Here is a 144,179-nt window from a genome sequence, read left to right as displayed (position 1 = left end):
TATACAGTACTGAGGACCTGATATTTTTCTGAACAGCCTGTAGCTGTTTTCCTTGCACTCCATCTTGGTCTTGCAGTAATTCCACCACCGCTTGTTCCTTCCACAAAACGGCATCACTGGCGGCAAAGGAATAAAGTCATTTATGATCTATTTTTACATTCATATTTTATTATTGCTGCTGTTTTGTGCTTTAACTGGCATTAGACTTCCACTAATGCATGACGAATTTTGCCTAGAAGTTTAACTCCAATGACGCACGGCTTCCGCAAACGTGCGACCCTAAGAAGTGGGATCTTTTTCTGGCAGTTGTGCTTGCATGGAGAGGTTGCATCAAACTGTGTGATGCTGTTGTGCCTTTGCTAGGCAGGCAGCTGCGTGTTGTAACTGTAGCTTGGAAATGTTTCATAAATTTCAGGGAATAAAAGTCTGCCTTGATATCCGAACACTCACTATCTCAGGGACCCAATTCTCACCAATTATGATAATCAGGCTGCACTTAGACATAATGGATACAGGAAGTAAATAGCAAAAAAAGAAAACTGACATTCTTATCTAATTGGTATTTTACTGAACACTGAAAAAAAACTGTGAAGACACATCTGCATAACCTTGCAGTCAAATATACACAGAGACACAAGCACAGCAATCACCCCCAAAGCAAGAGGTGTGTGCTGTTATCGCTTTCAGGAGGATAAACAATGTTAGTGAGAATACTAATCTTGGTGTACCAGCTCAAAGCGTCTCCTCCATTGCCGGGGTATAAATAGCATAATTAGCCACGGGAGGAAACACAAATGCCACTTATCTCACTAACCGCTGCACCGCGCTCCAGATTCCTCATGCGCATTTCTTCCTCCGATCCATCCTCCTGTGCCTTCCGTCACACTCGGCATCTGAGACTGAACGGAAATGCAGCGGTGTCAGGTTGGGGACGCGGGGAGAAGACAGTGGAAGGAAGGAGGGGGAAAGAAATGACAATTTATACTCAGTTAATATTCTGTTTCATCTTCAGGTTTTTGGAGGCCGGGACGCTCGGGCCTGAAGGGAGATGGAAAAGTGAAGAGGAGTGAAGGTGAGGTGTGCTTTACCGGTCCAGGGAAAGCAGCACTGATATATCACTTCCTCCCTTGCTCGCATGCAAAACAGCAGAAGGTGGCACTGGAGGTCCAGCGAGTCCTCTCTCAGAGGTCATCGAGCCAGATGTTGTCCGCTGGGGCAGAGAGGAACACTGGGACATCCAGTACACTAAGCCATTACTTAGAAAGCACTGGACTGAGCAGTTACATACTGCTCAAATAAGAAAGAAGAGACATGTAGGACACCTGAGCATAGTGGCTGCAGTCAGGCTTTAGTAACATGCATGGACTGCGTCTTATCAGGAAGTCATATATCCTGTACTTTTAGCAAGCGTCACTTTGCATTAAAAACATTTCAACCGGCTGAACACCAGGTGGCTTTGCAGTTACACATGATTGGTTATCATATTAACTGAGTTTCTTCACTAAAAAAATCATGTCCCTACCTTCCAAACAACTGCCTTTTTCCTCTCCCTACACAGTGCTGCTGCTGCTGCTGCTGCCCTTTACAAACTGCAGAGTACATGCTATCTGTACACACAGCTTCATCGTAACATTAACCCCGACACTTCATCTGTTTGTGCACACTCTGTGGATAAAGCTTGTTTTTCACTTGTGCTGTTTGTTAAGATTGTGGATCAGAACGGGCAGAGAAGCTGGTTTATAAATGTAAGCACATGCATCGGACGTTTTTTGGCACAGTGAACTTCACGTTTTATAGACTCGGACAGCATGAGTCTATGTTTGACACACGGATGAAAGACATGAAGAATTTGATCAAAGTTTGAAGCAGGACTGACAGTAGTAGGACTTGTGATCAGAGAAGTGCAGCAACTATGATCCGATTAGTTTTTTCTAATAACAAGTAAAGGAATTACTATTGCAAAAAAGTAATTAGATTACTGTTACTTTCTCGTAAGCACGCTGCATTGCTGCGTTACAAAACCGTGATTGTGAGAGTGTCTCATGACAATGACGTACAAGTGTGCAACGTTCTTGGCAGCCGTGTGCAGATCAACAACGGATAATATGGAGTGTTGGAGAGAGTAGAACCGTGCAGCGTTTAAAGCTTCCAGATCCCCCCGCTGACATGACCGCTGTGGCGCCGGGCAAACCTCCACCCACCCCACTCCTGCTAAACAGGAAATAGATTTAAGAGCTGCTGAGTCTATGATTTAATTTTTTTTTGTTGTGTTTTACTTGCATCCATTTGAAAGAGTGAGTGTAAACATTAAACATTATGCAGAAAATAGGTTTAAAGGTTAAAGAATTTCTTCCAGTCAAAGACTGTTGCATATAATTTTTGCTTGATGCACTGTGCATAAAATTAAAAGATTAAAACTAATAAAACAAGTTTTAAAAAGAGACTTTTTCAGTTGATTCAGTTTTATATGATGGATTATGCAGAAAAATAGAATTGGGCAGAAAGGTCTGTTGCTTTATTTCACATTCAGGTTGTGTATCCTGTTTTTAAAAAGTAATAAATTAACAAATTATTTTAGAAAGTAAGTAATCAGTAAAGTAATGGGATTACTTTTTGGAGAAGTAATCAGTAACTAATTACTTTTTTCAGTTAATTTGACCAACACTGCTTGTGTCCTCTCATTTTGATGAGCGCACTCCCCAAACGGAGCTCAGAGGTGAGGTTCATTTTTACGGTGATTTGGACAGTTTTCTAAAAACAGGTGCAGTCAGTTTATTTCAATATGAAGCACAAAAACGTACCTGCCTTATTTCGACAGGCACGATACACCCTGCAGGAAAAAAAATGCATGTTAGTCATTGCAGACATACAGTGGTTTGCAAAAGTATTCGGCCCCCTTGAACTTTCCCACATTTTGTCACATTACAGCCACAAACATGAATCAATGTTATTGGAATTCCACGTGAAAGACCAATACAAAGTGGTGTACACGTGAGAAGTGGAACGAAAATCATACATGATTCCAAACATTTGTTACAAATAAATAACTGCAAAGTGGGGTGTGCATAATTATTCAGCCCCCTTTGGTCTGAGTGCAGTCAGTTGCCCATAGACATTGCCTGATGAGTGCTAATGACTAAATAGAGTGTACCTGTGTGTAATCTAATGTCAGTACAAATACAGCTGCTCTGTGACGGCCTCAGAGGTTGTCTAAGAGAATATTGGGAGCAACAACACCATGAAGTCCAAAGAACACACCAGACAGGTCAGGGATAAAGTTATTGAGAAATTTAAAGCAGGCTTAGGCTACAAAAAGATTTCCCAAGCCTTGAACATCCCACGGAGCACTGTTCAAGCCATCATTCAGAAATGGAAGGAGTATGGCACAACTGTAAACCTACCAAGACAAGGCCGTCCACCTAAACTCACAGGCCGAACAAGGAGAGCGCTGATCAGAAATGCAGCCAAGAGGCCCATGGTGACTCTGGACGAGCTGCAGAGATCTACAGCTCAGGTGGGGGAATCTGTCCATAGGACAACTATTAGTCGTGCACTGCACAAAGTTGGCCTTTATGGAAGAGTGGCAAGAAGAAAGCCATTGTTAACAGAAAACCATAAGAAGTCCAGTTTGCAGTTTGCCACAAGCCATGTGGGGGACACAGCAAACATGTGGAAGAAGGTGCTCTGGTCAGATGAGACCAAAATGCAAAACGCTATGTGTGGCGGAAAACTAACACTGCACATCACTCTGAACACACCATCCCCACTGTCAAATATGGTGGTGGCAGCATCATGCTCTGGGGGTGCTTCTCTTCAGCAGGAACAGGGAAGCTGGTCAGAGCTGATGGGAAGATGGATGGAGCCAAATACAGGGCAATCTTGGAAGAAAACCTCTTGGAGTCTGCAAAAGACTTGAGACTGGGGCGGAGGTTCACCTTCCAGCAGGACAACGACCCTAAACATAAAGCCAGGGCAACAATGGAATGGTTTAAAACAAAACATATCCACGTGTTAGAATGGCCCAGTCAAAGTCCAGATCTAAATCCAATCGAGAATCTGTGGCAAGATCTGAAAACTGCTGTTCACAAACGCTGTCCATCTAATCTGACTGAGCTGGAGCTGTTTTGCAAAGAAGAATGGGCAAGGATTTCAGTCTGTAGATGTGCAAAGCTGGTAGAGACATACCCTAAAAGACTGGCAGCTGTAGTTGCAGCAAAAGGTGGTTCTACAAAGTATTGACTCAGGGGGCTGAATAATTACGCACACCCCACTTTGCAGTTATTTATTTGTAAAAAATGTTTGGAATCATGTCTGATTTTCGTTCCACTTCTCACGTGTACACCACTTTGTGTTGGTCTTTCACGTGGAATTCCAATAACATTGATTCATGTTTGTGGCTGTAATGTGACAAAATGTGGAAAAGTTCAAGGGGGCTGAATACTTTTGCAAGCCACTGTAAATACCATCACAGAAATAAGATACTAAAAACAGAAAACACTTGAGCATGTCTGAGATTGCTCCACCCACCAGGTCAGTCATTAATGTTGCTGTGCCTTCTCTGAAGACAGCTGTGATCGAAGCTTAATGGCCACAGTGAAATCTTACTTTCAGTGTGGCCATTGATTCTCTTCAGAAGCAATAAAGTATTCGTGTCAGGGAATATCGCTCAGGGGCGTACTGCACCTTAGTTTAAGGACATGCTACACATGAATAATGCTAATAAAAAGCTGGAGAGGCCAAAAATGATAACTGAATAGTTCTCGAGGATTATCTCTATTCAAAGACCAAAGGACAACAACACTGCAGCACATTAATAAGACCTGTCTCACTTGCAGGATTGTTATATTACTTAATCAGCATCTTTCTAGCAAAGTTATGTTTGATAAAACATATTTAACCCATGTGCAGTTTAAACAATATGCATACACAGAGACTACTCGTACTCACTTCTCCCTTGAGGGCATATTTCTCTTTTGGTATGCAGGCCAACACTGGAAGCTCAGGAGACCTGCAGCAGAGACCTGTCAGTTTTTCAGCTCTTTAAAGGGATAGAAAGGTGTGTGGGGGGAAAAAAGAAAAAACTGCAACTTTGGACACACTGCAGGAACCACTGCAGACAGCAAAGTCTCAGCAGCCAAGAAGAAGCTTTAAATATTTGTTATACACGTTTCATATACAACTGCAAAGGAACGTTTAGCTAATGTTAGTTAAGTTTCTTTCTTTGTTTTTTTTTTTTAAATTATGTATTTATTTGATTTGATTTTCGGTTGTTACAGACGGGACAGACATGACTGGGGGAGAGGACAGGGAGAGAGAATGAAAGAAAGAGAGGGGGAGAAAGAAAAATAGAGGGGAGAAGAGATGGTGAGAAAGGGAGGAAGAAAAAAAAAAGAAAAACAAGCAAAACACCTGGATCACCTGTATGGAGATAAGAAAAAACAGAAGAGAAAACAAACAAGAAAGAGCAACATAATAAATACAACACCATCACAATAAACCAGCTAACAGTAGATAACAGTAGATACTAAATATTACATGTTATTGTGCAGAATGCAAGATCGACAGCGCACAATGTGCTTTGAGGTAGCAGCCAAGAAAGGTGTAGTTTGTGTCTGTGAACACAAATACATGGAGAAATTCAAAAGGTTTCTCCATGTAACGGTCTGCTAGGGAGTGTGGGGAGCCATAGCCCCGCCCCCCAGGGCATGAAGCAGGTATGGAGGAGATCCAGGCCCCAGACATCCAGAGGCCCCAGAGTGTGAGAGTTAAGTTTCTAACGTGAATCCATTGGTCATCTCAGGGCCACTGCAGACAACACTGTAAGCTAATAAGGACAAGGCAGTAATGACCACTGATAGCCCGGGGTTGGTGTGGAGAAGTTAAGGTAAATGCAATTGTGGTGCCTTTGCTTCTACGACTGGTTTGGAGAAGCGTGTCTGAATACACCACAGTCTCCAAATGCGAAAGCGGTGCAATGCGATCTGAAAAAGCTCTTCTGTGACGAAACCTTCAATAAAACCCCTGAAAACTTGTCAGTCACAAGTAATTAATATTTTGTCCTTTCTTGTCTTCATTGTCACATCTAATTTCTAAAAACCAAGATGGTGACTTCGTATACATTCAGTTCTAGGCTTCAATACGGCGGTCTCCAACCCCGGTCACAGACCGGTATTGGGCCGTGAGTCGTTTGGTACCGGGCCGCAAGAGTTGAGGCTCAGGTGTGAAATTTATGGTTTTTTGGGGGGGTTGTCGTTAACTCGGTTTCCCCGGGTGTTTTCCCGTGTGTTATGAATAAATCTTCTTCTTTTTGGTAGCGGTACTGGTTTTATTTTGTTGTATTTATCAGCGACACCTTAAAAGCCGTGAAAATATTGTTGGACATAAACCGGTCCGTGGCACAAAAAAGGTTGGGGACCGCTGCACTAACAGGTGATACCACAATTGTTGTGCGTGTGTTTTATATCAGCCCGTTCTCACTCCAGAGGTGTAACATCCTGACGATTTGTCACCTCCCGCAGCGTTCCTGAGGAACGTGAAAGGCGACCTTCGGCGTTCTTAAGGTACGCGCCGGGTTATGGGTGAAATACCGTAGAATGACGCTCCCGCAGTAAAGCACGTTCCAGCCATGTATTCCAGCCCTAACCATAATCTTATCCCTAAACCTAACCAGCACTTTAATGATGTGAAAAAGCGTTTTCCAAAGCGATTTGAGGAAAATGAACGAACATGTGTGGATTGATTCCAAACAGTTCTCATGTTTCCTCATTTTTCTGATCTCATCATTTAGGAACGTGCTGGGTGCCCGGAAGCGTAACATGTTGATGATTTGTCACCAAGCGTAAAATATTACACCTCAGGAGTGAGAACGTGTTGTTTATATATAATTGCCAGCAGTTTTGCTAGCAGCTAGCAGCATTTTAACTTTCCAAAAACAGTACAAATAACTGTGTCAGCTTTCAGACACATGATCTGATAGCGTCTTACTGGTGTTGTTTATTATAACGTTGGTCCAAGATCAACATTACAACTAAGCAATCATGTTGTCTGACCATTCAGTTAGCATTAGCCAAAAACTTAGAAAGCTAACTTGATATTTATTTTATTGTATAAAATAATAAGGAAAACAACTGGAATGCTAACTATTTATTCTAGAAGAGAAGTTAATATAAACAAAAGCTTTTTTTGTCGTAAACATTCCAAGGCTACGATGTCACAATGACGTGATAGTTCAGATGTAATGTTACCAACATTATTATGATGACGCAGGAACAACACCAACACAGGGACAGACAGAGGTGAACGACAGCCCTACCTTCCCTCTGGGTGGGCGTACCTCGAATGATGTGATGTCATGTGAAAACTTCAGTGAATAAGCTGTTTTATTTGCTACTGGCTTAGTGTAAAAACTGTTTCACTCAACGGTTGTACCAAAACGACTGATTTAAATATGCTACTGCAATGCAATGCAAATAATTTCTTGCACACGCTCAGACATACACACACAGCACGGTGACGTCTGGCCATCGGTGTCCTTCATGGATAGTTCCTGACAATCTATATTTCATTTGCAGGGGGGTTATGGGAAGCATCTCCCCAGAGGTTTCTCTTGTCAAACTGTCACATCTCAAAGGCCTCACAAGGAGAATGAATTTGTTGATGTTTGCCAAAACCCACACATCCTCCTCGTCTTCAGTTTCTATTTTAGTGTTTTTTTTGTGCCATGACCTCTATCTCAGGATATAAGTTGTGACATAACAAAAAAGAAAGGCACAGCAGTGGTATTACTTGATATGTTTCAGCGTAAGGAGCAAAATCTGACACTTTGCACCCGTTTTGCATCAGCCCAGTCTTTTCATGCAGTCTCTGTGAGTCAGGGACGCCGTCGTGTATCTTGCGAATTAAATGCTTCTCGTCTCTAAACCCCAAACCCAAGTTTATGAGTTCATTTCAGGCTGCAAATAGTTCTGCTTCTTTTTTTAATCTGTTCCTTTTCTTCTCCTTCTTCTTTTTTTTACTTTTAATCTTTTTAGTATTATTAACTGGCAAAACCTTAAATGGTAACTTAACTTTTCAGTTTTCTTTTTTTCCACCACATCAAAGACATACTTAAGCTGCACAATGTATGTTTTATATTTGTTTAAAGATTAACAAGTTTGTACACTTCTGAATTAAATTAGCGCATTCAAACTTTCTTTACAACCCTCGACTAAACTGCCCATATCTCTTACTGCCAAATTGCTGCTGCCTTTTGTTAATACTCTCTTATTACTTAACTGGCAGTCATTTTACTGGGCTCACTGAGACCGTCATTGAAATGACTGCTTGTCCTCTCGGCATCCACAACCTCAGGATACCACAAGTAAATGACCTATTATTAAAGAGAGCCTACACACACACACACACACACACACACACACACACACACACACACACACACACAAAAAAGGCAATGATGAAACGATGTAATGGGAAAAGCCTTAAGGAATAATTTTTAACACAGCTGATGATGAACAAAATTACCCCAAAAAGTTTCTCTTAAAAGTCTATATAGTCTTATAAATGATGACTACAAGTACTGAGCTTTCTCCCTGGGCTATCGTTTAAGTCATCTCACCATGAAATGTAAATTACAGTCTTCATAAGGTTGTAATGGCGCGCTCTTTTATTCATGAGGTTATGATTACACTGTTTCTGTCCCTTGAATATTCAAAATGTGTCAAGAGGAAATGATGGGATCTAATGCGATCGCTGGGACCAGGACATACACCGCGATGCATTATTGATTAAAACGCAGCAGCGGCAGCGTTCGAGGTTGCCGGGAGGATTCGCGAGTTCCTGTTGAAGTTGGGATGGAGCGTGACAGTCTAAAGCCTTTCGTAATGAATTACACTCAATTATTGCCACTTCCAGTCCTCCCATGTTTCATTTACACGAGCAGAACATGCTGTCGATACTCATTTACTGTTGTAATAAATACACCAATGCAAACATGTGCGAAAAATGAACGTGAGAGGTCTGCTGCAGAGATTAATTGGGGGCTTGGAGGAACGCTAAGGGAGGTGTGTATGTATGTGTGCGTGCATACCTACATGCTTGGACCTACAAGACCTGAATATAAAAGATGGATCACTATGGAGACGGATTGCAAGCCAGTGGGGAAAGAGAGTAATTATGATATGCTGGGCAACCAAGTGAGAGCTGTCTAAAGAACTGGCCCTCTGGCCATCAGATACTCAAGCATACTTCATTGCATCACATGGCCAATTACATTGTGTGTCAGTGAATGATTTATTGCACCGAGGCTAAATCGTGCTTGACAGACAGTTGGAAATGAGTGGCTGATTGTGTTGTATGTTCCCAGATTAGGTCTTATACTTTCGACTCTTACAGCAGACATAATGGTGCGTTTTGAAGCGGTAACCAGCTCACAGGCATAGCAGGAAAGACGCACGCAAACACAGTGAGGTGCACAAAATAACGTGAGGAGCAACTTTAGCTGCTGTCAATAATCCCCTTCTCTTTGTTGAACTGACTTTGCTAGTGGAGTTCGAGGCTAAACGCTTGAAGGCTTGTAATGACACTCTGCATACGAAGCACCGAGAAACAAAATCAAAGACGCTGTAAAGTAAGCTGAATTATTAATAAATGCAGGTACCTCGCTCACTGCACACGTATCAGAGAACTTCTGATATAATAAACAGCTCACAGTCTCTGGACTTCAGTTTCACAGTGGGCACTTGCAAAACAGTCAAGAATAAGTAGGGCTCTATGGAACTGCAGCCCACATTTTTATTCAGAGCATTTCTATAATTTTTTACAGGTTTTGACTGCAGTGAAACACTTTTCTGAGTATAATGGAAGCCGCAGCACCATGAGCCACTGAACAGCATCCACAATTCTTTGCAGTTACTGAGGCTACGTCCACACTAGCCTGGATAAATTTGAAAACGCCGTTTTTGTCTGAAAACGCTCCGCGTCACTATCGTTTTCAGTCGTTTTCACAGAGTTGTGCGTCCACATTGAAACAGCCAAAAACGCTTACGTTCCAGTACTGCGCATGCGTGAAACGCAATAAGATTTGACCTGCCTCATTTCTGTCTGTGGCTTATTTACTTTCCGGCTCTTTGAAATGTCGTGCCAAAATATAGAGGAAAGGCACCGAGTTTTTTAAATGGACTAACAATGAGGTGGAGTTGTTGCTGCGAGTGATACAAAAGTACAAAGTTGCGACGTGAAAACGGCATTTTCAAATGCATCCGCTTTGGAGAGCGTTTTCAAAACGCTGCGTTTCCCTTGACCGAAAACGCCGTCTCAGCGTGGACGGGAGGCCAAAACGGAGAGAAAAAGATGTGTTTCAAACGAAAACGCATTAGTGTGGACGTGGCCTCAGTAAGCAGAGAGCTGGCACTGTGCACCTCAGCACTGTCATTTCCAACACCTGCACGTCACAGAACATCCACTAAAAGTTGATGGTGGAATATCGAGGAGGGAACTCGCTGCAACGATGGCATCCTATTACAGCACCGCGATCACGTTCGCTGATCTCTTCGGAACGACCGATTCTCTTGTAAATTTTATTTTTATTTTGCTTGATTTTATACGCCTGTTTCAATGGGACCAAAAACACCTGAATTCAAAGGTTAAGAGGTGTAAGTGAAGCGTAAGTGAAAAGTGACTCGTTGCAGTAAAATCGTATGTCTCTAATATTAATTCACTATAATGCAACAGTCTGCATATTGATGCTCTTTTCACAATATTATTGCTGAAATACAGGAAACGTTAAACAGTCAAAGTGAAAAGAGCTTGAGGCTTAGCGTGCTTGATGAATTCACTTAAAGGAAACATGCTGTTCAACAGTGTTTATAGTGATGCAGTAAAGCTCCCACACTTACATCAGCTAACTCTCAAGTATCTCTGTTATGGTCACCATATGCTCTAAAACTGTTTACCAATAGATGCGATGATTATTTCGAAAGACCAAGCGACAGCACACAGTTTAATATAATACTCGTCGTGGAACAGCACATGCTGATCTTTAATAAATCTCAGCTGCAGCTCTGAGAAGGTATAAGATGTACTTGCAGTATTTGTGCCAAAGCAGAAATTAATGGGGCCCACGTTCTCAGCTGAGTAATTACTGGCTTTTTAGAAATGTTGCCCTTTGGTGCAGGAAAAAAAGGAAAATTCAAGTCCACATTAAAGCACAGATGGGTGATATTTGCATGCTGATAATTACACACCGTCAGATTTCTGCTGCACGGCTCCGTCCCCCACTTGTTCCAGCGCTATGGTAAATATCAACCGCTGCTTCTTTTTTCATTTCTATCACAATGCCACCGAGTATTCATCAAAAAAATGTTCCAATTATTTTCTTTAGACAACGGCTTATAAATTAGAGATGCAGTTAAGCTCATAATGAATATGAAAAGGAATGCTAATGTCTTGTTTTTCCCCGGCACCATCCTGTCAGTGGATTTGGGGGCCATACTGGGGCTATTAGTCGAATTGTGTGAGTTTGCTCCAAAGCCACCTGCTGCTGTCACAGATCCTTCAACATGTGTCCAAAAGATCTCGCTCCCTTTGTGTTCACTGTCCTCTAGTTTATAGACTTACGACAGCGGGCAGCGTTCCCAGATGAGACGTGGTGGGTTTTACTGTAACAAGTGATGATGAGAAGCCTGGACAACAATGTGCAATGACACCATGCTTTTTTTATCATAGAGATGCTGAAACATTCATCACGAAAGCCGTCAGCTACCATTCGCAAACCCGCTATCGCTCTTCAAAACCTAATCTGACCGGAGAGATTACAAAAATGTTTTCTTGTCTTATCCTCATCATTCTCGTCATAACATTACAAGGCTCGTCAGCTGGCAGGTCCTTGTCATTTCCAGCATCTCGGATTTATCAGCCTTTCGTGACCGCATCCCGTTTGAAGCCAGCGGATAAGGTCACCTCACAGCAAAGAGTTTCCAGTCTGTGTGTTGTGGGCTTCTGGGGGCTTAGATACGTTGGGTTTGGGGGAAAGTGTGCTGTAAAACATTAGAAACAGGGAAAAAAAATCCTCTATCAGACAAACAGCCTTTGAATTGGATACATTTGTGCAAAAATGTGCAAAAACCTCAAACTTAGTTTCCCCCCAAAAAATTAAATGTCATCTACGGCAAGTATGACATTTCTGCAGTAACTCTGCTGTGGGAGTTAATTAAGATTGAAACAGGGAGAAGAGATGTGGGATATTGTTTAGACTGTTCCTCGGCTTTTTCTGTCTGTTATTCCATCCAGTCGGTCTCTTTATTACTGTCTGGAGCTTTTGCACTTTGCAGATAGCATTGTGATTAACAGTTTTTATGAATGGGAAGCATGCAGTTTCTTCTCATCTCAACTGAGCTCAGTTGATCACTGATAAATTATCGCCCTTCATTCAAATCCATGTAGCATTCCTGCTGAATTCATACAAACACAGAGGGACCAAGATTAGGGAAGCCTGATGTGATACAGACTGACAGGACTGAAGACAAAAGAATTCACCCCGATTTTCTGGGTTTTTTATCAAAATGATAGCGTTCTGGAGGTCTCTCCTTCCATTTGCTGTCTTGTGCTCCTGCAGAAGTGAGAGCCAGTGGACCCGAATACAGGAATCAAATGGCACAACACGGAGGCAGAGGGTTAGAGGCAGAGTTTGTTCACATGCATTTGGTTCAACGTGCAGTTGAGGATGTCCTTTGTGCATTTGGCAATGTGATAAGTCACCTCTAAGAGTTCACAGGGGACACAGTGGTCTGCACATGTTTCGATGTCATCATCAGTGATGCCCTAATAGTTACAAACGGATGCCCATCATTCATGGATTTCATGTCGTCAGCTCGTGATGTTCTCAAATGCTTTTAACACGCTGCACAAAGACTAAACTTCAAATCAGACTTGGCATACACGCAGTTTTTTAAGAGATGGCAATGGGTGAAATATATGCATGTAAAACATCATCTTTTCACTCAAATAATTCTATATTATGAGCCAATTTATTTACCCTTTTTATTCACATTCGAGGCATTGCTGCTATTCTCATCATCTTGCAAAACATTTCCAGTATGTGTCAATGATTTTTAAGGACTCTTATACACTATAATCAGATCTATGTATGGCTTTAGGAGGGGATATAGTGAATGCAGATACATATTTCCCTGTACACACAGCCGTGAATCCCCAGCTGATCCCAGATCTGCTCCTGCTGCACTTCTAGGACCACTTTTCTAGCCGACTCCGGTCATGTCAGAGCATTTTCAGAGACGTCATGTTTATTGTCAAATTTTCTCCCTTTTCCAATTTGCGGCTGAACTGATCTCCCAGCATTCCAAGTTGCAAAGTGAACGCAGTCGCAGTAATAAAAGCTGACACTGCCGCAGCTGTGTGTGACTTACACAGTGCTGTTAGTCTTTCCTTATGCTTCCCAGGTGCATGGCTGACCTGTATATGCTTACTTACTTATGCCGACTCCTGATTGGTTAGTTATTTTTTCAAGTCAAGAAATAAAGCAATCTTTTAAAACCAGTTTGTTTAATCTGAAGAGAGTAATGGATGGCACATGAACACATTGTTTGTTTGTTTAGTTTCTGGCTGCTTCTCTCAGTTTAATGGCAGTCGCCTCTGAAACAGCTGATCACTAGGTGTCACGATCCTTCAGAGGATAAACGTTTTCTGGGAAGATGGAACTGTGACATTTGTATCACAGAGTCGCTCTCCTTTAAAACCCTACTTTATGTATGGACGTGCAGATATGCTTCTGTAGTTCGGAACAATAAACATCAAACCTGTTCTGTGTCCTTCCTTTTTTCATTTCTGCCCAAGCCGTGATCGTTATGGCCCGCAGAGTTTGGGACCGCTCGGGTGCAAGACTGTGAATCATTCCTTCTGTTAAAATCAAGAAGGTGGCACTTCCATCTCATCTGAAACTAGAGATCACATCTCTGCCTGCCTTCTTACAACATTAAGTCTTTGTCTTGATTTTTCATAGACCCTTAGATAGAAAGCCAGGCCCAGAAAGAAGCTGTTGATTAAAAAGAAAGAAAGTCAGTGCTCCCCTTCAAGATTTAGCCTGCGATGAGTTTCAGTTTTTAAGTGACTTTATGTTAAATTGGATTTATGGTGATTCTCGGTGCTACAGCAGAGCTGTCTGTGTGGAATAAGTAACAGCGTATGAAGGTGAGGGCATGTCATTGCATTCCTAATGTTTTGTCTGTCTGTCTGTGGCTCCTCTGGGTCACCGTAACCTTCTTTGTTACTCAGAGTTTGATGAATCTATGTGGAAGTTGTTGGTTTGCCACGTTCCTTTGTCCATTTCCTCATCCTGTAAGACATAATCAGTAACCACTGAAGAACAACGTGCTTTCATTAAAACAACAGAGAACAATATTGACCAGGCTCTTGACTGCTTGGAGCTCTTATCTCGACATGATCTCCACAGCCTCATTTCTCATACTGCCACTGTTTTTGTCTTTTGGCCTCTTCCTAATAAAAAAGCCACTTTTGTCTGTGTTGGTGATAATTTATTCATTTTCTCAATCAACTCTCCACCTAAGGTGCTGGTCCGATAAGCTGTAGATGCCATGAACATGTTTCATGTCCTGGTGGCCATCGTTGGCATCTTCTTATTAATTAAGATAAGGCCTGCCCTCGTTAGCCTGAATTAATTACCCAGACACTGCCCATTACAAACCCTGGTGCTGACTGGCAACCACTGACCACAAGGATTTGTAATAAATCATTTCCGGATTAATAGCATCAGTACATCCTCTCCTGAGATCTTCAATAAAATAATATAGCGGTGTTAATAATGGCAGTATTTTTTGGTTTACAAGTGACCCCAAAACACCTGTGGTAGTAATACTACTGATAAGTTACATTTTATTCTAATGGTAATATGGAGGCAAGTCGTGACATCGCTAAAACCTGTCCGGCTCTACAGGCTGCCGTCGTTAACCATTTCCTGGCATTAGCTCTTCTTTGGCTTCCAAACTTTGGCATCACTGAGCATTAGAAAAATATTTGGGGTCTAGAAAAGCTGAGGCCACGGACTGAAGTCACATCATGAGGTTTTAAAAATTGAACTTAATTTGTTGCTACGAGCTGCTAACTGCTTTAGATGCTAGTGTGTTGCCTTGGTCATGAGTACTTTGCAGTGAAGGTGCCGACTTTGCTGCAGACACTTGCAAACTCCTCACCAAGTGGTAGTTAAACTGTCAAAAAATGTGCCTGCAAAGTAACACCACCACCAAGGTGCAACTTTTACCTGGCCAGAGGTTGCTATGGTTTCACCAACCAGTCTCTGGAGGCCTAATGCAATATTTTTGTTAAACCCTGGAAATAAAGCTGTAAGACTGCACTTCAACCTCATATTGATCGTCCAACTTAAAGGGGAAAAATTAGAAAAACTGTGTCCTTGTCCAAATACTCGCAGGCCTAACTTTTCCATTCTCTAAACAGACATACTCACTCGTTGTGTTTCAGCATTTTTCTTGTGCAGTCATGGCTGGACTTGCTAGACTGGAGGCTGATCATCGACACTTTGAGTCCTTGATATAAAGCCAGTGTAAAAATGGAGCAGGACACAAACTAAAAGCAGCTGTACTTTGGTTCATTTTGGTTCAGTCAACAGAACTGAACTACCCGTGTAGACATAATAACTCTGCCTTTAGTCATGCATGAACATATTTAGAGAGTTGATGCAGTTTTGCTTCTATTAGTTGTGTTCACTCCAACCGAAGGAAGCTGATCTGAGCAAACTGAGCACCATAGTGTAGATGAAAAACCGTATGTATATTGTTTATGCATATGTAGCTGATAGATGTGCTATTATAGATTGCTATTGATATAAGCAGTGTAATTACTGCGATGGATTATTGTGTGGGTAAAATGTCTGTTTCTAAGCTTAGAGACGATGATCTGTGATCTCTCTGCCTTTGCTTGCTTTGACAGATCAAAGCACATCCAGAGGTGAATCTGTGGGAGTCTCCAGAGGCTTTCTTCAGATGATTCTTTTAGAGGAAACTTCTTTCACGTGTTTAATATAACATGACAATTGACCACAGGGTACAAAGGCCTAAAACTCTCCAGGTGAATCTACCTAGTTTTGTACTCCTTGTGAGTGGAAACAAGACTCCATTTCTCTGTCAGTTTAAACTCGGGAACCTTCCAGGATATAGAAACACAATCTGAAACTTCTCTTTTAAATGCTCTGTTTTCTCACTTATTTTTTATGGCCGTAAGCGGGGCAAGCTTGCCAAACAGACGCATATTTTTGAGCAACCTGAATACAATGCCAGATGCTCAGCCAGTCTTGAATGAAGATCTTTGAAATGGCAGCAAAACGCAAAGATTTCTTAACAAAGGGATGCACTGTTCTTGAAAGGCAAAATATTAAAGCACCTCAAGGGCAGCACTGAGAAACAGTTTAGCATTTTCCCTATATCCAAGATCACATGCCACTTTTTTCCCCTTTCATTGCATTATTTCGGTTTGATCTTTGAAGCTGTGTAATTATTTCAGGTGTAACAGAAAATGTCAAGGACGTTAGGAGGTCAGGAGGTCCAGGCTCCATTCTACGGGGACTTCAATTAGACAGTGGAGCACCTGAAAGGCTCTCATCCTAATATAAGCTACATATATAAATAGCAGCCTGGCAAAAATGTTGAACATGCTTTGCTGTAGCGTTGATCCATATTCAGTAAGTTCAGCCATGTTGCAAATTAGCAGTAAACCAAATTCTACTCATGCACAGAAGTACTTCATGCTGGATTATGCTCTAAATGGCAACGCTAAAGTGGAGAGCATCAGAAAATATCAGCTTTAAATTGTCCAAATCTTTGTTTGACAAGTTAGCACGCTAAATGGTCAAAATGTTAATGTTAAAGAAGCTTTTAATGATTTGTTCATAACCTTCTTATTTTAAACACATTGTGTTTAAACTGAATTCTGCTGCAGCGCCGTTTTTCACTCTCTCAAATGGTCTGTTTTATCTCCTGCCTCTTTAAGACGTCCCTGTCTCCAGTCAGCTTTGATAGGTCACTTAGCCCCTGCAAAAGCAAGGCAAAAGAATATTGGTTATGTACTTTAACCCCAGATTCTATAAATATAAAGTAGCTGTCAGCTGGTAACATAACCCAGAGTACAACTGTGTCTCTTTGAAGCTGATGTATATTATGCTAACTGAAGAGCCAGCAGAGTTTAGCTGCGAGCACAAAAGTTACCATTAAACACAGTTTGTTTTCAAGTCTGTCATGAAATTTTCACAACTCTCTGACTGTGCTACAGCGTTAGCATTCCTAGCACACCTTTGGCCTGTGGGCATACAATCAAAATAATGTCACATTAACCATTAACCAGCGTGCTGTCAAGGATTTTCCTATCATCCTTCGTACTGGCTTCAAAATTAAAGGTAGCCCATTGAGTCTTCGCTTCCTCACTGCCTTTGACATGCTTTGCCCTTGGTTAAGATGATAGGATAACAGTCGATGTCGGCATTGACTTTGTGTAAATGTGTTTTTATACAAAAAAGCTATAAAACATTAAACAAAATGTTAAACTTTTTTGGTTTGCAGCTGTTGAGAAAGTAGAATTTCATCAGTGTTACCATCTTAGCACCAGATGTATAGTTGCTAACAGTTATTAATTAGCATTTAAATAATTGCATTAAAACTATGCCATATCTACCAAAATGCTTCACTAAATAACACGGCAGCCTCATGGTGTGATTAAATATTAATTATTAAATAATTATAAGGGAAGCATGGATGTTTGTAGGAATTTTAATTGATGGGTAAAGTGTTGAGAAGCTTCAGTAATGCTACAGTCACACTATGGATAATAGTGGCTGTAGACTGTGGCACGACCAAAACTGTAGCAACCACACTTACAAGGACTGATGAAGAAAATTTAATTTACATTAAATAAAGTCAGACTTAATAATTACCAACTTTTAATGTTTAAAATAAATAAGAAAGACACTATCTCTACTTTAAGATTAGGCTTCAAACTTTCCTTTTTGCTAAAGCATATAGTTAGGGCTGGACCAGGTGACCCTGAATCCTCCCTTAGTTATGCTGCAATAGGTGTAGGCTGCCGGGGATTCCCATGATGCACTGGTTGTTTCTTCTTCACTCACTATGTGTTAATAGACCTCTCTGCATCGAATCATGTCTGTTATTAATCTCTGTCTCTCTTCCACAGCATGTCTTTATCCTGTCTTCCTTCTCTCACCCCAACCAATCACAGCAGATGGCCCCGCCCCTCCCTGAGCCTGGTTCTGCTGGAGGTTTCTTCCTGTTAAAAGGGAGTTTTTCCTTCCCACTGTCGCCAAAGTGCTTGCTCATAGGGGGTCATATGATTGTTGGGTTTTTCTCTGTATGTATTATTGTAGGGTCTACCTTACAGTATAAAGCGCCTTGAGGCGACTGTTGTTGGGATTTGACGCTGTATAAATAAAATTGAATTGAATTGAATTGAATAAGACTTTACTGGGCAATAAGGAAACACAAAATCCTGGTTTCCAGTACATTAGACAACAAATGCAGCCACAGAGCTGACCTTACACTGAGTGAAAAGAACTCGATCTCAGGTTTCTCCGTACTGAACCCGCAGTGAACTTTAAGCTTATTGGCCAGTCACTGTCCATTTAACTGATGGACTCTGGGGATTAACACTTGAGATGACCTTTTATCAAAACCCCAGTGAGACTTTGTCGTGTGCCTGTTTAGCTGAAACTTGTCAGCACATTAATGTATACCAGGAGACTAATTTCCCCCGTGTCCATCTGCCGTATTTGTCAGTATTTCAGTTTAAACTCCACTGGATTTAATGAGACAAACAAACCAAACGATGAAACGTGTCTAAAATTACTTACTTTAAAGAAACTTTCCAAACTCCCAACCAGATGGTTTTGCCTGGGATGTAAGAATACTGTCACAGCACAATCGGTAACTAATTGGACCAGCAAAGCTAAGTGTACTCTAAAAGCAGATGCTCCTTCCAGTCACGGTATAAGTTTCAGCAGAGTAGCAGAAACCTTTCTTGATGAGCTTCTTATTGATTAAGGGTGGCCATCACCCTTCTGGGCTCCATCTTAAACCAGGCCCGTGCAGATTTATGTCCTTTTCAGAGAGGTTTATCTTTGCCTTAATGCCTCTTTGTTCAGCACTGTATTGGTGTTTCTGTCACGCTGTTAAAATCTATGGTGCAATATCACTCGCTTGGAATAGGCTCATCGAAGTGTCAGGCCTTGTAGATCTATGGGACAATATGGCAGAGAGGAAAAAGGAGGAAAAATAAGGAGCCGTAAACTCGTAAATCTATATCTTTATTCTGATTTATGCTCTTCACTGTCAGTTTACAGAACAGGCAAAAGAGATAACATTCAAGCGTTGTGTTAAATATATAATCCTGATGTTCTTTATGAAATTATTCCATTTTTTTAGACGTCTGAGTGCTTTCACTTTCCCTACGCCTGGACAATTTCCTCTGACATCTTGGCTCATCGTCCTCAGCTCGCGTCTGCATGTGATTGATATGTGGTTGGGCATCTGCAGTGTTTTTATCTTCTGCACGTAGATCCTTTCAGCTGCTGCATTCAGGACCGGGCCAGCTGTTCTAACCTGCTAACCGTTTTGGTCAAGCTTCTGAGTCAGGTACTCTCACTGATTGAAACGTGTTCTCTGTGATTATGGCATTCAGCGAACCACTCCTGTAGTCGTGCTTCCTCCAGCTGGCCCATTTGGTCCACTTCCCTGAATGTGGAATTGCATCAAGGTGCCAATACTGAAAAGCTCTGGCTTCAAATGACTGGTCTGAATATGTGAAAAGTCCTGTCATCTCTGATAAATGGCAGCCATTACACCAAACACTAATTATTCCATACCGGATTTTAGTTGAATAATGAATTTTCTTATTTAACGGTGTATTGAACATATTAATAATCTATCTTTCATTTTCTACTCTGTTTAATACGGATACTGTGCTTGATTGTAACACATGGGAGAATAGCGAGACAGTTCACTTTACTGAAGCTGAAAGAGCTTCAACATTTTAATCTACAGTGATGCTTGCTTCTGAGCACTACAGCAGCATTAGTGCCTTGAATTGTCTACATCGCAGATCAGTGTGCGAAAACGTATTTGCCCTTTTTCTGATTTCTTATTTGTTTGTCACATTTATAGGTTTCAGATCGTCAAAAAAATTCTAACCTTAAAGATAATAAAATAAATATTTTATTTTTTATGAGGAAGGAGCTGCAAACCACCTGGAGCTACATGAAAAGGCTTTTGCCTCACCTTGTTGAATCCTAAATTAGCTGATTACTGCCGGACCTGCTGTAATAGAGCCTGTCTGACAAAATGAAGTAAGCTAAAAGATCTCACAAAGCAACAGGTCACATCACAGCTGAGAAACAAAGTCATTGACATCAGTCTGGAAATGGCTATAAAGCGATTTCTAAGGCTTTGGGGCTGAACCACAGTGAGAGCTGAAAACCTTGAACACTGTGAACTTTCATCACCAAAATTAGCCCAAGAGCGCATCAACCGGTGAGATTCACCCAGAGGTCAAAAAAGAACCCAGAACAACATCTAAAAACCTCCAGGCCTCAGTTATTGGGCAAAAATGGCATCAACAGACGAGTTCTTCTGACCAAAAAGAACAAAGGCTCATCTCACACGTGCCAAAAAACATCTCGATGATCCCCAACACCGGGAAACACTGTGTGCACTGATGAGACAAAAGTTGCATCTGGTATTTCTTATATCTGGGATAAAACTAACACAGCATTTCATAAAAACAACATGATACCAGCAGTCAAACAATGCGGTGCGAGTCTGATGATTTGGGGCTGCTTTGCTGGTTCAGGTCCTGGACGTTTTGGTCTCCACCAGAGATTCCTGAAGCAGATTGGTTATGCCCTGATGTTAAAGCTCATTTGGGTTATTTTACTGATCCAAAAAACACCAGCTAGTCTGACTAGGCCACATTTCATTTTTTGTTGTATTAGACATTCAAAGTCTGGACTTAATTCCAACTGTGATGCTTTGCATGACTATAAGCATGCCGTTCACCCTCCAGTGTGACTGAATTAAAACTATTCTGCAAAGAAGAGTTGACACATGTCCTCCACAGCGATGTGAAAGACTCACTGCACAACCAGTTATTAGGTTTAGGAGGCAATGGCGTTTTCATGCAGGGCCAGGTAGGTTTGAATGACATCGTCATTTGAAAACTGCATTCTTCGATGATCTGAATGTTGTGTGACAAAAAAAGAAAAAGTATATCAAATTATTTTTCACAGCTAAATCGTGTATTATTTTCTATTACTACATATTATATGGAGAACGTGTGATGTGTGGTATAGGCTCTGAAGCTGCTCATTAACAGCGATGTGCTGTGTAAAAAAAGGTAAAGCAGCTGCTAACGTGACTATTATTTTAGTTGCTGTGTAAATATAACAGCAAAAAGTGTCATTTTTAATTATTCACATATAACACTTAATTGAGAATTATAAGTCGTCTAACAGTGCACATTCATATTTTGAAATAATCCTTACCCATAAGGTTGAATTTACCTACACAAATGTGCACAGCTGTCAAGGATTCTTTTTAATCTGCCAACATTAACCGTGCATCACCAGATCCTTTTTTTCTGCTTCTTGGCATCCACAACAGCTTAAATTGCCCAGAGGAATGCTTATTTTCAGGCATGAGAGCACAGGCCAGACAATGTCTGTCCTTTTCAAGGGGTATCAAGGATTGGCAGGGCCATGATCTCCTCTACTTGCAGGTCTTTTGTGATTCCCTGGAGGGGCTGAGGCCTGGCGAGCTCCCTGGCGCCATTCTGCTCTCTCACCCAGTCAGCCTTCATTAACCTCCACCTAAACATTCCTTTTGCTGGAGATTCAGACTTTATGATGGACTCCGTGTGCTACCAGTAGAACACGCTACAGAAAAAATTCAGAGGTAGTTTAAAAAATGAAGAGGGGCAAATTAGTAATGAGATAATTAATAGCTATCTACTGCTAAAAATGATTGTAATTTAACTTCCGGGGACTAATCAGCAAATAACTAAGTGATGATTGGTTTTAATGAGTGGTTTTCATTGATATCTAGGAGCTACTGTAATAATTATATGGTTGTGCTCATACCAAAATGAGATCTCTGGAATCAGAACAGCTATGGACATTTATTTTATCAAAATGTAATGAACATAACACCGCCAGTCGAAATTAACCAAGTGTGTTTCCTGCTGTACCTTTTCTAAATATCAGAGTATCAGATATGGCCACTAATTACTTTTCAGATTATACAGACACGGCTCAAAAAAATTAAAGGAACATTTTAAAAACACATCAGATCTCAATGGGGAAAAATTCATGCTGCATATCTATATGCAGGGGTAGCGTGTTAGGAATGAAAGGATGCCACATTGTTAGATCAACCTACAAATTCAAAGACAAAATCAAAGTTGAAAAATGATGCAGCAGGCTGGTCCATGCTGTTGAGATTTCGTTGCAGCAACTCAAAATGGTACTCGGTAGTTTTTATGACAACACTGGGGTGCGCTCCTAATAAGACAACGGACGGTGTCCTGGGGGATCTCCTCCCAGACCTGGACCAGGGAAGCACTGAGCTCCTGGACATTCTGAGGAGCAACCTGGCAGCGTCAGATGGACCGAAACATAAAGTCCCAGAGCTTCTCTATTGGATCTAGATCAGGCAAGCGTGGAGGACAGTCAATGTGTCAATTCCTTCATCCTCCAGGAACTGTATGCATACTTTCACTGCATGAAGTCAGCCACTGTTGTGCATAAGGAGAAACCCAGGATCAACTGCACCAGCATACGGCTGACAGTGGGTCCAACAATTTCATCCTGATAATTAATGACAGTCAGGACATCTGTGAAAAGCACAGGGCACAACTGTTGTACCTGCCAATTCTGGTATTCTATGGTAAATGCCACCCAGGCTCCATGGTGACAGGCAATGAGCACAGAGCCCACTAGAGGATGTCGGGCCTTCGGGCCATCCCCATAGTCTGTTCCTGATTGTTTGGTCAAAGACATTCACACCAGTGGCCTGCTGGAAGTCATGCTGTAGCCCTGGCAGTGCTCATCCTGGTCCTCCGTGCACAAAGGAGCAGATACGGGTCCCGGTGATTGGTTGAGGGCCTTCTATGGCCCTGTCTAGCTCTCCTAGAGTAACTGCCTGTTTCCCAGTATCTCTGCTTTTGACTCTAGCCAAATGCAAAACTAGTGAAAAAAATAGCAAACATGAGGAGCCTCCCCCTGTAAAACCATTCCTGTTTTGGGACATAACACCAAAGCAGCTGAAACTGATGAACAACTCCCTCTTCTAATTTAATTTAATTTATTTATTTAGGACAGTGCATGTTAATGAACATAAATGTAAAAAAAAAATTACATGAATGTAAATATGCCAGATTATAGCCAAGGGCTAATTTCCATCTGTTGTCCTTAAACAAAATAAACATAATAATTCATAAAAATTCATAATTCATTCATAATAAAAACTCCATCACCAAACTCACACATACACACCATTCTGTTCCCAAATAAAACATTAAAAATATACAACTTATACATGATCACACACTTGATTTGTCCATAACCAGTTTTTAACCTGTGCCTTAAACAAATTGAATGAATCTACTTAACCAACCAGATCAATATCCCAGGGGTTTAACTGACGATGCTTACTCTGATTAAAAAGTGTCCCTATATACTATCATATAACCATTTCCACAGACAGCATCACAGGGCGACGTGCGGGCTGAACCATGGAGAGGTCACCCGTCCATCATAGGGCAATGTCTTTCAGTTATCTTTTCACCTCATCATTATTCTATAGTCACTCTGATTTTATAAGGCTGAAGTGCGACATTTGGATCAATACAGTCAATGCGATGCATCATTAGCTTGTGCTAGCTCAGCACAGATGCCGGCGATCAGTCATACTGATAGGAGAGGATCTGTGAACCTTGGATTCAACGTGCGCTCGCCAAGCCCGGCAACGGAAGTGAGCTTTGTGTACAATGTGATGCTATCAGGTAGGCCTCAGCTGCAGAGCTCGCATTCATAACAACATTTAGAATGACTAAAAGTCATCTGTGCTGAGGCTGGATGTTATACAGACAATCAAGTCATCTCCTTTTGAATCTCCACAATGCTTCTGTTCGAGCATGTCATGAATACCAAGCCATCTTTTTAATGCATAACTTATTAATGTCTATGAATCACTTGCCTTTCATCACTGTGTACTATAGGCTGTAATTAAAGGTTAACCCAACCCTTTGCATGTCATCCTCTGCAGTGGATGCTGTACGTTGACTGACATGGCATGAAAAATGGCCTTGATCACGCAGTCGGGAAGTTCAGCTGTAACACAGACATATGACTATCTGAATGGATAAACAGAAAGCCTACAAGCAAAACCAAGGAACAGTGAACAGTGTCGCTGCTTTGAGCTGTTTATCAGTCTCATGATAAGAAAAATACTCCTTTCTGTGTGACTTTACTTTGTAGCTTCATACTTTATTGTTTCTCACCGCTCTCAGTACAGGAAAAGAGTAGCAGAGAGAATCAGGCCTCCACTTGTTAAACCCTCCAAACGTAAGTATGTCATTATCTGCCAATAGGATTTCAAGAGGGATGAAGTTAAAAGAGTTTGAGACAGATTCCTGCATAGACGCAGTGTTGTGCTTGGCTGCTCTATTCTTCCGAGCGTTCGAGATGCAGAGCTGAATGAAATGTCCTATACAGAATTGACAATATCAATACAAACCTGCCCATTTGATAATGCCCAGTAGAGAAAAGCACATTTACTGCTCCTCATACTGTCATGTAACCTTGCTTACTAAAATATTTGAGAGCCACAATTCTTCCTTTGTAATCTTGTAACCATCGTGACCATTTGATAAACTAGTTATTCTCTCTCTTGTAAATAACAAGCTATTCAAATTTTATATCAAAGCGGTGCACTTTAATATCCATATATAAAATCTATAAAAGAGCAGGTGTGGTTTTTTTCTCCTATTAAATGCTTTCAAGGTGACCTGCATGTATATTTACAGCTCTATAATTTGTTTTTTGAACTCTACAAGAGAAGCTCTGCATGGTGTTGGTGCACAAGCAGGTTGGACTTCTTTGCTCACAGCTGGAAATGGGATATTTGCTCTCACGGTCATCACAGAGAGTCAAAAGGAGAAAGAATGGTCTCAAATGGAGTAGTTATAGCACCCTGATCTCATAGACATTATCAGTACCTAATTATTATTATCTCATTATTTGAAACTTTCCTTAATTTGAGCAGCTGCTATTATAAAGTTTACTGTATCTATGACAGAAAATAAAGCAAAGCTAAATAGTTCCCCATTAGTTGGCTATGCAGGACCAACATTAGCCAACAAGGAAATGAGTTAGCAGGTAAAGTCTTACTTAAAAAAAAAAGTGAGGAAATGATATGCAGTGGATATGCCACTGTGAATAAAGCTGTGTGGGAGCTTTTCCTCAGTTACAGTCTCAGGAGTTTGTCACACAGTGAGATACATGTGAAAATAGAATTGCATTAGAGTTAATGACCAAGACCAGGATAATGACCATGGCCAGCCTCCAGAGCACACATGTGCCAAAAACCACAGCTCCTCCTGTGGCCACTTGAAGCTAGTGCCAGCGCCTGTAGAGTCCCACGGTGCAACTCACAGCATTACAAAGTCTGTTTATACCCAAGAATGAAATACAATGGGCTTGGCCTCTGTGTACAGTTTAGGGTGGTGAATATTTTTCTAATGTGTCCTGACGCAGGCTGTTTGTGATTTTCTGACAATTAATTTAATCACTGTTGTGTACTTCAGCTTTGATGATGAAATACTAGCATTTTATTAACCTGACCTAACCTACTCAGGAACCATGGATGGCACGTATCCATCTCTCTAACTAAGCCAGACGCATCCCACCCACGAGATGGGTGATTAGGAGGTATACAAATACAATTTACATCTCATTTTTATTTGTCAGAGTAAAATATTAGAATAGAGTAGAATAGAATGGAACAGCCCTTTATTGTAATTCTACATGTACAACAACCTTGTGGCCTTTGTTGATTAAATTGTTTCTAGCTTAAAAATCTAAACTGCAGACTTCTATATGACTGTTTTTTTTTTCTAACTATTTGAAAGAGTGCAGGTTAAAGGTGCTTTGATTTTCAAATTTGCAAGATAGTTCCATCCTTTATTTACAGCAGGGGTCCCCAATCCCAGTCCACGAGGGCCGGTGTCCCTGCAGCTTTTAGATGTGTCCTTGATCCATCACAGCTGATTTAAATGGATAAATTACCTTCTCAACATGTCTTGAAGTTCTCCAGAGGCCTGGTGATGAACTACTCATGTGATTCAGGTGTGTTGACCCAGGGTGAGATCTAAAACCTGCAGGGACACCGGCCCTCATGAACTGAGATTGGGGACCCCTGATTTACAGTGTGTGTATTTCCAGATGGAAACAAATCAACACAAACCAGCCAAACATGCTTATAGCAGACTGAATGTTATGGAGTGCTTTCTTTCTACAAACCTCACTCGCCCATTCACACACTTCCTGTTCCTAAGCTCTTTTAACCAACATTCAGCCACTCTGAGACCCACTCAGGGTTCACTATGATCATCGAGGATACTTTGACATGTAGACGAGCCGGGGACTGAACACGATAAGCAGACGATCCGCTCTACCGAATGAGCCACAAACGTCCTGATTGTTGCCTGTTGGACATGGAAACATTTTACTCTGATCGCTGCACACCAGTGACCAGAAACCCGAATGCTGCAATGATCATGCATTCAGGGGACGTAAATAATCAGGCTCCTCATTTTCAATAAAAAAAAAGTCACATTCAGAAAACGATCAAAACCCGGATAAAACTCAAAACAGGAATATTAATGTGCATTCAGCGTGAAGCTGTCACAGTGGTAGAAGCAGCAGCAACTTACCCTGATTTCACTTTCCCTCTCTGCTCAGCAGCTCTGTGGCATCTGGGCTGCCTCCATTTTTCTTTTTTTTGTGAGCATTCATTTTCATTCTAATGCTGGAGTATATATAGAGAGTGAGCTGCAGAGGCTCAAAGGAACGGCCAGCCGAATGTTCCCAGGATATCTCTCCACTGCAGAAAACTATTGATCCATCTGGTATAAAGAATCTGTTTTTCTGGGCATAAGTATTGGCTTCACCTAAATTCACTTGTTGTGGAGGTATTTTCACGGTTTGACTAGAAGAACATCTGTCAGCCAGCACACACAAACACACACGAGCAGGCGCATAGATTCAACGCCCTCACAGAAATGAACAGGTTGTCTCCAGTGGAAAAAAAATCACATCCAATGCTAATCAAATGAATCAGTTTAAGTGCATTTCTGCCCTCCTATTTATCAGCTGGCTCTGTCTAAACAGCCGCTGATAATGCTGTGCGGTGCACATTGAGGCAGGGGCTGGTATCGACACACAGTGGGCGCCCATTTCACGCCTGCCCAGTTCAGGGGCTAATGAGTGCAGTTAGCATCTCACAAGTGGGCCTGCACAGTAATCGAACATCATTAATTCTAGTGTGATTCATTTTGTAACCAAATCACTGATCAAAGTCCATTTCAGCCTGCTCTAATAGTGCCTGTGGAAAAAAAATAGATGCATTAATGTCAGGTCTCTGCATATCAGTAAACAAATTACGTGGATTCCATACGTGTCGGTATCCTTGATTAAATGCAATGATTACATCTGAGGTTCAATATTAGTTTTCATCTTTGAACGAAATGATTTTTGATTAGCTTAAATCGCTTCCCGTCATCCGGGGATCCGACTGGGATGCCAGAGTCTTTCAGTCAGTTTTACTAAAAGTTCTCTAAGAACATTAAAAAGAAACACGTCAAGAAAATTCTGGTTTGTTTCTAAATATATAAAAAGTGTTAGAAGTGATTAAGTTATGAAAACATTAAAAGTTTGTTGTGAGGAATTGTGGCACCAGGACATTAAATAGTTTTTCATAACGTTTGACATTCATTTGCAGAAGTCATGCTTTGATGATGCACTGAAGGCATATTTATCAAGATACTTCCCCTTCAGTAGTACACATAACTCCTCTTAATTTTATAGATGATGTATATCTTTCATAATGACGATCCAAATTCATTCTTCAGACAGGTGGGTAAGGCATGACAGTAACGTTTAATGAAGCTTCCTCAAAGAGCAAAAATCCCTGCATTGTGCAAGCACGAAACAACAAATGCTCGATAGAAGAAAGTCTAATTAAAGAACAAAACCGGAAAAAGGAATCCAGAAGAAGAAAACAAGGCAGAGAAGTAGAGACTAGAGGTAATTTGGAAAACAAGATACAGACCCACCTAATTGGGCTGGGAGAAGACAATTACAAAGGCAGGGGAAATAAAAGAGGCAAAGACAGGAAGGCAGCTGATTAGCAAAATAAAGCAAGAAACTCCAAAAAAAGACATGAAACGGAAAGTTAAACCCTTAGAAACTCAAGAGAACGGACGCCACCAAATAAAAACAGGAAAGATACAAACATTTATCCTCTAAGCTGATCTTTATATGATTATCGTCACTGGCAGATGCGCACACCCACTGCTGATAACAATACGCACTGTTGTCATAGTGTTTTTAAGTCAGCTATGTAGGTTACAAGTCTAGCTGGTGAGAATACGCCGCTGTATTCACTGTATAAAAACCCAACACAGAAATCCCAAAAGCTGTAGTTCCTATAGCGACCACATGAGGCAGATTCTCTAAGCATGTTAAAATGTAACCAGCCAATGTTACCAGCATTAAAAACATAAAAGCATATTGTTGTTACTAATTTGCAGGTACGTGTGCCTGTGCCATAGGGAGTATAAAAAATGGACGTACCCTCGGGGTCTCAAAAGTGATAGTAACGTAGAATTGCTTTAAACTCGCCTTCTTTTTAATGGCCAGCAGGGGGCGACTACTCTGGCTCTGAAAGGACTTGCTCTGCCCAGGCTGTAGAGAAGCCTCCTTTGCTCTGTGACTTCAGTAGGTTTAAAAAAACTACTTTATGGGCTCATTCTCTAGTTTTAGTTTAAATTATTATTATTAGTTTCAGGTTATCAAGAGAATGGCTCATAACTAACAGATATAAATCAATGTGTTAAGGCACAGCGGGTTTTTATGTAGGAGCAGTTTGGTTACATAGAGTCAGTTTCATGTGATGCTACATAATGTTACTGTGTTTGGATTATTATGCTGGACTTGTTAACTTTGAAAAATCTATGAAAAAAATATAGGTAATTCATGAGTAATCTATTAGGAGCAAGACATGGGTGTATAATAATATATCTATGTGTCACACTTTTACATTTTTGGGTAGTGACAAGCATGGATTAAGTAAGCAGTTGCTAAAGCGCTCCATTCCACCTCTTGTTTGAGGTTTGAGAAGCCACATTTTTAACACTGACTTTCTTACTCTATTGAGAGGCAACAATTGTGTAGTTGTCTCCTACACTTTAAATGCTCATTTTACAAGTATTTGGCAGGGCAATTGTCAACAGCTTGAAGCACAATTGGAACAGACTGGAAGGAGGAAAACAATAGAAGGAAGCTACAAAAACCCATCTTTCTACCTCTGCTCTTAAAGGCCCGCAGGACCACAGAATGCACAAGCAGAGTTCAAGAGCAGCACAAGATCTGTTTTCTTCCCCTTTCATAACAGCTTTGAGATTCCTCGGTATCGTCACCCAGCTCTTTGCAAAGCCCCCTATGCTTAGTTGACCTGGTAAATATTCCCATCTGCGAGCACCATCCAGCAACTACTGGTCAAAACCTCCAGGTTTCCATCTTACAGCTGAAACATACTAAAAATATGCAGCAAAGGAAAACAACCCAAGAATGAAGAGTCGTACACAGAAGACCCTAAAAAAGCAGAAGACTAAATTTCATGTGTAATCTATCACAAAGGCTTCCCATGGAGCAGATAGCAGGGTCACTAATGATGACACCTCCTTCATCAGCAAGACTGAAGGAGGTCTGTTTTTGCCTTAAAAGCCATCATCATATGTGTTAATCAAAATGAGTGGTGTCGAGTTTCTTTTAAAGCCTTTTAATTGGAGCAGGAGCCTGTTATTTCCTAAATGTTTAAATGAATATTGTACTTTAGATTTTGCCTTACTTAAAATGAATGCGTTCAATTACATTCGCAGATGGAGAATAAAGGAAGGCATTAGGGCAGAAGTGCAGAGAAGAATAAATGCTGCAAATTTTATTGTGAACTGTTTTCTTTAGTATCAAAGCTGAAGTGAAATGATCACAAATTCCCAATTCATAATTGAAATAATAATTCAGAATTATAAACAGGACTGTAGATATACAGCGTGTATCAAAAATAATGACAGGATTTCAAAGTGCTGTAATTTCATTTTCGTTTTACTTAAATCGCTTTGGAAAAAACTATCAAATGTCATTAAAGTGCTGGTTAGGGTTAGAGATAAGGTTAGGGTTAGGATTGGAACACATTGCTGGAACGTGTATTACTGTGGGAGCGTCATTCTACTGGATTTCATCCATAACCCGGCGCGTAGCATAAGAATGCTGAAGGTCACCTTTCACATTCCTCAGGAACGCCTCTGGATTTGACAAATCGTCAGGATGTTACGCCTCGGGAGTGAGAACGGGCTGGTTCGCAAGTACATGTCTGACTGTTGTTTGGACATGTGTCGTACGTGTGGAGGGGGACAAACTGAACACTTGTAACCACAGTCAGTTTTATATGTAACACTTTATACTCAACCATGAATATTATGAAATAGTACTGTAAGCTTGTGTCCATTACTGTACTGTACACACACTTACCTATCAGTTGTCGCCCACCCCCGACCCCAAATCTGACTTTATAGTCCATAAATGGACAGGTTTCTTAAGTACTACAGAATTATTTTATGTGTTGGGCTTTTTTTAACGCCAACAAAGTTATACAAGCAAGAAATTGAATCACCTGACACAGATTTTTTTTTTTTTTTTTTTGCTAAACCAGTGCAAACGCTTTTAAACAAAACTAACCTTGTTCATCACTTGTTTATGTCATTTCCTGTTCACCACCTTTTTTGCAGTTTGCTTTCTTTCTTGATTTTTATTGCATCCATTGAATGTTTTCAGTGAACTGCGCACTCATTCATTTGCAATGAAACATGAACTGGATTGTTCAAGATTTTCTTGGAAATTGTCATTCCCTCCTCCTCATTTGCCATCCTGAGTCACTTCAGTACTATGCTATGCTGCACAACATGCAGCAGGTTAAGCTTAAATGTAGCACTTGTGGGAAAATGCAATTATTCCATTTCATCCTCATGCAGAGTTTACAAGATGCTCCCACCTCTGAGCCTTCTTTTATAGCAGTAATTATAACAATAAAATGATGAGGCATTATAAAGTGTCTAGTATGCCTGCATCAATGAAAACTCTACTGGTGGGCATTATAAGCCACTTTCACGTTTTTGTTCATTTGGTTGAGAACATGATGGAGCAAAAACAGACTGAAAGTGTTAAGACAAAAGATATATGCCAAAGTCAAACCAAATATTTAAGGAAGCTTTAAATGGTAAATGGCCTGTATTTGTATAGCGCTTTACACTACATTCAGTCATCCACACATTCACACACACATTCACACACTGGTGATGGCAAGCTACATTGTAGCCACAGCTGCCCTGGGGCGCACTGACAGAGGCGAGGCTGCCAGACACTGGCGCCACTGGGCCCTCTGACCACCACCAGTAGGCAACGGGTGAAGTGTCTTGCCCAAGGACACAACGGCCGAGACTGTCGGTCTCGAACCAGCAACCTTCCAATTACAAGACGAACTGCCAACTGCCACGATTGCCCCTATATCGCTTTAGGAAGTCCACCCCACCCTGCATTACTAACTTCTTTTTAAGTTTGCCTTGGAGCTAGCCAAGGTGCCAACGCATAAAGCATGGTTTTAGAAGTGTGCTACTGCTGGTCAGTCAGCAGAGTGTTTGCAAAGCCTTTAAGAGGAGGAACATTACACCAGGAATGAGCTACCTTATTCTCATCAAGCAGCATGTCACAGCAATCTCAACTCAGCAACAGCAACTTCTTCCTAGGGACATCCCCAGAACCATACATCCCTACATCCATGTTTTTTCTCTCCCTACACCTAACTTGAGGTCAGGGTGTGGCTGTGACAGACCAGGTATAACCCGGATGGGTCACCAACACATGGAGACAGACAACCATGCAGTACCATCAGATAACTCAACAAGCACTGGACTTTGGGTGGAAGCTGGGGCACCCAGGGGAAAACATTAGAGCAAATTCTATGTAAACAGCAAAGAGGAAAACTGGACTGAAGCAAAGGGAATACATCATTCTAAATTATAAAATGTCACTGATATATGTAAAAGATTGAGCTTTTCTTAAAGAAAGGTAAAAAGGGGCCATAATACTGTCATTTGGGAGCAACTGCCCTAGCTAAAAAGTTTGCCATCAGTACAGGCATTTGTGTGTGTGAGGAGTCAGCAGGAAGTGTGTCAGTTCAGTGGAACCAAATAAGCCTGTGAGCAGTCAGCAAATTATACTGGAAACAATGGCGAACAACCTTGGGGCACATCCAGTTCCCTTAATAGCTGGTGTTCAGGGTACTTGAACAAACATTAGGATAAATATGGAGTCTCACATCATGAAAGTGTTTAGTCAGGTCACTAGTCAGGTGTAGAACTCTACAAAGCTTTGACTTTAATTGTTTAACTTTGTTAACAACAACTGCTTCTACTGGGTTGCTAAAGCACAGTTCCACACTGCACCAGGTAGTGAATATTATACAGTCTTTCAAAGAGTTTGAAAAACATGCAGACGTAACCAAAGCCATCAAATATTAACTGGAGTAACAACAAAAGAAAGCTAGATACAACTGTGATAGCATCTAAGAGGCATAACAACCTTTAAGATGTGCACTTGTGAATTCTCTCAGAAGCAGCTGATCAGTTCTGCAGTGCACCAAGAATGCAGCCTTAACAATCTTTGGGTCCGGTACAATGGCTCCATGTGTTTGTCCTAGCCCCAACCTCGCACATTCTCCAAGTGCATTGATGTGTATGTCCTGCTGCCTGTCTAAGATGACAGAGATGGCACGGTGCCCGAAGACCCTTTGCTGCATTCCAATGGCCATTAATTGAGTACCTGCCCGTCATCTCGTCCCTGATTGATGACATAATTAGAGACGGGCCTGTTTGATGGAGATGCCTGGCAAACTCCTCTGTCTGTTGGCCTTTGTGAGGCTGTGAGGCCCAGGTCCCCAGAGCTTTGGTGTGTCGCTAACCTTGCCTCAGCACAAAGAGGAGTATGCCTTCATGTGCCTGTGTGTGTGTGTGTGTGTGTGTGTACATGTGTGGACAGTGTTCCCTGGTCCTGCTCTCCTTAACAATGAGCACAGCTTCAAGCTTGGGGAAGCTGATTAAATTAAAGTGCCTCACAGGCAATCATGCCAAGGTCAAAGAGATGCTGTGCAAACTGCTTTTGGCACCAACTTTCCTCGGTGTGCGGAGACGCTTATCAGCAGATGTGTGTGGTTTGGTTTCGGGAGTGGCTGAACGCTCGTGGAACGTGGAAAATTGAATTGTCACTGTTGATTTTGCTGCTTGCATATCAGGGAGAAAATGAACTTTCAACAATAGCACAATATGAGGTCCTGGTCTGCACATTGGATGACAAAGACGAGCAAGAGAATGGGCCCTGCCTGTATCAGTGAGATTCAGTCAAGTGTTTTTGGTTGTTGTTGGTTTTTTTCTTTTTTTTTGGTTTCTTACACCGTGCGTCTTTTGTCCTGTCTCCCTCCATTCAGCTCCAACCATTCATGGGAGACAAAAAAGTTTCCTGGAGCTTGAGTCTACCAGAGGCGTCTTCCTGTTAAAAGGGAGTTTTTCCTCCTCACTGTTGCCAACTGCTCTGTTGCCTTGTTGTTGGTCTTTCTCTGTACTATTGTACCTTACATTATAAAGCACCTCGAGACGACTGTTGTTGTCATTTGGTGCTATATAAATAAAATTGTATTGAAAGCTGTAGTGTAGTTATATTTTTGTTAAGCAGGAGGCGCTGTGGCAGTTGCCCAGCATTACTGCATATGCTAACAGTAGCATATAGTGAGTCATAACATTAACAAATTGATTGGAAAGTTAAAGAGACAAAGAGCTGTTTTGTATGCCACCAAAAATCAAAACCATTCGAGGGATTTAAATTAAATATCACATGTATATACGTCGACCACGCACTATTTAGAGTACTGTGATTCTTTTCCATCCCATTACACAGTCAGGCAGGTAATGCTGCAAAATTATTGTCAGACCAACAAACCTAAAAGTGGAATCATTTTTGAATTTGAGTGCCTAACATTATTCTTCAGAATACTCAGAAAATAAATAACCTCTTAGGGTACAATAGCTTGTCACTGGGGTGCTACCCTCTAACGTGCTGCCATTGTATGCTTGAAAGGAGGTACATGTTTTTGCTTTGTACCTTACAGCTGAGGTGGTGACAAATCTTTTATAACAATAATGATTTTTTAAACAAGACGTAAAAATCTGAAGCTTGCTTTTCATCTGGACAGATCAGAACAGCGATGTCAAATTAAAAAAGAAACACAAGTAACACAGTGCACAGCAGTGCCGGCACCATCGGTGGTTTGTCTCTTTCTTAATATAGCATTAAACATGCATTGTAGAATTCTCCATCAAGGCTTTGAAACGCATCTGTGGCCACTACAGGGTGAAAGGTTCAGCAGCTCCCTTGTGCAGAAAGAGTGCTTACTGTAGAATTTCCTCTCAGTGAAGTGAGTGTTGGCAGGACCACAAAGTCTCACATTCAGAGACTTGTGGTGACTCTTGATCACTTCCCTGAGAGAATTTTCCCCCGACTCTAAAACCTTGGCTAAAATGATGCTGCTGATTTGTGTGTGGCGGCGAACGGAGCCTTCAGAAAAAAGCAAAATCGATACAAAAGGTTTTCTGTCTGGTGGAAAGATAAAACAGGGGGAAAAATGCCATCGCTGCAGCAAGCTCCCTTAATGCATTTGATTACTCTTAAGTCCACCTCGTTCATATTTGCTTGTTTACGCGGAATAACCGCCTTGTTTGAGGACCTCTCCTGTGGCTCGGCTTCTTGTGGTGTTGACACAAGAAGTGGCAGCACAGTTATTGTTTGTCTGTCCTCTCTGTGGCCTCGTAAATGCAAACCCTTTTCTGTGTTTCTTACTGTGATCGAGCTGGCTATTAAAATTGCAACAATACTAAATAAGTCCAATAATTACTACCTCTAATAACAAATTTGTGCCTTAATGTAACAGTAAAAAAAAAGTTTGAGTACAGTATTTATTTCTTATTTAATTAGCTATTAAGTAGCTAGCTTTAGATTTGTATTTGTATACCACTTTGTTTTAGTCTTAATGACCACTCAAAGGATCGTCTGCACCAACAGCGTATCGGTGCTAACCTCTTCATCATCACGCTGATGACACGTAAACATATACAGAAGAAAACATGTCTCAAAGTATTCACTGCTTTTCATTTCATTTAAATGAAGAATATCTAAATGTAAAATTGACATTCATATGAATTTCTTCCTTTTCAGGGAGGGGAGCACCACAGACTGTCCCAGCTTCCACCTTACTCTAGTGACGATTCCACCTGTAGGTTCAGAAATGAACTCATTCTATAGCCCATATGTTCTTATACCTATACACCAATTTAGTGTACAGCATATTGCATTATTTATCGTGTTTGGTGAACACAGATGCTTCCGTGCAGGGTACACAGTGTCACTGAGTGGTTTAATGAGTGCTAAAAGATCTGAAACATGCAGTATGCTATAGCCTTCAAAGTCACCCAGAAGTCTCCCAGAATCCAATTAAACTCCTACATGAGAATTCAGAGGAATACGCTCTTCAACATCAAAACACCACATGAGCGAACATCATTTGAGAGACTGTTGCTTCATTCGGTCCCTATTAAAATACTGTGTAACAAGAACACAGAACACAATTCTAAATGTCTAACCAAAAACTAATTTATGAATGTATTTAAATATATTACATTTATTTAAGTTAAAGTCTTTTTTTTTCTTTTCTGTACGTTTCAGTAGTCATCACATTTTAAGATTAAGTTTTCATTGTTAAAAGTCTATATGAGAGAGGCACGATTAAAAGAGGCCCTGTTGAGATATGGTAGCAATAGAATTGTGTGATAATAGCACACTGACTGCTACATAAGCAAAAACACTATCCCCAAAGTCTGGTGGCAGTCATTATGCTGCAGGGGAAGCGTCTCTGCAGCTTGTTCTGAACAACTTGTGAAAGAAAAGGTCAGCTAATAAACAAATAATAATAAAGTGTGCAAATCAGTCTCTAAAAAGATAAAAAATTAAGGTCAAATAACACCAAAACATTATCACACCGACTATGTGCCTGTCATGACACAGGCACACAAGAGTGCAGATGGACTTAATGCTTCACGCAGCTTCACAGAGCTTGAACAGTTTGGCAAAGAAAAATGGGGAAATTCTGCAGCGTCTTGGCTAAAACCTGAGACAGACTGATACACACAGAGGCAGGCCTACAACTGCTGCCAAAGACGCCTCGACTAAGTATTGATTTAAAGTGGGTGAATTATGCAATCAATTGTTTTGTGTTTTATCCTTGGGCTTAATTTAGATCAATTTGTAGAGATTTCTTTTCACTTTGAGGTTTTTTCAATTCTTTAAAATAAAGCTTAATTAAACATACTCTGAGTCAATGTAGTAAACACTGCTCAGTGGCACACCACCAGTCCTATCTCTCCTGCCATGCAAGACATTGTAACAATTTCTTGGATGCGCACATGCGCGTGCACATGCGCACACACATACACAAAGATGTACTAAATGACCACAAAGAAACACTAAACAACCACAAAGAAACACTAAACAACCACAAAGAGACGCTAAACAAAAACAAAGATGCACTAAACAAAAACAAAGATGCACTAAACAACCACAAAGACGCACTAAACAACAACAGACGCACTAAACAAAAACAAAGACTCACTAAACAACCACAAAGAGACGCTAAACAAAAACAAAGATGCACTAAACAACCACAAAGACTCACTAAACAACCACAAACAAATCAAAACAACCACAAAGATGCACTAAACAACCACAAAGAAACACTAAACAAAAACAAAGATGCACTAAACAACCACAAAGATGCACTAAACAACAACAGACGCACTAAACAAAAACAAAGACTCACTAAACAACCACAAAGAGACGCTAAACAAAAACAAAGATGCACTAAACAACCACAAAGACTCACTAAACAACCACAAACAAATCAAAACAACCACAAAGATGCACTAAACAACAAAGATACTAAACTACAAAGGAACTACAAAGGGATCAAAACTCTAGACTTTGTAAATAGACACAAAGATCCAGTAAACAGCAACAAGGATACTCTAAACAACCCCAAAAGACACACTAAATAGCTACAAAGAGCTCAAAACAGCCACAGAGACAAACTAAACACCAGAAAATACATTAAACAACTAAAAGATACAATAAATACCAGAAGAGATCAAAACAACCACAAAGACTTGCTAAACAAACACAGAAAATGCACTAAATAGCAATAAGAAAACTCTAAACGACCACAAAGAGGCACTAAATAACATCAAAAGGAGATCTAAGCAACCACAACGGCTCACTGAACAAATACCAACATACACTAACCAAAAACAAGATTTTTTAAAAAAGCAAAGAAAATATGTTTCATGTATTTGTTTGTTTTCAGTTGTTTGTTCAAAGTGATGGATAGATTTGTCAGAAGATTTAACTAAACTGGGTTTGGAATACGGATAATTACTCGTAGCTTGTTTTTACCTGGTGAACAAATTAAGATCTGTGTCAGCCCATTATGTCCCTACAGATGATGAAGGCCTGTCATAGAAAATGTGACCAAAAATAATTGAACTTCGTTATTATTATTATTACTAGTAGGCATATGATTCAGGCGGCACGGCGGTGGCGCTCTGGACCAAAATGGTGCACAACGCTCAGTCTTTTGCACATTTCTATTGCACTGTTGTGTCTCTGTCGTTCTGTTCTGTCTGCTCTTTGTTTTGTAATTTTTGCACACTTGCACTTCAGTAGTCCTGTGCTGATTGTCTGTTATATTTCATATGTAGCACCATGGTCTCATTTTACTGTGTACTGTGCCACCGCACATGGTTTGAATGACAACAAAGCCACTTGACTTGACTAGTACTATATTTTAACATTATTAGACGTCAACGCTTCTTTGTTTTACCTGATCAAATAGAGTATTTGCTCTATTTGCCTTTTTAGGATTTCACCTCAGACGCTGTCATTTCAGTTTCTTCACTCATAAAATGTTCAGGCTTTTGATTGATACTTGCTGTCCACAATCCATTTAGAATGACTGTGATTCACTAACAGCTACACAAAGATAAGAACTAAGCTGTTTTATGTCCTTATTTTGTGCACAAGGTATGAGCATATACATATACACTGATGTGACAAAGATCCAAACCTACATCGTCCTGTGTGAAGATGTGATTTTTTGATGATCTAAAACATTTAATTGTGAAAAACATACCAAAAAATAGGAAATGAGGAGGGGGCAAACACAGTATTAGTGAATGAGCCCCACTGTTTTCATCTTCTTAAGAAAAATATCAAAAACTGCTCCAAATTTAGATATCTGTCTGGATCCAGGCACTCAATTCATGCATTGTGCTAATGGAAGTTTCATGCTTGGAGGGGGTATGCAGCCTCACATTGATCCTAAGACGGGCGAGGACCCTTTGGAAGTCTGTGGCCTGGAGCACCTAATTTGATAATCTGTTCGTGACTGTGAGATATTTGTATTAATAGCACATCATTTAATCTAATAACTGTCATACCAGAGCTGAGGACCAAAACAGGTTTATGTTTTTTTATTGCCTAAACTGTGACAGTAGAATAACTGAAGTTGTATATTTCATTTGATATGCAATACAGCGTTTAGCTATAACCGCAGCTTATCTGGATCTCTATGCAGTTTATAAATCGACAGCTCTTCGTTAAAACGGTGCCTCAGGCTGAAACCTCAATTCAAAAGTTTCTAAATCTACTCTGATTGTATACATGAGCTACAAAAACACACAAGAAAACTCTGAAAGGGTATCAATATTTCTAAAAGGTAATCCATATTAGAGTACAGTATTTTCCCTCCGCATCAGTATTAACACCTCTGCCGACTTAATGCACTTTAATCACAAGCCACTCAGCACTTTGCAGAGCAATTGAAGAGGTAAGGTGCTGGAGTGTTGTTTGCTTACATGTTTACAGGCAAACACCATCATCATCACCACCAAGTGTTTGACTAAACAGATGAGTGACGAACAGTGAGGACGGCGCTGATTGAGCGGTATTCAATCAGCAGCTGCTTTTATTCCTCTGTGGTTTTCGGGGGTTGTCTGTGGCTAATGACTCACCATTGGAGTGCCTCCACGTCCCATGGAGAGATTCAGATCTGCAGGCCAAGCTTGAGCGCTATCAGATGCTTGTGTGTGAACACCAGTGGCGTCTGTAGCATATGCTTAATTGGCAGTTTGAGCCTCTGCTCTGCCGTGTGTTCCAAGTCATTAACATGTAATGTGCACTCCGGACCCGGGGCTCGTAAGAACCATTCCTAGTCGCCATAACATTTAAACAGCTTTGAGGCGCACTTCCCCCAGCTGTGAGACAAAGAGCTTCTGCTTTTTGTCGTGCGCGGTCTCCTCTCCAGTATCGCCGTGTGAACTGTCACCACCTCTCCCCCAGCGAAAGCCTCCTTTCACTGCGTTTTCTCGTGGGATCGCGCTCCCGTTCGGGCCACGGCTGTTTTTTGTCTCTGCTATTTACAGCAAAAGGGGAGAGGAAAGAGAGAGGACGCGGAGAGTTGTTAACAGCTTGTTAAACATGTCTGTTTAATTCAACACCACTCTCACCCCTCCGCCGGTCTCAAATGCAGCGTTTGTCTTCTCTAATGCTAATGCACTCAGCTTTTATAGTCCAGATATAGAGAAAATCAATTCATAATATCTCGCTGTTCCGTGCTTTGAGTGGATGTGTGAGACCCTAATGAGCTCCCAATTTAGACTGAAATGTTTGTTTGGGGCTGGAAAAATTTGAGAGGAAGTAGGCAGTTTCAGGGAAAAGACCAAAAACATAAATAAAAAGGTGTTTAAGAGAATAAAACAGCCACTTTAATTCCCAACAGGTTTAGATATTTCGTGTGCGCAGGTAGTTAAAGAGTGGTGGAAACCTCAGCAGTACATTTACTGTATTCCTCAAAGTAAAGCAAATGCTACAGGAATCATCAATAAAAACATGCACTGTAGCTAACACGCACACACCGACACACATACTTTGTTAAAATCATGTGAAGAGCTTAGAGCTCATTAGCTACTGCAAGCTCCGGGAAAAAAGAAAACAACTATTGCATGACAGGAAATGAACAAAAATAATATTCTTCAATTATCTGGAAACCAAAATTTTCCACATGATTTAGAAACAACATGATCACGAAGAGATAAATATTTGGAAACAAGTGTCTGGATTTTTCCCTTTTTTTCCTCTGCTTTGGGAAGAAAATATAAACTCCACTATTCAAAAGAGTATGAGGTCAAATTAGGGATACAGAGCATTTGTGGCAACAGTGTTACATGCCAGGATTGCTGGATTACCCTACCACCCCCCACTACCCTTGAATATTGGAGAGAATCATGTATTTGTATTGTTCACGCTATGAATGTTAAGAGACATAAAAGTATAGAAGGTGCCTTAAGCCTGCATTCTTTTAAATGGTCAGCAGGGGGCATTAAAAAAAGACTTCTGATTGTATAGAAGTATATGGACAAATGGAACTCCGCCCCCTGCTCTGTGACTTTCTTTACAGCTTTATGGGCTCAACAGCTAGTCTCCAGGTAATCCTGAATAAAACCTGAGTGTAATTTTTTAAATTAGCGTCATTTTAGAATCAGAAAGGAGGGCTATCCAGTGTACACTCACTCAGTGCTGTCTTTGATTTTAGATCAGATCAGCGCCCAATGGGAATGGAGAACACGCTTCAAACTGGGGCGTCAGTAACCAGTGCGTGAGATCGTGGTGGCGCCGTCCATAGTTTTTACTGTCTACATTAAGAAAGCTAGCTGTAGTGCATTTTCCTGTACGTAACCTAAAGGTGTATTTCAACAAGATGAATGTATTTATTCATAATTTGCTGTTTGTTACTATCGTTTATAATATTAAGGATGAAGCGTGTGCACTCTTGGCTACCTAGCGCCCACTTGCAAGGTGTTAGGATAAAGATCCTGGGTGTAATGTAATGTTTACTGTAAGCTCAGTGACTGCATTGTCCAAGCTGACAGAAAAGACTAAGAAGTGTAACCATGAGTCTTTGTTCATATCCAGAATTTGATTCACAAACAGCAAGGGTATCATGAAGGAGTCAGAGAGCGTTAGCTTGGATAATTAACTGCTACTGCTGCCAATAGGATTAGAGCATCGAGAGTGGATGTCGCCCGCCGGTTTGTGGAGTCCCATTTTGAGACTGGACGTGATGCAGACGGGTGTTACAAACTGTTAGCCAATAAATGTGCATCTTCATACCACAGATAATCCTCCAATCTGAAACACAGCATGATCAAGATTTACAAAAGAGATTTACTTTATTTATTCAGTAGAACCCAAAATGAGAGACTGAGCCCATAACCTCCACAAGACAGTGCATACAGAGGTAAAGACAGAAACCTGCTGTCCTATAGACTTCTACACAACATATTCCACATGTTCTCCTTAATGATCTGCCAGTCAGAACCAAAAGCTGCCATCCCACAGAGAACGTCAGTGATGACGGCGCTCTCGCAGCTAAACATAAATACAATTTCTCAAAGGTAAATCAAGTGAACTGTATTTATTTAAGAATCCCTTCTTTGGATGCAGTTTTGGATCAATTCAGTAAAGTCGATTACCAAGGACGCGCACAGCAACTCGTGATTTCTAACAGACTGTAAATGAGCGCACATCAAAAGCAACTTTCCTGTGTTACATCGACTGCAGATGTTTGCCTGGCGACAACCACTCAGCACTCTTTCCATCACAAATGGGGGAATGTTTTGCTCATCAAAGCCTTGTTTCTGGGCCAGCAGTACTGCAGCACCACGGGTTTTACTTTCTCCAAAGAGGGTATTTATGACTTCGGCCTGAAGAATGCAGCTGTGAACAAGGAGTTCATGACTCGGGGAGATTATGTGACTTGCAACGATCCTCGCTGTGGTCTCGCATCGCAGTTGAGCACTTTCTCATGTCGCTGTGGTGAAACTTGAAGGCAGCTTTGTATGCAAACCTACATTTGCTTATTCGATAATGTACGTAGAAAAGTAGAAAGCTGACAAGATGAATAGTTTAAATATTGTTTAAATGAAACACAACCAGCACAGGTTGCTATACCTATTATAGCTCCAGAAAGGGGCAAATTAGCTGATAATATTTCTTTGTCTTTTGATTGGTCAGATAAACACAGCTGAACTCAAACAACAGCTAGTTATTGAAAAGTTTAGTCTCAGGATTTCCTTCCATCGGTGATATTCACCCTCATAGACGCTTCAACCCTGCAGAGGTTAGATTTTCTGCTTCTTTCGGTAAGATGTTTCTAAATGTGAGCAAACACATTTTCTTTTGTTTTCTCTAAAGCAAAACTTCACCCAGTCGTCCTGCGTTTTGAGGACGACTCAAAGAGCTTCAGTGATGTCGGTGAACCTCTCTGGGCTGAGACCTTGCACCGAACTTAGATCTAACATGAAAACAAAGAGAGAGAGACCATTTCCTCCTGGTCACCTCCAGAAAGCTGGGAGCCTTTTGCTTTCACTATTCATCACCGTCTCCATTCATTATGGGCACTACCAGACGGCGAGTAGCGCTCAAGGTCACAGCTGCTCCGTCCCACCTGGAACAGCGACTCCTCTGACCCACTGGCCCGGCATATGGAAGTGCTATCTTGCTCCATGTGCTCCAGGAGAGAAAGTTAAACTTTAATCTGGCTGGCTACTGGGGAATTTGCTCAAAGTTTCCTTGGCAGGTGGCGTTTTAATTATTTAAAATGTTCACATTTAGTCTTGCCACAAATGACTTCTGAAGAACAACAACTCGAAGCCAGAACGACCAATTTATTCCATTTCGCCCTTCCTCCTTGTTGTGATTGCTGCGCATGCATAAACATCTTCTCTATTAAAAAAAACTCATCCAGCTCAACATCATTAATATTGTATTTTTTTTTTTTTTTTAATTTCAAGCGTGCCAGACGCACAATTCCTTTCAATCAGGCAAACCAGACAGAGACGAAGTGCTGTTCAGGTCCAAGCCAATTATTCCTCTATACTTGTGTTAGAAGACATCACCTTTCTTATGATAACAGGCTCCCCGAGGAACCCAACACCGCAATGTAAGCTAGACAGAGAAATCACCAATTAGCATACAAATGCGCACAAGTTCCACTCCGCACAGCTTCACGGAAAAAAGACAGTGAGGACATGTACATATATTGTGAGCTTGAAAAACAAGCTAAATTGCCAGGTCAACGTGAGAGTTTTTACCTGGCAGTAAGCCACAGAGCCGTGCCGTTACAGGCGTCCAATCAAAAGCAGTTTAGGCAGCGTTTCAAATACTGTGGATGCTGCAGTTTGTAATAATCTCTGTAAACTCACTGAGCTAGCATGGCAGGTTACTTATCTTTCTATGAAACATTAAAACCAACATGCTACACTTCATAGATCTCAATAAATATATATGCTTTTCTTTCATGTGAGGCGCACATCCTGAGGGGGGTGCAAGTGAGTTGGCTATAGAAAGTTGAGACTGTGAGTTAAAAGTGCATTCAAACCTCTCAGCACACAATATGCATCATTAATACTTCCACTTTAAAAGATGGGGTTGGATAAAGTGGGCCTACGTTTGTAAAATGTGCAACATTATACTTCCTATTGATGCACAAAGTGTCCAGATTATGGCAACAGTAGTTTTAACACGTGGCCAAAATAAGACAAATAATATTAGTAGATGGCAAAACCTATTAAAATGATTACTAACCATCTTGATTCATACAGTTCACTGCAATCTGCTACCATTGGCCGGTCAGCTCTATCATTGCCTCCAGGAAACTGCCACAACACAAGCTGACCATTATAAGCTTCACAATGGCACCATTTGTTGCAGGAGTCTGGTTGTGGGTTGCATCACACTGTAAACAGCGGGGGCTGCTTTTTAGTGTGTCTGCACCTGTAAACACCACCCAGGTCAGGCAGCCAGACAGCAGTTTCCAGTGTAACCCCTTATCTTGTCACCAATTACAGTGCTCCGTATAGCCGGTGGGCAACTTTTCATAAGTTGTAAAAGGGAAGAAAACAGTTCATATTATGGAGAGTGCTGCAGCTTTTAAAGGCAAGTCTCCTCGCAGACACTAAACAGCTTGTCAGGCCTGATTTAATGCACTCATTTCAGTGCTGAAAATATCTTTCTTATTTTAATGGCGCCGAGCACATTTTCTGTGCTGAGATACAGAGAAAGAAAAAAAAAAGGCTGTTCGCAGCTCACATGGCAATCTGGCGCTGAAAAATCTAAATTCAGAAGGACAAATTGAATTTACATTTCAAAACGGTCCACTGATCGACAACCGCTGAAAATATCACCCCGCGTTCAACCCTTAAACACTGCCAGAGGAATTCCCGCGGTGTCTGTGCTGCGTTTGGGTGGCTTTAAACTCAGAACATCACATTTTAATGGCTGGCATCAAAAAGGGCGAGCACCTTCAGCAAACAGTGTTGCTGCAGAAAAGGGAAAAGTCGCCGGGCCGTTTTTCCTCCTTCACCTTCACGCAGGAATAATCACACACAGTGCTGCCTGTTCAGACCAATTTTCCATTCATTTACTTTTCATATAATTTCATCACACAGCAAGGTGATCCTAAATTGATTTGGGTGGTTTTTACTTAATGTTCATTGTGTCCACTCTTGGCAACCAATAGGCAGAGTCCAGTGACCCATTGTGACACACAATTAGCCCGACATATTGTGAAAGAGGCAAAGGCTTTACCTGCATTCAGGCTTTAATTAAAGACTACTGAGGGCAATGAAAGACGGGATAACGCTGGAGCGCAGCTTTAAACCAATCAGTTCAATGTTAATTCTGCCAGATGTCGACGTTTGTAATACCTGGAATAAGATTGCTTTAAATTGCATGCTTTAATGACTTTTCCACCATATTGAGGCTGATTAGAAGATGCTTAAATGTGGATCACAAAGTAAGGCTGTTATGGAGCTTTTACAAGGCACAAAATTGAATATTCCTTTAGCGGGGCGAAAAAAATAAAGCTACTTGGCGCTAACACCTGTTCACGGAACGATTCAAAGGCGGAAATTCACATTTGATTAGTTGCTGCCATATGGAATATGACAAACCACTTTCTTTGAAATGATTTACAGCATTCACAAAAAACATGTTCTAGAAAACTGAGCGTACCAACTCTGTTCCTAGTGAGTACTTATCTCTGGGTTTTCAGATAAGTACTCACTGGGTAGGTGACTACTCAGCAGAGCTTACCAAATCAATAGATACGATGGTTGTAGCACAAATAAGAGTTTTTAACAAGAGATTAGTTTTCACCAGACTGTACGACAGAATAGTCTGTCCTTTACTTACAATACATAAGAGCATAAAAGAAATATTTAACAGTGAAATGCTACTTAAGCAGCACTAATATTAAAAGATTTAAGTGTTATAACCCTATAAACTAATTTTTATAACTAATGGCTAAGCAGCACTTTATCATAATAATACATGTTATAGGTTTATGCATATAAACATCCCTCTATAATGCAGAGCAATACTGAAATTAGCCAACAGCTAAGGGAAATAAGAGATCATATAATTAAGTTAGCAAATTTAACACATTCAGAATATTGTTGTTCTCATTTGCATAGCCTAACGTGATAATTGTGTGGTTAAAAATCAGATCAATTTCTACAGTTAATTATGTGTGTTGCTAATTTTAGCAGTGTCTATTTTATACTTCAATGTAAAATATAAAGCAGCAAGAAAACAATAAAGTCAATACTTCAAATATACCTGCTCGATTAAATGTCAGTTTTAAGCGCCAACACTGACAATGGATGAAGCACCCGTGTAACGTGTAACTAACACAACGAACTAGCTAAAGTACCGTTAGCTAATTTGGCCAGGTTCAAATTTAAGGTTATGTGGTTGATGCGTCTGGAACCTGATATTTAATAAAATGCTATTTAATGTCATAACTAGACCACTGTAACAACTGTAAACTGTTTTAAGTTATATAACAATAAAATTAGCCAAAATGAATTAGCTTAGCAAAATTTGACAGTTCTCGGTCTTCCATTTTTATTTACTCTGAAAAGCTGTATCTTTACTTTGAATACTTTACATGGATTGGAAGTTTCTTTTAACATATAATTTTCCCTCCTGAAATTGTACTTTTAAACATTTGCTACAGTTTGCTACATTTCTTGATGGCAGTTCTGATTTTCTTGCAAACATTTGTACACATCACTAAAGATTTTAATGATTAATCCAAGCTGCGTGAATAATTTCTTTATGACTAGCTTCACCTCAGTGAAGAAGCCAGTCCTGGTAAATGCACAGGGGGGAGATTATACACTAAATCTTTCAAGGCAAGAGTTGCACAACACAGAAAGAGGGAGGAACAGACAGCGGATGATCCGAGTGCCAAAGCCTCGATTCTTTTAACCACTTGGCCTCCACGTAAAGCCGACAATTCCGCAATAACAAATCACATTTTGACATTTGGGGAATTTGAGAAATATACCCATTTCCAGCTCAAAATACCAGAGTGGCACACCCTTTTGTTTCAGCTGTGGTTAATTGTCATAGTGAATTAAGACTCAGCTAACGTGGGCTTCTTAGCAGGCTGGAGGTTACAGAGGCCACACTGGGATGCGGTCACGTGGAGGGAAAAAAGTTGGACTTTGGTAAAACACAGGGATTGAGAGATCGAGCCCATCCTGGGGTTTAGTTGTGCCATACAAGCAGAATAAGAGAGTCTCCTGGATTCTCCCCAGCTGAATGCTAAGCTGCAGTGGCTACGCTAAGACGGCACAAGCTTCCCATATAGAAATAAGAGGATAACTTGGCATGGTGCGCACAGCACAAATCTTTGACACAGAATTGCCAGTGTCTGACCCAAAATAGATTTTGCTCTGAGTGTGTTTTTGGGGAACATGTAGAGCAACAAGAATGCAGGATCACTCCAAAGAACACATTCACTTCTTTGCTGGATACAAGGAAACGAGTGATCGCTCAAATCCAATGGCTCTTTTATTTTCAAAAAGCTTCACTTAAGTATTTACAGTTTGTGCAAAAACATTTAAAGGTTTCAAGGACTTTACATTGTAAGTTCAACCTCAAGGCACATACATGGAACAACATCAATATTTCATCATGAGAACAGAAATTTAACTTTGGTTCCTAAGAAAACGTCTCGGTGTGGATGGCTAACGTAACACTGTGTCTCGGATGAGAAGCCAGAAGCCAGGATGGCGACGTATCCCAACATAGCCATTTTACATGCACTGTAAGTTTCCAGCCTACTTCCTCTACACCAAAGAAAATCTCTGCGTACGGTTGCTCGCGCTGCATCTCAACCGCGTGTGGCGATCGACTGGGAAGAAGAAATATTTGAAAGTCCAAACCCTGGTGTGATAACAAATGAAAGGCTATGAAGCTAAATACAGTACATGCAAAAAATTCTTGAATGAACATCACTGGCTAATAGATATTTGCAGCAAAGGTTCTGCCTGCAGGAAGAAAAGGGCAACTTTCCACCTTTGCATTTTCACGTGTTCTGTCTGAGGTGACCTCTCAATGATTAAACGTAATTATTCCAACGTGAATCAATGAGCTTCTCGGCACCCTGAAACTGTACTAAGCCGACACTCGCAGCTGTGTGTAAATTCCATTGGCTATGGCACTGCAGTCTCTTGATCGAAATTAAGAGTAATGTATGCTGCAAAACAACCACCAAAGCCTCTTCCCAGTCTGGCTGAATCATTAGCAGTGCACCGCTTAATTTCTGGCACTATGGATGAACAGTCTCTTCGTTAGCTAGTGTGTGTGTCACGCTTCCTGTTAACGCCGTTATTGTTGCTGCAGTCGGTCGGAGAAATGTGCTTTCTGTTCTTGCTGCCGTCTCTTTATGTCTCATGTTTTCTACTCCCCTTTCTTCCTCCCACTTAACTCCCTCGCTCTCTCTCCCTCTCGTTAATCATTCATTCCTGCATAAAAGGTAAGGCAAATATCTGTCTCCGTTACACATTCACAGACAAGGGGAGATGCTAAATGTTGCAATGGATTCACCTGGCTTGCTTGATCGTGGGACTAAAATAGGGCTTTATATCTAAAATGAAAGAAAAAAAAAATCCCAGCAGTAGCAGTTGTACATGTTCAAGTGTACTGCGTGGGATTATGGTCAGCTGTTAAAGCATGTAGCGAACAGTACATGGTGAACTGTTGGTTAGGTACCCAGCAGGGGAAAGCCGAGCACAGGTCAGGGCAGCCTGGTGTGTCTCGATGGACAGCGTGGATCGGGTTGGCTGATATGTGTATTAGTAGAAAAAGATTTAAACAAAAAGTAGAGATACTTTGATAACCACAGAAGATGTAGAACAACTTGAAATAATTTTTAAAAATGATTTACATACTTGAATAGGAGCTGAGGAGTGAAAGACGGGGTTTGCCGTTTTACAAAGTTCACTTTTTTTGCTGAGATTGATGAGAAGACACATCACTTTCATGTCTGTATAGCTTAATTCAGTGATAAGCTAAAACTGTTATGTTCAACTCACCATTTACCAGCACCAAAGCCAACACCACTAATGAGCACATTAGTTCACATTTGTTTTTAATCTGTGCAAAAATATGAAGTCTAAAAACAACATTTTATAGTAAATTTTAATAGCGTTAGCCTGAGCACGTTAGCTATTTTCCAGTTTTCAGACTTGAAGCTCAACTAGGATAATAGGCAGCCAGTGACAGTGTCCCTTATAGTGAGCAGAGTAGTATGATTGTTCCTTTTTCACATGATTGATAACGTGATTATTTTGGCCAAAAATATTCACAAAAAAATACATTTGGATATGATGACAAAAAAGAAATTAAAAAACCCTATCGACAAATCAATCATCCTTAGCTTTAAATAAATTATCTAAACCACCTGCATATTAATTTAGAAGTTGGGGAATAATAGGTGGTTTCTTACTAAAGTAAGGAGAAGATTGATGCCATAGACACGAAGTTGGAGTCAAGAGCAGATGAGCTTAGCTTGAAACAGACAGGGCTACAGCTAATCTCGCTATTGTCAATATCTACATTAGATCACATTTGTTCAATCTGTACAAAAATTTGAAGTCTAAAAATGACCTTGTGGTTTTACAGCGTAGAAGACTTCATAGACTTGTTTGCGAGTGCAAACAAGCTGTTTTCATGTTTTTACTTTCCAAGCTAGGTTAGGCTAGCTGGCTGCCGGTGCTAGCACCTTTTTTTTTTAGCATGCTAACAGTAAAGTGGTGTTGATTAGAAGTTTTTTAATAGATTTTACTGCACCACTATCATGACCAAAAAAACAGAACTGACAATAATAATGTTGTGATAGCTATAACATATTTGCTATTGATCCTTGTTCAAATATTGCTATGCTAGCTATAACGCTTTTCTGAGAAAACTAAGCTACGGATTCAAATCTTGCTGAAATTATATATCTTGGGCTTTTGTTTCTTTTTTTGGGCAAATGAACAAAGAGCTGCAAAGAGTAAATCTGTTACCTAAACACACAACAGCTGTACAGCAAAGAACAATTAGGCTACATGATAATATACGATATTCTGAAATGTTACAAAAAGTTTTTATGATGAAACTCTAGTAGATTTTTTTTTCAGCTAAACACTCAGAAAACCATTTAAAAAAAATTTAATGACAGAGATTTTCTTTTAAAAAAAAATTACCACTTCCATCTAAAAAACAAATGAATTTTCAATACGTAAAAATAATTTTAGGGTGACCCTAAATTACATTTTAAGAAGGATGATTTAATTCATTAAAGTATTCAATTAATAGTTGAACAGATGTTAAGCACTGAAATTGCAAACAGGCCAATTTATCACAATCTGAGCTATTGCTGGAGTCATAGGAAGAGCGCTTACTTTTAATCTCAACGCTTCGCACGAGCCCTTAAAAAATCTCTGGATTGTAAAAAGTGATCTTAGGTTGTGCTGACTCTGTCGGGTACAGTGCATTTGAACAGCTGAATCTGTGTGCCTCGCAAAGAGTTAAAAACTACCTCTCAGCATGAGCTTCGGGCAGCCATGTGAAAATAAGGCCTACATACTTCTCTCCCTTTTTTGGTTGAGGATTATGCGAAGGGAGGAAAGAAAAGGGAAGGAGCTCTTTAAGCTTGGCCCCTCAAAATAAAATCTTGTCAAATCAAATAAAGCTTCCTTAAGAAGTGCATAATGAAGACCTCACACTGGCACCCTCACATCCAATGCAAAGAGAAGCCACCAACGCTTACAAGCTGAAGGGCAGGGAAAGCGTTTTAACTGAGCCGTGCACGGATCGGAGCGAAGAGTCGGACGTTGACACGGGAAGGCAGACAGAGTGGCAATCATCCTCTCAGAGATGCTGTTGTGAAGTGAGCAGCTGCATTGTTTTGGCTGAGCAAAGCGTGAATGAAAAAGGCCACACCATAAGTGCGGACAAAAGGATAAATAATGAGAAGCTAGATGAAGCGCTCGGTCGCAGCGCAGTGTGCGATCATGGGCGGGGTGCGAGTCCATTGTTGTAATTTCCTAATTTATCACAAAGTCTAATGGACGATGGGACAAGGTTGAGATAAGTGGCTGTATAATTAGTGTTATGTGTGAGCCATATCAAAATTCATCATGCTCTCCACACACACACACACACACACAAATCATCTCATAATGGACCGGAGTGGTGAAAATCCATATCATTTAGCCAGCAAACACAAAAACACTGTTAGTTTTAAATGATTCCACATCATTAAGTAGCCCAATGAGCAAAAATACTCGACACAATGCTGTTCAAGCATGAGTAATGTTGTCTGGGTAATGGGCTCGGGGGAAATGGTGGAGGTAAAGTGATCTCTCTGGCCTGTCTATGTACCACACACACACACACACACACACACACACACACACACACACAAAACGCTGAGGAAAACTGCCCCCTTGTGGCCTCACTGGCCAAAACATTTGGGGGAAAAAGAAGCTGAACGAACGAATGTTTCTTCGAAAGGAAAGGATCAGCAAGAATCAGCACATTCAAGCATGATTTTAGAAACAATAATCGCTTGTTGCTTTTAAGCTCACATTAACAACCAGTTTTTGCTGACATGTTTTCCAGAGCCGTCCAAAACCCACCAATTCTACCTGGAAACAAACAGAACAAAGATGCTTTTAGTGTGAACTTTCAGCCCAGGCTTTTCAACACCGATGATATTCCCAACCTGCACGGCCGTGCACAACCCCTGTCACACGCCACCACCGCCTACCTCTGCTCATTTCCTGCCTTGCTGCCATTAATAAGAAAGTGCACTTCAATTCTCACGTTTTCTTTTTTTCCTTTTTAAACACGCCGTCACTGAACCAGCGCCATATTTCCTCTAATCAGCAGTGTTTGGATTTCCCCGTCTGCTGTGTTGTTCTGGGGAGGGTGTTTTTATTATTCTTTTGATTTTTTTGCAGGGTTTCAAAGTGTGAAAAGGTCCCATTTTTGCTTCTGTGGTTAGCAAAGGATCCCAGCCCTCCTAAAGCGCCCCCTCCCCCAAAAAACATTTCCAAGGCTGACAGCAAAATTTTTTTTGTCAGAAGCTACACCCAGGGTGCCGTGATTGTACAAATCCATGTTCATGTACAGTACTGACCGTTAAAACAACTTCCAAAACCCTGCTGGTTATAAAAAAAAGAAACACTTGTATCTGTTTTTCTAGGAATAAAAAAGATAGCAGAGAATCCCACATTATTATCCACAGTATAAATTACATCGTAGACAGAACTTGGAAATATATATAATACAGTTATATTTCACTATAATTTTTTATATTTTTCAATGTCTAGACAAACAGTGTGTGTGTGTGTTTATGCAAGTCTTTTTGCTTTGTGTGTGTGTGTGTGTGTGTGTGTGTGTGAATGCTGCTGTACTGAGTGTCTGCAGCATCACGTGTGGCAGAACTCTGTACTGGGCACGTTGCTGCTCTTGCAGTAGGCTATGCTGTTGTTACTGAGGTGACAGTCTCTAAATCCAATGCCCCCGTTGGGAGTGTAGATGGGCTGGATGCGGAAATCTCCCTTGAGCAGCTGCTCATTGTTCAGCGCCACTATCTGGAAACTGGTCTCAGTCATCTCCAGAATGGAGTTATCCTTCTTGGTTCCAGCCTCGCAGTAGTCGTCTTTTCTCCTGCCGCGGTTGTATTTCCACTTGGTCGAAGACGACCGGTTCTTCCTGTGCATGTGCCAGCAGAACAAGCTCAGCAGCGTAACCAGGACGATAAGAACAGCCCCTCCTATGATCCCAGCCATTAGCAGCGTGGAGCTGATGCTGTCCTGAGGAGCCTGCTCTCTGCCCGGAGGCTTGGTGGTCACTGGCGGCTTGGTCCTGGCCTCGGAGCATATAGTATCCTCCCCAGGCCTATAGGAATTAAGGGTGTCCAGGACGTGCACACAGATCCGATACACAGACCGGGGATCCAGGTTGGTGAGGCTGATGCGCCGCAGGTCCCCGCTCACCGTCCTCTCCCGCATTCCTTCGTTGATTTGGCTTTGGCCCCTTTTGACCCAAGTGACCTTGTAGGCGGTGACGGTAAAGTAGGAAGCCCAGCTCACGTCGATGTTGGTGGAGTTGACCACGTGGAAGGAGATCTGAAGGGGGTCCTCGTAAGGAGGCAGGGGTCCGGCAGGATTGTTAAGTAAGGGGGGCAGCGTGGGGGAGGGGGAGTCAAAGTAGTAAGGGATGGATGAAGTGATGAGGGTGGAAATCATGGTGGTGACAGGGGTGGTAGTGGGTGGGGGAGGGGGTGTGGAGCGGAGGGTGGGCCAGGGCGGCTGGTCGGGTTGAATGGGGCACTCGATAATATCCAGCGTGAGCTCTCTGATTGTCATGCCACGCACCTTCTCCGGACTCGAGCACGTAAACCCGCGGGCGTTGACAGTGGAAGGCAGCGATTTGAGCCACACCACCACCCATTTTACGGTGCAGTCGCAGCGCCACGGGTTGCTTCGCACTATGAGGTGCCTCAGGCTGGACAGGCCATCGAACACACCTTGCGTTAGAGTTTGAAGCTGGTTGCTGGAGATATCCAGTCTTTCCAGCCTGTTCAGACCCGCAAACGCCGCCACGGGGATCTGGTTGATCTGGTTCTCCTGTAGGCTGAGTTTGACCAGCGACTGGCTGGGCAAGAGAGGAGGGGGGAAAGTCAGTGAATTGCGGGCCAGAGCCAACTCGCGGAGGGTGGCCAGGTCCTGGAAGGTCCCTGGTGCGATGCCCTCGTCTGTCAGCAGGTTCCCGTCCAACAGGAGGCGCTGTAGACGTGTCACATTCTGGAAGGCCTCCTCTGCAATGACAGCAATGCGGTTCTCATCTAACCGCAGCTCCTTCAGGTCTTCGGGAAGACCAATGGGAACGCTGCTTAAGTGGTTCTTGGTGAGGAAGAGGAGTTTGAGGCTTACCGCCTCCCTGAAGGCCCCTTCTTCCACCCCTACTGTGGAGATGGAGTTATCGTCAAGGTGTAGCTCCTCTAGTTTAGTCAACTGGGCAAGAGCTGCCTTGGAGATTGTTTGGATATTGTTCTCCTGGAGGTGCAGGACCTTGGTGTTTTTGGGCAGATTCACGGGGAATTCGTCCAGCTGGTTGCCGTACAGGTACACAGTTTCTACGGAGGCCAGATTGTGAAGTTCCACAGGGAAACCAGCATTGTTGATCTGGTTGTTGTGGAGGTAGAGGACCTTGTAGCCCTCCTGTACCCCCAGAGGCACTGATGTCAGGCTGCGTTCGTTGCAGTACACAAACCCTTTGTCACAACGACACTCTTGCGGACAAGAGGCACCTGGGCTGAATTGCATTTGGAGGCTTAGGATGACAGTCAACCAAAATTGCAAGAATGAAGCCCAATCTTTATTCCAGGGTCCAGCCAGAAACTCCATAGTGGAAAAACAAACAGGGGGAAAAAAGGCAAACCAACAATTAAAAAAAAAAAAAAAACTGGTGGGAGGGAATAAAAAAATGAAAATCAGAGAGGCAAATGACGTATATATCCACCAAAAACCAGACCCATGAAAATATAAAAAAACGTCCAACTAAGATTGTTAAGTAATGATGCAGTTAGCTGGGAAAAGAGCAGGAAACTGTGGGAGTAATCCTGTAAATGCTAGTCCTCAGCCGAAGAGCGATGGTCTCATTAGTGGTGGCCAGTCCTCTGACTGACTCCATCCATGCTGAGACATCAGACCATAGCAGGACTCTTCTCTCGCTGCTCCATGCAGAGCTCAGCCAGGGCCAATTTGAGCGCCACCGCAGGCTCCGCTCGCCTGTCCGTCACACACTGCTGGTCCCAGACCAGGGCAGAGTCCAAGGGGGGTGACATTTGGATCCAGAGACCTGCGGGAAAACAAAGAGAAGCTAGATGAGTATTTTCAGAGGTGGCCTGTTCTCGGAAAAAAAGAAAAGAAAAATAGGGGGCCTCCCTTTTCCCTCTGTCTCTTTATTTAAAATACAAACAAACACATACCAACTGTCTTCCATTTTGCTCCCACTCTTCTTTCCCAAGACAGACAGAGGCACAAAACATTGCACTGTGGAATTATGCACTGACTATGTAAAAAAAAAAAGAGTCTGATAAATATTCAGAACAGCTCCTGCACATCCGGTTTCACAGACATAAAGAAGGCTTTTATCCCTTGCGCTCTATCAAAGGCGGTAATAGAGCACTGCAAGGACACACACTCGTGGATTCACAGGGTTTCTCAGCAACATCAGTGCTGCTTAATAGAAAACATGCTAAAAAGAGGCGAGGTTAATAAAGATATGAGCTCTCTGTGTGCCAACACGGACACGGAGGATATTTCCTGGGAAGAGAAAACAATGCCGAACAGAAAACAAGCTGCAACTGCCTCTTTTCTGCTTCCCAGCTGCCTGAGCAGACTCTCGAGCAGAGGTACACGGGTAAACACACAAGTGCTTACAGTAAACACAGCCAATTGTTTTTGCCGGTGGCCTGAGGAAGAGCTCGTTATTACGTGCGAGGCCTGAACCTAACGTGGCCAAACTGGAGATTTTGAGGCCGTGGACATTTGGAAAACAAAGACGAGGCAATCGAGGAACAGAGGCGCTGCATATCAGCTCCACCTCGCCTCGCTCCCCGGATGGAGTGACAAGCACAAGCTGTCAAAAGAAATGGGATTGGAAAATAATTTAGCCCCTCCACCTGCAATAAATGATCGACACAGGCTGTTTTTCACCTCGGAGAGGTTTGTAGTGAAGCACAAGGCCACTGGATTACAGTAGACCACCCCTCCCTAAAATCCATTATTCCAACTTTTATGAGCCATCAAACATTTCCCTCGCCCCCCACCCCCCCATGATTGAATGACAGTCATCTGGAGCTTTCAGCTTAACTGAAGTTCCACCCGAAGTCAGCGTTGGATGACACACGACGGTGGGAACGACTGGTTGAATGTTAAGCACTGCAACGGCCGTGACTGTGGATTAAGGAGCCTTGCAGGGTTATGGGGCCCCACATCATTCAGCGAGCTCAGAGGAATCTGTTCATTTTAGGGGCCGGTGTTAAACAACTAAATCCAGACCTGTTACATCAGACAAGCAGCTATATTTAGTAGAAGGAGGGGGGGGAAAGAAAGAAGAAGAAATCTATACGCCTTCACGGCACCGCTTCCTTAAATTCCTCCGTTTGTTTGTTGACTAGATGGAAGCCCGCATGGGCTCTTTGCGGCGGAGATGGAGAAACAATCCTCTGACACACATCTGTGATCTACTTTTCTAAATTGAAAGAGCTAAATTTAATCAAATAAGCTTGGGGTGGTGGTGGTGGGGGCGATAAAATGTGCTGCCACAGCGACAGAATCAACAGCAGAAGGCAGCAGCATCAAGATTACGATAGGTGCATAAATAAAATGTCACCAAGAATCCAGATTCAAAGAAACACAGTGTCGAGTTTACTTAACACCACCAAAAAAACACAGATCAAGGAGCTGGAGTGGTTTGACAAAAAAGGAGAAAAAAAAACTACCCCACCACCACTCTGCTTTTTTCTTTTTAATTTAATTTTCAGCCCAGGGAGCACAGTTTCTCACCACCAGATGAACGCCGTGATATGTGGCCAGGACAATCCGATTAGAACTGGATTTAGCCCCAGAAACGCAATTAAAAGTTTAAAAATGGATAAGGTATTTAAGAGGCGATAAGAGGCGGATCAGGTACACTTCAAAGGCTGCCCAGTGAGCGGTGTTCATTTGAATGAATTATTTCAAAGCGGGGAACGGGGGGGGGTCGAAAACCGTGCAGTGCACTGAGGGTGAAAGCCCCTTTACAAAAAAAAAAGAGGAAAAGAGGAAAAAAAACTCAGGTTTTCACTCGACTGAGAAAAATGTGGAGCTGCGTGTTTTGTTAGCGCCAAAAACTCGATGAAATGTCTCATGAACCGCACAAATATAAACTGACCAACCGTTTCCCCCTTTGCTTTTTCTCGCTAAAAGTGTCTGGGAACCTGAACGCCTTTCCTTACCATAGGTAGTTCTGCTGGATGTGGGTTCGGTTACGCTTTCTGCGCTGAAATAACGAATTTCGAGTGAAAAGTGGTTCGTTTAAACGCAGCCCGGGCCCGATGTAAAGCTGCATTTTTAACACACACTTTCATTATTTACCGAAAAGCATCCATCGTACCTTTGCTGAGCCTTTATCCATCGCAAACCCCGCTACCGCAGTCAACTTTTCCCCCGTCTTTACGCCGCCGTCCTTCATGCGGTCCTGCTGCAAACCCGTGCGTAAAGCTCTGTTCGGCGACGCTTGTGCGAGTCGGTTCCTACGAGCAGCTCGAACCCGGCGACTCTACGGAGGAGCATATTTGCCCGCATGGGTTATGTCCCCTTCTGCCTCCCCGTGTGTGTCTCTCGGATGTGGCTGCGAGTCCGTCCGCACTGCTGTCGGTACTTTTTTTCTCTCCTGCGTTTTTCCCAGCTTCTAAAAGGAGAGCTCCCTCCGCTTTGACTCAACACCGTGAGCGGCGCAAAAGCACCGGAGACAGCGGCAGCGGGCACTTCTCTCGCCTTCCACACTCTGGCCGAACGGTGAGGACGCACTCGCCGAACTGTCCGCCGCCTGATCCGCCACGGGCCATGACGGCCAGCTGCGTCCGTCCTGTGCGCTGTTTTTGGTGGGGAGGTCAGACTTGCCTTTCAGTGCCTGGCGCAGCTCAGACCCGGACTCCCTGCGAGTTGTTTTCTTAGATGGATTCAGCTGATAGTGCGACGTGCCTTCTCCGCTCACCCCTCTCTCTCTCTCTCTCCTGTCCCTCCTCCCCTCCTCAGAATAAAGAATGCATCTCCTCCAGAGCGGCTCCGTGATGGCTTTAAGCCACAGATCCTCCCCGCTGCCCTCACACTGCAGAAAATAGTTTGTCTCTCAAACACACTCTATCCCCACACACGCTATTTTGCCCGGCCTACCTTAACCCTCGCCACTGATGTCAGATCCGAGCTCCCCAACCACACACACACACACATTTACATTTTAATCACCAAATCCCGAAATTAGCCCTGGAGTCACATTCCCGGTGAAAAGAAGCAAAAGGAAAAAAATCAGCATTTCCTTCTACATCATCCTGGATTTTAATTTCCAGTGTCAGGGAAATGGGGCTTTCTCTTTAGCTATGGTGCTTCTGTGCTGTTCTGTTGGCCCGCTGTAATGTCTTAGGCCTCTTTAACCCCTGTTCTTTTTGTGAAGTGTTCCTCTAATTAGCTTAAAGCTGGATAATTAAGCCCAAAAGTACGGCTTCATCTTTGCTCGCTCGTAGCCACTCTCTTGTTTTTTTTTTTTTTTTTTTTTTTTTTTTTTTGTCTGTCCCATTTGGTTCTTTAGCCGTCAGAATTGTTGTCTGAAGACCAACAAGGATACCAAATGGATTTATTTTGCCAAATGGATCATCATGGCATTGCCGTATTGGTCCATTTGATCAACTTTTGTTGTTATTATTTATTTTATTTTCAGTAGTTACAGATGAGACAGACATGATTGGGGGATAGGAAAGGGAGAAAGAAAGAGAGGAAGGAAAAGAAAAACAGAAGGGAAGAGGGACAGTGAGAAAGGGCACTTACAAAGACAAAGAGAAAAAAAAAAATCTCCTGGATCACCTGTTGAGAGAAAAAGAATAGAAAACAAGCAAAAAAAAAAAAACAAAGCAACATACTAAACACAACACCATCATGTTAATCTAGCTAAGTGTAAACAGCAATAAATACTAAATACTGAATGTTGTTGTGCAGCACAGACAGCGCACAATGTGCTTTGAAGTAGCAGCTAAGAAAGGTGTAGTTTATGTCTACGAACAGTGAACACCCGTGTGCACACCTGTGTGGATCAGCGCGCTTGTATACAGAAGGTTTCCCCATGTAACGGTCTGCTAGAGGGTGTGGAGGGCCATAGCCCCGTCCCCCAGGGCATGAAGCAGGCATGGAGGAGATCCAGGCTCCAGACATCCAGGGACCCCAGAGTGCGAGAGCCCAAGGAGTACCACCGGAGGGGTATCCGTGCCACCCTCCTGGGAAGGGCTGAGGAGATCCCCAGACGAGGGGTCACCCAGTAGCCACGGAGCAGAAGCCAGAGGGGGCTGCACTGGCGCGCCCGCCGGCTCTGCCGGCAGCCAGCTGTGCCAGAGTGAACCGAGCTGCAGGCCCCGAGGCCGGAGGTTCGAGGGCCCCCTTTGCCCCGGAAGAGGCCTGACCGAGCGACAGGCACCAGGCCCCGCCAAGTAGCCACCGGGAGTGAGCTGGTGTATACCTGAGCGCCCAGCCCCGGACACCAAGAACCACCAATGCACCGACCCCTGAGTGCATCAGTTACCGGCAGGGAGTGTGGTGAGGGGAGATAGGCCTCCACACTTTGGAGGGCCTGGGTGTTCCCAGGGAGGTGGAGTCTAAGACCTGACCTGACATATAAACATAGACAAACAGGCACACACAGACACAAACATGCATTCCCACCCTCATGCACACATATACAAACACTCAGCACTCATCCAACGTAGGAATAGACATATATGCACATGTACACACAATCGCACTCCCCAAACATACTCTATACCCCGGGTCCAGGTACCCTCGCCCCCAGAGGGGGAAACGGCACCCAGACCCAAGAGATGTGACCCTTTTCCCCCGGGGTGGAGGCAAGCAGACCGCCCCAGGCCCTGCGGAAGCAGGGAGGCCAATCTGTCAGCCAACACCTCCTCCCAGCCCCCCGCCCCGATGGCTGGCAGAGAACGGGGGTGTGTGAAGACCCCATACCTCCCTCCTCCCGCTCATGTGTAGTGTTGCTGCGTGTTGTTCTAAAGTGCATTTAAAACAGGGGAGGGCATGGTGCTGCTGCCGGAGAGCAGCAGGTGTTAGCACGGCCCCTCCCGAGAACCCTCAATGTCTACATGGATTTAAAATTGAGAGGTGGGCACCGGCGCCAGAGGTAGGGTTGAATACTCAGACCATTCACTGGACGCCGTTGGCGTGGTCACCCTCAAGGCCCTATATATATGTGTGTGTTATGACAGTGTGAATAATGTGGATGTCTAAGTTGTGGAATAAAATTGAGGCACAGGTGGCCAGAAGGGGACAGAGGGGGGGGATGTCTCCCCTGCACCCTGGTGACACACCCACACCCCAAGGCCCTACCTGTGTGGGTGGGTGTGGTGGAGCGGGAAGAGGGAGGCAGCCGGGGATGGGGAGGAAAAGAAAGGAGGGGCAAGATGCTCCTCCCTAGGGCCAGCTCCCCCGCTGACCCCAGTAGGCACCCCCGTCCTCTGGCACCCACCAAGGCAAGGGAGTCCAGGCCCATCCAGACCGGGGCCTACGGCAGCAGCACCGCCAAGCCCCACAGGACCCAGGGAAGCCCACCCTACCCCACCGCAGAGGAAACTGTACCCACCCTAACATTCAATCATCTCCCAGACTACACAAGACAACAGACACCCAGGTTAGGTTTGTTCTCCACCTCTCCTATGTCTCTCCCCCACCTGCAGAGTGGACTTCTGCAAGGATGGAACAACCTCCCCGCCAGTTAAAGAGCCCCCCAGTTAGGCCGATGCACCAGAGGCCCCTTGTGCCAGGGCTGAGCCCCCGTGCACCCACCCGCCCACAACCTCGGCGACACACCGACTAGGACCGAAGCCCCAAGGCCCAGCCAGAGCCCCATCATGGAGACGAAGCACCCCCGAACCCCAAGTCCCCCCGCCTGCCCCGGATCCACTCAGGGGCAGCCAGGCCACCAGGCCAGTAACCTACGTCCGCCAGCACAGACCATCCCCCAACCCCCGCTGCACGCAGCCACGAGGAGAACACCCTCTAAGAGCGACCAGAGCCACTGACCAGGTTATGACCACAGCCCCCTGGGTTGAGCCCTCCCGGGATAACGTCTCTAGGGGTCCTCCAGGCGCCCTAAGCCCGTCCCAACCTCCACATCAACCACAATAGCTAAGACGGGACCAAACCACGACCCCCCACCCCCTCTAGGTGACGGAGCCGATCAAAGGAGCCCAGAGGGATTGATCTAATGTGGTGGCAGAGGCTGTATCAAGACTAATGTGATCTATTAGATGGTTTCTATATTGGCTAGAATTAAGATTATTTTTATTTTTCCAGTTCATGAGGATCGTTTTCTTGGCGATGCATAGGGCTGTAAAAACAATGTGGACTGTATTAGTTTCTGTAGTGACATCATCCAATTTTCCCAACAAGCACACTAAAGAGGAGGCTGGAATTTTACATTTCAGACACTTTGATAAGTCTTCACATATCTCACGCCAAAACTTCTGAACTGGTGAACAGAACCAAAGAGCGTGGATGTAATTGTCTGGTGTATTGCCTTGACAGTGTGAGCAGTTGTTGGAAGATGTAAAGCCCATCTTGAACATCCGATGACCAGTATAGTGCACTCTATGTAGTATTTTGTATTGTATTAATTGCAGACTGGGATTTTTAATCAATTTAAAGGTTTTTAAGCATACCTGAGACCAGAAGTTTTGGTCTAAGCTTACTGATAAATCTGCTTCCCACTTTGCAATAGGAAGGGATACTGATTCATCTATTTTAGAAAGTGTTCTGTATATTTTAGATAATAATTTGGGGGATTTAAGAGTGAGAAAATGTACCACACTTGGTGGTGTTTGTAATTCAGCTTGACTGGGGTAAAATTTCTTTTTTACTATGGATTTAATTTGTTGATATTCTAAAAACCTTTTCTTGTTGATCCCATATTGTGCAACTAGTCTGTCAAATGAAATAAATTCTGTTCCCTCTAATATATGTTCTAAGTATTTAATTCCTTTACAACTCCATTCTGGAAAATTAATCATATTATTGTTTTGTAATATGTCAGGGTTATTCCAGATAGGTGTACGTTTGCATGGGATTAATGAAGACTCCGTTATTTTTAGAAACTCCCACCATGCTGTCAGAGAAGAGCTGATGTTAACACTTTTGAAGCATTCATATCTTTTGATGTTTGAGCTGATAAATGGTAGGTCTGAAATCTCTAGATCATTGCATAGTGCCTGTTCAACATCTAGCCAGGGCTCATCTAAGAGGGTATGTTTTAACCATTCTGAAATGAACTGAAGCCTGTTGGCTAAAAAGTATTGTTGAAAATTAGGCAGATCTAATCCTCCTTTATCCTTAGTTCTTTGTAGCGTTTTTAAGCTGATACGCGGGGGTTTATCTTTCCAAAGGAATTTAGAAATATATGAATCCAGAGATCTGAACCAATCTTGTGATGGTTTGTTAGGGATCATTAAAAATAAGTAATTTATTTTTGGCAAGATCATCATTTTTATAGTGGCGACCCTTCCCATGAGTGATATGGGTAAAGATTTCCATCTAGTCAGATCACCTTCTACTTTCTTAAGAAGTGGGATGTGGTTTAATTTAGTTAAGTCTGAAAGCTTAGGAGAAACATTAATACCCAAATATTTAATGTTTCCAGACTGTAGTGGGGCAGAAGAAGAGTTATGGAAGGAGCAGTTAATGGGAAGAACTGTAGATTTTGACCAGTTAATTGAATAATCTGAAACTCTTGAAAACCAGTTTATTAGAGTAATTACCTCAGAAAGGTTGGTTTGTGAGTTTTGCAGAAAAAGCAACACATCATCTGCATAGAGACTGATTTTATGTTCTACGTTCTTACATTTTATGCCCTTAATTGTTGTGGCCTGTCTAAATGCTGCCGCTAGTGGTTCGATAAAAATTGCAAAAAGTGAAGGGGAGAGTGGGCATCCCTGCCTGGTGCCCCTCAGGAGGCAGAAGCTGGAGGATGTCTGGTCATTTGTCCTGATACAAGCTGTTGGAGAATTGTATAATATTCTTATCCAGTTTATGAAAGAGGTTCCAAAACCAAATTTGTGTAAAGTTGCAAATAGAAATTTCCAGTTTACTCTGTCAAATGCTTTTTCTGCATCTAGAGATAATATTATGGTTTCAATGTTTTTACTGCATGAGTAGTCTATTAAATTAAGTAATCTACGAGTGTTTGTTGATGAGTGTCTACCTTTTATGAAACCAGTTTGGTCAGGATGAATTAAAAGGGGGGTTATTTTCTCTAGTCTCTTTGAGAGAGCTTTGCAGATTATTTTGAGGTCTACATTTATAAGAGATATTGGACGATAGCTTGAGGGAAATAAAGGGTCCTTGCCTGGTTTTAGTAGGAGACTAATGTTGGCAGAATTCATATTTGATGGAAGTCTGCCATTTTCCTTGATTTCCTGCAACATTCCGCGGAATACTGGTGCCAAAATTGTCCAGAATTCTTTGTAGAATTCTGAAGGAAAGCCGTCGGGACCTGGAGCCTTATTATTGGGCATACTTATCAGGGCTTCCTGGAGTTCACCTGGCGTCAGTGGCGAATCCAGTGCCATTGCTTGACTGTCTAGTAATTTCGGAAGATTTACGTTGTCAAGAAACTGATCAATATCATTATTAGATGGGTTTATTTGTGGTGAATATAAAGTTTCATAGAAATCCCTAAAAATGTTGTTTATTCTTCCAGGGTCATATATTGTGTTCCCCGATAGATCTTTAACAGCACATATAGTTGTTTTTTCTTTATTTATTTTTAACTGGTTAGCTAGAAATCGACCGGATTTGTTACTGTGTTCAAAATTCTGCAAGCGAAGTCTTTGTACTAGGAATTCTGTTTTTTTATTAATAATTTCATTTAATTCTAGTTTTGTTTTGCATATTTTGTTCATTATTTCTTGATCTTGGTGGGACGCGTAGGCTTCTTCTAAGGATTTGATGTTTTTTTCTAATTCCTGAATATTTTTGTTTTCTTCTTTCTTTTTATGTGATGAGAAAGAAATTATTTTACCTCTCATCACAGCTTTCCCTGCTTCCCATAGAACAGAAGCAGATGTTCCGGGAGTGTCGTTAAAGTCTAAATATGAAGTCCATTCTTTTTTAAAATATTTAATAAAGTCTTCATCTTTGAGCAGTGATGTGTTAAATCTCCAGTTTTTACTTGGTGTAGTATTATTCTTGTGCATCAATGTTAAAGATACAGGAGCATGATCACTGACAGCTATAGGGTGAATCTCAGTGTCTGAAATGTCACTCAGCAGTGAGCTGCTGACCAAAAAATAATCCAGACGAGAATAGGAGTGATGAACATGTGAGAAGAAAGAATATTCCTTACTGTTGGGGTGGAGGGAGCGCCATGCATCGCAAAGGCCATAGTCGCTCATATACTGTTTGATTATATTTGTGGACTGCCAATTACGCTGAGTTCCTGTTGTGTTGTACTGACTCAAAGCTTGCAGACAGGCGCTGACAGCCACGGTAATTTCATCAGACTACATTGCACCCTGGCGTTAATACCGGCTCACCGGTGCACTGCTGCCGTGCCCGCGCACGTCCCCGGCGTGCGCTAACGCGCTCGCCTGCATCTAACTGTAGTTGGCTCCTCGTGTATCAGTGCGCCAAACTTTGCCTAATTGCTCACGTGACGCTTCTCCCGCTCATGCCCACGTAAAGAAAAAAGTGAGGACGTTTAAAATATATGAAACTCATACGTCACACACACTCATAAGTACAGTCAGTGTGTTGCAGCCTGGCTAGCTGTTAGTGCGGCATGACTAACAGCTTAAAGTGGCTAATGTTAGCAAACAGCTGGCCTGCTGTTGCCACACAGGTCCTGTTGTGAGATGAGCCTCTGACGCCATTTTGCTCAAGAGGTCTGATTCAGGGTTCTGACTCATTCTCCTGTGAAATGCCAGACTTTTGTACTGTTTTCTATGCTCGGATGAAAGAAATGTCAAAGCTACCAGAGGGAATAACCTTCCACAGACATGAAATGATTCCATGTTTTTCTGCTTCAAATGTGTGACATAGCATAATATGTTTAAAGCTAACTCAGTGTTAAGCGATTGTCTTGACATGAAAATAAGTCAACTGCCATGTCAATCATTATTATTAATGATAACTAATAGCAACAATTTAAATTTGTCAGTCAGCTTGTATCACTCCATGTGTTATTGTTGTAAGAAGGCCTGATTTACCTGTTTGTGTTTCAAATATTTTTTTCAGGTGTGCACCTGAAGCTAGGAAAGCATGCAAAGCTGCAGAACGCTCTTTAAATGGTTTGGTTTTGTGGTTAGATGCCAAAAGATAAAGTCAGAAGACGATAATGGACGGCAGAAACGAGGAGAAGCCACTAAATGAATCATGTCAACTCTCGCTTCAAGTCAGCTTTGACAGGACAGGTTAGGCAACTCACAGACATGTTGGGAGTAACTTTAAGTCAACAGAAGACAAGAAAAGCAGCAACAGAACTATAATATTTAAACAGTAGTTTATGTAAGTATTATAATTACAAACAAGAGAATTTTGTCATGGAATCACATGTTGTAAACTGGACTGTCCCGATCTTTCAGCTCATTCTGTAAATCCTTCCAGGAAACAGCAGCAGCACATTTAAAAGCTTTTTTTTCTTCCCTAATTCTGACTCTGGGGACAAATGTTTGTGCAATGCTGGGAGAGTGCAGGCTATACCGTTTATGTTTTTGTACACATATATGCAGAGATAAGAACGAACCAGCCCTAGCAAAGATTTACAGATAAAAACCAACCAATGGGAAACTTTACAGAGACGATCACTCAGCAGCAGCATGCAGGGAACTGTGATGTACTCGATTTCCATGGCGTCGTAAAACATAGACAACATAATCGTAGACAGGCTCCAACTTTTTTAGGTACTCTCCACGAGCATTCAGAAAGAGCAGATCAGTGTAATCCTCTGTTTCCCTACGTGTGCAGAGAAACTAGATTTATTCCTAAAAATAAATTAGTTTAAGTTTTAACTTGAATTGTTTTAAATGACACATTCTGATCTAAAATGACACCCAAATAAGATGTGACCATTTCACTTTCACCCCAATAATGGTTTTGATCTTAGGAAGCGCAGACAACTCTTATCCTCTTTGTATAACCTCCCAAATAATTTGCTGACTTTATGACTCTACACTACTGTTAGCAAACACCACAATGCTAGGCATTCACAACCGCCAACATGGCTGCAGCTAAACAAAAATATAACTACATGCATATATGTGGTATAATTTTTAGTTGAATTCCACTCAGTTTTATATATAAATCCCAACAACAGTCATCCCAAGGTAAGATAAACACCCTAACAATCAGACGACCCCCTGTGAGGTAACACTTTCTAGACTGTAGGAAGGAAAAACACCCTTTTAAAAAGAAGAAAATGAGGCGCAGCCATCAACTGTTGGGGATGAGGGCAACGAGACAGGACAAAAGACACACTGAGGAAGGGAGCCAGAGATTTATAATAACTAATGATTAACTGCAGAGTGGTGTCTAAACACAGAGAGAGTGAAAAGAGGTGAGTGAAGAAAAAGCAGTCAGTACTTCATGGGAAGCTCCCAGCAGCCTACAGCTATTGCATCGTAACTAAGGGAGGACTCAGGGTCACCTGATCCAGCCATAACTATGTGCTTTATCAAAAAGGAAAGTTTGAAGTCTATTATTAAAAGAAGAAGAAGAAAGCTGAGGGCTCTGCCTCCCATTCTGAATAAAATATTCTAAGTAAACCAGCAGTCTGACATTATTACAATTGTTACTATGAGGTCTTCAAGATGGGAACACCTACTTATAACTCTCCTTTTGCCCATGTAAGCATTGAGCCAAATATACAAAACAATAATATGTTACTTTCCAATTATTTATCTACTGGGATTTATCCTGTAGTGTCAACTCTCAGTGTTCTCCAACCTTGCAAAGGCAGGTTGACTACCAGTAGTTTGCTAGTTTCCCCGTCCTCAGTGAACTGCAGTCTAAACAGCAGAGCGCTGAAAGTCGTAAAGGGTTTGACAGCTGATTTGTGCCTAAGAAGGTAGGGAAACATGCAAACAGCATTTGTAGGCTATGATGTGCGTCTTACATGAACGGCAGAGGTTTACAGTGCGTCGCCTCGGAGGGCTAGCAAACAGATGTCAGAGGCAAAACCACTCTGATCCTGCTAGGATGTCATTCTAATTTATATTAGCTTTCACAGGAAAGGAAAGAAATATAAATTACTAACAAAAGAGGAGGGATTCAAATGTCAGCTTTTGCCTTAGAAATACTAAAAGCTGTCATGATCTGTGTGCTGTGTGAGGCGGAGCCGGGGTCAGGAAGCCGTTCAGGTCAGCAGGTGCGCCTGCCTTTGATCTTTGCCTCCATTTGCCAGATAGCATTAATGATGGACTTGCGGTGACCCATTTCAACAACGCACATAAGTCATGAACAACCTTTCCAACAAATCAGGCAGCTCTCCCTTAATCACCCCCGTCATATCGTCCAGTCAGGCCTGTCCGGCGAGCACGTGCCGCTCAAGTCTTCTAAAAGCTACAGCCCTTCCACGAGATGATTCGGTTGTTCTCGGAGTTTGCCTTTCACGTTTAATTTTGTCCGCCGCGTCCCCGAGACAGATGGGCAGCCGTTGCGAGGCCCAGTCCACAACATTTAATTCCTTCATAAATCAAGCGTCTCCGCACGCCATGAATTATTGATAAAGTGAATTTAGAGGAAACAGCCTATTTTTATTTTCTCCTTGATGGACGTGTTTTGCAGCGGTGTGCTACGTTCACGGTCGCTGCAGCGCCGTGGAATGTCTCGTTCTCTCTCGAGCACGCAAATGGGGATGAAATGACAGATATTTAGATGAGCAAAGAAAGGTGGGGGGGGGGGCGCTATGGGCAAATACGCTGAAGCCATTATCTGGCTTCTTAATTTGGTTTTGCTCATTGTTCTCAAGCAAAATAACAGAGCAGAAGTCAGATGTAAAATGACCTGCAAAATAAATAAATAAGAGTCGCAGCAGATCAAATTCATCAGGATTCCTTCTGCATATGTTTGAAACTATATCGGACAAATGCAGGAATATACTGGAAGTGGAAATTCCCCTTCACTTGCCCAGAGACCTTCCCAGGGATTTTTGTTTTTTTGGTGTGGCGTATTTACTCTGCACGCTTGTGTACCTTGATAAAACTGCAGATACACACATGACCCGAGCGCACATCAAAGCCTGCTCTGTCCATCTGCTCCTGTTCAGGGCCCCAAACAGTGTTAAAGGAGGGCAGAGGAAGGAGAAGCGTGGGGGGAAAGTCCACTTAGATATGCAGATATGTTTATCCCATGGTTATGTTAGCTGCAGTCCCCGAGAGACATCATTAGCTTATCACGTTTCTCCCTGCATGAATTTACATCTGGACACCGAAAGGCACTTCAAAGGTGGCAACAACATCAGCCTTTAAAAACCTCCGTGCACGTATTGGCAGGATCACTGAAAAGCACTAACTGTGGGAAACCACAGTAATATTGCAAGCTGTGATGCAATCGGGGGCCTGCCGCTCCAGATTCCAGTGGCTTAAAGAAAAATATGCTGATTAGGTTTAGAGTGGGAGATCAATGCGTTCATTAATTTCTCAGGCAATGTAATTATGTTTGCCCTCGTCGATTATCAATCCACATGCATCTAACAGCACGGCGCGACTCCTAGAAGGGCTGCTTTTTCACAGCCAAGGGAAATAACTTGGCCGACAACACGATGTATATTATATCGCCAAGGAGTGAGCTGAGAGGAGGCAGGGGGCTGTGAACAAACTCTTTAACCCCTCCAGATGTAGTCCTTTTTTTAACCACTTTTAATTTTTTGATCTTTAGATTTTTTAACAGGCACAAACACAAAACTAAGCACACACACACACACACACACACACATAACTATAAGCCACAAGCTCGTGTATCTTGTACTGTAAATACTCAATTTCCAACATTTTTTGTTAAATTTGTGGCTCTGATTATGTCATTTAGAGCATCCTGACATCTGAAACATGGGTTTCTCTTTGCCAGGAGCAGCCAATCAGAACAAAGGTTGGAAGATTAAAGGAAAGATTAGGAAACCAAAAAAGCTTGTTTTTTAAATTTTCTTCTCATATAGAGCTTTTCTACTTTATACAAGATGTCTCATTCAATAATTCACACACACACACACTCATACAAGTATTTTTTTCTACGCCCGAGTGCTTTCAATCTAACATTCGCACTCATTCATACTCGGATGAACACATCAGGGCTCAGCATCTTGGCTAAGGATACTTTGGATACTTTGGCATGCAGACCGGATCAGCAATTGAACCGCCAACCTTCCGATTAGCCACAGGCACCCATCATAAAAACAAAAGATAAAAAAAAAGAGGATTAATTTTAACTATGAATCATGCAAAGCTACTCTGGTGCAGTCCAAGAATGAAACTATGGAGCTGGAAACGAGCATAATAACAGGCCCTCTTTAAAAGCGGAGGAAAAAGTCGAGCCCACAGCGTCCTGTACGAATCCAGCTCCACTCCATCTCCCTCTATAATGTCATGGGAGGTGTTTCGTGTTGGCATTTAAAATGTAAAAAGATTTATCGGCGAGGCATAAAAGTTGCTTTAATAAAATGAGCAAAATGGTCAGCGGGACTGTCGCGGCTCAATCAGGGTCGTTTCACGAGTAGCACCGAAGGCAGCGCGCTCCAACGTGAGCATGTGAATTATAGGGGAGCCAGAGTGAATGCAGGGTCCTGACTGAATGCTGCCCTGTGCTAATGCCAGGCTGTAAAAACACTGACTTGACAACAAGCAAGCCCCTGTAGTTCTGCTGAGGGAGGGATGGGGGAGAGAGCAGCAGAGGAAGGGGGAGCGGAGGGGGTGGAGAGGGAGAAAAGGGGCGGAGAGGTTTGAAATCAAAAGAGGTCAAAAGAGGACTGGTTCTTGATATGTGGCTGCCATGTCATCACTGCCCTTCTACGATTTAATACCGCTGACAAGTGCCGTGCAGTGTCTAATTGTGAAGATAAGTGGCGGCTTTTTTGCTGACGTGTGCTGCTCTCTGCTGTGAAAAATATCTTAAAAGGTGCCGTCCACCCTGGGAAATCTTTACTTTAGTTAACACAACAGGTCTGTGATATTTATCTCTGCCAGTATGTTGCAGTCAGTGCGTCTCAAAGCACTACAGCAGTGCATTCTGCTCACAGAGTGAAAATACTTTGTTTTTTTCTTTACTTCTTCAATCTTCCAAAGCCTTCAAGACCATCCCGATTAAAAAATATTCTCTGTTGAGCAATAAAGACATAAGCAGTTTTCCAATCATTGCTGCTTTTTTGGCCTTGCTATGGCCTTGTTGGTCCAACACTTTGATAGTTGTTGACATATTTTTGTCTGGAGCAAACAATCAAACTTTAATGGTCCTTAGAAGATTAATCATATTCATATAGCTGATTGCCTGTGAGGCTCCCACAAGTTTGCATTTTATTCTGTCCCAGTAGTTTGGTCTCTCTAAAAATGAAGGGAAAACGATTGAGCTTGCAGTTTCTTAGCTGTAGTCCATGTATAGTGACAGTAACGGAACGTCGTGGTTGGAGACTGAAATCACTGCGACCCTGTACAATGAACTTGCAGTTTAGTTGCCTTTGAAATGGCTGTTTTGAAAATTCAAACTGCACCCACTCGCCATCTTCGAAGTGATTTTCATGCGTCAACATAGCAATGAAACAATATATGACTGAGTCAAGCTGACACTTACATGCAATCTGTTTGCAACAATATGACGATTAATACAACCGGTCTGCAACCAACCGAATCCAGTCACCTATTGCAAGAAAATGCACTGCAGATGACTTGGGCTCATCGGCACAGACTCACTCCAATTGATTGCAGCGGGCTGGCAATATGTCTGCAGTTATTTGCAAACTATTACGAAACTGCCTAAGAGTGACAACAATGAATTCAAGTCAGACCGTGCTTGTTTGGAGACCGGTTGACCTTTTCAATCAGCTCGAGATCAAAAGTCGCCCTAGGGGTGGAGTGTGTCGGACACTCAACTTCCAGGTAACCATTTGTAATTGCCATGAACATATTAAAAGCCAAACTAGGAGAGCTATTCCAGTATTTCCTTAAAAATTGAAACAAAACTAAATTATATTCAATCATTTTTTTTGCAGGGCAAAAAGTGTCTGAAAGGCGAGTGTTCTGCTAATCTATGCTAACAGGTCAGTTAAGGCTTTACCACACAGCATACTCCCTTAATGGCACTCGTTTGTAAACCAGAACTAGATGTTGGAATTAAGTTGAGCCACAGAGAAACGTGGACATTTGTATAAGAAGATGACTGCAGTGGTCAAAGGTGATTGCTGTCAGGTTGCTGCTGCCTGAAATTCTGATGCTCCGATCATTCGTTTTTTTCACAACCTGTTAAAAATGTGAAATAAAAAATAAAATAAAAATTGAACTTTATCATCTCAACCCCGTTTATAAAAAAAATGCGTCAAATGTCCATGTATTCTGAACTATCCCTCTGAAACTACAGGTCCACAGTGTGAACAACAGAACACACCAGAAATCACGAGTACGTTAGCTTTGTCACTGTGAAGCATGTGAGCTTTGCCTTATTAGCATTTCGTGTTTAGGTGGAGCCTCACGGAGCTGCTAATATTTGCATTTTTAAAGATGACCTCAGGCAGTTTCTTACCAAAGTGTTCAAAACACAATTAAGCCAAAAACTGTAATTTTAATGTTAAAAAAAAGTTTCTTTTTTCTTCATAAGGGAAATAAAGAAGAACGACTGCAGAATTGTTATTCTGATATTTCATGACTACATATGTTTTATCTTCATGTTTGAACCTTTCCTTAAACATCCCCATTTTACCCCACAGCTCATTCGATATTTCTGAGAAGAAATAAAATACCCGGCTGGAAAGCGTAAAGCAGGCCAACTTCGTGTAGCTGTTCTTAGCTAAAAGGCTTGAAGTGTGTTCAACTTTACAAATCCCGGAATTTCACTTTATTTGGTGAAAAATGTGCTTCCTCGCAGGATTTCCTTGACACAGTGCAGGCTTGTTAAAAACAGCCAGGATGTTTAGGAGTAAAAGTAAAAAGACCCGCGAGAGAGAAACTTACAAGAGATCAGCAGAGAAAGAACAGTAGAGGAGAAAAATAGACAGATGCCAGGAAGGAGCAGGTCTCAGGGTCACGCGAAAGATGGGCCTGATCCCACCTCCAATCCCTGCAGCTTTTCTTTTGTTTGAAGTCACATCTGGGCTAAATTTCCCCTTCTGCACGGAGCATAGAGGAAGTCTTCTGGGTGGGTGGAAAAGGGTCTCGGGGCCGCTCCTGCCTCCCAGGCTAAACACTTCTAAATACCGTACATCTATGAGTCACTGAACCAGGCACTGTACAATCCCATATCCAGACCCTGAATCAGTGCTCATCACTCCATGATGACTGGTACAGACTGGTCACTCATGTGACACGTTAGCAAATGCCTGTTTTGACTGAAGTCAGACAGATGCAATCAGTTTAACAGGTTCAAAAGATCACAACAGTTATCACACCAGAGACAAGGTACAACTCATGACTTATTTCATCACACAGGTCATGACGGTCTTACTGTCTGCGAGTTACATGCACATTATTCTATTGGCCTGTACACAAAGGGTTGCAACACTGATGAAACAGTTTGAGCTGCTTCTCTATGAGGTAATATTTAACTGCATTATGGGAAATGTAGGTTACACCATTTTGGGGTTCATTTCATACGTAGGACTGAAAACCTGCTACTGATTCAGTTTGAGCCAGACACAAGTGCAATAAAATTAAAAGCTCTTAAGAAAACAGTTAAGGCCACTCCACTGATTTTACATAAGAGAAAACACTTGGGTAAAGTTTTTCTGATGTCTTTCAGTGTCGCCTTGGCCTTTGCCCAAAACATACCCTTTGTTTTTTAAAGAAGCTGTTAAATGGACATACGAATGATATTATTGGGTTGCATTATGGGAAATGTAGGAATTTTTTTGTCTGACTCCTAAAAGTTAGAGAATCTAGACTTTGGCAGCTTTGATATCAGCAAAGGTAAATGAGTGCAGGAAGCCTTTGAAGGGGTCCTCAGAGCCAATAAACAAGGTAATCGAGCTGCCAAAACACAATTACAAGCTTGGTTTACGGTAAAGATGACAAATACTTTATGTAATAAGACACAAGGACTGAGCCCAGCACATATTTCTCTTTTTCATGTTGCACGTGAATAAAATGAAACTTTCAGTGTCTGAAAACGAGGAACGCGGCAATAAAACACTGTTTTGCCAAACTCGATCGGTAACAAACTAAGAAGAAGAATATGCTCTGCAGCGCTGCACTGCTCTGACCACCAACTTGATTTGATCAGGTCTCAGCAGCTGCTTAAAGGCTCTGCCTGTGCTCGAATGACAATCTGTGTTTATCTTTGGCTTTCCCCTCCAACTAATTAACTAAATCCCCGGAACACCAAAACACCACAGTCCCCTGAACCTTTTCCTCTTCTGACAGCTGATTTATTAATGCACCATTTCAAATTAGAGCCAAGTGGAGGACGTCTCGAGACAATTTATGCTCGCACGACCTGAGACACTTATTAATTGCTATATTTTAATTAAAGATAATTACACTACCTAAGCATATAATGGGGGTTTCATTGTAAATCTTCCTTATTTATATAACCCTGAGTAAAATGAAGAGATAATTGTTGTTGTCGTCCTTATTACGATCATTGCTTCCTTTTTTTTTTTTTAATTCAGCAGCTTAAATTATCCAAACAGTCGCGCACGCCAGGCACAGACGCACACGCGAAGGCTGTTCTTCACTTCCTCTTTGCTTATGTGCTCCCACGTCTTCACTTTCAGATTAAACACTCTGCCAATCTCTATTCCTCGTGGAAATGTTTAATTGCCTGGGAAGCGAGGAGACACTTCAGCCTGCGGTACGTCCAAAAAGTAGGCATTGCGGTGGATGTGCGAAAGGCTCCTATTATCCGTTTTAGCCCTCCTCTCGCCCTTTGGGTGTGAAAATCCCCCGATGTGTGAGGCAGGACTTTGGATAAATCCAGATTACATCAGAAGGCAGGTGAAACGGCTCACAAAACAGTCAGCTAAAAATATAATTACGCTGTCAGACACCACTAAGCTACAGCCGTTAATCCTCTGCCACGCCGATGCCGTTTGGTTGTCTTTTCCCATCAAGTGCCGTAATTTAATATACTTATCCCGTGTCTTAATATACGTTTCTTTCCTCTGGTTAATTCATCATCATCACATTTTTTTTGTTGCACTTTATTTATTCTTGCAACAATCACACTATTGGACTTGGCGAGCTTCAGTGTAACCTAATGCGTTATGGTATTAAAAAGCCTCGCAAGTGTTCTTTTGCTCTTATTTTGGAGTTGAAATTAAACAACATGCCCCAGAGATATGCACACTTTTTTAAAATTTCTCATCTTCTTGTTTGCAGGATCCCAAAGTGCTGCTCACTATGTCGTAAAACACATACATGAGATTTCAGTAAACGTGGTTTTGCTGAGGCAGTAGCCCCTTATAACAATCTGCACTTCCATCTGGTCGCTGTGGGTTTTGCCCCTTGGTCTGGTTGCCTCCTCTCCCTGCCTCCCCGCTCTGCTTTCACTAACTGCCGCAGCGCGCCCACCCCACTCTGAGAGCGGGCTCACGAAACATCCCGAGGGCGTCTCTAGAGGTGAACGCCTACACGAGAATTAGCACTCCTCTCAGGGTGCTTCAGGGACGCCCGGTGATTCAGAGCGTCTCATCGAGCCTCTTCTGGCCTCGCGTCCCGTGAAGAGGGAGAACAAAGAGGCTCAGCGAGAGAGGAAGAGCAGAGCGATCGATTCGAAGGGATCTGTTTTCATCGCTCATCCCTCACTGAGCAACAGATCACTCCTCCTTTCTCGCTCAGGTGGCACAGGGCCCAACCCTGGCGCCTGCCACCCTGCCCAGATTAATTGAAGCATGCTGTTGTAAATGAATCACATATGGCTAATATCTCCCCACTTTACCCTCTCTGCGACACACACACACGGCTAGCGTCACCTATCTTCATTGTTTTTCTATTTCAGGAACAGGCGACTTCACCGGTGCCTCTTATTTTCTAGGGAAGTGATTCTCGATGGAGGTGTGAGTGTAAAGGTAACCGAGGTCAGGTGCTCGTTGGGTTGAGTTCACTGTAAAATTCATGACTTTCCCTTTTGGTTTTTCATTTGTCTCTTTCCACATCCCTCTCTCTGCTCTTAACTTGGCACAAAGCAGATTAATTGCGCTGTCCTACAAAAGGTAGAAATAAGCCAGCACACCTGCCCACTGTTGCCACTGTGCATTAAGATGAATACGTCACGGATTTGTCTTTATTAGTTATTTATAAGACCCACTGCCCAGAATAACAGCGCTAAAGGAAAGGGACGGAGCGAACAAGCGCCAACAGCGTTTTTTAAGTAATACGAAAGCGTTGACCACAGTGACATCAGCCACAGCGTCCTGCCAGCTGGCCGCATCGGACTCTCGTGTCGACACACCACGGCGGATCACGTAAACGTCAGGCGTCATCGAGGCGATGTGACGGGATTCATTTGTCTGCAGAGACGAGTAATTGTAAAGTTTGTTTTTTAAGTTGGTGTCGCAGTAATACTGTAACGTGTATTATTATCTATCCAGTGTTCATTTGTAACAAACATCCTGAAGAGTTGTATACTTTTATTATTAGTCCTTTATTTATCCAGGTAAAAAGTCTCATTGAGATTAAAAATCCCATTTCCAAGAGAGACCTGGCATCATGGCAACAAAAGTCAAAATACATGTACCACAGAAGTATATAATATTTAAAACAAATACAATATCCTGTATGAACATTTGAAAAATATACAATAACAGATCAAATTAGGAGCAACATTAAAGGGGCAGAAAAAAAGCCTTTTTCCCCAATTCTGTTCTGATTTTGGGGACAATCAATTATATGATATTGTGAGAACGAAGGCTGTGGTTTTTAATAAGATAATTACATAAAACAAAAAAACACATTTTTAAATTTTTTTTACTGAAAACTGAATTTTAGGACTTTAAAACTAAAAAAATAATAATCAGAAAACATAAGTAAAAACAACTCAGTCATGGATCGGCCTCCCCAGAGCCCAGTCCTCAACATGTAGAGCAAAAACAGACATATATGCATCAAATACCTCGACTGTAAAGTGCATTTATCTCATATTTGAGATAGATAATATGTCATAATTGTAAGGTCTCAGTGTGACTGCGATGTACATCCTGAGGGAAAAAAAAACACATTTCAAAGATGTCACCAGTGAAAAGCTGCTCTTGCGAACAGTTTACCACCATTCCCACTTATCAAATTAGATTTCCAAGCTCTGCAGCACAGGAAGTGTTTACTGCCTGTGAGCTAATATTTTATACCGACTCGAGATGTTTGATGGCTAATGAGAGCGCAGCCTTTCACAAAAGCCACAGTGCCCCGTTGGTCCCCTCTTATCGTCACACTCATCACGGTGTATTCACTAACTTGGCAAAGCCCCTGATTGCATGGTTAGAAATTGAAATGGTGGATGTATCGGGTTTGATATGAATATTATGTGGTTTGCCCATGGGGACAATTCCATTTGTAAGATCTGCTGCCTTTCTTTGTTTGAACCCCTTTGGATTTGTCACTTTGCATTAGCCTTAAGAGGTAAAGCTTTTAAATGCTCTCAATAATGGAAAGCATGCTTTGGCGGTGACACCGCTATGATCTATATCAAAGCCATCTGGAAAATAAAACTTGCCCGCTTGCCTTTAAAAGTGCGTTTTGTGCTCAGTAAATACTGTTTCTTGAGTGTCAGCGTTACATCTGCGTTACAAGTGTAAATGTATTTACGATTTCAAACGATACGAGGATGATGATAACGAGCTAAATTTGGGCTGCAGTACACTAAACCCTTGTGTGCGTACCAAAACAACACGCCTCTTTTGAATACGCGCTCCTGTGTCCTGTATTAGAGCGTGCCTGTTTTTTATTAAACGCCACCTTGATGGAATGTCATTTGTACACTAAATGCTATGTTTCGGCTCCCAGCGGCTGCTGCCCGCATGCATTTGTCAGGGCGAGCCACTTGTTCAACACGCCGATGTGATTAATTGTGTGTCTCTGCACAGATTTACACTGATAGCCCCTGCTGTCAGAGACCGCGTGCACGGACGTCTCTACAACATCCACAGTGGCCTGGAACGGTTAAACAAATGGCCGCGAGGCAGAGCGTGCTCGCTGTGCACCGCTGTGCACCGCTGGGAGTTTGTAGGTGCTTATTCCGCACACTGAACTTCTTTGTTCTCCCGCCGACCTTCATCCAGACACTTTTATTTGACAACAAGGTGTGCCCCGCAACAGCCGATTGGAGCTGATGTCCCTATGCAGCTGCCAGGGGTGGTGATTATGACTGTCATAAAACAGCCTTGGCTCCATCTCCCTGGTGTATAAGGGAGGAAAAACAATAGCTGGCACATGTGCCTGACCAAAAAAACAAAAAAAAAAACCAAGGAAGGCAAAATTTCCCCCCATGTTATTTAAAACTGTTAAGAGCTAGCAGGTATTTCTCATGACTATCTGCTTTCCCCCGGGTATCGGGTATCTTCAGGCATAGTCTCGGAATGATCCAGAAAGGTAGGCGGAATGCAGGGACTGCACATGGAAGCATTTTAGACGGCTGCAGAGCAGGCGTCCACCGGAGAGATGTAAGACGAAACATTGCTCAATGTCCTCTTCAATGTATCTCTTGGAAAGAGTGTTAACACATGTTTGGTTCCTGGGCTATCTAGCCCTGGGTGTGTGTGTGTGTGTGTGTGTGTGTGTGTGTGAGAATAGTAACTGCCGTGTCACAGCGGGGGCTGTGCAGAAATACGCCCCTGGGACTTCAGCTCTGGCGTGGGTCCAGCTCTACTGATACATTAACAAGAAGAACTTGTTCTTATCAATGGGGCGCTTTATTCCTGCTGTACACACACACACACACACACATGCGCGTCCTCCCTGATCAACACACACAGAAATGCAAACATCAAACATTCCAATAAAGACACACACACACAACAAATACACCCAGCTGAGTGATACACTGACAGACAAACAGACAGTAGAGCACATAAACTGGTCTCAGACTGATAAACACACACACGGACAGACGGACACACAAACACACAGTCTGCCAGTACAGAAACAGTGGGGACATCAGGAATGCCCTTTATCACAGCACCTCACACACACACACACACACACACCGCCTGCTTGTTGTTATTCCCAGTGAGGTGAAACTGAATCTTTCAACTAGAAAAAAATATGCAAAAAAGGCATAATGGTAACAAAAAGTGCAGATTTGCATCAGTTTACACCAGCGGTGTCGTAGTGTTTGGGTCAGTGTGCATACTGGCAACAGCAGAGCCAGAATGCCAAATAATTCCACCGATAATGTTATTTTTTTTGTAGCTAATGCGCTGTATTGTTGGTGGAAACAGCCTTAGATCGATCCATTTTCTGCTATTTACCCTAATGATGGTGTCAATACTAAAACAAGACTTTAGTCATCTTGAAACTTTCAATATTGATCCATCCTCCGCTGTTTTTCAAAGACTATAACACGAGGAACAAAGAACAAACTGCTATGGTTGTTAAGACAGGCTGTTCCTCTCCTGGGAAAACAACCCTTAATGGGATTGATGGAACAAACAATTAACCCCATGAGACCAAAGTGCCCAACCCTAAACATAACCTCATGCTTTGGGCAAAAAAAGGACTTTTTAGGGGAAAAAAGGTAGAAAAGTTATTAATGTCTTTCATATGTTTTAATTTGGCAAACATTAAAACATGGTACTGTTAGAAAGACGAGCTAGCATCACAACATCGATGGCCTCAGTGATTCCAGCCATGGATGTTTACTGTGCACCCAGATGGGGATGTTTTGTATGAAAAACTTTATATTCAACTTTATATAATACTGCATAGAAGCTTGCAGTATTTTAAGTTACTGGAAGCCATTACTTAAAAAAAAAGTAACCTTTTGAAATCGGATGATTCTTTGTGACAGAGCTACGTCTGACTTCGACCTCTGTGTTTGTATCTATCAGTCTGATAGAAATTAATTTGTGTCAATGCACACAAAATAAACGTTTTCACTTTTAAATGGCAAAAACATCCACAGTTTGAGACAAGAGTGCGAGCTTTGTGATTTGTGTGAATTAAATTGGCCGTTTACCTCAGTTTGAATCCCACACAGACAGATTTTTATAATTCAAATGCGTTATTAGTTATGACTGAAAGGGACTCAGTTAAATAAAAAAATATGATCATTGCCATGACATTAACCATTCTTCCTGCTGAAATAAATGAAGTTCAAAGTCTTGCTGACTCTCAGCAACACAAACAAATAATTGCTTTTTGTGACTATTTCACATTTTTCCATGAGACTGTTGATATTTAATGTGAAAGAGAAAGAAAGGAAACACGGCCTGAGATCAGGTCACGCTTATATATTTACCATACATGCGATGGACGTGATACTGTCCACACGCACGACAGTATTTTTTTCTGGCTCTTTTGTGAAAACGTCAATGCCATTTTACACCAGTGAAAACAGAGCTTTTCAGAAAATCCTTCCAAAGTGAAAACTTTCATAAACTTTTGCATTTATATGTTGACAAGGAAAAACTGATTTTGGTGCTCTTGAGGTCATTTTGTGTTTTCAAAAACAAACGAAAAAAAGAAAATTCTGCTTTAGAAAAAGAAAGCCCGTGTGTGTGTGGAGGTAGCCGCAGTGTTTTGTTGCTCTTGGCTGGTCGGAGCTGGTCTATCCAGCTGTGTCCAGAGGCATTAAGGTCCTTGCACATTGATAATACCCTTGGAAAGCAAATGGCATTTGCGCATTTGTCTGCCATTTCCAGGAGTAATAGGAGTAAAAGCAGGGAGAGTGCACATCTCTGTCACCTCCTTGGCTGCCGCTGCCTTTAAGGTGAAAAAGTGCACAGCCATCCTCTGCCCTGCTAATGTCTCGACATGGCCTACCTCAATGACAAGGCTTCCTCTCAGAATTTAATTATAAACCTCTGTTTTTTCTTCCTCTCTCGCTTGTTTGGCTGCCGACCTCTCATACTTCCACTTCCTCTGCAATCAGCCCTCTTTATTCAAGCCAATAAAAAAACCTTGATGTTTTTCTTTTTTCCACAGCTCGGACTGCTGCCCACGTGCAGCACAAACACAAGTACACTAGTGTAAAATAAAGCTACCACTCTCAAGCACCAAGGCCAAACGCTGCATTACTTACACTCTGGCACTTAATGAAGAGTACAGGTGTGTGTGGAGGAAAGGTGCTAATACCCCCACCCTATTCCAACCAACTGCTCTATTTTTGCTGGAAACAGTGTAAAGGTGCTGCTCTGCTGTAAGAAACCTTTTGGGTTTTTTATCTGTTCCGCTCGGCACCTTCCGCCCCGGATGTCACGTTTCTTTTTGTTTTTCAGAAAGCGTTTAGAAACAGCCTGCCATCACTGACACACGCCATCGTTTCTTTAAACAACACGTGTATCCCATTTTCCTTTCTTTATGTGACTTAATCGCACAGCTCATTATCGTATTTAACGCGGACTGTTTTCACTCGTTCCGTTGCGGAGCACTTTTACGATGCACATACTTGCAGTTCGTCTGGTGAACATAAAGTGTTTGGCGATTACACACAATCTCTGCATCGTCTCGTTCCACTTCTATTGTTGCAGCACGGAAGTGGGTTTGATATGCAAACTCAGTGCAGCAGTTGTGGTGCTGTGAAGCCACATCAGGACACAGTACATGTGATGCTGTAAATGATGGATTAAATTAGACATTCATGGCCAGACCAGTTTTTGAACAGGAGCCTGTTTTCTGGGAGGTACGACGACCCACACGAGACTTTTTAACTGACGTGCTTCTGTTTTAGCACTTAGACATAATGTTCAGGTCCTTGACGGTCTAGATGATATTTGTTCTGCCAATGTCCACATGTATCCCTCTGCAACAGTTAATTAAATGAACTGATTACATACACACAAGGCTGCCGCTCTTTCTTCACTCATGAAAGAATATATAAAAACACAAGTGGGAATCAGATTTTCACTTTTGTGTCTCTGTGCAAAAATCGTTATTTCTTTTGACAGTCAAGTGTAAGCTACATTGTAACTACTGCCATGGCAACAAAGATAGGTCGCCTCATTATGGTGTGGTATACTTGCTGTCCTTAACAAAATTTTTAAGTGTTAAGGACCAGTGGTGATATTACACTTGTTAGTCCAAATATGTTCCTTCACTTCACCTTAATTTCAACATTATCCTGATTTTAAGAGGTGATATAAAATGAAAAGTTCAGTGAAAGTCTGGGTCAGGTTAGCTTTCTGTGAGAGTGAAGTGACTATGATGAGGCTCGCCCAATCCACAAAATTCAAAATGAAACACAAACACATGCCAGCATTAAGCACATGCTTGTGGACTTCGATTAGCCCCAAGAAGACTTAATTTATGAATCACCTTTGTTAAAGTCTGGACTGTTAGTTCCCTTTCCAAAATCTTCAATGTTCCCTTTTAGTCAGCGTTGGCAACTGGAGCATTTCAGCTGACTTGCTAACAACAAAACGCTGGACGCTTTTAAGTGACAGGCTAACTTTAGCTACTAATTAAGAGTCCTTCAGTGATTATGTCGATTAGAAAGACTGGAGGGTTTGGGTACCTTCACATTTTCAAACTAAAGGAGCATGGTTACCAGCGCTAAGCTCACTATCTGTTGTTCAGTATATGCTTCCAAACACGTAAGCTAACTTTTTGTTAGATGCTTATTAAACATCTTTAGCCAATCAGTTTACATTCCCCCACAAGCCGACACTGACCGAGCACTCAGGGAACTGTACAGCGCGATCAGCAGTGAGGAAACCGCACACCCAGAGGCGGCGTTTATCACGACCGGGGACTTTAATAAGGGTAACCTGAAGAAAGTCTCACAAAAACTCCACCAACACATCCATTTCAGCACTCGTGGAGACCGGCTTCTTGACCACTGCTACACCTCTTTCCGGGATGCATACAAAGCCCTCCCCCGCGCCCCATTCGGCCAATCAGATCACCGCTCCATCCTGCTCCTGCCCGCCTACAGGCAGAAGCTGAAACAGGAAGCTCCAACCCTGAGGGCGGTGCACCGTTGGTCGGACCAATCGGAGTCTACGCTGCGGGACTGTTTTGATCACGCGGACTGGGAAATGTTTCACGTGGCTGCTAAAGACATTGATGAGTACACAGACTCAGTCTGCGGATTCATCAGAAAATGCGTGGAAGATGTCGTCCCATCCAGAACAGTTAAATCCTTCCCAAATCAAAAACCCTGGATTAACAGAGATGTTCGCACAGCACTGGCGGCACGGAGCACCGCTTTTGCCTCCGCGAACACATCGGACTACAAACACGCACATTACCAACTCCGGAAGACGATCAAAGCAGCCAAACGTGAGTACAGGGACAAGGTGGAGCAACAGTTTGACAACCCTCGGAGTATGTGGCAGGGACTAAACACGATCACAGACTTTAGAGGGAAAACCAGCACACCGCAGACCACGGCCTCTCTGTGTGAGGATCTAAACGTTTTCTACGCTAGATTCGACACAGCGAACACCACGAGACCGGACAGTGCGCGCACCGCGGATGACGTCAGTGCGCACACTGTGTCTGAGGAGGATGTGCGGAAGTGCTTCAGGAGGGTGAACGCACGCAAAGCTACTGGTCCGGACGGGATTCCCGGCCGCGTCCTCAAGTCATGCGCGGCTCAGCTGGCTGGAGTGTTTACACACATCTTCAACCTTTCCCTCTCCCTGTCTGTAGTCCCAGCCTGCTTCAAAATGGCCACCATCGTCCCTGTACCCAAATCCTCCACCATCTCCTCATTGAACGACTGGCGACCCGTAGCCCTGACCCCCATCGTGAGCAAATGCTTCGAGAAGCTGGTCAGGGACTTCGTTTGCTCTGCACTACCCGACTCACTGGACCCTCTACAGTTCGCATACCGCCACAACAGGTCCACTGATGATGCCATAGCCCTGACACTCCATGCTGCCCTGTCACACCTGGAGAAGAGAGACACGTATGTGAGAATGCTGTTTGTAGATTACAGCTCAGCATTCAACACCATCGTTCCCTCGAAGCTGGACAGGAAACTGCAGGATCTAGGACTGAGCAGCTCCCTCTGCAGCTGGATCCTTAACTTCCTGTCTGACAGACGCCAAGTGGTCAGACTGGGCAGCACCACCTCATCCCCCATCACACTGAACACTGGTGCTCCACAGGGGTGTGTACTGAGCCCTCTCCTGTACTCACTCTACACCTACGACTGCACGGCCACTAGAAACTCCAACATCATTGTGAAGTTTGCGGACGACACTACAGTGGTGGGTCTTATTACCAACGGTGATGAGACGGCCTACAGGGAGGAGGTCAGCGCCCTGACCCACTGGTGTCAAGACAACCATCTCACCCTCAACGTCGCAAAGACAAAGGAGTTGATAGTGGACTTCCGGAGGTGCAGAGGAGTACACACCCCCATCACCATCAACGGCGCTGCTGTGGAGAGAGTGAGCAGCTTCCGCTTCCTTGGTGTACATCTGGCTGAGGATCTTACGTGGTCAGTACACATAAACAAAACAGTGAAGAAGGCGCAGCAGCGCCTCTTCTTTCTCAGGAGACTGAAGAGATTCGGCATGAGCCCCCGCATCCTCAGGACCTTCTATCGCTGTGCCATTGAGAGCATCCTCACTGGATGCATCACCACCTGGTACGGCAACAGCACCGCTCACAACCGCAAAGCTCTCCAGAGAGTAGTGCGGTGTGCTGAACGGATAATTGGAGGTGAGCTTCCCTCCCTCCAAGACATCTACAGGAAGCGGTGCCTGAGGAAAGCGGGGAGGATCATCAAGGACTCCAGTCACCCCAGCCATAAACTGTTCAGACTACTTCCATCAGGAAGGAGGTTCTGCAGCATCCGGTCCCGTACCAGCAGACTGAGAGACAGCTTTTTCCATCAGGCCATCAGACTGCTGAACACGTCATAGACACCTCACCCTCACTACTGGAACTTCAACATTATGCACTCCATACTGTATATAAATACCACTGTTTTGCACATACCAACCTCTGTATATTTTATATATCTTATTTTATTGTTTACTTTATTTCATTTGTAAAACATGTATATACATACTATATACACACTCAAACACACACACGTAGAAAAACATATTTAGTATACACATTCAGTAATGTATATACCTTTACATATTGTACATATATTTATTACTTTTTAGATTAGCCATTTTTATATTTTGCTTGTTTTACGTTATTGTATTTTGCACAACTCTGTTGCTTGTGAAGCTCGCACACAAGAATTTCACTCACATGTACTGTACCAGTGTACCTGCACATGTGATGTGACAATAAAAGTGATTTGATTTGATTTGATTTGTATCTTGTTTCATAGTCAGACTCACCTCACATCCAGTTTCATAACACCAAGATCTCAAAAGAAGAAAAGATCATCTCAAGGATTCAAAGCAGGACAAATCAGTGGCTGATGCTACAGTAGACAGATCCATGTTTTACACTTTGTCTATAAAAGATGGAGGGCCTTTGGTTTCAATCAGCTGAGATTTAATGGAAATAAACTGAAGAGAAGAATGAGCAGTAAAGGCAGCACCCTGCGCCAAATCAACTCAACTCACTGGAAAAAAGTGAAAAATGCTAAAACTAATTTACCTCAAATTTATCTGTGAGGTGGTTACTTTCAGGGAACAATGGAGAGGGACACAGAGTGGCACTTCTGCCAAAGGGCTCTCTTGATGGCTTTTGCCCTCCAGAATTTCCTGAAGCTGCATTGGTGTGGTGGAGGACCAGCGTGGCTCTGCATTCATTCAAACCATGCCCACAGCCCCGGTAATGCCTGAAGCCGGAGCTCTTACAGCCAATTGGCAATATAAGCACTAAACATGGGGACGTCTCCAAGTGTCAGTGTGATGTTAGCAGCAGTGGCGTTGCTGCAGGGAACATCCTGCCATCTACAGCCACTGCAAAGCTAGCTTATATCTGCATGTGCAGGGGAAAAATAACCCCTCAGTCTGATGTCACGATGCCGATGAGAGTCGTTTGACAGCACTGGTCATGGTTCTGCATGATTTTAAAGAGTAGATGTTCAGATCCATTTTCACCCACAAAGTGTCATTTTTATATATTTCAGAAGAAATAAGAACACTGGCTTTGATGTGGTTTCTTTTTTTCTTTTGGTCCCCAGTTGTGGTTGATGGCTTCCCCTCCCTGAGCTTGGTTCTGGGAGAGGTCTATTCCCGTCTTCCTTCCCATTGTCACCAAGTCCTGCTCACAGGGATCATCTGATGGCTGGAGTTCTCTCTCTCTGAAGTTGTATCCCCTTTACAAGATAAAATACTATGAGGAAGTTGTTGGGATTTCATTCTTTCGGTTTTGTATTAGATATTTAGGTGATATTTATTTAAAATATATATTTAATCATTATTCCAAGAGCCCGGCGTGCACACAGTTTCTGCCTGGGGACACATTTTGCTCGTGTTATACGATTTCCAGGAAAAACAAACCAAAAACATATAGCTGACCTGGTATTTGTTTAAGTACATTTCCAATTGAGTTTTCCTTCTGAAAAGCCACTTAAGGTTTTTATGAAGGCAACTTGTCATGCCTCTAATGCCTGCAGTGCTTATGGGACAAACTCCCCAAACTACACCTCCTTTGAAACAGTTTAGTGCAGTGATCTCTGCAGCCGAGTCAATAAATAGGAGCATATAACTTTCTCTCTCTCTTTTTCTTCCTCGCTAACTCTCAGCTCCCAGAGCTCCCTCCTCTCTGCACGATCCAATTTCAGCCCGATGGAGGCGATCCTTCCTCGGGGCTCGTTCAGATGGAGGCCGCGGGGCCGTTTACACAGAGGAGCGAGAATGAGGGATTTCTAATGACTCTGCACTCTGATAGTCTTCCAGTGGTGCCCAAGGCCTCTTGCCAAGGACCTCCAACTTGACACAGCTACTCATCAACTGGTCGCATAACTCCAGAGTGTAGGCAGAGCACAGGGAGGGCTCTGAGTCCTGGAAGCTCAGCCTCGATGAGAGTTGGGGTCTCTCTCAATGCCTTTTTTTTTTTTAAACTCGTTGTTTAAATGTCGGAATATTTTTGGAACATTTTAGGCCATAATGTCCTAAGGGAACTATTCAAAAGACAAAAAAAACCCTTTTCTTTTAATTTAGCGGGGATTTACCTTCTTATTGCAAATGTAATCCATGAATACTGAGGACTGTGTCCCAAATATTAACTTTGACACTGTCCTGTCGTTTTAAGTAACACTGAGGTTGGCTGTCCACAGTGGCAGAGGGTGGATGCTTTTTCTCTCTTTGATGCTTAAGGTTGCCAGATTCAGTTATAAACTTTGCAAGATTTCAGTTTTGCAGATTTTTGCAAAACATAAAAAAAATCAGTATTTGTAAAAACACCTGAAACAATCCTGCGTGACCGTGGAAAGATTCACCGTAAACTGGAATCCTTGTCGGTGTTTAATTTCACAATTCTCAATCTCATCTTTTCTCTGTTGTTTTGATTCTTTAAAATACAAAAGAGGTCAACAGAGCTGTTTTTGTGTGATTTCTTTCACTGCATTCCTGCTAAAGTTTACTTTTTAAACTTTTATTTCATTTTAGTTTGTTTTGGTCTGAAAACTTGAAGTATCAGGATTTTAATTGATTAGCTGTGCGGTTCCACTGAAAACTCTGTCTTTCTGCAAGAAGCTTAAAAGATTTTTTATTAGTTTGTTTTTTTATTAATTTCCTCATTTGTGTTTTTGGTGCCCTATCGTTGAAGGTCAGCTGCTGTTGTACTGCACCTGTCACTGATGACTTTGTTTCTACGACTGTATTTTCTTTTGCATTGTAATTATCATTATTTGCACCACCGTACCCACTGTCCAACAATTTGTCGTTTTAAAGGATCATTTTTGTTGCACTCTCAGTTACATTTCAAACATTTTCACCATCTTCAGCTGGTTTTCACTGATCATACTCAGCTGCCATCAGTGTTTATAAATCAGCCGACATCTTTCAGTTTGTGCCCTCAAACTGACATCGTTTCATTTAGGATTCAAACATCCGACACTTCCAGCTTCATTCACACTCACACGCTGATGTAATGTTCAACAGACTCTTTTTTAGCACTTGTGCATAAACAGCTATTTTTCCACTGTTTAAGCATAAACCTGAACTTTCACTGAATCAACGTGAAGCTTTTCAGTTACCGGCCCCTCACAGCAGAGTCAAAGGTTCAGATTTTGCCTTTGTATCAAATTAATGGTTATTTTTATTTTTCCCATGCAGAAAATTTACTCTCACTTTTTCTGTTAATCAGATCGTCCCAACTACTGAATTATAGAAGGTGGTAAAAAAATAATTTGTCTCTTATGTCTGACCAACACTCATAAATGTGAAAATAGTCATTTACAAAGTCACTGATCATTTTTCAGTAATTGCTTTTCAAATTGTTTTCACATAATAATGCAGTTAGCTCATCCTGTCATAGCGACCAGCTGCTCTGATCACAGGAAACCACAAACTTAGTTTTTCAAACTAGCTTTTTTATAAAATGTAAATTTTATAATTCTTGTTTAATTCCATATAAATAAAGTGAAATGAATTAATCACAAATTAATCAGAAAATATATATATATGTGTGTGTGTGTGTGTGTAGAATGTAGCAACGGTAAACTCAGTTTTTTTTCCCCAGAAATACTTTTAGTCAGTTTTCATGTATTTGATACTTAGTAACTTTGAAAAAAAGAGCGCAGTATCAAACACGTGTAACTGAGTTAAACTTCAGCGAAGCCTCGCACTGCTTTACAAGGAAGAAGAAGCCGTCACATGGATACAATTTGATACAATAATTTTACAGTGCAGTGACGTTTCTAACATGTAGGGAACAAATGAAAAGTTTTTACAATTCAATTTAAAAAAGAAGGTGCTTATTATATATACATTATAATTCATACATGGCACTCTGTGTTAATTAAATGGTGCTTACACAGTGTTTTTATACTTTTATTAAGCACTCCTTTCACACACACACACACACCCAAGGACACCTCAACACATAGACGGGAGTAGCTGGAGGTCGAACCCCTCTATGTGCAGCCTCACCCAAAAAAAAAAATTGTGTGAAAATCTGCACTTTATGTAACCAAACACCTTGGATCAATGACACATGTGGCAAACAAACTAAACAAGCAGAAAAATTCAGCATGAGACGGGGCGGGCACATTGCTCCCATGAATGACAGTGACCAACGAGGATTCTACGAGGAGGCCCAACAATGTGGCTATGGACCACATATCTGATGGTGCTGATGGGCCTGAAGGAGCTGAAAAATGAGAGAGATTAACACAAAGGTCAGCACCACCATTTGTTTCTCCTAACCTGCATCAGTTGTGAACCTAGTTACACTTCCAGGCTTATTACTGTGACACACGGGGCCACAGACCTCAGCTTGTGTGCATGAATAAGTGTCGAGTATTAGGGGAAAGAAGAGCAGCGCTTGACCCTCCATCGTCTCTGGGTTTAGTCATATTTCCCCGTCACAGTCACAGCCCGAGCTGAACTCCTCCTTCCTTTACTACATCAACGTGTCAGAGTCAAAACATCACACCACAGGCACGCACAAACACACACACACTTAGACAGAATGTCACTGTGATGTGGGTTCATCACCTCGATCAAGAATGCTGCAGCTCATCCTTTCAGGGAGGGAGTGAACACACACACACACACACACACGGCTACATCTCAGTTTGTCATCTGGGCATACTAAGATGTACATGTCTCTACAGCATTCATCCCTTGACAGTTTGGCTCCACTGACATTTAACCAAAGCAAAACAAATTCCACTCATGAGTGCGTTTTCAGTACACATGGAAAAAAAAGTGTAAAGTGATACCCGGAGTAATGTGAGTGTAAAAAGTCCCCTGATAATAAATACAGGGAGGATGGAAGCAGCAGAACAATGCTCCTCTCGCCGGCTGCTGATGTGTGTGCCTGAAAATGAGGCCGTTTTGTTGCGAATAACGATGCGGCTTTCCACAGTTTACAGGCTAATTTGAAAAGGGACTATTGTGAAGCACGACCCACTAGGAACCGAGTGGTTTTATTCCTCGTCAGAGCTGCTTTTTAAAGAAACGGCTTCCCTAAACCGCTTGTTACTTTTACATGTCTGGGTCCATTTATATGAACGGTCCCTGCTGTGTAATTTTTCCAGTTGTTCCCTCTCCTTTATTGCTCGTTGCCCCCCCCACCTCTTTTTTCCTCGACACCATATGCGAGACGCAGGCGCGGCATGTCTCGGGATGGAAAATTGATTATAAATAGATGATGTGAGGGATCCACGGTAATGATGGCGGAGAGTGTTCTGTCCCACGGCACAATGTCACCACAAGCTATCAGCTGCCGCGGTGCTGCACTTTGATGCCGCCCAGCGCGTATTCTTACGCTCTGACGCTGGTAAGTCTATCTGCCTCCAGAGAGCTCGCCTGGGGGTCAGCTAATGGGACCACTGCCATCCTGCCTCTTTGCTTTGGAAAACCAGCTAGCCTCCCCCCCCCCCCAACCCGCCTTCTTTCCTGAAGACTTGGACAATAACTCCAGCTCTGACAAACCCAGATGGGAGGGAGCTCTGTCTGTGTGTGAGGACACGGAGTAAAGGTGTAAGCAACCAGCCCAGCGCACTCGGAGCCAACGCAAACCGACTCGCGCCTTGGAATCTTTCAATTTGCCCGCAATAAATTGCAGTAGGAAGCAATCGCATCGCCGATGTGCTGAGAGGGTTGAAATTGAAACCTATGCAGGGACAGCAGCACACTCTCAAAGACAGCAGAGCCATGTAGTCTTGGCTTTGACTAGTTGAAGAAATGGAAACAATTCCTGAGTCTCTGCCTCTCTCCCTCTTGAGAATATGCGTATTCTCCGGGCCATGAAAAAAAATGTTTGTTAGGCTGAGCACGCTCGCCAACTGATACGCCTCTAGATTAACGTGTCAAGTCGCTACCTCGGCTTGCATATTTTCTTGCAAAAAAATAAAAGAATCCAGCTGACAGGGGCAGCAGCAAGTCTGGCAATTATAGAGGCAACAAAACGTCTTTCAGGTGGAGACTGCTGGATAAAATCCGTACGATACTTAAAACATGCATGAATGCACACACGTGCCTCGCATTTCTATACATGTACCCTTTCATCGACGTGGCCCGGGTCAGTTGACGTAGTAATGTGGAGCTAATATTGGGCTTGCTCCTGTTCCAACCTCGGCTTCTTTGTGTGGCGCATTAGTGCCCGGCTGAGTGGTGGTCAGCTCTGTTTACTCTAACTGCAGGTGGCATCGGTGGCATGCATTAGTTCCCCTCTGCCCCCAGAACGGAGGAGCAAATGTGAGCACGAACCCCCCCCCCCCCCAGGCATAACTGGATAGAGGCTGGAGGGCTTCTTCTGAACTACAAGTAAAAACGTGGATCGAATATAATAAGCGTCCAATCCGCTGCCACGTAGCGCTCTGACCGTGGAGCTCCCTCTGTCCTCGCAGATACTTTGGCCTCCGATGGGCCCAAACTCGTGTTGTTGTCGCGTTCCCTCACGCTCCCCGTTCCCGCGCTCTCTTTTACGCTCCGGTTCGCTGCTTTTACGAGACAAAAACAGGCATTTGCGACCTTACAAATCACAATCTCTCACAATAAGGCACGGTCTGAGCTGAGAGCTGATTCCAGATTAATAACACCGTCAGTAACATCTTGTTCTTCAGAGGGGAAGCTATATCATTTTTTTTTTTGCATCTCTCTCACAAAAACAACTTGCGTCAATAAAGGCTTGCTTAATAAAAGATCCCTGTTTGCTCATGCAGCGTGCGGGTATCAGATAATGCCGTGCGTGTTTTATTGGGTGACGGACAAATAAAGAATAGCAGAGCGGCGTGTGGGAAGGCAGACACCGGTCTAAAAGCCTCCATTCATCCCTGAGTCATGTTTCACGGGGCCTGCAGTTTCAGCTTGGAGCGTAATCTCCTCCAGATGCCCTCGCGGGGGGAAGACAGCCCGCCCGCCCCGCAACACAGCAAAAACAAGAGCAGGACCTTGATAATGTAATTGATTTGCAAGTTTTCTCTTGTAGCTGTTTTGACTCTGCGTCCACGTGTTTACTCGCGGCGTCCGCTCTGTTTGGTTTCTCCTGTCCTCGCGTTCTAGCCCCGATCACAACAGCGTCTCCTTCCAGTCATCAGCGCTCGCTCCTGCTGCACGGGAAGAACAAGGGAAATATATGCATAACCCTCCGCTGACACGGCGCCTCGTTTGATGTGGGATTCGCAAACAGATGCCCCCCCCCCCCCGTGCGTCATTATTGAGGATATTAAAGTGCTGCCTCTCTCTCTTTGTCTCTCTGACTCCTTAATACAAACACTCAAGCCGTCATTTGCAAAAAAAAAAAAAGCCAATTCCATTTCCTGTTTTAGAAACCGGCTTTGTAGCTTTCTCCTGGCTTTTTTTCGGAAAACAAATATAAACTGGGACTTGTGAGAGGAACTTTTCGATTATGTGAGAGACTGCAGGCCTGCAAATAATGATGATTTTATTGCTAATAATAACACGTCTCTTTTTCAGGGAATAAAGGAACGGCTTCTTGTTTTCTAACTAAGATCGTGAGGTGTAACACTTACAGAAAGCTGAACATCCTCTCATTTAAGAAGCTGAATTAGCAAGTTTTACTTTTATTTATTTTTTCTTACTGAATGCCTTCGGAGAAAAGTTTCAGACTTTGAGCGAGTTGGATGAAACGCCACAGCATGAAGATTAGAAAGAGCGAGCAGGAGCAAATTCAGCCTCTGAGAACCTCCAAAGCTTCGCTAATTATACTCCAACTGCTTCATGGGCTAGTTTTCTAATTTGACTGAATGGCAGAAACAGCGAGCGGTGCTCACTGGTACCTCTGAAGTTATATCATGTTAGTAAATGTGAGGATCAGCTCAGTGCAGGATGTTGACAGTGCGGGGCAGTTTGGCCTCTACTGAAGACAAAGTCAAGCTAAGAAACAGAGGTGAACAAAGTCAAAGTGAAAAATAACTTCGGCCTAATGATGACAATCCAGTAACAAGTGAGGAAACAGCTCTGCACTGGGCCGTAACCCTGTGGCCTCCCCACCAACACAGCCAAGCAAACTGTCAATCATGAGAGGAGCTGCATCTGCTGCATGTATATAGTAGTAAATAACAATTAGATACTTAACAAGTATCCTCAAAATAGGGTTCAAAAGTGCAAAAACATATCCAGCCCATCCCTTGGTATCACATATGGAACCAGAGAACCTGACCATCAAAGGAGTCCCAAAGGCAGCAATGATTTTGGACGATGTTGACACGATAGCAGCTGCACATCCATGATGCAAATCTCCCAATCCACCACATGCCAAAGGTGCTCTACTGGACTGAGATCAGGTGACTGTGCAGGCCATTTGAGTCAGCAGCAACATTCGGGAAGGCTACGGTGTTCAAACAATGCTCACTGGGAAAATCCCAGCAGGTCAGCAGTTTCAACAACCGTGCTGCGTTCAAAGTCACTCAAATCCCACTTTTCCACATTCTGACGCTCGGTTCGAACGCTGTGTTCCTGCCACTTTATTGGCTGATTAGATATTAACGTTAACAGGCAATGAAGACATGACCCTAATAATGTAGCTGATGTTTGTATGTCACATGACGAGTTAATTAGCTGGTTTTTACTAAAATGAAAGCTAACTTAGCGTAAAGACTTTAAACTGATTCCTCACGGTGATAAAATCGCTGGTTATCACTGATATGTTAAATCATCTAAAAAGACAATCACTCCCACACGGACGCTGCCATGCACAACTGCACTGATTAATTAGCGATTTGATAAATCAGTCTTTGGTGATTTTTTTCTCCCATCTTTTAGGTTTTCTACCTTTTTTTCATTAGCCGAGTGTTTTCGTGTATTTTTCGAACTTAAAGAATTCAATTCAATTCAATTTTATTTATATAGCGCCAAATCACAACAAAAGTCGCCTCAAGGCGCTTTATATTGTACAGTAGATAGCACAATATTAAATACAGAGAAAACCCCAACAATCATATCATATGACCCCCTATGAGCAAGCACTTTGGCGACAGTGGGAAGGAAAAACTCCCTTTTAACAGGAAGAAACCTCCGGCAGAACCAGGCTCAGGGAGGGGCGGGGCCATCTGCTGCGACCGGTTGGGGTGAAAGAAGGAAAACAGGATAAAGACATGCTGTGGAAGAGAGACAGAGATTAATAACAGATATGATTCGATGCAGAGAGGTCTATTAACACATAGTGAGTGAGAAGGTGACTGGAAAGGAAAAACTCGATGCATCATGGGAATCCCCGGCAGCCTACGTCTATTGCAGCATAACTAAGGGAGGATTCAGGGTCACCTGGTCCAGCCCTAACTATATGCTTTAGCAAAAAGGAAAGTTTTAAGCCTAATCTTGAAAGTAGAGATAGTGTCTGTCTCCTGAATCCAAACTGGAAGCTGGTTCCACAGAAGAGGGGCCTGAAAACTGAAGGCTCTGCCTCCCATTCCACTTTTAAATACCCTAGGGACAACAAGTAGGCCTGCAGAGCGAGAGCGAAGTGCTCTAATAGGGTGATATGGTACTACAAGGTCATTAAGATAAGATGGGGCCTGATTATTTAAGACCTTGTATGTGAGGAGCAGGATTTTGAATTCTGGATTTAACAGGAAGCCAATGAAGGGAAGCCAAAACAGGAGAAATCTGCTCTCTCTTCCTAGTCCCTGGCAGGACTCTTGCTGCAGCATTTTGGATTAACTGAAGACTTTTCAGCGAGTTTTTAGGACATCCTGATAATAATGAATTACAGTAGTCCAGCCTGGAAGTAATAAATGCATGAACTAGTTTTTCAGCGTCACTCTGAGACAGGATATTTCTAATTTTAGAGATGTTGCGCAAATAGAAGAAAGCAGTCTTACATATTTGTTTAATATGTGCATTGAAGGACATGTCCTGGTCAAAAATGACTCCAAGGTTCCTCACAGCATTACTGGAGGCCAAGGTAATGCCATCCAGAGTAAGAATCTGGTTAGATACCATATTTCTAAGATTTTCAGGACCGAGTACAATAACCTCAGTTTTATCTGAATTAAGAAGCAGAAAGTTAGCGGCCATCCAGGTCTTTATGTCTTTAAGACATTCCTGCAGTTTAACTAATTGGTGTGTGTTACCTGGCTTCATGGATAGATAGAGCTGCGTATCATCTGCATAGCAGTGAAAATTTATGCTATGTCTTCTAATGATGCTGCCTAAGGGAAGCATGTATAATGTAAATAGAATTGGTCCAAGCACTGAACCCTGAGGAACACCATAATAGACCTTAGTGTGTGAAGAGGACTCTTCATTTACTTGAACAAATTGGAGTCTATTAGATAGATATGATACAAACCACTGCAGCGCAGTACCTGTAATACCTACAGCATGTTCTAATCGCTCTAATAGGATATTATGGTCGACAGTATGGAACGCTGCACTGAGGTCTAGCAGGACAAGCACAGAGATGAGTCCACTGTCAGAGGCCATAAGAAGATCATTTGTAACCTTCACTAAAGCTGTTTCTGTGCTGTGATGAGCTCTGAAACCTGACTGAAACTCTTCAAATAAGCCATTCCTCTGCAGATGATCTGTTAGCTGTTTGACAACTACTCTTTCAAGGATGTTTGATATGAAAGGAAGGTTGGAGATTGGCCTATAATTAGCTAAGACAGCTGGGTCTAGAGATGCTTTTTGAGTAAAGGTTTAACTACAGCCAGCTTGAAGGCCTGTGGTACATAGCCAATTATTAGAGATAGGTTGATCATATTTAAGATTGAAGAATTAATTAATGGCAGGACTTCTTTGAGCAGTGTTGTAGGAATGGGGTCTAAAAGACACGTTGATGGTTTGGAGGAAGTAATTACTGAAGTTAACTCAGAAAGATCGATTGGAGAAAAAGAGTCTAACTTAACATCAATGGTACTAAAAGTAGCTGTAGATAATATTACATCTGTGGGATGATTATTGGTAATTTTTTCTCTAATGATAAAAATTTTATTTGTGAAGAAGTTCATGAAGTCATTACTAGTTAACGTTAAAGGGATTGTTGGCTCAACAGAGCTCTGACTGTTTGTCAGCCTGGCTACAGTGCTGAAGAGAAACCTGGGGTTGTTCTTATTTTCTTCAATCAGTGACGAATAGTAAGATGTTCTGGCTTTGCGGAGGGCTTTCTTATAAAGCAACAAACTATTTCTCCAGGCTAAATGATGATCCTCTAAATTTGTGACACGCCATTTCCTCTCCAGCTTACGAGTTATCTGCTTTAGGCTACGTGTTTGAGAATTATACCACGGAGTCAGGGACTTCGGATTTGAGGCCTTAGTTTTCACTGGAGCTACAGTATCCAGAGTCGTACGTAGTGAGGAGGTAAAATAATTAACAAGATAATCGACCTCTGTTGGAGTAGCGTTCAGGTAGCTGCCCTGCTCTATGTTGGTACAGGGCATTGAAGATGATAACAGTGGGTGGATTATATTCTTAAACTTAGTTACAGCGCTTTCAGAAAGACATCTACTTTGATAAAGTCTACTCTCCATTGCTGTGTAATCAATCATTGTAAATGTAAATGTTATCAGGAAATGATCAGACAGCAGAGGGTTTTCAGGAAACACTGTTAAATGTTCAGTTTCTATGCCATATGTTAAAACAAGATCTAGAGTGTGATTAAAGTGGTGGGTGGGTTGAAAGCAAACAAAATCTTCTTGACCTTTCAGCTGCTGCCTTTAGGGGTCACCACAGCGAATCGTCTGCATCCATCTCATCCTATCCCAAGCACCCTCTTCTGTCACATCTGCATGTCCTTCTTCTCTGTGGTCTTCCTCTTTTCCTCCTGCCTGTCAGCTCCATCTTCAACATCCTTTGTCTAATATATCCCACCTCTCCCATGTCCGAATCATCTTAGCCTTGTCTCTAAAACTTTGTCTCCAAACCACTCGACCTGAGCCGTCCCTCTGATGTATTCATTCCCAGTCATGTCCATTCTGGTCCCCTCCCAGTCAGCATCTTCAGCTCTGACTTGCCACCTTAGCCAAACCATAAATCACAGCAGGTCTCGCTAGCCTCTTGTAAACCTTCCCTTTCACGCTCGCCGTTACCCTTCTGTCACAAATCACCCCTGACACGACTGCATTCCCTAAATATTATCTAATCAATTAAACTACTCGGCCACTTTGCAGCACTCAAACTCTCCAAACATCCATGTACACAAACAGGCTGAAAACCGCCTGCACCAGGCCCAATTTTACACTCTCCCATCCTCTGAGAGGGATATGAATCTGTCCTTGTAAAACACAACTGTAAATATACACAGATGAAATTTACAAGCCAATTGCCTCCTTGGACTTGAGTCAAGCTAATAAACACAGAGAAGGAGGAGAAAAGACGAGCAGGCCCTCGTCCTATGTAGGCCAGTCGAACGGGAGGCGTGGCGAGGGGTGGGCTGCGCGGCTCTCGCTCCGGGCCAGGTCTGTCGAGAAGGTCATGTGAAAGTGGAATGCGGCGGGGTCGGTTGCTCGCCAGAGGCTGCGTTCAGTCACAAAAGCTTATTTTTTTTAAAACAAAGTGAAAACTGTATGCCACCTGGGAGAGATTATTCCTCACTGTTGTCCAGGTTTATTTGAATAATTGAGTTTCTGAAGCATGCGAGGCTACATCGCCACGGGGCAAAGATCTCAGTGTTTTATGTTTTGTTGGGTTTTTTTATTTGGCGGTGCATTGTTTCGACAGATTTTAACTGACATAATGTGAGGTGGGCTTTTGCATGCTGCATAACTGGACAAACAATTACCTAGCAATTACTGCGAAGCTTTTGAGATAGAGAGGAATGCATCACTCAGCAGGCAGCTGACAGCGTGCGCTAACTCAGCAAGCGACATGCAAAATAGGAAAATAATGGCTTAGAGTGCCAGAAGTGAAGAGCGTCGGTCCAACGCAGAGACACACGGCAAACACGAAGGCTGCACTCGAACAGGAAAAAGCGATTTATGTAGACAGGGAAAAGGAGCGCGTGCAAACAACGAGACACGTCTAAAGAGGAGTGAACATGACTGAAAGCAGGGCTGGGGGGGGGGGGGTCTCAGACTAGGTTTGGTTTTACTGAGAGTGATTCGTGCATATAAACAAAATGATTCAATGTTTTTCCCACACGACAGGATTGTTTCAGTTTGCCGTGTTAAGCTGCAGCGTCGTCGTAGGCCGCAAAGTTTAATAAAGACAAAACTTGAAGGTGAGTAATAACAGAAAGGTGGGGAGTTTCACGACACCCGTGAGCTGTTTAGTTTGGAAAGATAGACGGCGTGTTGTGTCAACTGGACCTTTGTTCTCACCCGCATCGCCCAGTTGAGGGTTTGGGTGCTGCAACAACAACAGTGTGGTATGATGTCATGCTGACTGGTAAGAGGGAAGAATGGGGGGGGGGGGGGGGGGGGGGGAGTGAAGACAGAGGTGATAAAAATGTGGGAGGTGAAGAAAACCAGTGAAGACGTGGATTTGGTTATGTTTGTTTTTTGGCATATCCAAATTGGAATCAGATTGCAGATTGTAAAAGTCACGCTGTCGGTGGTTAGGAATCTGATTCAAATCAAATTTGAAACGACTTAGTGCCCAGAGCCACTCACATCACATTTCCAACTGTCCTTTACGTCACTGCCAGCGCCTAACACAGAACACATGACGGTAACATCACACCTGGCTGCAACTGCTGGAGACCAAGGAGGTCTGTGAGTCCTTTATTTAAGTAAAAATACATCTCTATAAGTCTTGGAAACCACCTACTGCCTTTGGTGTACTGTGTCCATACACACAACAAAACAGACCCCTGCTGTGCTGAGATGTTGTGCTTTTTGGACGCCCGGGCGGTGATGTTTTTGCCAGATGTTAAGATATACGGCGCACTATAGTTCTGATCTCGCCCGCTCATGCAGCTTCAGGTAAAATACCCTCCTTCATCACTCTCAACATGCAAAGGCTAAAATTAATCGTTCTGCTGAACGAGGAAAAAGCAGAGTGGGGCCTGTGTTATTGTTATTAGTGGTGCCTCAGTGTTACCGTTAGCATGTTACTGGTGGAAATGGAGCCAATTTGAACAGCTTTAAACAAATGATGCAGTGAAGTAGCAAATAGTCTTTAGATTATTAACAGGATACACCCTGGAAAACGTTGCCAGAAATGGAATTGGTTTCAGCCGATGTTAAACAGCCTCAAAGTTACAATGGCATCGACTTTGGGGCAACTTTATCTTTGATAAAGAGGCGTCAACGCCAAACGGCGATGTGGCGACCAGAGCTGATGGAATATCGATGAGATTTCAGGAGTGAATTTGTAAGTTTGCTGACTTACAAAGAAATGAACAGTCTCTAACTGGTACGGTATTAATACCAGTTAGAGACTGCCCCCTCACCGTGCACACGGACAAGCATGGAGGTGGAACTATTACGCTTCGGGACTGAGGGTACAGGACAACTTAAACACAACAAGGAGGCCATGGACCGTAAAATCTTGGACAGAGCAATGAAGATGGGTCATGGATGGATCTTCCACCAAGACCCAAATCATAAGGCCCAGGCAAAAATGAAGTGGCTAAAGAAGAAGAACATTGAGCTCATACAGTGGCCTAGCAAGTCTCCAGACCTTGATCCTACAGAAAATCTGTGTAGAGAGTTTAAGCTAGAGAATTTAGAGAGTTTGTAAAGATTAGTGAACCAAACCTTCATAAGATGTAAGAAAACCTGTTGACCAGGTACAAGAAACATCTAGCTGCTGTACTTACCAACAACAGTTTCTCCACAAAGCACTAACCTACATTTTGCGAGTTTCAGTTGAAACTTGTTATTACAACTTTAAATATAAAGCCTGGAGCTGTAGTAGGATCACTGCTGTTAGATCAGAGGAGAGAGGTTTGAATGAAGAAGAATGACGATTTTAACCACATTCTTTGGAAATATAAACATTTTTTATTTTTTGTCATCAAAAAAGGAAGTTTTGCCACATAAATGTGAGTCCATTTTTGGAGTCTAATGTAAACAGTTATTTTTAAAGCCTTCTGGGAAGGTCTGAGGTCTGCTGAAACAGCGAACCACTCTGAGCTATCTGAGATGTGACAAGAAGCCCCGAGTGGAGCAACAACCCAGTAAATGTGAAAAAGAACCAATGCCATCGCATAAAGCTGAATAAAAAGATTCCATGGAATGAAAAAGAGACAAACATTCCTGGTGTCTGATACGACCCGCATCACCACGATTACTGTGGTGTGAGACGATTCATCGCCCGTATTCATCTAATCTGCAGCTTTCTGTTTTGGTTACATTTGAGAGAAATACCCTACCAGTCACTCTCACACTTGTGTGTGTGTGTGTGTGTGTGTGTGTGTGTAGCAGCACTGCTGCCACAAAAACTAATGCTGATAGCTCTGCGATGCCTGAACACCAAATGCAACATCGCTTGTAAATGACAACAAGGATTTCACAACTAAAGCTCAACTTTGAGGAATAAATTGAGTTTTTATGAGGTGTGAACATAAAATCTAAGATAAGGGGGGAAGATGAGGGTGGAGGGGGGGCGGCTGAGTCCTGAATGCGTCAGCAGCACGAAGCCTGTTAAAAGTTCAGTGTGACTGGAGCAGAAAATCAAGGAGTGCAGCTCCGAGTTGTGTTATGTACGCCTGCTGGCAGCCCTTCTGGCTGGCATTCGCCGGCGCTTTTTTGGCCACTTTCAGAGGGTTCCAAAGCAAACAGGAACGGCTCTGCTTACGCGCCATAAAACCTGTCCTCAATTATAGGCAGCGCTGTACTCAAAGGGTAAGAAAATGTTCAAAGTACTTCAGTAACTTCCAAATACGCTGAAAATCTATAAGTTATATTAAAATGTGGAGTATCTGTTTTGGCCCATAACGAGGTATCATGATGCTGGTTTAGGCAATACTCTGAATGCTGTATATATATTATTATTATCATTATTAGTATTATAATACATTATCTGTAATTTAAAAAAAAAAAACGACTTTGTGCATTTCATCAGGTATGGTAGCACCATGAAATATACTAGATTGTTGTTAAGACAGGGGATAAGATCTGTGGTGTTTATGTCTGTGGCATAATACCATAACAGTTATACTGCCTGTTCAGAAGCTAATATAGCAGTAAGCACCACAAAAGTACCCAAATGCATTGGCACACATGTTGTCCCATCACTTGCTGAAATAATAGGTGCAAGTAGCTTCAAGTGTCTGAAGACTTCCTGCCAACTCTCTATACTCGTACTGCAGTTTTTTAGCAGTTTAGAAGTATCGTTAAGTGTTTTACAAAGGAAGCAAAGGAACAAGAAAAGAACAGATGTAACGTCCATATCTCAGCTACAACACGTCCAATTTTTCCACTCAAAACTTATTTTGTGGTGAACAACTTCATTCTCAAAATATCCATGTCGCTCCAACAACTATGAGACTAGTTTGTACTCAGAAAGACGGAGCATTCGCTTATCTTGCTTAAGGTCGCCATGACTGCAGTTAGATGTTATGCTTTTTTTACAGCAGTCAGCTGCAACATGCGTGCCTTGTCATTCACTCTGTTCATTTAAAGATTGCTGGGTTTCTATCGGCAACACACCCCAAAGGCAGCAGCCTCACCCAGCAGCACGATGCACAAAACACAGAATAAATGGAGGTCTCACCTCAGAGGTCTGTAGCCCCACAGGATCTGCTGCCAGTGTATCATTGCCAGCCACCACACGATACCCCCAAAGGGCCAGTCCTGATGTCCTGATGTGTCCGAGCTGCTTTGGTCTATACGCTCGAAGGTTCCAGCATTAGACAAACGAGCATTTGCTGAGTCCTCAGGAGGTTTTTCATATTCTGGCTGAACTCTAGTTATGCATTACACGATGTACGCAAAAAGTCATTGTCAGGATGTATAATGGTAATTACATTTTTCAGTTCAACCCACCAAAACTGACTCATCAGAATTAGATTTATGCAGTAATAACAGTCAGCTGGTGGATGGATTTAGGTCCAAGAAGAAGAAGGCATGAGGAAGCCCACAGACCTTCAGGGTTACGCTAAGCGTGGCGCACGTATCCTCAGACACAGTTAAACATCAGGGGAAATAACGAGCCAACAACCAAAAATCGCAGCTCTTGAAGAATACTAACAAAGCCGGTTATAGAACGAAGGAATTATGAAAACAAGTCTTTCTTTTTCTTGCTAACTACAGCGTGTGACCAATCAGCTTTAATCCAGAATCCATGGTCACATTTTCCACAACTAATATTCAAAATGCCTTTTACAGCGTGGCGGTTCCTGGGTCTCAGCCACAGAGAGAGAAGGAAGAAGGGCCAGATTGAAATGAGTCTTCTGGATGTTTACGGGGTTTCTTTGTCCCTAAGTGGTTTGAATTGCAGTGTTTTTCAGAACATTGTTACTGCAGCAATCAAAGCTGTGATTTTCCTTTTAAACTGCCCCGTAAAGAACAATCAAAGGTGCAGCGAAATGTTGAGTCACTCACTTTGTGAAAAAAACAAACCGCGTTGGTCACCTCTAATCTTCAGATACATTTGATGCAACATGGCGAATGTTAGCGCCCCCCCACCGCCAAAGAAAGAAAGAAAATCAGCTGCTGTTCCCTCATTGGTTCAGTATCTTTCAGAGGTCACGGCTGCAGCGTGTCTCTCTCTGAACGACAGGTCCCACATTAATGGGGCGCCAGCGGTCACAAGTGGGAGATTATGAGTGTTTGATGAAAACAGCTATTGGTGGGATTTATCATGGGTGATGTTGACTCAGTTCGACCTCCAGACGTGCGCGTGAGGTCACTGTTGCAGCTTTGTGTTTTTGGGGCTTTTTTTCCAGGTACATCGGTCTTTATGGTATGTTAATGTCTAAGCCGTGACTATAATCTAATGACTGTGTCCAGGTATTATCTTCCAAAAATATACATTCACAACATTCCTTCTGAACTACCGAGTTATGTTTGTTTTAATGGAGGCAGAAAGAATTCGAGCCCGTCGATGGGACGGAGGCTGAAATGCAGATGTATACATAGAGACGTTTTTTATAGACACTTAACTCTAATTAACCTTCGTTCTCCTATTTGCCTATAATCACATTATCCTCTGGTATTTGACTCTATTTTCCTTTCGTTCAGGAGAGGCCATGTCCTCCTGCTACATGCCCACAGAACAGTGAGACGGAGCGAGAACAAGCTTCTCCTTGTGTCCGATTTCCCAGTCGGCCATAGAAGCAGCCTATGGTCTTCCTTCTCCCTCCCTCTCTTTCTCGCTCTCGTCTTCGTCCTTTCCTGCTCCTCCATCACTGCATATCTGAGCTCTGCCCTCAGGCTGCGTCCAGCACCAGACAACGTCTGATTCATGCTTTGAGTCGGCCGCTGCCGTCAGCTGACTCTTCAGTGCTACAGGTTTGGGCTTGTATAGGATTCAGTATTCTGTCAGGATGTTAATAAACGAGAGTGCGCTCTGAGTCTAAATAAAGTAATTCAAGACTTCTAAAAAGCTCTGCTTAAAAAAAAACAGATCAAACAGTTTTTCTTCACTGTCATTTCTAATAGTCTCAGACACAGTGAGCCATTCCTAATGTCAAAGTCATGTGAAATGATTTTTTTTGCAACTAATTGTATTAAAATGTTTTTAAAAATTTAAAAAAAGGTTGAATCTATGCGTCTTTTATCCCCCATGTTGTAGAAAACACACTCCAGCTGTCGAATGTGTTCATTTCTATACTAATGTGTAAAACCCTTCTGCCTGTCCCCCAAAGCAATGATACTGTGGAGGTGAAAGCGCTCACTTTAACCTGAGCTCCAGAAAGGTGCCTGCTGAGCTGTCAACTGACACATTACACAATGCATACTTTAAAGAACTGATGCATAAGTGATGATGCAGAAAATTTGCAGATTTGGAAAGATGTCAGTTCCTTTAGACGGACACTTTACACTTACGCTTCATTGCATTTAACAAAGAGATCACGTACAAGTTACTTTACAGTGTAAAAATGATATGGAAAAATTATGGAGCCTCATAAATGATGTTTTGTAAAAACTAAAATAAAATAAGGAAAAAAAGTTGAACTAACACCACCTTGACCACTAAAATATGAAACTCGTGGTTACATGTGAAGCCATCTGTAGTAGTAACTCAATAATAATCTGTATAAACTACAGAAGGACAGACAATTCTGTTATAGCTGATTCTGTGTATAAAATACTCAATAACACTCAACTGTCTTCTTGAAGTATTACCTCTTATTGCATCAGTTTGATTCTACTTAATTGATTTTTGTTTTTTGAGGGGTTTCTTCTCCCTGTACTGCTAAAACATCATAAATCATAATGAAATAAGATTTCTTTGAAATGTATTTTCAGATGTGCCGTCTTTGTTTGGCTCAAAGATTGTTAGCAAACCAGAAACAAAAAGTGTAAAAATGTAACAACAACAGCTAATATATAAAAACTGCTGAAATAATTAGCAAAGAATTTTAATTGTTTATGTAAAAGTAGTTAAAAATTTAAATAGGAATAGAACTGTAAAAATAAACAGAGCACTAAAGCTCACATTTAGTTTAAATAATTAGCTAAAAATGGGCTAAATACAATTATTGAAATGGTAAGCTAAGAAAGCATTCACGTTTCAAACACTTAGCTTAATACGTGACTTCTATTAGCTAGCCGAGCAAACGTTTTAAATGGTTAACCCAAAATAACAGATCAGAGCCGGTAAAGACTTTGGCTACAAGTTCAAACAGTTAAGAGAGGATTCGCATTTTAAACAGACACTTTCTAAAATTGTTACTTAAACCCAACAGATAAAAAGTTAAAACAGCAAAAAGTAGCGTGATGAATAAAAGCTCCAAATCAGATACAGCCTCTGAGAACGGTGCGGCAAACTTGACCCAGTGACTTTTTTTATAGCATTACTTTGCAGTGAGTTAAAATACATATATGTGGAGTGTTTCCTGCTAGCTGTTTGATGACTCCGTATGAACAATATGATTCTGAAAATAAAATCTACAGGGACAAAAACAGCAGACATATCCAGGCTACTGCTACACAATATGGAACAACTGTGAACATATTAGGAAAATGAAATATTAGAGGTCATATGTTGATGCTGGAGAGGTGTGTGTCACTATTCTCTGTATGCTGTAGCCTTATGTTTACTCATTAATCACGTTCATTGGCAGTCATGGTCTGGGACTTGGCGTTCTGGAGGTTTGTTAAGTAAAAGCCGGTGAATAAAACAGCTTTGTAAATGGAGTGCAATCAGGGCAGCTTTTCCCAGTAAAAAAGGGAAAAAAAGCTTTTGATCATAGAGATGTCATTATTTCCAAAGAAGCGTGGAGTGTTTACCTGTGAGAGGCAGAGGAGGACTTCACACCCATTTAAATAATGAGACCATTGCGAAAGATGTTAGAGATAATTGTTTCTATTTCACCTCAGACATTTTAAAAGTTATTGCTGGTATGCTCACAATTATTTTCAATCGCTTTCTGCTGGAAAAGGAAGAGTTGGTGGCAGATTACACAACGTAAAGCGGCCCTTACCCTGTTCTGAATGCTTTCTTTTTTTTAAACCGTAGAGGCTGTGGGTGCACTCTTTTCATCACGCTCTTTAAAGACAATAATAACAATAATGTGTACTCAACCTTTTATTTAGCGTCTCCTGTAGGCCACCCATTAAATTCATCAGCCCTGTTTAAAACTTTGCTTCAGAAGGCATTCGTCATCTCAAAGGTTGACAAGACAAGTGCAGGAGGTCATGAAGAAGCACAGTGAACAACAGCCAGTGAACTAGAAACAGGCAGCCATGAATAATGCATGCGTGGAAAAAATTAAATAACAACTTCTGAAAGTTCATTTTGGCTTTCAGCTGAAGATGCTCTCACATGAAAGGAAAAAAGCGCCTTTTTGCCAACTTCTATGCAGTCATACTCCGAGCTCAGCTTGAGATAGACGCTGATTACTTTAATTATGTTTGCCGTGATTAGGCATCTTAATGGTACTCATCACAATATGAGACATGACTTACAATGATTTAGAGCTGTGACATTTGTGATAAAGCTTTGGGAAAAAATCTGCTATTTTTCTTTTCTTTTTTGTTTACAGACTCTAAAACACATCCAAACACAGCGGGCAATTTAAAACACACACACACACACTTACCGTCTTTAAGCACTCGGTGGTCATAGCGGGGTCAAAGGAGAACAGAGGCAGAGAGAGGAGCCCTCACGGCGTTACACTCTCATGTCAGCCCGGCTCACAGACACCGGGACGACACCGACGGGGCTCGTTAACTTGAGAGCGGTGAGCTCGCTGAAGTGTGTCAAGAGGAAACTGCAGGCACAAGTCAGTCAGGCCGGCGAGGAGCAGGCAAACGAGGCAGACACAAAGCGGAGAGAATTCAAAGACGCCAGCAGTTTCTTCTTCCTCTTTCGCCTCGCTTTCTCTGCTGTAACTTAACCCCCCCGAGGAGCTCCGGCGAGCAGACACACACAACCAGTTCCAGACCTGTCCTGCTCCGGCGGCGTGCCTCTCCCCTTTTCTCCCTCTCACATTTCTCAGGGTTTTTTTGGTATCATTTAACTCTTGATTTTCGATGAGCTCACCGCGGGCTCAGGTTTCAGCGCCTTTTGCTGGAATGCGAGGGCAGTCTGGAAGAGGCGAGAGGTGGCGGGGAGGTCAAAGGCTACCGGGGTGTAGTGCGGAGGAATGGGGATGACAGGGGAGTCCGTCATCCCGGGGAGTTCCAGCGGATGGATATCTCGAGAGGGGGGCCCCGGAGAGCCGAGAACAAAACAGGAGTCTCAGGGGTCACGGGTTACGGATGTTGCCGGCAACATTTGACATCTCTGGAGGCTACAGACTTCAGGAACACCGAGTACATTTACACGCTCACATACACACATATTCATGTCTAAGTGCCAGATTTATTGCTCACTTAGGGGGTCGGGTGTTTTCCTCCGGGACAAACGTGTTTTTTACTTCTGCTGTTTTCATATTTTGAGCAGCGTTGGGTCAGAGGCACGGATTATAAAATTACGTTAAAAAGAGTGTGACCACAATCAGAAGAATAATACGTTTATTTGCATAGTGCAACTTTAGCAAGGATTATGAGGAGCAGGGATATGTTTAATGGCACCTAATGCCCCCTAGATCAGGCAGCTACACCGAAGATTAAGAGGAACAGGTAAAATATCACTGTGGCTTAGCGAATAAGCCCAAAATGCATATCAGTGTTTGTAAAGACTCCACCATAATTCACAATGATGTTGTGCGGTTAAGTAGAAAATAGTTCTGTCCCTGCCCTGGATTTTCTCAACCAGATGTGAACTAAACCCCCATTAATGCTGTTTTTCACACATGGTTTTACAACAGTCAGGTGTGGGATTGTTACAGACTCAATAATTCACTTTGTTTCTGAAAATATGCAACCACTGGGTCTTGATGACTACTTAAGAGCATGGTAAGAAATTCCTAATCAGGTCAAACCCTATTTTCAAACTCCATAATGGAACTAATTTACAAACCCCTGGAGGCTGAAATTTCCCCTTGACACATTCAGAGTGCACTCTGTCGTGTGTTTGAGAAATCTTACCCACATGTGTCCCGAGTATCGATCCACCTGCAGCTTTGATAGAAGTGTGGTAGCTGCAGGTATGAATCTCGCCAAATTAAGGTGATCCACAAGGCAGCTGACGTGGACCACTGCCCTTCTCATTCCTACAGGAAGCACACACATAATACTGATTTCTTAGCTGTGCTGCTGCCATGCAGTCGTATACGTCTCTGTGAAAGCCTCTGAGCTGAGATCCTGTGAGGTCCCTGATATTGTGCCCGGATACATTAATAAATTAACGGGGAATAAATTATTAAAGTTGTAATCAAAGTGAGAAATATTTAGCAAGTGGATGAAATCTGTCTTGTAATTACAGAGCCTGAATTGATTTTCACCTCTCACATAATGATCATAAAGACTCTATTTTTAACTTTTTTTTATTCTCTCTTTATTTTATTCCTTATTTAACAAACAAAGGGGAAAATCTGCATGAACCCTGTGTCTGTAATAACACATTTATATTAAATGGCAACTTTAGCAAACTGTATGGTAGAAAAACAACTGGCTTTTTATAATGAACAAGTCCATAGATGTTTTCAATAGTTTGGGTGAAACATATGTATATTTTTATCATTATTATTGTTTTGTGAGTAAATTAATGCAGCATAGCAATGTTATCTGTGTGTGTTTTGTCCTGCCTTCCCTGAGCTCGGGTCTGCTGGAGGTTTCTTCCTGTCAAAAGGGAGTTTTTCCTTCCCACTGTCGCCAAGTGTTTGCTGATAAACCCCAACAATCAGACGACCCCCTGTTATCATATTGTAAAGTACTTTGAGGTAACTGCTATATAAATAGAACTGAATTGAAATGTTCTGTTTAAACTCTCTCATAGTGTAAGTAAATACCAATAATATGCCAATGAATAGATTTTTTTGTTGTCAGGATTTCATATTCTTAGGCTGCCATAAAAAACAAAAAGACCACTTTTAGCTTGTGGCTAACTTGAGGGTGAAAGCTTTGGCCATATTGTTGCAGTTTCATATGCAAATGCAGAGCTGCTAACAATCACCGGCACCTGTTTTGTGGCACGTTTGCCTCTGTAGTACACTTTGTGCTAATTATATGCAGTTTGCTGCACCTGCGGTGATGCTGCAGAGGTGTGAGCAGGCGTTGCACTGATAGCTAAATGCACAACACACCAAAAGAGATAGAGAGAGCAAAGTAATTCTCTCAGAGATGATCAAACTATATTCCTGTGTAAAACAAAAATAATCATAATAATGGTGAATCACAGATGCAGCCTGGCGTTTTTTTAATTTGCTGTTTTTCCTGCTGTTTACTCTTTCCCCCTCTTCTGCCGGCCCAGCTAACTTTGAACTGCAGCCCTGGCAGCCGCTCCAGTCGCCGGGAATGTGTGGTCTTTATTAAGGAGAGGAAGTGTGCGAATGAGCACCGCGGGCCCAAAATCTCAGGAGTCTTGATCCTTTTTCCCCCTTGTGGCACTTTTCACAAGCGGGGGCCAGCTAATCGCTTATACTGATTTCAAGTTTGTGTATGAGGCCCTGCGTCTCAGAGAAACAGGCTGACGGGACACACACACACCCCTCACCCAGCCTCCTGCCTCCCTCCCCTCCTGGTCTGTGTAGCATGCTGAGGACTGAGCTCATATACTGTTTGTGCAGATGAGTGTCGGAGCGGGCACACCCTCTGCGGGCCTGTTCCCATGGGAACAGCAGTGATAGCGAACAGCTTGTTTTTGTGGTTTTTGGCAGTGTTGCCACTGCTGGAATACTGACAGGCGCTGGGGAGGTCTGATATGCAAAATCTCTGCCAGGTAGGCTTTATGTGAAAAGAATGTTTTCCCTTTGACTTTCTCCTCTGTGTTTCTAAATCCACGCTGAGCTATTTGGTCACACGGCTTCGGTGGAATTCCACTTTTTTTCTTGTTTTTTTTTTTCTTCCACCTATCGTCGGCCGATGTTGATCAAACGGCGCTTGTGTTTCAGAGCTTGCTCCACGCCACAAGCTGACAGACTGAACTTGTTCTTGAGGGTTCACAATCCCCCCCTCAAGGTGGATCGCGAGATCGGTTTTAGTCAAATGACTTCAGGTTAGTGTTACACGTCTCTGCACGCTTGGCCGACAGACACTTGGCTTCGCTTCTGACCTTTCTGTGTCTCGGAGGGAATTCCACACAAGCTAAACAGGAAAATGTGTTTTGGGGTTTTTTTTAAATCACATAAAATTTCAAACGATAACATCGCAGCATGGGTTAGCTGACTTCATTAGCATATTTGTAATCTGAAGCCTTTTCAGGAAGAAGTAGAAGAAAAAAGGGTGAAGAAGTGGACAGGTTTAAAACTCATTTGCATCTCAGCACTGAATTTGGCAAGCGTGGCTGTGCCCACGTACTGACTTAAGAAGTCAAACTGTAACTGTGATGAGAAAAAAAGCTTCTGTAGGTTTATGAACAGCAATAAAAAGAAATCAGTGTTGGCTACACAGAAAAATCACTCGCCATCTGTGTCCAGCAACAAAGAACAAACATCCCCCGCTGACCTTCATACATCAAACACAACTGCAAACCTATGTTCGGGCTTTTTTTGGTTTTGTTTTGATGTGTTTTCTTTAATGGAAGACCCACACTGAGCTTGAAATGAAATTAAAGCGCCGTATGTTTATTGTGCAAATGACTACCTCGCTTTACGGTATTTGGATTCCTAAATGAAAACATTCTCCGAGAAACTCTTCGCCAGGGTTCTGGCTGAGAGAGCGAGCGGCACAGAGGCCAGCAGACCTTCCTCTCCTCTCCTCTCCTTCCTCCCTCTCGCCTGGGACGGCTGGGTAATTACATCATTTGGAGATGGAATGAAAGCACTTTACAAGCGAAGGTAAGTGAAATGCTTTATTGCTTGTGGAATTGCCAATTAAAAAGCAACACCTGGAACGCTCAGCTAAAACAGCCTTCTCCCCCCATGCAAGGCCCAAACCGGTCGGGCCCCCAGAGAATGTTTTTCTTTCCGTCTCTCACGCTGTCGTTATTGGTGAAAAGGTGCCGACAATGCACCTTTACATTGGCTTATATAGACCATAAGTCACCAAAGCCTGACGTGCTTTTAAATGTATTAATAAAGCCCATTTCCTGGGTAGAGCGTATGGCACGGCTACAGTGTAAACCTGCGTGGGGCACGCTACTGAGAAAGAAAACAGTGGTGATTCTCTCCAGCACCCAGTCTACAGTAGGTACCCCCCATCCAACACACACACAGTCTGCACCAGTCCAGTCCCAGATGTGTTTCATGCTCTGATCTGTTTCCCCCACGAGAGCGAAACTGAACAAACAGAGAGGTGGAGAAAAGAAAAATGTCTTTCATATTCCACCGCTGCTCCTCCAGACCAGAACAGACCACACTCGGTGCTTTACAAGGGACTCTTGTCCTATAAACCTTGTCACTTCTTTAGATGAATAGAATTATTTCAAGGCTCTTTCATCGTTACACAAGCCATGCTTTTATCTGCAGTCCACAACCACACCGTGCTCGGAGCTTTGGGCGTTTGCTGTGGTTTGCTTTGAGCTACATGCTACAAGCTGTCTAACATACTCTTACTGTGAACATTGGAGCATGCTAACTTTGGCTGCTCGGCACCATTTTTGGAGTTGTTACTTTTATTTACTCCCTGAACAAAGTAATACACTACTCTTTACATTACCTTTGTGTTACATGCCATCATGGCCTGTGTGATTGCCGGGTAAAAATAGAGCAATAAACTTGTCGTGTCTGCACCCTTTTCTAAAAAGCACACTTACAAGAGCTTTTATTTATATCCTGCTTAAGTACATCACATGGACAAAACCTCAGGGCCACACTTCTTAAACTTTGAATGCAGGTGTTTGCAGTCTCATGCTTTTTGGCGTGAGTTTCCATGGCAGCGGCTCCCATAGGTGTAACGTGTAGACGGCCCAGTACCTTTGTACATATAGTGTATTACCACAAAACTGAAAGACCATAAAGCACAAAAGCTGGGGTGACAGCAGTGTGACTGTAACAATGAGTTCAGTTTTTAGATATATTACATATATTTTTAAATAAATCACAACAACAGCAAGACCCTACAACTATAGAGCAAAAATCCAACCAATCAGATGACCCTTATGAGCAAGCACTTGGTGATAGTGGGAAGGAAAAACTCCCTTTTAACAGGAAGAAATCTGAACCAGCCTCAGCCAGCTGGGCTGTGAGGGGAACCTGTTCGTCTCTGCTTTTGTTACCTTTTGACGCTTTGGCTGATTGGTGGGTTGAGCGCACACTCTGTGTGTTGACATAATCAATACAGGAAGAGTCTGGACGTATCCTCAGGCAACCATGAACGGCTTTCTGAACGTGTGGATCAGCTCTGGCTGGTGCTAAACGAAGATTTACCCTCTGTGGAGCATGAGTAAGTACAGTGTTGCTGACATTTTAGCATCATTAAAAGTGTTTTTTGTAAACGTGCTTCCCCCTCAGCTTTGTCTTGGTCCTTTGCCTGGACAGTAGCTGACGGACACATTTACCACACCCCTGCTTCTGGAGCTCCCTCTCTGACCACGCGAAGTGTCACACCCGCAGAAAAGATTAACATCAGCTCATAGCGCCACGACGACAATGATGCTGACAGTCGGTACCATGGCGACGGCAGTTATAGGCACACATTTGCTGTCAGAAAGGAGGCCCTATTTACTTTGCAAATGTCTTTACCAGAGGCGCTGGCTTATTACTTTTGAGCCTGACTGACATAGTCTTATGGAAAAATAAATTGGCAGAAGCACACTTGAATCATGGCACAGCACTTATGATGCCGGTTTGGTCCCTGAGGAGAGACATGAAAGGAGATAGATACTCGACGATAAGATGTATTGTCATGAATGAGAGCAAAACCCGGAAAAGGGCTCATAGCCCCTTTGTAGCTGCAGTCAAAGTGCCTCTTGCAAATGCAGAGCCGGAGCCGATGATAATGTGCTTCTCGTGTCCAAATAATGGCTGCCGTGCTTTGCTTTCCTTATAAGAATCTGACTACACGTTTCACCAAGTCCAATGTTATCGCTTGTTAAACCTGCATACATTTCATATGGTTTTATATAAAAGCAAAGTGTCATGTTTCCTCCTCGTGCATTCTCTTTCTTTAAATGCTGCTGGGGGAAGGAGGCTCTTTCATGGATGGTTTACGTCGAAGTATTTGTACAGTGACTGGTTTAAGGCAATTCCTGTGCTGTGGGAAGCGCGTTCTCAGCTGAAATGCAACAATTGTAAGAGGAGCTTATCTTTTGATGAGCCATGTGAGAACTCTATTGCCCAAAACCATCTGGATGACACATAAATGAAGCTGAAAGCCAGAATCCGAGTAACCTGAAATCTAGCATTAACATGCCCGTTGTATCGCATTTTAATCACACATAAGCAGGTGGATGCATGGATGTGCTTTTCAGTGTTTTGTCGAACGAGTAAAACAACACAATTAAATAAACACTGAGTAAAGCAACTACGATTTGTAAAGTCATCGAGAGGGACACGCACATGCTTGGAAATGCAGAGCAGCATGTGCTTATGTTAGGCGAAGATTAGCAGGATGTTTGCGTTCCAAATGATGGAAGTCCAAACGTATGTTGCTGCATCCATCCATTAGAACTGAATATGCTTCTGACAGCAATTCCTAATCTTTCTCAATTCCTCTCCAAGTGTGGTGAATAAAAGAGAAACTGCAGTGACCCAGGCCCATAATGTCTTGATACATTAGCCCTGCACTCTGAGCGTGCCTGGCACCATAATGCCCCACCTGTAGCGCTGCAGTCTGTGCCAGCAGGTCTGACTCAGGAGTAATATCCATTTTGACTTGCTGAAATATTCATTGGCACACCTTGGGTGTACCGGAGGAGGTGTATAGTGTGTCAAATAAGGATATGGCAGCAGTGTTCATCTAACCCCGTGGAAATGCAGGCTAATCACGGTGAATCATCATAAAATTGGACTTTGAATGTGATATCAGGATGGAGGGAAATCTGTTTGACGCATATTGTGAAAAATACCTTTCACATTTATGTTTTTAGTCACCGCTTTCAGGAGCAATTTAAAGGGTTCATACAGGATACATTATGGCAGGAACTGAAACAGGTATGTATTTTCTAGAAGCCAACATCCACTATTTACTCTGACTTACTGGCTTTTTTCCTCCATGTAAAAGCAACTGTGACAAAAACTACTCACAGTAGTAGACAGTAATCAGCCACAACATTAAGACCACCTGTCAAATATTACATCGGTCCCTTTTTGTGATGCCAGGAAAGATTCAAATCGATTTAAATTATATAGCACCAAATCACAACAGCAGTCAGACCCTACAATAATACAGAGAAAAGGGCACGAAGCACTTGGTGACAGTGGGAAGGAAAAGCTCCCTTTTAACAGGAAGAAACTTCCTGCCATCTGCTGTGGCTGGTTGGGGGTGAGGCTTAGCGTCCGAGGGGTCTTATCCAATTGTGGTTGGATTAGATCTGCATCAGTGTTTAGGTATCTGTGTAGCTTTCACATGCCAGGAGCCAAAGTGCTTTTCAATGTAACAAAATGATTAATAGCAGTGGTTTTAATCTTTGTGCTGCCTGATGTACAACAGAGCCAGAGTGAATTTTACCCTTACTCACTAAAGTAGCTAATATTAGCTTTCAAGTACCAACCATGAGTTAATCACCTGAGAATCCTTTGAAGGAAAATCTCTGATTTGCATTGTTTGCCATCCTTCTTCTCTATATTCACCAAATTAATTGCTGCCCAAGGGCAGAGAACTAAAGGAAGAAGAAAGTCTGAAGGGGTCAAGGTGCCGTACACCGGGGTTAGACAGGACCAAAGGTCCTCCAGTCATATTGCAAAGGGTAAGTTTCCATCCAACTCTGTACTGCAAACTGAAATGTAATCTACAGAGAATCTACCTTTTCATTCACTGCTATGCAAATAGACTGGACTGATAAATATAAACAACAGTGCTAATGCTTCAGTTTGGTGCCATTAAACCACAGCAGAAGAAGAAGATGTAATTAGATGACACAATTTAAAAAAAAAAAAAAAAGCTAGACCTCAAAGGATGGAGAAAAAAATATGACGAAAATATTTCGATTTGTTTCATGCATTCATCTGAGGAAAGTTGTGCTCCTCTCATCGCTCCACACAGATCTCCACATCTCAGTGCGTGCCAAAATTTTTCAAACCCAGCAGTGAGGCAGAAGCTTTTGTGGATGTTTAAGCAATATTCATGTCATGATTTATGGGCGAAGTCTGTCTCGACTGCACTTTGTTAGATTTAATTTATATTTACTTATAAATAAAGGGGTGGAGCCAAGCTGGTGGCTGTCTTGGTTGCCAGATACTAAATTCTGGCATACCTGAGTGATGGTGAAGCCCGATTGTGTGCTTAGCACACAGAAGTACAGTTACATTTTCTGACAACTGATTTTCTAGGAGATCACTGTTACATTTCCCATACAGAGATATCTTTATCAACAATTAAATAATAATCTGTTAGCTACTATTACAGAGGATTCTTTTGAAAAACGTATATATAGTATATATATATATACCACATGTGTCTTCTTGGTGTATTTCTGCAGTCATTCCTAAAAATGCAGAAATAAAGTAAGTGACCTATAAAAATGTAATATTTCGACTGTAGCAATTTGCATTGCAAAAATAAAAAAGAATAAGAAAGAAAGGCCACCATAAAGTCAGTTATGTATCGTAACAACTCTTATAAAAATAGTCTGGCTCTGCCTCTGTGGATTTCAGTGTTTCCACCTCTGCCGGCAGAAGTGAAAGGTCAAAAATACCTTCTAGTGTCACACAAGATTATTGTTTAAATAAAACGATACAAAGTTTCAAAGGATGTTTTAGTAAAGCAAACAAACAACAAACAGATTATATTAAATATAAATACATTATTTTACTATCAGTCTTTTTCAATTCAGTTTATTTTACATAGTAAAGTAAAGACCCTCAAATAATACAGAAAAAACCCTGTGAGCAAGCACCTGGCAACAGTGGGGAGGAAAACTCCCTTTTAACAGGAAGAAAGAACCAGGCTCAGGGAGGGGTTCTCACCTGGGGGTGAAGGAGTGGAAGATTGTTTGGTCCAGTTTTCCACAGCTCAAGGAAACACTGGCACATCTGCTTTAATGAAAGTGGAACACCCGTGTGAATGTGTTCCTATTATATTATTATGCTGTCTTGAAGTTGTTAAACCTCACATGTATCATTATAATAATAACAACTAGGCTCAAACTGAACATTTGGAGTCAGTGAAGATTAGAGTGAAAGCCACTGTGGAAACCAAACCAGATTAAAGACGAAATCGTAGAACAAAAGAAAAGAAAATGATAACAACCATAATAAAAACTATGGAGTTACAGCTTGAACAGAACCATGAATAACGCTGCACCTGTGTTTGTCCTACAACAAAGTCAAAATATGTGTTGTTAGAAAAAACAAGCCTTTCATTTCCATCTTTGTGGGTGTGCTCTTTTTAATTTTACGACCCTTATAAAGTGGTATCGAACATATGATTATACTGCTAGTTTGTTTAAACCTGTCCAACTGACAGCTCGTGGTACTCGTTACAGTGTTGCCCTGATCTTCACGGTTATTCCACCAGATAGAAATGATGGCCGACGGCTGAGTGTACGCCTGTTTATGGTGTGAGATCGTGTAATTGTATCGCAGGTTTTGATTGGGAGGCCTGAATCCGAGCAATCACACAGGACGTTTTGGAGTTTGCGATGAAATGCGAGAAGCGCTTTTCTGAATTTGAATGCTGAGAAATGCATCAAACTGTATCACCGTGATTTGTCACAGTGCCGTCTGGACACTGCTCATCATCCACCTGGTGTGTCCTGTCCAAATGTTTATCTCTTCCTTCATTTGTTCAGCTGTCCTCTCATCTCCACAGTCGCTTCACCACACACACACACACACACACACATGCGGAGGCCTCAAACTGTACACAGAGTGCATCGTTTCTGAGGACGGAGAGAATCTCTAAGATACACAGCAGGTTGTGTGATTGAGCAAAACATAAAAAGAGTGAAAATCTTCCTCGGGTGTCAGCAGGGACACAGGAATGATCTTTATTTGAGGAAAAAACAACTTAACAGTAAGACTCGACCTTCACGCAGCATCCTGTCTGCTTCATTCTAACCGCACCAGCGCTCTCTGCACGCCACCACACTCGAAATAGTTGAAGGAAATAAGAAGAAGAAATACTGTCAGTCTAGTGAAGAGGTTTGAGATATTTCAAAACAGAGGTCGTACCTCTCTAGTATCTCTCCTCAGTGCATGTAAACATTCAGCCCAATGGAGATTTTTCCAGTACCTGACACCACCAGGACTGATTTATGGAAGCACATCCTGGGATTGTAGGAAGAGTGGGATACCATCCACTTTGGATTTCTTTACACTGCTCTTAAGTGAAGCTCATGTCTGGAAAAAAAAGAGAAAAAAAATCCACAAGCAGTGCATTGTCTCACTGCGTCCACACACACACACACACACACACCTACACACACACACACGCACACGCATACCTGGCCCAGGAACAGGGCGATGAACCGAAACCAGCTCTGGGGTTTGGTTCCTAAAACATGCGGCATATGGGCGAGTTACACAGAGTGTTCTCCTGGAATGCATTACACAGACGTTTGAGTGATGGGATGCTTACAAATGTGATTTTAGGATCCGAGGAGCGACGCGGGTAAAGTGGTGTCGCCGTTCCTCCTGCAAACCTTGTTTTGCCATTTGGCGGCTCGCCTGCCGACCGACATGCTCCGAGGCCCGTGCTTCCACGGCTCGGTGGGCAGGTGACCTCGCTCTCCCCCTCTTCTTCTCTCTCCTCCTCCTTCTCTCTTCTACGCCCACCCCGGGCTTGGCACCACCAGCTGTTGAATGCATCAAGGCCCCAAAATGGCTCCTCAGCTGCTGCTGTGGTACAGAGCAGGAGAGGAAAAAAAAGCCAGACAGGCTGCAGCTGCTGGGCTCAAATCTGGTAAGGTCACTCTCAGAATGAAATGTAGCTTTAGTACCTGCTCAAACACTATTTGGTACCGTGTTATTGAATGAATCCAGCTCGAGAGCCGGAGAAATTCAACTGAGAGTTATCAAAAGAGGCACGCAGAGTCATCACACCGGTCTGAGTGGCACTGTCGATACGTGCATCCATGAAATATCTCAATCAATGTGCTTATAGCTCCAAATATGAGTCACTGACTGCTCTAAGTATCCCGTCTTTACTCAGTTACCACTTTTTGTAATAGGATTAGCATAATTTGTAATCAGATTGATGTAATTATGCTCCATAGGATTTGTCACTCTCCAATCTCGTTAACTGCCGTGTCAGTGGTGAGATAAAGAGCGGGCAGCTGATTTACTGTTGGTGTTGACACGCAGCGAACGCGGCCCTGTGGCAGTATACGGGGGCACCACTCCCACATTAGGGTCTTAAAAGACGGCTGTGTCTAATAAAGCAGCCGGCGGTGTCAAGTTCATGGAACATGTGGCATGAAGCGATTTGATGTCATCTGCTCTTTGCCAATACTCCCAGAGGGCGAAGCTCCGAGTCGGGTTCAGTTTGCTCAGTTGGTGGATGGATTAATAGTTCACAGTGAGGGGTAGGCGCACCTCAGGGGGTCGGCTACTCCTGCAGCAGATGGAGGGCACAGAAAGGGCTCCTTTAATGTATAAAAAGAGAAATCATTTAATAATAAAAAAAACCCTCCATGTTTTCTCAAACAAAAAAATGACAGTTAATTAAAAACTGTGTCTGATAATGACTGAACTCACTGTTGAGAAAAACAAACAGCCTCCAACCCACTGAGCTCTGCTTTCCTCACATTAGTGTTTGGGCTAAAACCTGAGAATAATAATAATATCAATAAACATTTTTATAAAGCACTCACACATGTGAGGCTTTCAAAGAAAGTGTCAAACACGGTGGTGGTGGCATCACGCTCTGGGGCTGTTTTGCTGGTACATTTGATGGAAAGGAGATGGAATAATGAAATCAACAGCTACACAGGTGAAACTTGTAGGCAGTTGGCTGCACCAACGGGAGCGATCGAATACCCGGCCAGAATCATGCCAGATGGCTACCAGTGACTTCTGGTAAAGGTTCAGCTTGCTAAAGGAAATTTAACTAAATATAAATGGAGAGGTATGTTGAAGTAAAACTTGAAAAGGTGCGATGCAAACTGGAAAATGAGAATTTTCCCCTTCAAAGTAAAAACTGTCCTTTGGCTCACCGTTTACTCTTAAGGTGAGCAGTCTTTGTTGGCAACTACAACTGCAACTGCCGGCAAACTCAAGTTACCATTTGCAGAACACACATTTTTCCCAAGTAGCTGGTGGTTACCAGCAGGTCACCGATCAGTCTGTAGCTCTGTGTTACTGGGGTTACTGGGAGTTACTGGGGCTTTAGTAAAAGCGGTTTTACAGCGACTTCCAGCAGCTTCAACCACTCTAAACCAGATGGGAGAATACTCATTTTTCCTTAGAGACCAGTGCCAGGCAGTTACCAACCAGTGTCTAGCTCTGTGTGACTGGGACCTTAGTTAAAGTGGCCACACCTTTAAATTTAATCGCTAACAAATTTGAACAAGTGATTTATTTAGAAAATTCACCCGTTGTACAGTTGTCATGAAAAGAGTGATAAGCTGCAGAGACTGAAACTGCTGTTTGTAGCAGGCTGTAACTATGTTACCTTCGTAGATGATGTTGGACATTTGAACATGGGAGCCAATGAGGTTTCACTTTCTTAGTCAGCAGCTGATTAAACTGCACTTTTTGGCATTTCAGCCCACTGTTGTGTTTTCACAAAACTGTTACAAAACTAGTTCTAAGACTTTCACCTTTTATACTATTCAAACCAAGGGAGCTATGAAATAAAGGTCTGCCTCTGCCATCCTTAAAATGCAGGCATGCTACCAGCTGAGATAAACAAAAGCTCAGGAAATACAGTATCTGTGTTTGGGACAGCATCCAAACATGATTACAAATCGCTGTGATGCTGATTGCAGTAGATGGTGCATGTCATATTTAAGCTAGCAGCTATGACTGTAAAGGACAGATGATGGAAGCACGGACAAACAGTTGAGCTGAAAAGCATAACTAACAAAAAGCCAAAAAGAATTAGCCCCAAATGCTGGATAAAGACGGGTTCGGGCGGGTACGTCAGACAAAAAAGGTCTCAGCTAACATCAAAATGGCCCCGAGAGCTTTAGACCGGCTGATCCACTTATTAATGAACACTAAGCAGACCGACGGCTTTCCTTCTGAGAAAGGCCTGATCCTTGGCAAGTCCATTTGATTGACTTAAACAACCCCTTCCCACCCACCCACTCCATCTAGCCGGTGCTAAAAGGGTGTTTCCTGACAAGTGAGGTCGTTTTACATTTATGCGTAAAGGTTTTAAGGCCAAGGCTTAGGTTCAAAATTTATTGGCTATTGTATAATGTTTCACGTGGGAGACTGGGCGACTTTGCCTTGTGTTTTGCCATCGGCCCGCACTCAGGAAAGAGCCCATGTATTTTGATAGCAGTGAGAGCTGAAGCTGTCAAAGGCTTTGCCTGAGGGAAGCTCACCTTTTGCATTTCTGACTGATTGCGTAAACTCCTGTCACACAACAAAAGCAGCTCTGTGAGGTCCCCGCCACTGTAATTAACTCTGACTCTGCCTCGGCGGACTGCTTTTACACAAACTTCAAGGTAGCAAATTTATCAAATATTAAGCCGCGGTGTGGCGCACACAGATAATTAATTATAAATGCGTATTTGCACAACATGGCACTCTGTGCGGTCGGAAAGCATCCAGCAAGGAAAAACGGATAAACATTGTTAAGGTCGTTCCAACAGCCTCCAGAAAGAGGGATGGCTCGGCTCGATTCAGGTGTTTTCGCTGATTTCAAAAGACCGGCTTAAGGTAGCAGTTTCACTTAAAAGAAATTTAATATAACCTCTGATTTAAAGTCAAGGGCGAGTTTGAGAGTGGGAGGTAAATAAAGTGATGTGAATAGTTCTGCTGCTGCTGTCGCGGTGTCAGCGATAAATGTTTTATCCCTCTGCACTAACCCGCTCGTCACTGAGACTCCCGGTTTAGTTATGGCTGCCTTGACCTTAGTCAACACTTGCGCTCGGCATTTCCTTTAGGATGTACTTTAACGCAGCCTTTTTTCTTTTTCCCCTTTAAAATGACACCCACAGAGTTCATCAAGCATGAGAAAGTGCCCCCGGAGGTTTTCCCGTCTACGTGTTCTTACAATAAACCCTGAGAGCCAGTGTTCAAAAATGTGGACAGACGCACGCACGTCGCACCCTGACAGAAGTTGGCTCATGAGGTCAGCAAGCACACACCGTAACCCTTTAACCCAGCAAACACACACTAATGAGTCATGCGACCGGCCGTGTGGGTGTGTGTGTGTCACCGCACAGATGCAGAGTCAGTAAAAAGTCTCGTTAAAGTCAGCTGAAATATGGATTCAAATTACGCCTTAAGACTCCTCTACCTTCCCCATCTAGATAAACAGGAAATCAGCTTTTGCGGTTCCACGAATGTGAAACGAAGCCAAGCTGATCTGTAATTTTGTTTATTGCAGGGCTGCATTAGGCTCGCCGCAAGCCGCTTATTTTGGCGTCTCCGGGGCTTCTCGTGTTGCTTTTTTTTAATCTTTCCACTGACTCCTTCCTGCTGACTTTCTTGCATTATCATCACGCTTCATTGACTGAACGTGCAGTCCCAAGTTGTATCGAGCATTTTTTTTCCTCCCCTTCCTCTTGTACTCAGATAAACAATTTACAAACCTCGGATGTGCCGCACACACATCGGAACAAATTACATGGTCCGGGTATTTGCACGCTCCTGCAAAAGCAGCCATTATGGCACAATTTTTTCATTGTAAACACAATTATGCAAACTGAGTTGGATCTATTATCTGCTGCTGGGAATTGATGTGTAATTTTCCAAAAAGTGTTTGCCTTGCATTTTAAAAAAATAAAATAAAATCAGTTGCTCTACAGTTTGTATATGCATCTCATTGCCTTGATATTGAATATGTGTCGAGTTAGGATTGTAAAAAAAATGAAAGACAAATAAACAAATGCAAAAAAAGAAAGAAGGAATGACTAATTGTCAGCAGGGTGTTAAGAACGAGGGAGTTAGTACTGTATATGTATGTAAACTAATTATGAGTTGTTTGGATATGTTTGTTAGTTTAATTGTGAAAATGCACATAATTCACTCTGTCACGTCGAGGCATTAGCGCAGTCAGGCATCACTTTTACCGGCAGAAGTAGCTCTAAGAAGTCACAACAGCTCAAACTGTGAGCAGGGTGTGCAGTTTCTCAGGCTCTATCGCTGACAGGAGGACATATCCGCAGGTTCTGAAAGCTGTCAGCACACTTGTAGAACAACAGTGCGTCTCCCATAGTTTCTGTCTGCAGTACATACATAATTGACAAATACAGCTAGAAAGCTCGAGTTCTTGCTCAGCCCCGTAGCGCTGCTGAGCTCTGCATTAGGAATCATTACTTTGCTAAAGAAATAAAAGGATCCTGTTTTTCATTATGAGTATGCATGTTCCAAAGCAATCTAATCAGTGCCTATGAATGAGCCCAAAGCCAAAACATTGTATTTATTAAAAGTAAAGAAGCCAATACAGAAGTGCCTTAAACCTGCATTTTTCCCCTCCGATGGCCGGCATGGACCGAGTCCTGCCAGTGACGTAGTTGCGTAGAAGTCTTTGTTAAATTGCCCAACTTCTTATGTTATGTATGACCTCAGTAAATATTTTCTTCATGACTTTATTGGGTTTTAAGTCTTTTTTGAAACTGCATGACTTTTATTTTGTATATAAACCGGGTATGACTTTGTGTGCTGCTAGCATGTGACTCACAAACTGCTATATGACCATAACAGATACAGACGGCCGAAATGAGGAACTTGAGGCTTCAAAACGGAAGCAAATGGGTGACATCACCATGACCACATCGATATGATCTCAGCTATCACAGAAAGATACGGCAAACTAAAGTTAGCTTGTGCTGTCAACTGAAGAGTTGGCTCTTCAGTTCATGTCATGTGATATTAGGTACGGACTTGTGTTTAAAACTCATAAGACAACATATGAACAAGTGGTCAGATAACTTCACTCATTTCTTCATAATTTGCTTCAAAAGAGCCAAAGCTTCTGCTAATTTTTTTAAAGTAGTCTTGAACAATTTCTCAAGGTCTTTCTAAGGTTTTCCTTTTTTCCACTTTCAGTCAAGTCCTTATTTCTGACCATTTTTAGAGGACTGCTTTTTTGGTTGTTGTTTGTTAAGCCAGTTATCACTGATCTATGAACCATTCAAGGAGAAAGGCACCAAACCCAAGGGATGAACCAGTGTTGTATCTACACAGACATCAAAGAACCAGTAAGACTAAAAATGCCAAAGACAACAGAGTATGAGAGACATGAAAAAGTATTTTTTTCACCAATAAGGTGATTCCCAGAGAGGGATTAGCCAAACACTTACCTCAGCATGGCGTGCAGACTGGACAAGCGGGGGACAAGAGAAAAAGAGTCAGGCCTAAAAACTATCGACAGTAGATGAACAGTATCTAAGGTCACGTCCTTAAATAGGGAAAGAAATCCAGCAAAGGCCTGACACAGGCCCTTCAGCTGGTCCATCTACTGTTTGTTCTCAGTGGAGGGTGGCTGTGAAGAAGTCGTTGTTAACAGGGAGAAAAGGCTAACATATGCCACATTACCTGTTTAAGGTATACACATTACATAATTGTTATTAACCTCTGTCTCTCTTCCACAGCATGTCTTTATCCTGTCTTCCTTCTCTCACCCCAACCAATCACAGCAGATGGCCCCGCCCCTCCCTGAGCCTGGTTCTGCTGGAGGTTTCTTCCTGTTAAAAGGGAGTTTTTCCTTCCCACTGTCGCCAAAGTGCTTGCTCATAGGGGGTCATATGATTGTTGGGTTTTCTCTGTATGTGTTATTGTAGGGTCTACTGTACAATATAAAGCGCCTTGAGGCGACTGTTGTAATTTGGCGCTGTATAAATAAAACTGAATTGAACTGAATTACAAAATAACTGGACTGAAGGTTAGTGGCAACACTATAAGGCCCTCACTATGTACCTGTGGCACTTCTTCCTTAACTTTAGTGTATTTACTGTAGACTGAACTATTTTTTATTCTTAATCCTGCTGCTGTAACACAGTCGTTTCCCTTGTGGGATCTATCTATCTACTGGCAATAGCTCATGGTCATGGATTGGCCTCCCCAGAGCTCAGACCTCAAAAGTCTTGAGGCAGTGTGCGATCGATTTTGACAGAGAAAAGAACAAAAGCCAGAAACATCTAAAGAAGAGCTTTGAACGTTCTCCAAGAAGCCTGGAGAACTATTCCTGAAGACTACTTAAAGAAATGACATGAAAGCGGCCTTTGTTCAGATGTTTTAGTGCTCAGACGTGTTGAAAATTTGACTTTCAAACAAAATCTAAAGAAATGAGGCTACCTCAAGATTTTTGGACATTACTGTATGTGTACTGGTGATTATTAGTGCCATGGAGGCATTAATGAAGGAAACCCACCCGGCATAGTAGCTAAAGAGTCTGATGTCCTTGAGAAGTAAACAGCTAAAAAGAGAGTAAAATTATGAGGTGGCCACCTCCAAATGAATCTTAACATGGCTCTGAAAGTTTGGGCATATAGTCAGGCAATGTTTTGCTTTGCTGCCAAAAAACGTAGACATAGCAGGTCTGTTCACGTTCCGGTTATGCTGCGTGCCGCATTAGGAAGGCCTAACCTCCATCTCTTCAGCAGCATCGTGTCTGTGGGTCATAGCTTAGATCCTGTGCTGGTTGTCACCTGTGTGTTTGACTGGACAGTGAGAGAGAAAAAAAAGAGGGCCTGAAGTTAATGCAGAAGAAAAATATATGATATCAGACAGTGTGACATCATCATATTTCTTTCCAGGAGCTAAAAAAAAAAAAAGAAAACCGGCTTCTTCGCAGCAAACCTGTTCCAGCAATCCTGTAAGCTTGGGCATAAACACTAACGCTTCTCTCCTGACCTTTTAACTTACCTCTTCCTGGCCAACTCGCTCTTACCCGCCAGGTAGTGCCATCTCCCACAGATGGAGAAGAAATGCTGAGACAGGCCTTAGCAGCTGGGGGCCACAGAGCGAAACCGAAAGCAGCATCATTACAGTCAGTCACCCACCGTTTAGCAGACATGCCCTGTGTCTCCTGTACCTGCTGCTGAACAAAGCAGTGAGGCCAAATCAAACCGTTCAGCGCCTCAGAGCCGGGCAGGGAGTGAATGCACCGTAGCTGCAGTAATGGACACGCAGCCGAGTTTGTACAAAAACTTGAAAGACACAAAGTTAAAGGGCAAGAGCTCCACTGCGCCGAGTGTCCCTCTTCGTGAACTTTAGTCATATCCTCTAATAGCCTGTAGGATGTTGATGCTTCTTTCGCATTTTTCCTGCTAGCAGAGTAAGAAAATCAGGGAAGAAGAGAAGAGGAGGCAAAAATGCTACACATTTTTAGCTGCTTTGGCAGGATGACAGCTGGTCATTTGGGCTTTAATATGTTCCGCCAATTATTCCGTGAGCTCCAGTGAAATTTCGTACACATTCGGGGTTCCAAGAAGATGAATCGCATTGAGTCATCTTCATCTGCTCGATGGACTGGCACAACATTCAGCAGTACTATTCCCAATTACATATTTTTAGAAAGTTGTATTTAGCAGTACTGACAACTCCTGAGAAGATTGCCATACAAGTTGATTTCATCCAATGCTGACAAGCCAAACTTTGAATCCTCTGCCTGATGACAAAATGCCTGCAAAACTAACGAGTTTGATATTAGGTGTAGTCTTTTTGTGTTTTGTTCTGCTGAGAAAATGTTAGCATGTTAACACACGCGCACAAAAACCCCCAATAATTAACATCATCAACCTTATACATGCTAAACATTAGCATGCTTATCTGAGTATGTTAGCATATATGTCTTAGTATTTAGCTATTCTGGTGTGCCTCAGTATCTCACAGCAACCCATTTTAAATCCCAACAATGTTATCAAGAGAACCTCAACAATCAGATAATCCCCTGGAAGTAATGACTTTATGACTGTGGCAATGAAGAAGTCCCTTTTAACAGGAAGAGACCAGCTCAGGGAGAGAAAAATGTTTCACTGGCTCTGCCTACAGTGCTGATTATAATTAATATATAGCTTTAGGAGCAACACCAGGCTCTTCACAGAGCTGCTCCCATGGCTGTCACAAAAGACGAGGAAGACGTCATTATACGTAACTCACGATACAATGATACTGCGATTTCGCGATGTGCCGTGAATTGCACGAAACTATATTGCAATGTACTGCAATAAACTGCGAGTTATCTGCTTTATCTAATACAATAAATTAATTTGATTTGGTTCAGTTACTTTTGTTGGTGCACAGTGGGACTGTGAAGGAGATAAACTGACCACAAGTGTCATTAAAACTTGTGTATGTGCATGCACATGACAACCAAGTTAGTTGTATTACAATCTAGGTCAGCTCAACTGAATGCACAAATGTGTGGACTGCTGTACTGTCAGTGTTAGGAAGGTTACTTTTAAAATGTATTCCACTACAGATTACAGAATACGTTACAAAATGTATTTTGTAACGTATTCCGTTACATTACTCAATGAGAGTAACTATTCTGAATACTTTGGATTACTTAATATATTATCATGCTTTTTACAACTACATGAATGTACTATTGCTGTGTGATTTATTACTATTACTGAAGGTTACTCTCCATACCAATACCAACTAGATGTTTAAATCTTAATATAAATGAGTAACAGTAGGTGGACATTAGGTAAGGCTGCACTTTTTGCAGCGATCTCGTATAGAAAACTATTCCGCGTGTATGTAAAACAGGTCCGCGGCTCCGAACCGTAGTAAAGGGACCTCTGGCTAATACTTCGGGTTCGTGTTGGGCTCGTAGCTGAAAACTAGCTTTACTTTGTTGTCTGGGTCAACTTTGCTAGCGAGAGACAGAGAGAGGCGTTGAAAGGCTGCTCCAACAGAACTTATTGTTTTGGAGAAAAACAGGAACACAGTGTACAGTCGAGTCTTAATAGCTTACTTACAACTGGGCTCGTCAGGCACTCTTCTTGGCTGCAGTGGTTATTATTATATTTACATGCTTCCAGCTCCCGTTTCTGCTCGATGATAACTCGTACTTTTCCACTCTCCTTTTTCTCCCTCCTCGCGCTCACAGACACATAACGTGTATGGCAGACCATTCTCCCTGCAGCACGGACTACACTGCCCATCAGGCTACATTCTTTAGGGCGATGCCTGTAATACTGTGCCTATTGCCTTCATATTAAATCATTTTTTGAATAATAATTATTACAAATATTTCTTCACGTCATTATGCAGGCCGCAAGTAGGGGTGACATGGGCCGCGAGATTGAGACACAGGCATCAGAGCCTCTTAATGCGTGTTTTGTTTGGGTTTCCACCGGCGTGGTTACTAAAAATAGAGAGGGCATAGCCTAACATATGAAACAGGAAAAGACCGCCATGTAATCCATTTATTTCAACAAAGTAACTGTATTCTGAATACCACCTTTATAAACGGTAACTGTAATGGAATACAGTTACTCATATTTTGTATTTTAAATACGTAACGCCGGTACATGTACTCCATTACTCTCCAACACTGTGTACTGCTGCACTGTGACCGTGAGACAGCAGGCTCCTCTGGTCCTGTATGAAGTAAATAGCTGTTATGATCACATATGAATTCACAGCCTGTGATACCTGTCATATACTGGGCTGCCTGTGTTGAGCAGGCAATATTGTACAATACCCACACATGTAACTTGTCACCTTTCTCTAGAGCCGGGGTCTCTGCAAAAAAATGCAGTAAAAGTATCAAGTAACAGGGTTCCAGTGTCTTGAGCATGTAACAGAAGCCCTTGATTTCCACCAAGTTGTATAGACACGGGTCATTTCATATAAAGAAGATGATAGATTGTACTATTTTCTTAGCTCACTCTTAACCCTCTCAAGGCAGGCGTTGCAGATTTGCAACAGTTAAAACACTAACAACCTGATTACCCCACATACATATTTTATGAGTTTATTTTACTCAGAAGTACCACTGCAGGACTTGGTTGTGCATTAGCAACTAAAACTTAATTTGAGCCTGAGAGGGTTAACTGTCAGGTAGCTTTGTCAAGCTAAGTGTCTCCAGTGTTTGTTGGTTTTTACTTGCGTTCATTTAAGGTTAGCTTCCATAGCTAACATTATCTCAGGCATCCTTGCAAACCACACATCGTATCGATCTGATTTGTCCCATCATTGTAAAAAAAAAAAAGCAAAAAAATTAGATATTTGATTTTTAGAATATAAAGGATTTTTTTTATATAGTTTTTGGCCTTTTTCTGGCTTTATTGGACAGGTACAGTGAACACTCACAGGAAAGCGAGAGGTGGAGACATACTGCAAACAGCCACGGGTTGGATTGAAACCCGGGCCAGCTGCTCTCAGCCATCCGGCATCTGGTCGCTTTCTCATCCAACTGAGCTAAACCAGTGTTTTAAAGCAATGCCACCATCTTTGTTTTACCAACTTCCTTCTGCACACTTTATCTAGTGAGATCACTTCTGCTGACCTACTAGCTGGATCCACATGTTTGATGTGGCACAGATTTGATGCCAAATTGAGTTCCTGACACAACCTTTCCATTTAAGCTTAAGAAGTTTACTAGCTTGAGACTTTTTGAGGTTGTGTCTGCTCCCAGAATCAAATCAGACTTCTGCATATGATCAATGTGTTAACAGCTACCCAACAAAGTACTAATATGTTCAATTTATATGAGCAAATGATATTAAACAAAAAAAATATTGCAATGTACATTTTTTAAAACTCATTTTTCTTATTTGGTCTTACAAAACAATTAGTAAAATCATGTCGTGGTAAAAGCTGATGGGTAAAAAGTACCAGATGGTTTAAACACTGCAACATAAAAAAATTCTTTCACAGTTACACTCTTCAAACTTTGTGATTTGATGCATTTTTTTAACCGCAGCAGTTGTTCCAATCACGTGAAACGACCCTTGAAACACTCTGAAAATGCATTGGAGTACCATATGTTTGATGTGTCTCCAGCCAGTTTTTACATAAGCAGTCCTCGCTAAATATTCCCAAGGTAATATTTCATTTCCACAAATCTCATGAGTCTTAGCAGCGAGGAGACCTTGATTCTCCCCACTTTGAATAGACCTTCATGTGAACATTATTATTAATTCATCAACCTGCCAGGCCGGGCTTTAGCCTTAATACATTTTGAGATTGAGCTATCTTCCCTGGCAAGGCTCGGAGTGATTAATGATTGAGGAGAGGTGAGAGCATCAGCTTAGTCCACTACAAACGTATGAACCCGTGAAGAGTCTGGGTCAGAATTCCAAATGATCCAAAACATTCCGTTACACCGCTCCGCTTAACATCAAAGTGTTTGCATAAGAACGCCGTACAAAGTCGAGCATCTCCGACAATGCTGTGGGATCAAATCTGGTTACACACAGCTTTAAGCTTATCCTGTTTGTGTGATGGTTGCTTTTGTCAGGCCTCAAAGGCTTCTGAGCTCCAGAGTCACCTCAAATAAGAGGGAGAGAGAGGGGAGAGCTTCAGAGAGCAGAGAGTATCAGTATATGCCCCAGCGGCGAATGAGATTCTGCTTAGATTATTCAGCGGGAACACCAGCTCAGTCCTTATTTTTCCTGTGCTTGGCCTTTTTCTTTTTGGCTCTCTTGTTTTATCTGCTCGGTTAAAAAGCACACACTCGCTTGCAAACGGCGCACATCCCTCCACGCTCCAAACTACCCGACACTTTGTACACAAAAGATAAAACGAGACCTTTTGAAGGTCGACGCGCAACAGGTGAAAGATGTTGGGGTCTTGGTGGTGCGGCGCGATTGTTTTGGTGTGCGCGAGACGTCTGGCCTCTTATCTCTGTTGATGTGATACCTTCTTTCCACTCTGCCCCTATGTTGCTAACACTCCACCTGCTCTTTGATGTCCTCGCCTCCATCTTCCTCTGGCTGTATTGGTAAAGCAGCCGTACTGCGCGGTCAGCGAAAAGCCCTGAAAGCCAAGACTCAAAAAGCTTTGGACAAACACACTTTCTTTCTTTTTCCTTTTTTTTTTCCAATTGTGCGACATTCTCAGAGGCAAACGGAGGAGGAGTTTGTCAGATAAATGTCAAGGCTGATGGCTGGCTGAGCTTAGTCATCGAGCAGCAAGCAGAGACTCGTGCTGCGGTTTTAGTTTCACGTAAAAATCAGTGTTTTGAAGTCTTAAACTGCCGGCCGGATGCTGTTGCAGTCCAAACCGAACACAATCTGTTCTCATCAGTGACGAGTGATGATACAGTCCCACCGTGCAAAGATCTGTTGTAACTTGACTTAGCCCCAACGTCGACCTACCTGCCGCAGTTCGCTCTGACACCTAAAACCTGAGCTTGCACTGTTCATGAGTGTAGTGTGAGATTTCTCAGCTATTTCTGGCCCTTGACCTTGTTTCTATAGGTTTCACAGTTCTCAGGAACTTAGCAAGTAAAGAGCTGTCAAGTTGTCACGTTAATTCCACTGCTGCACACCTTTGTCTTTGTTTTTTGTAGTTTTTTAAAGAACTTGGATGCGATTTCTCCTGTTATGAATCATTTGGCAGACAAAGAATGTCAGCTCATCACTGAGAGCTGTCCACACATTCTCCTGCTAATAGTTTAGTTTGTCAGCTTCCTTTGGGGCGAGATTGTGAAACTTTTGAAGAATTAACAGTGTAGAATTCCATCTATGAATAAAAAGCATAAGCAATACAATATATAAGACTCCTTTCTCGGCAAAACATCTACGGTTTTTTTTACTGGAGCCTTACTTGGTCTGATCAAGAAGCAGCCAGTGCCACAAACTAGAATACATACATGTTCTCAAAATGAGCCCCATGTGTTACTTTGTTTCATGTCACTGTACTGCTCCTCACATACAAGGTCTTAAATAATCAGGCCCCATCTTATCTTAATGACCTTGTAGTACCATATCACCCTATTAGAGCACTTCGCTCTCACACTGCAGGCTTACTTGTTGTTCCTAGAGTATTTAAAAGTAGAATGGGAGGCAGAGCCTTCAGTTTTCAGGCCCCTCTTCTGTGGAACCAGCTTCCAGTTTGGATTCAGGAGACAGACACTATCTCTACTTTTAAGATTAGGCTTCAAACTTTCCTTTTTGCTAAAGCATATAGTTAGGGCTGGACCAGGTGACCCTGAATCCTCCCTTAGTTATGCTGCAATAGACGTAGGCTGCTGGGGGATTCCCATGATGCACTGGGTGTTTCTTCTTCACTCACTATGTGTTAACAGACCTCTCTGCATTGAATCACACTTGTTATTAATCTCTGCCTCTCTTCCACAGCATGTCTTGATCCTGTCTTCCTTCTTTCACAGCAGATGGCCCCGCCCTTCCCTGAGCCTGGTTCTGTTGGAGGTTTCTTCCTGCTCAAAGGGAGTTTTTCCGTCCCATTTCTGGGTAACAGCCATAAAAACTAGAGTTAAGGCTTCAAAACAAAAGTCCAGAAATGAATGCATGGCTATATTCATGGCACAATATGATATCATAATATTGGTGTCCTCTCTGCAGCTTTGTGATGAGTGTTGTGTTACTTCCTGGTTTTAATGAGTGCACTACCTTCAATATTTTTGCCTATGTCTATACTCTCAACCCCCAAAGTGTGAAAAATCGCATAAACCATGTTGGTATATGCAGTGTTTGGGTCCATCATGAAGTGGGTTAATCTGATCTAAGTTCAGCAAAGATTTAGACACATCCTGTTGTCTATGACATAAGCAAGTTTCTTTACTGACTGATACATCGTTCATGCGACTCGTGAAAAATTTTAAAACCCCGAGTAAACTCATCGCACTTCTTGACCTTTCTCTCTGAAATAGTCTACTGACAATGCAAACGATTTAAACTAAATGAGAAATCAAGGAAAATTCATTCAATCGTCATCACGTAACTTTCTGCAAGTTTAGCAAACTGCTGCAGATGCTGCAGAGCAAACATCCTGCTGCACGCTCCTCTGTGATTAGTCTAAGTTAAGTTGCATCCAGATGGCTGTCACTAATTACTTGCACAGAGAATGTTAAATGTTGTAGAAAAACATCTCAGGATTTAAGAATAATGACAAACTTGTCAAGTGAATTATGACAACAAGCATAAATAGACCATGAGGTATTGCAGCTGAGCACAGAGCAGTTAATGTGCAAAATGTGCCAAACCAGGTCACCATGGAGATGCCTTTTTCCCCATTGATAATTAATTGTAAAGGTAGCATTGCTGTCCTTTCTGCTCTTAAAGACTGGGTTGCAGTGACACTAGAGAATAGTAAAACGCTTTAATATAATTGTTTTCAGTTTTTGCGTCTATGCAACAAATGAAAATTAATGAACTGTATTATGTTTTTGGTGATATCCACTATTCTTCAGTTCTCCAAAAATAAATCTGTCATATTTTTGGATTAATTGACTTGTTACATAAAAAAACATTATAGTGCTTAGATATTTCATCTACTTTTCTAAGAGACAAACACAGGGTACTTTTCATAGTTTTCTCTTCTCCCAACCTTTTCCTTCCTAATGCATGTAATTCATAGGAAGTAAGTATAAATGATTATGAGCTTCAGCTAAAGCAACACAAACACCAGACTGTACCAAACATCTGTTTCAGTCAGCATGTATAGAATCAGATGTGTCAATAACAAAACTTTTTTAATAAGATATCTTATGTGTTTAATCTCATTAGATCTTGCTTCTTTATGTTTTCCTCGTGTCCATTTCTCTGGAGCATTCGGTTGTTCTTCAAAGACTCATTTGACTCAAAAACTGTGATTTATGTGACTAAGAAAATTTAAGGCAAGAATTCTTCATCTGAAGTTTCCTTTTATAAAAATAGATTTTGTGAAATTTGATCATTTCGAGACTTTGTACACCGGGGCAGGCATAAGGACACTTTTCTGTTTCTTAAACAGCACCAGGGATCAGAGATCAGAGTGATTTGTTGCTTCATAAGCAACGAATGCCACTGCCCTTTTGGTCTGTCAGTTCAAACGGATGAGGTCAGGGAAACTCATCAAGCTACAGTCTCTGTTAATCACTCTGGTTCAGCTAACGTCATTCTCTCCTAGCAATCTATGTGTGCAGAGTTAACTGGGCTAACTGGAAAAATGTTACCACTGAAGTTGTTGTAATCAATGCTCTGCATTTACAACTGATCAAATGAAAGCAAACACTGCAGAGAGGTGGTACAAGGTGGCAACAGACTGGTTTTCGACCTTTGGCAACCTCCAACCCCACCGTAGTGGCAAGCATTTTTTGCAGGTTGTATCCAGGTGAACTCAGTCGCAAAGAAGGTGCGTCACTAAAGTCCTCCTGGTGATTGCTTTGGTTGCTAAAGTTTTCTGCGTTCGTCAATCGTTTGCATGGAAGACACAGACTTGTATGTAAACAATGGCCAGCTAACGCTCCAAGAGGAACTTAAACTTTAAAAAAGTGAGATTCAAACTGCAGAGATTGGCCAGGCCACACCATGACCTTGATGTGCTTCTTCTTTAGCCACTCCTTTGTTTCCTTGATGCTATGTTTTGGTTCAGTGGCACACTGGAAGACCCATTCACGACCCACGCGGTCCATCAATCTGCAGAAAGAGGTTCCCCCCCAAGAATTTACGATGCACGGCTCTGTCCATTGGCCCTTCAGTGAAGTCGTCCTGTACCCGTAGCAGCAAGGGCATCCTTTAGGTCATAGCAACACATTTTTCTGGCACAACTTCACCTGTTTCAAGGTGCATGGAGAAGACAAAGATCTGATGACGTGAAGACTCCAGCAACACTTAAAATAACAGGGAATAACTTTATTAAGTGACCAACGTGTTTCAGCCTGTGGCCCTTATCAGGGTCTTCAGGTCATACTCAGCATTTATCTTCCTCAAAGACTGAGGACGACTGATGATCACTGTATATTTCTTCCATTTCCAAACAACTGCACCAACACTTGTCACCTTCTCATTAAGCTTCTTTCTGATGGGCTTGTAGCCCATTCCTGCCTTGTGTCTACAGTCTTTTCCCTGATGTCCTTTTACAGCTTTGGTGGTGGAGAGGCTGGAATGGAAGACGCTGATTCGGTGGACAGGTGTGCTTTATACACATAACAAGTTGAGATCAGGAGTATTTATTCAATTCAGTTTAGTTTTATTTATAGAGTGCTAAACCACAACAACAGCCCCTTCAAGGCTTTATACTGTAAGGTAAAGACCCTACAGCACAGCCCTATGATGACAGAATATATAGAACAGATGTGTAACTGATTGTAATCAGTGTGGCACATCTGCTTCATCAGCCTCATTCAATCATTGCTGCTGGTTTGTAGGTGATCAAATGAAGAGTTCACTCAGTGACATGCAAATCAATTTCTAACTTTTATGAAACGTGCTTATGTAATCTTTATTTTCTGGATTTTTGAGTCTCTCTACCCATAAAACTTAGAGACTGTTAGTTTCTTTGTAAGTGAGCAAACTTACAAATTAAGCAGGGGATCGGATAATTATTTCCCCCGCTGCATAAGGACCAAGTATGTTTTTGAGTACGACACATTTCAAAAGGTGCAACTATTCCTATGGCTTTCACTCTCAGACAGTTAATACAGCGCTTTTGTTAAACCCCTTGAAATGCAGCTTAAAGGCTGTCCTTCTATCACATCTCGATTGATTTAAAATCCATTCTGTTGGTGTGCAAAGGCAAGATTGCGAAAAGTTGTGCCATTGTCCAAATCCTCATTGTTGGTTTGATTTTGTGTACAGCAGGACATTTTTATTACGGAGCCATTCAATACTCTGAGGACTAAAATGAAGTTCCATTTACCTCCATTGTGAAGGAAACAGAATGAAACTAATATAAGCACGACTAGTTCAGGCAGAGATAGCTACATGATACGCTTTTGTTACTGTTAGGCTGTGTTTTATTTGTGTCTGACGAGGGCATCTATGTTCTGTACTTGCTTTCGCTCTCATGTAGCTATTCAGTCAGGTTACATAAATATCCAGTGAAGCTAAAAGCACTCATTACTCGCCTGGAAAGTTGACAGACAATGGCATTTGGCTGAAAAAGCAGCAAGCGGCAGAGTTTGATTGTCACGGGGGGATAATGTTTCATTTCTTTTGTTGCGGCGCGGTGAGCGACCTCTCACCCCTCCAAACCGCCCCCTAAATCAGTTGCTCTGATGTAGATCACATTCCCGGCTGTTTACGTTACCCCCCCCCCCCCATGCCAGACGCTGCCACCAGCCTTTCACACCTGTCCCGTCACGTCCACGGAAAGGAAACTGTGATACATTTTCAGAGTAGAACAGAAAGGCCTTTGTGTGTGTGTGTGTGTGTGTGTGTGTGTGTGTGTGTGTGTGTGTGTGTGTGTGTGTGTGTGTGTGTGTGTGTGTGTGTGTGTGTGAGAAAGAGAGTGCACAGACATTCACACTGAATCAGAAGTGCCTGCATGCATAGGCTTATGCAGCTGAGAGCTGGCCCACACAAATTCACCAAAAACTCAATGAGACGCACATATTTGTGTGCACGGAGCTGTCAAAGCGTCAGCTCAGTGAGTTATGGAGCTGCTGGATGCGTCTGAACATGGAGGGAAGATTCCACTCCTGTAAGGAGTGATAAATTAGGGAGAAGTGAGGAGTACAAGCTCCTAACTCCGACAGATATGCCACAGTCGCTCACTGGAGAGGCCAGGAAGGCCGACATGTGCCGTCACCTCAGTGCCATGTTTTCCCACCCCATACATATATACTTACACCAGCATAAAAACTGGTCAGTTTTAAGAAAAGCTGTAACAAAGCTGCTTTTCTTCTGCTGTAACAACACTCCTTCACATGTTAAAAAAAGTACATTTTCTTTTCACGCTTGCAGCTGCTGCAGGTAAGATAAATACAGCTGTCCATACAGCAGCTTACTGGGGTCACTGAAGGTAAAAGGCAAAAATAAATAAGGGACTAGGTAGGGGGGTGAATTTCAGAGAGAAACATCATTAAAGTAGCAAATTTACACATTTTTCAATCACTGAGGAAGACAACAAAGAAGCTAAGCTTATTAAAACGAGTCAGAGCTGGACGAACAACACACCGGTCTCTATCTCTGCGTGGTCGCTCTGTTTCAGTCAGCTGAGAGATAAGCATGCAGGTCTACAAAGCACAACACTGAAGAAATCTCTGGATTCAGAACACAGACACACTCTCTACTTTTAAGATTAGACTTAAACACAGATTGTTGCAGCATCTGCAGCGATGCGGACACTGTACCAGTCTGTTGATGGAGGGAGCTAAGCGTAAATGTGAAGCCGTCAATTGACCAGTCGATCCACATTCTCACCTCGCCTACAGCCATGGGCTCTGGGTAGTGACCAAAAGGATGAGATCACGGATAGAAACAGTGGAAATTAGCATCTTCCTAAGGGTGGCTGAGCTCAGCCTTAGAGAGGGGCAGGAGCTTGGTCAGCCAGGAAGAGCCTAAGAAGAGACACTAGTCCACTACACTGAAAGCCAGCTGAGGTGGTTCAGGATTTGCAGTAGGATGCCTCTTTGATGCCACCTATGTGAGGCGTTTCTCCCCTAAGAGATCCAGAGCAGGTAGCTGGGGAGAGAGTCAGGGCATATATGTATGACCAGGACCTGGATAAGTGGCAGAAATGGTTGGATGATGTATCAGAAGGTGCTGTAACAAAATATCAGGAAGTGATTCCATGAATATTTACCTACATCTGAACACAACTGAGGAGTGGTGCTACATATATGTGAATATGTATTATATGCAGACTGTTTTTTTTCTCATAAATTAGTTCAATTCTTTTTATATAGCACCGAATCACAGTAACAGTTGCCTCAAGGCCCTTTAAAGATCCTACATGGCGACAGTGGGGAGGAAAAACTCCCTTTTTACAGGAAGAAACCTCAAGCAGAACCAGGTTGAGGGAGGGGCGGGGCCATCCGCCATGTTGTCTCACTCCATATAAAGCAAATGTGTATTTTCATATAATTCCAACAATTATCCAACAACAAACTAGTGACAGCAAAAAAAGCAGCCAAACACAGAAATGTTTAAAGCTTTCTACATTTGTTTGCTCTTAGGACAAAACAACATTTTGTATCATAAGGTCTTCTGTTATGAGAAACTCCACACCTTGTTAACAATAATCACCACTCACTACAATCACACAGCTAAGGTAGAAACAAAAGAGACGTCCTGTGTAGATTAGTAACAAATGAGTTTTTTCTCTTGTAAAAAAAACCTTGTTAGCATTGATGAGTGTGCCAGCAGAAAGTCTTCCCAAGCCCCCAAGTTTTATTATTGTTCTTTTAGGCACTGCATTTATTTAATAAATGAAGAATGGGGAAGAAAAGGAATAAATCAGCAGATCTGCACTCCATTTCAAACAAGTAAGAAGCTGCTAATGTTAGAAGCAAAGTGTTTTTCTGCTGCTTGTAACAATAAGTGATTGATGATGATGCATCTGAAATACTCTTCAGTGTTTTTCATCTGAGGAAAATGCTGATTTTCATCTTGGTTTTCTAATGATGATGATGAAGACGCTATCATTTTGCACACACATTCCTTCCTGTTAGTGGAATTTTCCTTCCAGTTTCTCTCTTTGTGCTGGTACAGCTTTTGTGAGATCTTATATTTTCTCTGGTGTTTAGTTAGGACTTCAGTTATTCGAGTTTTATTTCTCCCAACCAAACTGCGTTCTTTGTCTCGCAGTGCTTTGTCAGATTTGTTTAATAGCGTGGCTCAAAGGATGGAACCGCACACCAGTCAGCCAGCTTCTCCGGCTCATGTCCAAATTGTCTTATTATTTTTTAAAGGACCAATTATGAGTATTTTTACCAACATTCATGGTCTCCAGATGATCCGTTTTTTGCACAGTACTGAATAATGTCAGTAAGCGCTAAACTGACTGGCATAAATATAGAGAGTTATGTTACTATGTAGCCCAATCACCCTGGTGATAAGTCATGGTAACCGCCAAACAGCAGAAGCTAATCTTTGCATTCAATGCTAATTAAATATTATCATGCTTACGTGCTAACTAAGGTGGTGGCCAAGCCTTGGTGTATGACTAGTAATATTTTCATCATTTGTTAGGTACAGATGTGTCTATTCAGGGTTTAAATATGTCTTTACTCACACATTTAAAGAGAATTGTTGATGCACGCTGTTTCAGCTTGTTACTAAAAGACAGTTTAAAGTCACTTTAGTTCTTCAGTACACATCAAGTATGTTTTTTGTTATTGAAAACTCCATTCTGTTAGTGTGACAGTGAATTACAGATGAACTTCATTAACTAAACCCAGCTAGCACTCGTGTAAGCTCCTCTGTTTTTGTCCAGGCGTGATCATATCAGCCAAGATTTCACACTCAAGGCTTCAAGTCCACAAATTATCTCATGGGTGACATCTGGGCGACTGTTTCATCTTTTATAAGCACTCTGTGCTTTTTGAGTGATAACATACGTGTTTCCATGTTCAAGCATCTACTGTGTTGGATGAATCTCATCTCTTTTAATGTGTTGCAGAGTTTTTGGAATAGACACGAACCTCCAAAACCTATCCAGCTGTCATTCTAGGCACCTAAAGCTTTTTATTAGCACTATTCATGCGAATCACATCTTTAAGCTATCTGGTTTACTGGTCCTGGTGTACACTGTGGCTTACTGTGCCCTAAATACCAATATCATGTACTTATTGGTCTTTGAGGACTAAAAGAGCATTTAGACCCAGAAACAGCAAATAACTGCTGAGTTATTCAAGATGATGTGTGGTTAAGCCAAACTCTGTTTAGCTAAGCTCATCAAAGAGGAAGGGCTCTAGCACATTTTTGTAAGATAGAAACTGGTGAAATGATCTCACAGCGGTCGCTAATAAACTGTCCTCACATTAACAAGAATAATTTCTCGTCCTGCAAAATATGCTGCCGAGTAAGTACAGCTAGCTTGTTTGCTGTGAAGCAGCCATTTTGAAGCATTTATATAAACCACAGCTGCAGATACAGTCCCCATCAAAAGTTTAAGACCACTTGAAAAATGGCAAAAAATCATATTTTGCATGGTTGGATCTTGACAAGGTTCCAAGTCGAGCTTCAACATGAACAAGAGACAAAACAAGGCTGTTTTACAGCTCACTCACAGGACAGTAAGGGCATGGACAGATTTGCCCAACATGCTTATTATTTTTTCAGTATGATTTTATCATACACTGCATGAATACAGCAGCTGAGCTGTCAGGCTGCAGCCTCCGTTGTAGAAGCACCGTGCTCATTTTCATCTTCGCTTTCTGATGTCAGCTTTGTGTTCATACAGAAATACTAAGAGAAAGATTCTAGTGTAACGAATTACTTTCTCCTGGGAGTGATTAAGTAAAGTACTTACCTGTACTGCATTACTTAGTGTTCCAGTAATATGTATAATACAGTACTTTTCTGAACAATGACCCCAACACAGATCACAACACGATGGGGATACACCTTCAACTGTGCACACCTAGACTGTGCTGTTATGGTCTCGTCAGCCTTTCCAAACATGACATTCTTATTCAGCCTTTTTCTAATTGTTATGTTGTGAACGTTAGCATGTTAGCTCCTAACTGAGGCCTCTAGAGGCTCAGAGATGCAGCTCGTGGGCTTTCTGCATTTTCTCTGAGCACTGCACAGTCTGACCTTGGGCTGAAACACACCTGGATAGACTGTGTTAACACGTATGCCTGAAATGGGGCAAACTGCCCAAATTACGTCTTTTATAACGGTGCTCACACTTGCTGACAATCAGTTAATCAGGTGTTTTTGATTGGCAGCACCTGGCTGCTACTTCCCCTCTTCATTCCTATGGATACACCGAGGAGATGCTTGGGTTTCCCACATGACCGTACACGTTAGTGTATGTTGGACAAACACTGACGTATCTGTTTTCTGTTATCTTGTTCTTTCTTCCTCTCACCACACAGGTTTCAAAGCCATCCATTAAACCACACAGTCATCACATTCATCACAGCCCACACACACACACACACCTGAGATCAGTCCACGCAACCCGCATTGCTGCTATTTCATTTCTCATCTTCCTCTCTCAGCACTGGAATATTGGACTAATGGGCCTAATAGCACGCCCACTGCTATTCAAAGAATCGGCGGCTGCACTGGAATAAAGGATTATCTGTGTGTGAAGAGGAAGAACCTGACACAGCGAGAGGACCAGGAGACCCAGTAAGAGGGGAAAAAATGATGGTGAGAGAAGAGGAGCCATGAAACCGACATGCTGAGAGACAGAGAGCGAGGCGGGATGACGGGGCCAGACTGACAGGAAGCACCAGCAGAATGAAAACCTGAAAGTGCATCCGACTGTAGTCACACAGCGCTGCTTAGCTGTCAGCACCCCCGGTTACAATCTAAACATCGGCACCTTTGATTGTGACATTTTTTGGTTCTTTGTAGCTTTTGTCTGAGCTCAAAGTAAGTGAGGTCGGGTAAAATGAAAGCATCGAGAGGGGAAAAAAACAACAACACTGTCTCGCCAGTCACGCACAAACGAAAACACTTGTCTGTTCGGACTCTACTGTTCAAAAATGTATATCCCCGGAGCTTGAGTGATTTACGCACATCCTCCCCACATGCTGTTAGACTGCTGCTGAAATCGAGACGGGAGCAGTTTTCTCTTCCTGACTCACATGAGTTGATGGATTTTCATCTACCAGGAGGAAAAAAGAACTGCAGCGTGTTTCGGCTCAGCTCTAAAAAATGATTTTTTTCTGTCTGCATGCACACATATTTCTGTACGAGTGGTTATTGGAGAATTACATTCCTACAAATGTACTCATTACTGTGTAAATTAGCACAGCTACAGTTTCCTTTTGTCTTTAGTAGCCCTGATTTAATAAATGGTAATTATCTCCAGGCATTTGTAATAGAAATAAAAAAAGAGGTTTAGGAATGAAAATGAGATTGGATAGGAATATATATTTTTAATGAATTTAGTTTCCTGAGGAGGGAAAGTCACAACGCTGTGTTTCAGCTGATAAAAACTATTTTTTTCTGTTCACAGCAGAAATAGATTTGTTTATTTGGTGAACCTGCGAGCGAGCCGCTTTATTCTTCTCCCTGAAACAACCTCTTCCTGCTGTTTGCGTGTTGCCATGCACTGACGATGTGAAAGTGTTTAAATCCCACTTTAGGAAAAAAATAAAGAGCCAAAGTAAATCGAAGTGAACACATCTGCAGATCCTTATGACCTTTATTAAATCTTACAGCTGACTCTCAAACAAATGCATGAATTATTCATGTCTGACTGACTTGATTGCTACAAGGGGCACAGACACAGCGCTCTTTTTTCTTTTTAATTATCCCCCCGCCCCCTTTTTTTTTCACTGCAGAAGTTTCCAGATAAGGTTCAAGCTTTCCCCCTAATCAAGCTAATGTTAGCTCCTTTTAACGAGCCCGGCCTCCCCCAGTTTGACTTCTATCACTTTTAAACTTTATGTGTCTATTAACCATTCCTCCATAGTAATGAACATATCAGCATTTTGCAGTTATACGGAAGTCTTCATGGATGGGAGTAATTAATAAACTACATCTAATTAAAATGCATTCTAGAGGGGGTGGGGATCGAGATGTTTGCAGAGGTATGATGGTGGGAGTTCATGTGAGACCGCGTACGCCTGTGAGCAGCTGATTTCTTTGTTGTCTTTGAAAACAGTTGGAGTAAATTTTGGACTGATTTTCTCACTAATGCTTCGCAAGTTTTGTTATTTTGCAGCTGATGTTTTAGGGTAAATATTCAGCAGCTGTCGAGTCGGTTCATTCAGCTTTAAATCTGGGGAGACGTGTGGCATAATAGACTGAAAGGTTAGCTAGTGGAGCAGCAAGACGCATGTTCCACTTGAGTCTCTACTTTAAATTGCTGGTATTCATCAAGTTAAGTGATGAGTCCGCATGATGAATGGTCTCTCATTAATATCATTATGCTATTAGGCTACATCTCTCACACTATGCTCTACCTAGAATATGCACATGCTTTGCATTTGTGTGCTCTGTGTGTGTGTTTGCACATCCCTCAGTCAAAGTGAGGCCATAACAGTGTGGTTCATTTCTACAAGAAGCCTGAAAATCCCTGTTTACAACTCCAAGTTTTTCAGTGAGCCACACACCTTTTTTTTTAAATTATTATTATTATTATTATTATTATTATTATTATTACCACTGCTAATTTCTGTTATTTTCTGTTAGTTTCTTCTGTAAATAACTGCACACTCTCTATGTGCTCATGTAAAGCTGAGGAGCACAAGCCAAAGAATTTCATTATGGATAAATGTGGCTACACTGTTTATCTGTACATGACAATAAAACTTGAAACTTGAAATAGCAAAGAGAAATTAAAAATGTATGCCATAAAAGAGTTCGGGTCTTAGGAGGCTAAGTTACACTTGGGCATGAATGTTTAGAAAAAAATATCAATGGAAAATGCAACACTGAGACATTGTTAAAAGAGTTGCTATGAAAAGCAGCCATGATGGTGCTAAACATATTTGTGTGATTGAAGTGAGTCCAGGTCATGAACTTGTCGCTCGATTTGTAGCTGATCATGTAGAAGAGGCCTGTGAAAGACTCCAGATAGAGACATGAATCCTGTCTCTTAGTACCTCTGTGCCCTTCCACACAAACACACCTAATATGTCTATCGCAGTAGATTTACTCCCACCTGATATAAAACCACAGACCTTTCCAGCTACGGCTGACCTCCTGCTGAATTTCTCCAAGCAGATGTTCTTGAACCCTCACAGCACATAGGCAGGATGATGCCTTATAATTATAGATATAAACAGATTGTGCACATGGTTTAACCTGCCATGGGTGATAAATTGCAGCCCGGTCTTGCTGTATAAAGTGCCAATGCCAGAATAGAGTCCTCTCGGCTACAGAGGGTCAGCTGCAAGAGGAGGATTTAATGAGGATGGCCACCCAAACAGTCTGGGTGTCCATCTGTTTGCTCTCTCTGCTTTTACATGTCACACATCTTGCGAAGGCGGCAGCAGCACTGGACCAGCGGGGCTGCTCAGAAAGGTGTAAATGCATCACCAAAAAGTGCACTTTCACTGAAAACGGGGAGAGTGAAAAACAAACGAAAACCTTTCAAGACTAAAACAAGAAGATCAAGACCTTTAAAAGCCAGCTACCAAAAAAACCTCCATTTTTACACTGACAAGGTTGCCAGCATACCTGTTAACCATGGAGGCTTTATTTGTTGTACACTCTATGTGCTGTATGCACACATGCAGTGTCTGCTTGTAGGCAGGGAACAGAAAAGCAGTTTAAATAGTTTTATTAGTTTTAGTGTGGCGAGCGTTGTGATTTAGGGGGTTGAATTTAAGCAGAAAAACTACAAATAATTAAATTATCAAGAAAAACATTTTGATTTTTGTTACGACCCGTCTAGGGCCAGGCCATAACATGAGCGAGGCACTCGCTTCCCCCCCAAGACCCAAGCAGCCACAGGAAACAAATCCATTCGTTATAGTGATTTATTTACAAAGTGATAAATAAAAGAGGAACAACAAAACGGGAGTGTCAACACTTCAGGGTGAGCCAAGGCCAAAATAATAAACAGAACAAATCTACACAAAACCCGCACCCCTGACCTTACCAAAACAAAGTCAAAAATAAAGACAGAGTCTAACCTCCTTAACTAATTCAAAACAGGAGAAAAAACGGGTGATCAAAAGAAACGGCAGCTCACCCCTACCCACTCCACTTCCAACACTTTCAAGCCACACTGCAGCCAACGGCTGCCACAGTTACGCTGCTGGGTAATGAGGAGAGACGCGAGGACCTCTCAAGCCGTAGCGCTCCAGCCTCCTTTTAATGGGCGGGTCCTCCAGCTGGAACCAGTCGCGTCGGGCCGGTGTATCCACGCACCAATCGGAGCCGAGCCCTGGCACAGCTGAATTAACATAAACAGATGTTACCTGCCCAGAACAAACACATGAAAATACAAGTTCGTAACATTTTTGTTCAAGGATCACATATTCACTAACTGTTAAAAATTCCCCAGCATTCAGGACTACTGCTGCGTAATGATTTAACTGAAAAACTGTAACTAGGTATAACAGCTTACTTGTTTTAAGAATATTGATCATTACAAATAATTACCAACAACTCTCATTCAACAATAAACATAGGGAAAAGACTCCTACAACCAGCTGTAGGCAACAAGCCCAGCTAAACTTTGGTTAATATTTTGGCACACTTGGGTTGAGTTCTGATAGGTGTCATAATGTCTTACAGAAAGGTGTTCGTGTGCCCCCAGACACCGCTTATACTTAAACCGTGTCTTTCTCTTATCACTGTAGATTAAATATCTAGATTTGTAGCTAATAGGTAACAGCTTACACTACAGTTACAATTAGTCTCAAATCATTAGCCCTATTCATTTGCGTGAAAACAGAATTTAGTCATAGTTTGAACTGGTCTGACCAAGAATTTGATGTTGAAAAGTGTCATGTGGATGTCACATCACATGGCTGATTTTCTACAGTGAGTTGTCTGTTGATGAACCACAGATACTATAATAGATGGACCTTTCCATTACGACTTCACCTGGTGGTTTTTAACTCTACACTCTGAATCTTCAGCATTAACCATGTTAATGTTGTTTTTTCTTTGGAGCCAAAAGTCACATTATATGGATGACGGGGTGCAGCGCTAAGTAATCAGTTAAGGCACCTGTCAGTGTTAATGTGTTACAAACCTGTCAGCTAACACAGCCACAACCCTAACTCGGTTAATATGTGTTATAATTACTCCTGCTCAGAGCTGTTATGAAGCAGGAAAATATCTATAGAGACCAAAACCATTGTTAATACCAGCTTTGAATTAAAAGTTCATTAATGTTGTAAAGCTTAATATGGGAGTCTTATGGGAACTGACTCCATTTTCGAGCAAGCCTCAAGTGACAGCTAGAGAAGTCAGTGCCTCAAATTCGTTGTTGCTCCTCAAACCAATTCTGAACTACTTTTGCTTCGTGGCAGGGTGCATTATCCTGCTGAAAGAAGCCACAGCCATCTGGGAACGATGTACATGATCTGCAACAATGCTTAGGTAGGTGGTACGTGTCATAGCAACATCCACATCAATGACCCAAGGCTTCCCAGCAGAACATTGACCAAAGCATCACACTGCCTCCCCTGGCTTGCCATCCTGGTGCCAGGTGTTCCCCAGGTGACCCACAGGTATCTGTCATTTATTGGAACCAACATTCATTTTTCAGGCAGTTTGACCCTTTCACTTTTGATAGATATGGACCATTGCAGACAGGAAGCCCCCCAAG

The 144,179-nt window shown here is 42.4% G+C and overlaps 1 protein-coding gene across 2 annotated transcripts; it reads right to left on the bottom strand.

Moving 5' to 3' along the window:
- Positions 1-47,499: 47,499 nt before the first annotated feature.
- flrt2 (fibronectin leucine rich transmembrane protein 2) lies at positions 47,500-105,733 on the bottom strand. Of its 2 annotated transcripts, none has more exons than XM_063495159.1 (2): positions 105,255-105,733; positions 47,500-54,856 (listed from the first exon to the last, which is right to left on the bottom strand). In XM_063495159.1, exon 2 carries the CDS (start codon positions 54,400-54,402, stop codon positions 52,420-52,422), a length of 1,983 nt encoding a protein of 660 aa, XP_063351229.1. In that variant the 5' UTR covers positions 54,403-54,856; positions 105,255-105,733; the 3' UTR covers positions 47,500-52,419. The 2 variants fall into 2 exon arrangements, with proteins under 2 accessions (XP_063351229.1, XP_063351228.1); XM_063495158.1 differs by lacking the exon at positions 105,255-105,733 and adding an exon at positions 57,158-57,755.
- Between the last annotated feature and the right edge of the window lie 38,446 nt (positions 105,734-144,179).

The sequence above is a fragment of the Pelmatolapia mariae genome, linkage group LG15 (assembly GCF_036321145.2).
Source record: "Pelmatolapia mariae isolate MD_Pm_ZW linkage group LG15, Pm_UMD_F_2, whole genome shotgun sequence".
NCBI lineage: Eukaryota > Metazoa > Chordata > Actinopteri > Cichliformes > Cichlidae > Pelmatolapia > Pelmatolapia mariae.
This window is presented reverse-complemented; position numbering and strand designations above follow the sequence as displayed.

Excerpts from the sequence above, each read along its gene's own strand:
- flrt2 (XM_063495159.1), bottom strand. The coding sequence starts at position 54,402 with ATGGAGTTTCTGGCTGGACCCTGGAATAAAGATTGGGCTTCATTCTTG.